A 121,404-nucleotide genomic window follows, 5' to 3' on the forward strand; every position below is an offset into this window, starting at 1 on the left:
TAGATTACAGGATATCATTTATGTTGCAGTGATCCTCCACTGAAGTACACGAAGGTCAAGAAATGTAAATACCTGTTTTCCACACTCCAGCTCCTGTCTTTCAGTGCCATCTAGTGCCCACGCATGGAAGATATACTGTAACTAATCGAATTTCTCCTAATCAGATCGATTTGCCGTAATTAATACATTTTGGAAATTGGTAGATGGCACAGGTAGAAGGTATATTAACACAATATTTCTCTATATAAATCTAGCGACATATAAATTAATGTTTTTATTTTATGGCACTAAATTCTGACACAGATCTCTTTTACATTAATTAAATTAAAATCAATAGCACTCACAAATCAAACATATATATATATCAGTTATTTACTTTTGGCTGTGCTGTCCTCTGTAACTAATTAGATTGCTTTGGAAAATAGTGGTCTCAGAAAAAAAAAAAAAAGTACTGAAATAATTTATTACCTTGCTTCATTTTCAGCTCTACTGAAAAGGAGTAGCAACCCAGATCTGAGCCAAATTGCAATTTAATTTACAAAGTAAATCTGCAAGGCTTGGAATAACAGGTCTTTCTATCCATCTACAGAACGGAACAAGGTGCTTTTTGAAACAAGGCAGAGACAAAAAATGAAGGGTTATCCAGAGATCATCTGACTTCAGGTTGTTATCTTTTATCCCTTCATGCCTTTCTTTGCAGTGATGGTTAGTTATTATTTCCATCAGCAGTTAAATAGTTCTTAACCTTTATTACCGCCAGCCTGGGCCCTAGGGTATATCACCGTGTCCCGCAGCCATAGGGAGGAGGAGGAGAGAAGATCCAGCAGGCAGGAATCGTGCAGCAAGATTGATTTATTTAATTATTTTACAAACTCTTTTATAGACTTTTTTCTTCATAGTCTAATTGGACAAAGGACCAGCCACCCATTGGGGTGATTGGCTAAAATCCTAAAACATCCATTGTCAAAATATTTTTCTACTATACCATAAACAAGACTTTTCAAAGTTGCAGGTGGCTTGGTTGTTTGCATTCCCTGCTACCTCTTCTGTGAGAGAGAAAAGTCTCTCACGGACTTCGAAAATAGCAAGAAAATCCTTGCTAGCAGCATTTTTGTATCCACAAACCTTGACACACCCTTGGCTGTCTTTTACTGCAACACATAAACTTGAGAGATGCACATGAGGGAGTTACATCATCTATCCGTATTACTGCAAAGAAAGCATTCAATGGCCAGTGCAGTAATTCCCCCTTGAAGATCTCAGATTCTAAATTAAGATGCAAATAGTGGGTAGAAAATACAACAAAAGGAATACAAAGACAGAATTTTATACAATAGTCTTGTGTATATTCAGATCCTTGTGTGTAATTTACCTTCCCTACCTGGTCATGAAAGAACTGGAAAGTCACTATTCTCAGAAGTAATCCAGCTAAAGAGGAAACAAAACAAGGTGCTCAGCTGCTTTCATTCTACTAAAAATCTAAATTAATTAGAGCAATTTCAGATCACAATTCTGACAGCTGTGTTTATCACACTTTCTTCAAAGGATAGAAATTAGCATTGACTGACATTAGCATCAAAGCTTATTTATTCACCCGCCCACATCGTAGCAGCCCTTCTGAGTTTGCCTGTTTATTTAGCACTTTAATAACACCACAGTAAATAAGATTTCATTTCAGAGCGTGCATGTTTTTTGTCAAAGCACTTAGCGCAGGCTTGTTGGAATGCCACAGTAGAGTCCCTTGTTGCAGGTTTCATGGAAGAGCACTGGGTGTTCTCCAGAAAAAGCACTTCAAATGGTTAACAAGGACATAACCTGGGATCCAGAATTTCTTTTTCTTTCTTTTTTGTCAACAACTAGAAAATATCCGTCTTTCAGCAGTAGCCAGAGACAACCTGTCAATCCTTAAGCTGCAGAAGACTGCCCAAGTCTGCCAAAAGCTGGATAAGGTGGGAATGGAGTCTCCTGTGGATATGACCCAGACAGAAATGGCTGACCACAGGCCTGTTCTGTTATGCTTTGCTTCCTTATGAAATCAGGAGAAAGACAACAAGCACAGCTCTGTGAGCAAAGGGGCAGTGTGGGCATTTTCTGCCTTGCAGTGAAACATCAAAACTAACGAGGGAAATAGCTGTTCCTTCCCAAGGTTTATCGTGCTACAATCAGGACAGTAATCTCCCCTAGACAGTACTGTCAGCCTTAGCTGAAACAAAAAAATGAGAGCCCTCAGTGAAAGGTGTCATTCAGAACATGAACAAGAAACAGCATAGCTGTAAAAGTTGTCTCTCCAGTGGGCATATGATTCTAAAGAGAAGTCAAATTAAAAAAAAAAAAAACAAAACAACAACAGAGAAAACAGAGAGAATGACTTATGTGAATAAATTCCACTTCTTTGACCACAGAATTACTTTCTCAAATCCTGACACTTAATATGCAACCAAGTAATCATAAGACAACGGTTCTGTGTAATGGAAATAATTTAAGTTTCAATATTTCATCCAGCAGTGCAGACAGGCCTGTGGAGCGTGCTATCTTAGCTGGAGCACTTATTGAGTGTGACCACTGGTTTATACAGCAGGAGCTGAACAGTGACAAATTCACTCTCCAATTCTGAAATTAGGAAAAACCAGAAACGCCAAGGAAATGAGACACTCAGCAGCTGGTGAGAGAGAGAGATGAAAAATTCACAACTTTCAATCACTCACAGCACATGTTATGCAGAAATAGACTGAGCTCCCAGTTTTGCTTTGAAGGTTGTGTCACTTCCAGTCTTTCCTGTGAGACTCAGGCATGGCTTATAGTGGCGATTTGCATGTGGATGAATGAAATGTCTGCTTTCAGTGATTGTGTGTCTGTCTTGGTTTTCTCTAGCTGAGAGAGAAAACAGCTTTTGGGGGGGTATATTACCCTTGTAAATATTCCCATGGTCTAAACCATTGCACTCAAACTGACTTCTTTTTAATAAAAAGAAAAAAAAAAAAAGGAGGAAAAAGAAAGAGTTAGGGGAGGCAACAGTGTTAACACTGATTTGCATTGTCAACTGACAGCCCAGCGACTGGAAGGTTTTGTTTATTCTGTTTAGCTTGCCAGAAACCACACAGTCCCATGTAAACCCAAATTTTGGACATGCTTTTTCTCAACTACCGTGAAAATATAAGGGAAAAGCCTAATTTAGACAGCCCTTCAAAAGCATTGTCCAGAAAAGTTGTCTTGCATAGTACTTTACACAGTCCACTCTTCAGTGGTCCCCCTCACTTTCTTCAGGCATACTAGCAACCAAAAATGTGCAACCAAGGGTAGCTTAGGACAATATTCAGTACCTCATAGGAGATTACTGCACCAGCATATCAACTAGGATAAGTGTCTCTTCTTTTATTAGATTAGTTGATCTAGAAAGCAAATCTACCTTCCTTATGAATACTGACCAACACTTTAATTTGCAACAAAAATTAGGAATTTGGAGAGCAAGATTTAAGAAGATCACTATTATTAATGTTAAACTGCTTGCTTTGCTGAATATAGGTAAATTTTACATGTTTCCGTTAGCCAAAGGTATTTTTTTTTTCCATTTGGTTACTTTGATGAATTAGGAAAAAAAAAATCTGCATCTGCCCAGACCAAAAGAGGATTCTGCAGGCTGATTTAGGGACATCAGGACACTGAATTCCTTTGTAATGCCCCAAGAAGGAAGTCTGCCATGCTCAGAATCATCAGCTAATGACAGGTCCAAGAGCCTCAGTTAATGGGAATCAGATGACAAGCTCCAGCTGTCTCTTCAGCTTAAATAAAGCAGTAGATGCCACCGAGGCCATGTTCTTCCTCACAAAACTCCCTTTTCTCTTCCATGATCGTGGGTTTTTTCTCTACTGCATATTAAAATCTTGCTGGCTAGGCAAAGGGAGGAGATGTGTTGTGCCACAAGTGGGTAACAATTCACTCCTAGCCTATTAAATTACTTTAATCAGAGGTATATTGGAACAGCAACAATCAGTGTTTAGTTGTTGAGACACTTTTTGGGTCACATTTTGAAACTTCATTACTATTTGCAAAAGCACGTTGTGAGAAATCCACTGTATCCTTAACTGATCTTCAACACCTGTACCCCAAAGTGTCTTTTGTCACGCAAAAAAGTCCATGTCATTTCTCTCAGAGCTCTCTCCACCATCTCCATGTTCCTGAAGATAAAACAGTAGAACATTCATGAGATAAGAGGCAACTAATGTAGGTGTCTTCTGTTAGGATCACTTTAAAAATGATTATTGTCCCAGTGCTTCTACTTACCTTGCACTGAGACTCCATCACATAAGCCATCACATGATTAATGGCTGTTTTTGATGTGGTGAATAGCGACAAGACATTTGCAGTGTCAGAAGCCACAAAAACCAGTTAAAATTAATCTTAAACAGCAACAGTGTGGAGCACTAGCAGCAAATCTGCTGTTACATTTTAGATATGAACCAGTTTTGCTTTAGCAGCAAAGAGCTGCAAGAAGTCAGTGTTAGAGCAGGGAGGGTGAGCTTCATTCACCTCTGGCTCCTGCTTCAACAGAGTCCCAACTGCAAAGCCTCCTGTGCTACCCTTTTTCCTCTCAAGTTACTCCCTCAACTAAGTAAGCCTGCTGTTAAATAGGTTTATGTATCAAAGGTTCAAATTTAAGTCTGTTAAAGGGAAATAAGAAAAGAATTTGATGGACAAGAATCAAGCTCAAGTGAAAGATCTCAGTATATGCTGCCAGAGCTGAGGTCCTGTTTTAAAGTTCAGTTGTATCACACCTACATCTTGGAAAACTACACCACCAGTTTTAGATATCGCTTTTGCAAAGTAGACATTCACCTTAAAGCATACACTGGCACAAGCTGACACTTCAGGCTTTCAGGGAAGTTGTGTTGCACTTAAATTTCAAGAGCCTATGTGTGAGTCTTCTCTGAAGTTAAACTGTCTAACTAGGACTTCAAATACAGATTCAGACAGTTTCAAGTTTCACCAACTTTTGGGAAACCTTCATTGATAGGCAATGAAAACTGAATTTAAAATTACTAAGTCTATAATCTGTTATCTTCACATTAAAAAAAAAAATCCATCTTTTCTGTAGAATTTTATTGCTAGAAAAGCTCCACCACACATTTCATTCATCCCTAGTTACAAAATTTCACCCAGTTGAATATCTAATGAGGTGTTTCCTCAAGAGGCCCTGGGATTTACCTTGGATCAGCTGAATGTCCTGAACAACCACCATTGTTGCAGCCATCAATAACCAGTCTTGCAGCATAACAAAGCAGGGCAGGTTATTTTCTTACTGGCAGGAATTAGTAAAGGATAATTGGAGTTACCTTACATTATCCAGCTGGATTGCCTAACAGCAAACACCACTAAGAGAAGGCAATCACCGCTTAATAGAACCAAGAGTGTTGCAACAGAACAACGAACTTTGGGGACTTTCAGAGAACTGGTGTCAGAAAAATGCTGTAGAATTCAGGTTTTGGGAAGAGTTTTGTATCACCTACATTCCCAAAGGGCCTTTATGGTTAGACAAAGTTAATCCTGTACAGTGTCATGCAGTTAGTGACCCCCCACCTCATTTTTGGATCAGGCTGAATTTGGGATGTTACCTATTGCAAAGATGCACATAAAGGCTCAACTATTTTCTGTTTTGTGTTGAAAGGGTCAGCTGACATAAGATCATAAAAGCTGCTGGGCTGGTTGTTTTTCCCCCCAGAGAGAACGGCTTTCCCCTGTGTCCAGGGACCCTTAAGTGCTCTGCTCTGCCCAGCCAGAGTGGTTGTCCTCATTAGCTTTCTCTACACACCACATCCAGTTACTTGCCATAGCTGTTGCTTAGGAATGGCACCCCTGCCTCTTACTGGGCACCATCCTGCTGGGAAGCCTTGTGGCTTTGTGCCTCTCTCCCCCAACACACACTTGGGTAGGTGCCTGTGACAGCGGAGGGTCCAGGAGCCCCAGGAAGGCCTTATTTGCAATGCAGGGTTAGAACACACCAAGTTTAACCTCACATTTCAGTGTTGTTCATGGAAAGTGGAAACAAGTGGGATAGACAAACATTTATTTATGGCAAGCTTGTAACTTGCAGGCTGATAGATTTTCATGGTTATACTGAGATTACTTTCCTACAGCTACATTGATTTCCATGGAATCATTTCTTGTATTCTGGTAATCAGGCCAGGAAGAATCAAATGTTCCATTTAAACCTTTTTTTTTCATTCAGTGGTAAATTTTTCATGCTCTTCTAGATCTGAGTTCTGGACTAACTGTAACTGAGAAAAATAAAATTATGAGGGAAGAGAAAAGAAAAAGATCTGCTTTATTTATACCAGCTCATTTGGATTAAAATCAGTCATGGTTGAGGCTGGTTTTTGCAACATGCAGGGGGAGCTTTTTCAGGCCAGGTCCCTCAGCAGTTCCATTCATGCCCAGCACTGGGTTCAGAACAGCTTTTCATTGGCATTCGAGAATCTGTAAAAATTTCCATGTTTTATTAGTATTTATTTATTAACAATTTGCAAAATCAGTTGTTCCTGCACCCTGACTATGCATTATTTACCTTATCCAAAAGAAAAGATGGACGTACAAAATCCTAGGGAAGGTTTCCTCCTATAGCATCATTTAAAACTGCAGCCCCAGTGCAGATTTCAATCTGATGCACCATTTTTCCTTGAAACCTGCCTGCACATACATCCCAACTTCATGTGGCAGTGAAGAGCAATCTGAAGTTTATTGCTGTAGCTATGGAATATCAATACCTCCACGGCCACAAGTGCAATGTCTATTTGTTTCTTAAAGTACCTAAACCCCCATCTCTTACTTAATCCTTATGTCAGTTGTGGTTATCCCCGATGATATTAAAAACAGGCAAAGTGCTTTCGTTGGGTAGAAAGAGCCAAGTGTGTGTAAATTGTAAATGATATCTCCCTACAAGTGCACGAGCATAGGGACACACAATTATTTCTGGCTCTGACTTCCTGCTGTAGGTGGATGCCCTTGGTTACCTCCACAGGCTGTGCTGCCCATGTGCAGTTGGTCAGGACATTCTCTGAGCTGGTGGAGGGGATGAGGTGACAGCCCTTGATGGCTCATTTTGGACATGTCAATCACTTGGTAACTCTGTCATATTTACCTGAAATTCTGTCCAGAAAGTGTTTTCTTACCAAGGAGATTTCTTCTTTCAGCAGGAGACAGAAGACATTGTGGAAGCTGCAGAGAGACTTTGTATCTGCCTCGCCAGTAAAAAGGATTTTCCATTGATAGTTACAGCATGGGGGTTTTTAAAGCTGTGTTGCCAAAAGCAAATCGTTTGAATTTTAATGTGGCTTTGAGTTCAACATCTTCCCCTTTCTCTGTTCATTAATTTCCTCTTATATTCCTAAGGATCTACCACGTATTACAGTACTTTTCACAGGAATTCATGTAATCTGATTTTAAGATTTATGTGGATTCTTTTTCTGGTCAATTCATACTTAAATACTTAAAAGTTTCTGCAGTTTGAAATACAGGAGCAAGGAAGTCCTTAGTCAGGCTGACTAAACCTAGTGATACATGGCTCAAATTTAACAAACCTGTCAAGAATTACTTGATCTTCCTTGGTCCACCCTTGATTAGAATCATCCTATTCTGATTTTCCTGCAAGTGCTTTCTGCCACAGGGGTCTAACTGTGAAGTTTGCACAAAATTCATACCATATCTAACATACCATGCACTGATTGTTGTCTACCTCTGTGATAACCAAGGTTTTCTACTGTTTTCATCCACTAAGGCTGCATCGGGGCATGCAAAAGCTCCTTTGTGGGTATTGTAAAATGTACCCTTTGGAAAAAGCTGATGGGCTTATACTAAGCAGTGTAGTCTGAACTGTATTGATAGAATTTATATCATTTGAACAAAAAAAAATAGCTAATTTTAAAAATCATCAAGGGTTTTAAATCCTGGTAATAATCCCTTGAGACAACAACAGTCAGTATTAAAAGGAGAAAAAATATCAAAGTGCCAGCTTTGTTGCTTGAGTAGTGATTGCATTCCAGTTAATCCATCCTTCAAGTAAGTTAATCAATCATATTAAAATTAAAAAATAAAAGGGAAGAAAAAACTTTAATTTGCTAAGGAATTAAGTGGTTGCAACTCAAGCTGCCCCAAACCAGAGATACAGCCTCCAAGGATACTGTGAACTATGGAAACAAGAAGAAAGCTTTAATTTTGAGCATAAAAACAAGTTAATCTGTGAAGTTGCACCAAACACAGTTCTGTACCATTCAGCTTGCAGTATGATCTGCTACTTTGCAAAGAAGAAAGCCTGCAGCCTCTTCTAATTGATCTCCTCACACTGGCCAGATTCAGCTAATATATTATTTGCTTTAAGTAATTCTACCATGAGTAGCAGGTTTTGCTAGAATAGTTAGTGTATGCAACAGCCATACAGAGATCTGAATTTGGAAAGAACAAAGTCTTGGAGATACATCACCTGTATCCTGTTTGCCAGTCTGTCAAACCAAACAAGACAAAAATGGCAAAGTTGCATGTTTTATCCCACAAATTCATAACTCCATGACTGAGCTCTCCAGAGGAAAGGTTCACATCAGCCTCAGTTGTGTCATACTTAATGTGGCTATTGGAAGACTCACTTGGTGGTCTTTGTAAATACCACAATTCCTGTATTTGTGACTTTCTCCATTTTTAATACTGATGTTTTGCTGGGTGGAGATTTCTTGTCATACTTGTGATTTTTTCTAAACATCCATGGCTGAAGCTCCTGTTTCCTGCTGCAATCCTGATATGCAGATGCTCCTTGTATCCCATCATTCAGATGTTGTGTGCACAGGGTGCTGCTGTTATGGTTTTACAGAGGACTGTCATGATTTATCCCCAGTTGGCAGCTCAGCACCACACAGCCACTCACTCACTTCCTAGCCCTGGCGGAGAGAATTGGAAGGGCAAAACACTGGTGGGTTGAGATAGAGGCAGTTTAACTAAATTTAAAAAAGAAAAAGGAAGAGGGAGAGGGAAAAAAACTCCAAACCCAAGAAAAACAACAAACTGATGCCCAGCCAGTTTCTGAGCAAGCGGAGCCCCTGCCAACCTCCATCCCTGTGGTTTGACTGCTGAGCATGGCATCATATGCTGTGGGAAATCCTTCTGGTCACTGGGGCTTAGCTGTCCCCGCTGTGTCCCCTCACAGCCTCCTGTGCACCCCCAGCCCGCTGAGGCACACTGGCAGGGCAGTGTGCAGAGGAGAGAAGCCCTTGGTTCACATTTCCAGCTGCCCAGGGCCTCATTGTCCACCTCACGGCCTTTTCCCCACAGCCACGAGCAGGCAGCTGATGGGCACAGCTTTGGCCAGCAGAGGCTCTGTCTTGGGGCTGGCTGGAATGGGCTCCGGCCAACATGGGGGCAGCTGCTGGTGCTGCTCACAGAAGCCGCCCCTGCAGCCTTTCCCCTGCAATCCTTGCCACAGAAACCCAGCCCATGATGCGAGAGAAACCCCACACAGATGTACACAGCATCACAGCACTCTCTTCCCAAAGGGCAGATGCGCTGGAGAGGCTGCCAGGCCCTGGGACAGAGCAGCTGCTGGGACACAGAGCAAGGGATTGTCTGTGTTTGTCAGTGCTCCTGCTCCATGGCCTTGGCAGTGTCCTCCATGGAGGCACAGCTGCTCTCCTGGTCACAGAGCACACCTGGGCTCCTGGATGCCACCCTGCTGGTCCTTACAGAGATGTCCTACATAAAATGATGTAGAAGGTGTAACTTGTGACACCTCTTCCCACTTTAAAGCTGTGGTGCCACTCCTGGGTGCACTGTGCTGGGCAGCTGTGTGGAAAAACTGCAGGAAAAACACGAACTCTTGGTGGCCATCACTCCAGCAGAGTCCAGTGGGAATTTTTTATACATTTGAGAGGGCTCTGCTTGTGCTGTTATGCAGTTTTTGACAATGTTTGGGGAGAAGGTATTGACTAAGCTGTGCTGGCAGAAATTGGGGAAGCACGGCCAGCACAGAAGAGAGTCCAGATATCACAGAGAACAAGGTACCTGTTTCAGACATTCAGATTTGACAGCAACTCAACAAAGCAAAGGCAGCCTTACATCCAGAGGCCATCAATATGGACATTGCAAACTGAAGGTGAGTCCTTCTTTGGAAAAGCCAGACAGAAAGATTGGAGGCACAAAGCAAAATTATTAAAGACCACCACATGGCTCTGAGAGACACATGGGACTCCTGGAGGCACCAGCAGATGCATGTCTAGTTCAGATAGGGAAGACTGAACTAACTGTGCTAGTGAGGCTTCATCTAGAATATTAGAGAAGTTATTCCCAAATAACCCCCCTCACATTGTATACAGAATATCCCACAATATCACAGACCTTGGCAAGTACTGGATTTTGTATAGCCATAAGAAATCCTACCTAATTACTTTCTTTTTTCTGAACAGGAGTTTGGGAAGTCCATCTCCTCTCTTCCTGCCCCAGGACTTGACATGCTTCATTGTAGCTACTACTTCCACATGCACCCACTTCACATAAGTATCTTCCTTATTTAAGTCCTCCTTTAAGCAAGGATTAAGCATTCCCTATAATTAATAAAGTTGCATTAAATTGCAGAAAGTAACATTCAAGACAGAGCCTTTTCCTTGCTACTATAGCTAAAATTTTAAATAATGAAACAAAACGTGATACTCTAAGATTGTTTATTTTAAATGGTATTCTGAAATTTGTGGTTATATACAAATTTTCCAACTATGAAGCTTAAGACTGCATGGTGACTGTCTTCACAAAGTAAGGCTGCTTGGTCAGTGATCTCAGAGCTGATTCCATTGAAGTGTGATTACTTGGAGTACAGGATGACTTCAGGAAGGTTGTTATCCATGAAGGCACCAATACCAAAGGAGGGAGGCCTTCCTACATAAAAAGCTAATCGAGGGTGCCCTTGGTTGCCATGGGACCTTTGTTGAATTTGAGAACATCACCAGTGGGGAAAGGTCTGAGTGAAACCAATGGTCCCTGTGGAAAGGCCTTTACACTGCACTCACGATCTGGAGACAGGTACACACTGCAGGGGCTTTTCTACGCCAGTCTTACTCACTGTGCTTTATTCCTCACTCAGCTGGGCCAGTGACAGGAAAAAAACACAGAAAAAGGGGGGAAAAAGCAGCTTACGCTACTATAGTGATTTAACAGTGATCTTTAGAGACAGAATATTTTCAGGAATAATTAATAGGCATGCACAGGATTTATGTTAATGCTGAAACTTCAGTTTAGATACCAGACACAGGGGTGGGATGAAATGTTTCACCCTGCAGCCAACAGACAGAAAGTCTTCACTTCTTGGAATTCCCATGGAAAACAGATGAGCTACTGCCTCCTCTTGTGCTCCCCAATACTAATGGCAGAGATATGCTTAATGAGTTTGTTTTATACACAATTAAAAATACATTTTAGCACTGTTTCCCATTAAAACCTCACCCATAGCACAGTACTGAAATCAGTGCAACAAAATGAAGGAGTATTTACAACCATACTGTATTGTACCAAATTTGCAAGACAAGAAAATTCTAAAGTGCAAAGTTGTCTCTATTCTACACAGACACAGGGATCCATTTTCCTGCTCATTGTATGAACCACTACCATCTTTACAGACACACCACGTATCCATGCTGAACATCCAAGTGACCAAACTCCATCCCTGGGCTGACAGGCAAAACTCCTCTATCAAATCCAGGAGGCAGACATCAGCATCCAAGGGCCAGGTTTAGTCCCTCAGCTGTCACATGCTGGATGGAGAGTAACTACTGAAAACCCAGGAACACGGAACATGGAGGAAGTGTATTTAAATACATGGAGAAAGTGTATTTGAATAGAAATCCTACAAAGAGCTTAATGGTTTGGTTTATAGTAGACTAAAGACAATCACTGCTTTTCTTAAAGCACAAAACAGAGGGCCCAGCACTCTGTATTTCATTCAGCTGCAGTTCTGTCCTGCTTCAGATGGGGCACAGAATTTTAAAGACTATTTACACCAATAAGATTTGCAGGCTTAGCCATGAGAACCTCTAAAACCAGAGAGAGGCCACAAAATCAGGCTCTTGCAGCATTAGAATATTAAAAAGTCACCATTCAAAATACCTCACTCTTAAAAATTACTAAAGGGAACTATAATAGAAGGAACATGGCTGCTGGGTTTCCAGATTGACTGAAACTCCCAGTTCATTCACCCACATTCTTAAGCATATTGATCAGTTAATCTATATCCTATTTACAGTAATTCCTACTACCCAACAAAACCAGAAGGGAAAGCTGCTCATTGCCTCACAGCTCTCTCTACTTTGCAAACTAAACAGTCTCCAGTTTCTTCTTTTTTGGCAAAACCATCCAATGTTTGCCACAGGATTTTAGCTACAAGTAAACAAAGTTTGTCTTGAAAAGCAACACATGTTAAGTGAATTAGTTTGTTCCATTAGTCTATTTTTAAACTACTACATCATATTTACTGAAACAGCTATGGCATAAGAGGTTACACGGCTAGGCTTAAGCAATGTCATCATCTGACACAATTCACTTGGTTATGCCCCAAACTATTTACAGTGAACTTGATTCAGACAAACCACTTGGTTTGAGAAAGCGTCCAAAGAATTCCAAGTCCGTAAAATAATCTCTCCTACCAAGTTGTTTGGGAACGATTTAGTCATGATTTGTTAATTTGATTTTAAGATATTCCTATACTGGAACCCACCCATGGGTAAAAGCTGCATTGGAAATGAGTCCCAGGATCTACACGTGCACTAGCAAGCAAGGCTAAGTCTGTGCCACGGTTTGTAGCAGATGGAAGGGAAAATGAGGGGAAGGAAAACAGGATCTACAGAAAGAAAACTAATTCAGTTGAGAAGTGTACATATTGACAAAGAATTCTGAAAAACAATGAGTAACTAAAAAATTGTGATTATGAAACGGAGTTAACTGTATCTCAATCCTTAAAGGGAGCAGGCTGAGCAAATGTTGATGACTACAGCTGGAATACATTTTTAGAATTAAAATCTATATAAGAAAACTAACTCCACACTCCACTCTGGCAAAACCTAGGCTGGTCTTTTAACAATGCAAGAAGTCTATTGAGTCAACTGATCAAGTTATGAACAGATTTGAGTAACTCTTCACGAAACATAGCCCAGGTCCCTGTGCAGCACCAGAAGAAATGGAGCCATTTTAGATATGTATTCTTCTTGATACTCATTATCCTCTAGGCCCCTGCGGAACAGAAACTTCTTCCAAAGAAATTCAGCTCACTTTACACTTATTTTTATGTGCAGGACTGACAGAAGGAAAAATCCAGCACGGGAAGCAAGGAGGTCTGCATTTGATCAACCCACAACAGCCAGCATTAAAAACCTCTTTGCCTTTTGTAGCAACAAATTCTGTAGCTTGCTCTAGTATCTCAGGAAGAGTCTTGAGCTTCCTATTAATATCCTCAACAGCTTTTGTGCCACAGGCCTTCAAGGAGATACACACCTGCTCTCTAAGCTAAGTGACTCCAAGCACCATGAAAGATTTTAGAAGCACTGAATTACAGCACAGTGGAAGGTGAACAAAGAGTACAAAGTGTACAGTTTACATCATGGTAAGTGCTGATGCCATCACATTTGCTGAAAAGGGTGAACCTTGTCAGGCTGCCCAGCTTCTTTCTCAGGCAAAGAGAAGTGCAGCAGCTGGGGATTGCAAGGCTCTCACTTCAACATATGCATCATATTCCTTTGCATTTGCAGCAAATCAGAAAGATGTTTTTGTTGTCATGGGTGTTTTGCAGTGCTCAGCACTGAAGAATGCTGTCACATTTTCCACAGCAGGCAGAAATGGAAGCAGCAAGTTCTACAAAATCCTTTCTTTCTCAGCCTTGACTGGGCTTGGCTTTTGGCAAGTTTTCTTCAGAAAGAGCTGATTTCAGTGAAATACTGCACAAGCTGAGAAGCAGCACTGTTTACACAGGGCATAAAGGAAATCTAGAGCTTGGCTTCCCAGTTATGCCATCAGCTCTTCAGCTCATCTTTCCTCCCTGTTCTCCTGACAGCTTCTTATAGACACCACCCAGATGGAAACACAGCTTACAAATCCATTACCTTAGCATGACAGCTTCAGGAACCCCAGCGCCAGGAGATCTGAACTGTCTGCAGCCTTCAAACTTAACAAAGCTTTGAAGATTCAAAAACTCTGAACAAATGTCACAGTGATGCATTGCTTTTAAGCACTTTCATATTACTTGCTGCATCACTTTCAGATACACTTTGATACTCAAGAATTTTGATTAAAGAACAGACAAGCTAAGGTACCTTACTACAAATTCTGATATAAAAACCCTAATCTGTAGAGAAAAGAACGGAGACTAATAGTTTCAGAACATAAATTGTGCTCCAGTTATGCAGAACTTGAGGTTTCCCAGGTTCTGTGAAAGTCCTGTGAAATACCATAGGAGTGTTACAAACCAAACCCAGATTTTCTTCCCTCACTACAGTTAGGTGAACTGGAACACAACAGGGTGCTAAGTCTGAATGACAAAACTTGAATAAATATAACTGTTCATGCAAACTTCTGTTTGCAGAACTGGACATGATACCGCATATAAGGTAATGGAAAAATCCTCAAGCATTGCAATCATGATACTTCCTTTGCTATTTGTGTGTAAAACTAAACCCACAAAAAGAAACTCCCTAGAGGCACAATAGGAACATTTAAGCCCATTCATTCTATGATATCCCACTAAAACCAAAAATAATTCAGATATAAATAACCTCCTAGAAATCCACCACATTCTTAAGCAAGATAGACACATATTAACAAAGGTAAATTAAATTAGTCTTCTAAATGAAAAAAGGGGAATCAAAAAAGGGAGATCAGAACTAAAGCCCCAGAGTCCTATGAATAGGAGTTTCAAAGTGAATTCAAAGCACTTATGGCATTTAAGAAATCTGGCATCCACTGTCTCTTTGAGGCTTTATATCTGGTTCCTTCAGAGGTTTTACTTCTTCATCTGGTTTTGGTTTAGCCTGCAAACAAGAAGAAAAAAAACCCCAACTTAATACCACAAGTACAAACCACTGTATCTGCACAGTATTTATGCACAGCTAACTTGACATGTTATAATCTAACAGTCCCCTCTCTTTTCAAGGCTGAAGACTTTGAGTAAGCCTCAAGCAAGGGGGAAAAGCTAACTATTCTCTGTTTCAGCATCCTTAAATGAATCCTTTTCTAAAAAAGAATCTTTCTCTAGCATTCACTCTTGTAATGTTACAGGACTTAGTAAAAAATGACCTGAATTTCTAGATGCTGGCAGTGTGGCAGAGGTTAATTGACTTGCCCCTGGCACAGCAGAAGGATGAGCTTAAGTGGTAGCCTTGTGTCTGCTTCCTACACTGAGCTGGGGAGTGTTATATGTATATGTATGATACACAGAATAAAGCTAACTGTATGATACACAGAATAAAGCTAGTGGAAAGAACAGCACATGGGATTATCTTACAGTGTCATCCTTTGGCCTCTTGGTGAGATCAAATGCTGCAACTGTTTCAGGAGTCCAGTGTGTGTTCAAGGCAGGAAACTCAAAAGGAACAGGCTCTACTAAGCCATAGTTTGCTTTCAGTTCCAGCTGGGGAGCCTCTGCTGGCACCTTCTGGAAATAGCTGGAACAGAATACAGAAAGGTACTTAAAATACAATGCACCATCTCTGCAAGTCTTGTCTGCAATTTTAAACTAAGCAATCTGGGTTTTCACAGTGGCAATCACTGCTGCTCTCTTCCATTTCATTAAGGCACTGCCTAACATGCATTTTGCCAGCAAGATTCACAAGAACAAAAGCAACTCCTTCTTAGTATTATTGTTTGTTCCCTAATAGTGTGGTGGGTTTTCTCCTACTTAATAACCATTATTCCCAGTGCTTCAATGAGAAGAGCATCTTTTGTTGAAAAAAAACCCCTTCAAAATACAAATGAGGATTTAAAATACTTCCCAAAGATGAAAAGGACAGTTCTTCTCCTAAACAGTCTTAATGTGCCACAGTGGATAATGGCAACAACACAGCAGCCCCCCCAAAGACGGGCTACAGGGCAACCCACCCTGCTGAACTGGCACAGGACACAGAGTGGGACAGCACAGACCCACTGCAAATCTGCTGAGAGAAAATTAAGAGAATCTCAAATTTATCTGTAAGTTACATGCCATGCCCTAAAGTAATGTAACAATTGGAGAGTAAAATTTACCATCCCATTCTGAAATAAAGGCAAAGGAGGTAATAACACTTCATACAGAGTGCTGTACCAACCATGAATTACTTACATAAATCCATTCTCTCTCTGGCATTTTTCTAGTGTGTTCTTAATCAAACTTCCTAATTTCCTAAAGAAAAGATGTCCAGAAGGTTTGGCAGTAGTCCCAGGCCCTTTGGTTTCTCCATATTCTTTGCACAATGCTTCGGCCTTGGCAAAAACTTTGCAAAAAAGAAAGGAAGTAAAAATTATTTACATGACCCTCTTAAATCATGGTTCTGCTCTACAGTGCTTCAGTCTCAGAAGACACCAGAATCCATTCAGGCCTCTTTCTTCTTAGAAACAAAACCAAACTAGTTCAAAGGCAGCACTTCAGCCAAGATTTACTGCATCCAACAAGTGACTAGGAACAGGAAAAGAAAAAGATAGCTTTTTGGGTGGGCAGATGCAGGAAAGCATTCTTATGTGTGGTGCCAAATGCAACAATAAGCCCAAGAACTGTGCCACGTGGTAGGGAAAAACAGGGTATGAAGGTGTCCACACACAGCTGATGTCCCAAACCAAACAACAATAAACAACATGGAGTGGGAGAAGGACTCTTCTCTGAACAGCAGAACAATATTTGTTTTACTCCAACTAATCCAACTTAGTTTGTTCTTAATAAATTTTTTATTTCTTTTTACAATTAATACTGATGTTCCCAATTTGAAGATTTGAGCACTTCTATACATTGCAGTAAAGTTATGCAATGCAGGCTGTTGTGGTAGCAATAGCTTTGAAGAGAGAAGACTGGGAAGAAGACCTTGAACTGCTGCAAACTTGCCTGACTCTACCTTTCAAATGAATAGAAAGGAAATAAGTTACTGAAACCTGTTTAAAAATAAACAAGCATGTCTAGATTTACTATTTAACCTCCAAAGCAGAAATGGCTGCACTACTCTAGAAACCAAAAAACAGGATGACCAGACCATTGGTTTTTACAGTGTATATTGCAGGCAGTTCAAAGCCACTTTTTAAGCCAGGCTGAGAAGTGAAGACGAAATTTTCTGCAGCACTGTTATGAAAGACAGTCTTTGGTAAGACAAAAAAAAAATACACTGTCTCTGTTTAAAGGTGTGCTGAATTTCCATCAGGTGGCAGATAAAAGCTTTATGGGAGAGCAAATGAACACGATCCAGCAAAACAGAACAGGCATGGCATCATCAGACCCTGTAATCCAGTCTCAACCACACTTACATTTTTCTGATTCCTGCAGAGATCTGATTGCTTCCCCACACTTATCACTCGCCAGCAAAGTCTGGCCATGGTAACAGTATGCCTGATGGGAGAGGACAAAATCATTACCAACGTCACTGGGCACTTCCTGCACCAATTCCCTTCTGCTCCCTACACCAGCTGCAGCTCTTTGAAGCTGCCATTCCCTGCAGGTAGGTGACAGCCAGGGAATGCAAGTCAAAGCAGCATTCACTGAACCATTAATGCAGTTCAGCATGGACACTATGAACCAGACCCATAAACACTTGGTATGAACCGAGCTGTCTCAGGTCTAACTGAGCTGCACAACGGTGTTTGACCAAAACCACTGGCACACAGACCAGTTCAAGCTCTCACTGTAGCAGTGTGCAGCTTTAAGCACCAGCATAGAAACAGAATGAACCCCAGGTAAGTTTGCAAAGCTAAGACTGATAACTAAAACCACGTGAACACTCAAAAACTCCACCTGCGACAAACATCACTGAATCTGGAAAAAATGAGGTATTCTGCTGTCTGAGATATTTTGTCATAGTTCCAATAACTTTTCCACCCCAAAAAGTCCCATTCTTTCATATCTATGCTTGAAGGTGGTATTGCATTCCAGTGAGAACTGTTATCTATTATCGGGAGTTGAGTTTAAATAGTAAATACAATAGGCAAAGGAACAATCCTACCAACTACTGCCTACCTTGCCTCCCTTCCTTTAGTGCCTGTTGCCACAGTACGACTCTATCTAAATCTACCATTGCCCAGATCACACAAATTAAAAAAAGGAGAAGTACCACAACTCTGACCCTCCCTCACCTCTCACACTTGCTAATAAGGCAAGCAGCTTTTAGCTAGACATTCACCCTAAGAGAAAGACAATGCTGTTACCTGCTTAGTTTGGGCCTTTTGTACAGTATAAAAAAGACAAATTATAGGCTGTAGCAGGCTACAAGAAATACACAGCAAATGAAGCAGCTGAGGATCCCAAGGGCCCCACTGCACTTGCTAAGAGATCCATCAGGCAAATAGGGACAGCTCTTGGAATGGTACCTACTGGTACTTGATGCAGTTTCATTCAGAGCCTTCCAAAAGATGCTCAGCTCTGAACTGTGCCTAGGATCAGACTGTGATGTAGATAACAGAGATGACCATTATGCTCAGCCTGAATGGCTTCAATTAAAGATCCGTGATCACAATAAATCCACACTGCTGCAATTTCATTTGGCTCCACGAAAACACTTCAAGTGCCACTGCCACTGCACAATCCCTCTTCACATGATGGAAAGAAAGCCAAGGCAGTACTTAGCCCCCATTCCCTATCCAGCCCTTGGCAGACAGACAACAAGCTGTGACTGCTGCTACCCAAAGTACTTACGTAGGCCATATAGAAACAGCTCTTCAAGTTTAAGTACTTCCTCCATTTACCTGCATAGGTTGGATCCAAACTGGATAATGTTTGATCTATGAATAGATATGTAAAGTTATTCTTAACACATCTCCAGAAAGAACCCCAAACACATTAAAAGACCAGAATTCTTAAACTTAGCAAAAGATCCTAACTACAAAGTATCCAGAAACAAGGGACAAAAATTACTCCTGCAAAAGCATAGAGAAACTATGAGAAAAACCCCAGAAATATGCAGCTATCATGCAGTTGTCCCTAGAATCCCTGAAACTACTGTCCACTAAGTTTGGATGGCTAATTCTCCTAAGTATTTTTAGGCAGCATTTCAAAGCTTGTTCCTAGTTCAAGTTCCAGGAGTGACCTACAATGAGACACATGTTACAATGTTCTCCTGACCCCCATACTTCTGCACTCCTCCCTCTTGGCTCAGTAAGCCCAGAGATCATCTTACTCATCTGGAAGGTGGTACATAATTAACCCACTGCACTCTCCATGCTCTGCATCATGATCTGCTGCCCAAAGGCAGCTGGAACATGCTCTATTTACATCAGGCCATTTGTCTGCTGCTAGTCTGTCTTCTGTCATTAACATTTCCTACCATCAGCTACAGAAAAAGATTCCCACAAAACCAAAAGGCCTTATCAAAATACATGCTGATAACTGAAGCCTTAAATGTGCTAAATAGAAGCTAAATACACACTCCATATCCACCAAGAACAGTGTTAATATTCAATTTATGGATGGGTAAAGCATGTCTGCTGGCAAGAATGCATAAACCAAGTCACTAAGGATATAAAACAAGACACTCACCAGCTTTTTGGTAGAAGTTGGCTGTTTCATAAGCAAGAGCAGCTATTAGGCCTGGATTGTGTTTCAGCTCAATAGCCCGAGCAATTGTCACTGAAAAAAAGTTCCACACCACAGTTTAAATTTAATTGAAATGTCCCATCACATCAAATCAGCAGAGGCGTTTAGGGTTTTAAAACCTCGGCATGAACAGAAAATAGATGTTGTGCAGTCAAGCAAACAGCAGAATAAAGACAGATTGTTTCTTGGATATAATGATTCCAGTTTAATAGAAAAACTGAAGGAATGTTAGCCTTAAGATTAGCTAATAAACAGAAGCTGCACACATTTTAAAGTAAAGGAACTGGGAATTTATGTTAGGCAAGCATGGTAGTGAAAGGGTTGCAAGAAAGGAAAAAACAAGAAAAAGGGAGGAGTGCCACACACAATTCTGCCAAAGTGAAAGATATTCCATATTATATATGTAATACCAGACTGATTTTTGGCATTTTCCTTCTAAAATTGTAACTTAAGTTTCTTTAAAAGCAACCTGCCCCACTAAGCCACAGTACTTCAGGAGAATAAAAAATCCTGCTGGCAAGCAGAATTCATGAGACATCAGTGACCCACAAAGAGTCATTTCCCACACCCAACCAATGTATATTTGAGGGTACCTTCTTGAGCTTCAGCTTGACACTGTATGATGTAGGAGTCTATAAGTCGAGCTTCTAAATCTCTTCCCTTTTCTACAGGTGTAATCAATCTTGGAATGTGACTTTCCTAAATACAAAGCAAGTCTCAGAGTTACTTTAGGCTTAATACTAGTGCAAAACAAGTGCCTCGTTCCTAACTGGCACACTCAGTGAAGGTCCCAAGGCAGCTGCCCACACTGTAGCACAATATGGGCAGAAAGACAAATTACTGTTCCACTGCCATTGGGAATGAGTTGCAGGGATTGAGAGGCACCAAAACATATTAATATCCTTCTTTTTCCTGTATCATTCAGGAGGTCTCAGGTGTGTGAGTATAGCAAAGGCTTTTCTAAGACAAAAAGTCAAGTATTTGGAGACACCTCGAAGAACAGACAGCAAAGAAAGTCCTTCTACCTTCAGGTGTTTAAAAATCCCAGCTGCTATTTTCAGGCTGCGGTGAACATCTTTTGCTTCATCTTCTGTTATACTGAGAAAACAGAATGAATCAGTAAAATTATAGTTAGAAAGGGCCTCTAGGTGTCATTCAGTCCCACCTCCTGCTTTGGGGCACCACAATTTGCAACAGTAGATCAGGTCAGTTATGGCTTTGTCTAGATGAATCATAAATCCTTCAAGAATCAAGAGTCCACTGATTCCCTAAGTGACCTATCCCACTGCTGTGGATTTACCCTCAGAGTAAAGGAGGGTACAATGTTCTTACAGTGTTCTTACAGTGTCCAATCACTAAAGAATCAAATAGAACTTGCGTGAAAAAAAACCAAACGCGTAAGATCCTATGATGACTCTCAAGTAAAAGGCAACCTCAGTGTCAAAAGCCAAGGATTTAGAAGACTGTAGGGCTAAAAGACAGCAGACCTGTGATTTTGAGAACCTCAGTTTTGCACCTGGAGCGGGGCGATGAAGGGTTTATTCACAACTGACACTTTCTCTGTATCACCATCACGTGGTACTAATCCACTTGGTTTACAGAGGCAAGAAGGGATTGAAGTGCTTGTGTATAAAGGCCAACTGCCTCCTGGAATTCCTCTGTCTCCGCTGGACATGCCTCACAGCAGGCAAACCCCAGAACCTGCTAAATCTTTGGTGGAGTATTGCTGGAGTAGAATTATTAAGAAAAGAAAACCACTTACTCTTCTTTTCCAGCGAGTCTTGATGCATATTTTGTGTACCATAGAGCTACATTAAATCCCATGGAAACCAGTTCAAACACTGCATCCTGCTGGGCACTGAAGAAAGACAAAAACCCCCCAAAATCTTAATGCATTCAGTTTTGTTCTGACAATCTCTCTCTGCTGATAGTTCATGTAGCAGAAGTCAACATTTCTTTCTATAAAACATTTTTCATTTAAGATGTCAACAATCTGCACTTCAGAACTTCCTAGCTGCTGAACTGCCTAAGAGAGACTTCAATTTTCTTATTTGTTCCCTTTAAGAGCTCATAATTAGAATCTCCCACATTCAGATGCCCACCCTTCCCTTTTGGGAACTTTTATTTTAAAACTGTAACTTGAGATTTGTTTAGCTTTGGGTGTGGCTGACATTTTTCCATCTCTTTTTTTTTTTTTTTTTTCAATTGCACATTTTGTGGAAAGCCTTGCCCTGGAATGTCCACTTTAAAGTTGTACTGCTAAGTTAATAAATCAGAGTCTGTTACAACTCTCTCAGATGAATGTTATTTCAAGTATTTATGTAACTGCAGACAAACAGCATGTGCAAATAGCAGCATATTTCAGAAGCTAAAAACAGAGTCTTTGAAAAGACTGAACTTGCAATCACAAGCTCAGTACAGCTTAGGAACTAGCAAACCTTTTAAAAAGAAAGATGTGGGAGAGGGAAGAGTAATGCTGGCACAAGTACAAGTGTGTGTGACCGTGAGAAAATTAGAAGAAAGTCCTAATCAACAGATTTTTTTCCAAGGGGAGTAAAAGCTTTGAGGAGGTCAAGCACTCCTAGCTAAAGCTTGACAAATTGGTAGGTGTGGTTATACAACACAATCACCTCCAATAGCAAGAGACAAGTGAGTAATTCAGAAGGTTACAGATCTGTATTCCTACTGGAACAGAAGATTTGTTTGTTTGAACCAAGAGTACATGTACTCAGAGCTTCAGAGGACAAGAACAAAATCAAATCTTCAGCAACACTGGAACCCCAAAACACACAGAAGTTGCTGGTCAGGCCATAGTGCCAAAGGAAGAAGTTTTAAACTGCAGTGAGCTTTGTTACCATGCTCAACTCACCAATACCCTCAAGGCTCTTCCTTGTAGTGCTGTAGCCAACTGCAGGTTCAGTTTGTAGATCAACTAAGACCCTTCTACAATTATTGTGCATTCTCACAGCTTTACATAAAGGCCACGTACACTTCAGAACACCTAACACAGTAGGGCAGTTACCAAAAACACAGCAACACCTTTTTAGAAACTACTTTGTGTTCAAGACTTTGCTACATTTCTGTTTCCCCTCAAATGGGTGGCACAGGTGCACGTGTGTAACAGAGCAGCAGACAGCAGCTGCATACCCCGCACCCAGAGAAGCACACGCACCTCGGGACTTGTCCTTGTAACGTGTCTGTCCACTTGAAATTCTGGATATATCTCAACTTGCACTCTTGGGAAGAGTCATCCAGTGAAAGGATGAAACCTATGGAATAAACAAATGTACCAAAAGGCAATCTCAAGTAGGAAACAAACGAGTAATGAAGGAGAGGGATCAGTAAGAATACAGATATAGATAAAGGAATGTTTCTTGCTGAACCCCTCAAAACCCCATGTTACTTCCTGAGGTGTTTATTCCTCAGTATCTTGAGAACAAAATGTGGAAAAAACCAACTGGCTACTCCAGGAAACAACTTGCCCAGCACATTACCAACTCAACCCTAAGAATCCTGACTGCTCAAGGAAAACCTGGCAGATGTCTGCTAGTCCCATATGGTGACAAGTTGGGAGTGGGACTGGCCCAGGTACAGGATGGCTGAGGTTGTTCAAGGTGAGTGGCTATCTCTGCCACCACAGTGGCAACCTGGAAATTCCAGGGAACTTGCCTGGTCAACAGTGAGAGGGAAAAGGGCTTCTAAGCATGGACTAACCTAGTCATCATCTATCTCCAGGGCCACAGGAAATTGGCTCTTTTTGTCCAGAAGCCCAGAAAACAGCAGTCAGTGGGATGAAGCTAATGCTATGGAATGTTCAAATTCTAGCATATGCAGGCCCAGGAATTTTTTAGGGAGGCTTGAGAGGGGCCTTAGTCTGATCAGGTCTTACAGATTTTAAGAGGCCAAGAGCTTGCCATAGCAGCGGCTGCGGCTACAGCTTTCGGTGTGTCACATTTTTATAAGCACAGAAAATACTTGTTCCTTTCACATGCAGATGATTTTAGTGGCCAAGCATGATATTTTCCTAGAGAAACTCTCCAAATCTCGGCTGTAGCAACAGGTATTTTTATCTTGCCTTTATCTAGATGTGGCATTAGCCTACACTCTCCCAGGGCCTCACTAAACCAATGTTTACTTCCCACAGACTGAAAGATCCCACTTTCCACAAATCAGATGATGCCTGAAAACCCAGTCCTAAGAAACCTGGCTGAGCACCCAACTGCTACGACAGAGTTATCAAAATATTGGCAGAAGGAAAGTTTCAACAGGAATGTGTCATCACAGGTGAACCATCTACTGAAAATGTAGACACCATGCTAATGAGCACCTAAGACAAGCAGCAGTAGAAGGTAAACTTGCCAGAAGTCTATGGTCTAGTATTACCCAAACCAGCAGTTTATACTGAATTGTAAATGATATCAACTAATTAATTGACTCAATTTATACTTGAGGAGAAACTCACCACCAAACACATAAGACAAATACACATTTTCTCCTCCACCAGAATGAAGTTAAAAGCAGGAGGGCAGGACTGCCAGCACTTAGTACTGGCAGGGTCACAAAGGACACTGAAAACTTGGAGAAGGGGCCTGGTGAGCAGCCACCACTGGTATCAAGCACAGAACCCATGAAGACACTCTCCTTCCTGAGAACTGCAAAGCCTCTTTACAGGAGATCAGCACAATGCACATTCTGAGAAGTGCCATTAAAATTCAGCTGATGCTTCTCTTGGTGAATTAGTAGTATTGCTAATAAATCTTCCTACCTTGCAGGAGTGAGAAGTACAAGTCAGCTGCATTCTTCATCATTTCTGGATTACAGCTCGAGTCTGTGAACAGCTCCAGTAGCCGTGCTCGAGATAACCTCAAGTCACTGAATGAAAGAAGAGAAAAAAACCCCAAAAAAACCCCTAAGAAATTCTACTCAAAAATGTACTAATACAGAAGATTCTTCCCTTCTCCTCTGGATACATATAATTGACTCTTTAGTATGATCCATTCTGGACACACAGCAGTGGATAATCAGTACTCAATCTATTGTTCTAACACTAAAATTACTATGCCTTTACCTACCAAGAGGCTGGGTGCACAGAGAGGAAAGGGAAGTAACAACAGGAACATTCTTTGACATTAGAATGGGATAATGGGATAAAGAGGTAAGAACAGATCTGCAAAATAAGCTGAGATCCCTTTTCATTACATTCCTATCCACAACAGAACAGTCAGGCCTTATCCACTTATGGAAATGAAGCAATCTTTTGCAGAGGAATGCAAAGTCATCAGAAAGACAATGAAGTGGTTTTCGTCTTTTGCCTCTGCATTGTTGTAATTGGCCTTGCTGAGCACTCACAGAGTCAAAAACTGGAGAATTTGTTGTCTGTAAGCAAATGTTCAGTGTTAGCAATGTCTTACTGCCTCCCTGCCTACACAACTGCAGCCACCTTGAGCTCAAAAACCAAAGAGCAACCATGACTTTTAAGGATGTCCCTCAAACTGTAAGAGGCAGAGTGAAGTCAGTCCCAAGTACACTTACTTGCAAACCTTTGTTGCAGCTGGAGTGGTGGCTACCCCATAATAATTAAATGAAACAGGAGCTGTAGCCTTCAGAGGGTTGCGATGGAACCAGTGGGTCATTTTCTTCCTGTAATGTTGTTTATGCCAAATCTAAGGAGGGGAAAGGAAAGATCAGCTGCAGGAACAGGTACAATTGAGGTGCTGCACATCATGCTCCTCTGCTCACAAAAAGATATTCCAAATGTAACCAACTAGGCAAGAAATTAATTTGAAATTAACTTCTTTTTTTCCCCATTTGAAATGCCAAGCTTCCATGTGCTTTGTGCTCATCATCCATGTGCTCAGTGTGAGACTTGCACTCTCTTGAGATACAAATGCTTTCTGAGGCAACTATTTCAAGTTAGGGCAAAAGCTACCACCTACTTTGTGGTAGCTCTATGTGAGCACACATTCATAGGAAAAAAACCACATTTGTTACCTCCTGCACAAGGCTGAATATACCCGTAAATTACATGAGAAATATCTCAGAATCACAGAATCAATTAGGTTGGAAAAGATCCCTGAGATCACTGAGCCCAGCCTTTGACAGAACATCCCCATGTCAACTAGACCATGGCACTGAGCACCATGTCCAGGCTTTCCTTAAACACCTCCAGGGATGGTAGCTCCACCGCCTCCCTAGGCAACCTGTTCCAACATTTAACAACCCCTTCTGTGAAGAGATTCTTCCTAATGTCCAACCTGAACCTCCCCTGGCACAGCTTGAGGCTCTTTCCTCTCCTCCTGTCACTTGTTACCTGGGAGGAGAGGCCTATCCCCAACTTGCCACAACCTTTCAGGGAGTTGTAGAGAGTGGTAAGGTCATCCCTGAGCCTCCTTCCTCTTTTCCTCTAAATCTTAATTCATTGAGACCATTACACTGTGTCTGGCCAATCTGTGAACAGCTCGTATTTGGGGGCCTTTGGCACAAATGAACCTGCAACCACAAACCCCGACTGAAAACAGGGATCTATTTACATAAGTGTATCTGACCTGGAAAGCTGGGAGAGCAGAGATAAACCCGACCATCTCTTTTCTTTTACTTCAATTTCAGCAAACAAATATAGCACAAGCATTGCAGTGAGCTTTACAACAGCAGTGTATGGTGATGGAACATAATGGGCACATCCTCAACATGGGAAGGCCCTACTGGATAAAGGGAGAAACTCCTTCACCATGAAGACAAAAAAACTGAGGAACAAGTTGTGTGCTCTCCATCCTCAAAGGTTTTCCAAACCTCGCCGGACAAAGCCCTGAGCCCCCTGGTGTGACCTCGGAGCTGTCCCTGCTCTGAGCAGGACGCTGGACTGGAGACCCCCCAGGACCTCCATCACCTCGTGGTCCTTTTGGAATCCCTTAAGTTCATCCTCATAAAACACTCTGGACCTTTGCTGAAACAAAAAACCAAAAACAAACCAAGAAGATCTGCCCGCAACCCGCCGGCACTGTCCAGATCCTCCTGCCCGAGCAGGGGGCTTGTTCATCGCGCCGGCACCTCTCGGGGCCGGTCCATCGGGCAGCGCCTGTCGCGCCGTGCGCACCCACCTGCGCGGCGCTGCCGTCCCCGCTGTGCCGCGGGACCCCGGCCCGGCCCGGGGCACTCCCTGAAGGCTCCCGAGGCCGCGGGACCCCGGCCCGGCCCGGGGCGCTCCCTGAAGGCTCCCGAGGCCGCGGGACCCCGGCCCGGCCCGGGGCGCTCCCTGAAGGCTCCCGAGGCCGCGGGACCCCGGCCCGGCCCGGGGCGCTCCCTGAAGGCTCCCGAGGCCGCGGGACCCCGGCCCGGCCCGGGGCGCTCCCTGAAGGCTCCGAGGCCGCGGGACCCCGGCCCGGCCCGGGGCGCTCCCTGAAGGCTCCCGAGGCCGCGGGACCCCGGCCCGGCCCGGGGGCGCTCCCTGAAGGCTCCCGAGGCCGCGGGACCCCGGCCCGGCCCCGCCGCTCCCGCCCGTGCGTCACGCACCCGCCGCCGCAGGCAGCGCCAGCCGAGAGCCGATGGCACCGCCCCATCGCGGCCGATCGCATCGACCCCGCCGCTCGCCCTCCTCCCCACCGGGGTGCCTGGGCCGCCGCCGCCGCCAACAACAACAACAACAGCTCCGCGGCTGTGGGGCCTCCCCCCGGGACAGCGGCTGGAGGCGCGGCCGCGGCCCGCAGCCCTCCCGCGGGAGGGACCCCCGAACGCCACCAACACCGGGGGGAGCGGGAGCGCCAGCAGGACAGCAGCGGCACCAGCCCTCGCGGAGGGGCGAGAACCAGCTGCGGTGCTGTAGGTGGGCGCCGCGGCTTACCTGGGGGCGGGCCTGCGGCGGCGCACAGCCGGCAGCGAGGGGAGGAGCGGAGGGAGGGGCGGAGCGGAGGGAGGGGCGGAGCGGCCCCGCCCGCGCCCCGCCCGCGCGCACGTGACCGGCGCCATGACGGGTACCGGGGCGGAAGTGGCGCCTTCGCCTCGGTAGCGATGGCGCGGGCGGGCGCGGCCGGCGCCGCCTCCCCGGCTGGGCGGTGCGGGCGGGAGGCGCCGCCGCTCTCGGGTGTCCCGGGGCTGGGCCGGGCTGTGCCGGGCGGGGCGGTGCCGGCGGCGGCGGCGGCGGCGCGGGGCTGGCGGGAGCGGCTGGCCGGCGCGGTGGGTGCCCCGGCGCGGGGTGAGCATGGTGCCCTAGCGCTGGGGCTATGTCGGAGGCGGCCCGCAGCCTCCTGCAGCGCTGGGGCGCCAGCTTCAGGAAGGGCACCGACTTCGACTCCTGGGGGCAGCTGGTGGAGGCGATCGACGAGTACCAGATGTGAGTGCGGGCCCGGCACGGCCCCGGAGTCCCGGGCGAGGCGCCGGGGTGAGGGAGCGGCCCGGGGTGGGGCAGGGCAGGGCAGGGGGGCCCCACCGGGCCCAGGCCGCGGCCCCCTCACCCCTGGGGCCCCGCCGGCGGGTCCGGCCCTTTCCCGAGGCGCGGGGCCGGGGGCCAGGGCGCCCCCTGGGGCGGGTGCCCGACCGAGGGGCGAGGCGGGAGCCGGCCCGTCCTGCCCTCCTTGGGAGGGCGGCAGCGGCCGGCGTGGAGCTTGGAGCAACCTGGTCTGGTGGAAGGTGTCCCTGCCCATCGCAGTGGATGGAACAAGGTGCTCTTTAATGTCCCTTCATACCCAAACCAGCTTGTGATTTTGTGAGCGTGGGCTGCCGGGATTGCTTGGTGGAGCCCCGCAGGCGCCACTGAACCGGGCTACCCCCATCCCATTACCCTGTTGCCCTGGCACCACGCTTGTGGGAACGGGGGGACCTGGCAAACGGGCTGCCTAAGCATCGGCCTCAACCAGAAAAGCCCCCAAGCAACCTATCAGAATGAAAAGGGGTCCATCACACACTTGTGTGTTTTGTCCCTGATGGTACCAGGGCGGGAGAGTGGGGAATCTGGCAGCCCCAGTCAGGTTGGCTGGCACAGGGTGGGACTGCACCATCCATGAATCCTTTGGCAGTAGAGGAGTATCGGCTGTAGGGCACTGATGATGGACTCCTTAGAAACAGACCTGGTACCTTTAGTCAGATGTTCTCCCCTACTACTCCATTTGCCCTGATGATGAAAGCCATTTCTTTGTGATTGGAGTCTTTCAGGCTAGGCTTCTTGTGGTAAATTTTCTGGAAGTCGTCAGGAGGGTTTGCACTTGTTCCCCAACAGAAAGTCAGCTGAAGAGATGCTCCCTGAGGGATCTTTTAGCGCTGTTCAGGGCTGGTCAAGTTGGGCTGTAATCACACTGGCTGCCAGTTCGGTTGTCATTCAGAGTAACTGGTCTGCTGGCCACGTACCGTGTGGTCAGGAGAGGCTGTAATCTCTCATAAGTTCATTCACTCACCAGGCAGGATGATGCAAGTTCAGTGATTTGCAGTTTGCTGATGGCCTTTAGAGTAGGGCAAGCTGTTACTCTACAAACCTTGGCACAGAGATGAAAAGAAGTTCTCTTCCAGATCTGTATCTCGGCAGAAAAAAAGAATCATCAAGAAGTGAAAGAAGATATTTTTACTAACGGCCCTTATGCGGATGTCTACAAGGAGTCCAGTAGAATCCTAATGCTTTAAATTGTCTTACCGGTCTCAGCAGTGAGTTTCATGTAACGATGTTTCTTTGGAATGAACAGTCTTTGGGCTCTCCTTCTGAGCTCTCTTCATTGAGAAGTGAGGTCACTAAATGTTTGCAGACAGGCCAGTTTGAGAATTGAAATGCAATTTCTGTTGCCTTCCTCCCTCCTCTGCTTGTGTCAGACAAGAGCTGAGGTGATCTCCACACCCTGGCTCTGTTCTGACCTGGGAGCAGTGTGGTGTCTTTGTAAGAAAGCTCCTCTCAGGTGGAAGCAACATTCTAAGCTGCTCTTATCAGTGAGTTGCTACTGAATAGTTGTCAGTAGATGAACTCTGTAGTCTGAGGACTGCGTAGAAAGGAGAGAGAAGATCAAGGGATTACAGGAAGATATTTCCTAGGGAGGAGCAAAACCTTTTCTGTGTGTATATCTTGTTGTTTGTATCTTTAGCAGGTAAATTAATAACAAGCGGTAGGGTAGAAGCTGCAAACAAGCAGCACAGGGCAAGATACCAAGCTGTAGTTCTGGAGAGACATTGCAGGATAGGTTTATTCTGTTGCCTTCTCAGAGGCACCCTGAGATGGGATGCACAGGTGTGGTGCTGCTCTTGACCAGGTGCTGTGAACACCAGCACTGTCTGTGCTGATCCACACAAGCATCTTGGAGAGAAGCTGCTTACACTGAACTTGCTGATGCTGAGAAAGCTTCTTCCCAAATCCAAGCTAAGTCCTGATGGCTGGTGTTGTAAAACACAATTATGTACCTCTTGTGTCCATCTGCTCAGGTCTTCATGTTACTCCTGGAAGTACAAGAAGCTTGGTACAAAGACTGGCACTCGATCATTCAGGTGCTTATTCATGCAGGAACCCTTCGAGCTGTCAGCAGTGGCTTCCCTGTTAAATGTCCCCATCTGTGGAACTTGGTCTCATCCAACTTTGAATGAGCTTCAAGGGGAATGCCAGATGCATTTATTTGGATTAGGGTGGATTTTTTTTGTGTTAGTGACAAATGGAAAGAGGGTTGTGTTAGTGATGCTTGCAGACATGTTAAAGCTGTGATGCTGCCTGTTGTGGGTGGCATATTGCTGCTATGGTGATATGTTTTCTTAAATCATTACTTTTAAATGCCCTTTCTCTGTGTCCTGTGCATCATAGGGCAGTAGGCAAGGAGTGTACTTTTGGGTTCGAGCATGTTGTGCTTTTTGTCTTTTCTCAGACCCAGTCCTTCTCCATTTTTGAAGGGGGACCACGCCACTGGGTTGTGCAATTACCTCATCCAGTTTGTGTTTTCCCTGGTGAGAGTGAAAAGCTACAGTGGCCTCAATCAGTATGGACATTTTTTGAGAGAGCTTATTTTGAGGAAAAGCAAGGAAATTGAGTTCTGATTTTTGTTTCTGCCACAGGCTTTGCCAACAATCTGTTCTGCTGTATGTACCTTGATGTATATATTTTAAACTCCTCCTAAAGCTGAGCCAATGTCCACAGCAGTGGTAGAGAAAAGCAGAGTCCCTTTCACAGTGGAAACTTGTGAGCTTCCAGGAGGAAGCCTATTGTGATGTCCCTGGGTTTCCCCTCAACAACCCCTGTCCTCCCTCTGCCTCTGCTTGTAAAAAAAATTATTTACAGGGATTGGCAACAATTGCCCAGAGGTTTTGCTTGTTTAATGTTCTCCTTCCTCCTGGGACGGAAACTGTAACTCTTCCCATAGCTTCCCTCCAGCTTCCTTTCGCTTTCTCGAGCTGTTTGCTTACTGTTACTTTCCAAACCCCTTGGTACTCCTGCCTTGGTGATGACAAGGGGTGGGGTTTGTGCTCTGCCTGTGATGCTGACAGGCACAAATGTGAGCGGATCCACCCGACAGCCTGGGCCAAGCTGCCCTGTGCCTGGCTTCCAGTGTGCTGGGAGAGCGGGTGCCATGGCATAGGGTGCCCTCACCAGAGCCCCCAGCATCTCACTTGCCTCAGCCTCTCCCTGGGAAATGCGTGTGGGATCGCACCACAGTGGATCTTCACAGGGGTATGGTTTGTTATTATAAAAGAAGGGGTTTGTGAGAGGAAAAAACTCAGTGCTTGTAAGAAGGGCTGTTGGCTATAAGGACCCTCTTACTGTTCTCTGTTCATGATGCATTAGTCTTTCCTGCCTAATGTAGTTGCACACCTTGTCCACCTTCTGGGGTTTTTTCCTAAGTAGGAACTACCATGGCCATAGAAAAGTTTGTTTCAAAAGAAAAAAACAAACCAAAAACACAACAGCAAAACCAACCCAAACCTCTTTGGAGCAGTAGTCTGTGAACCTTTTGGCTGACACATTTTCTGGAGCTGGGGTGTGTGTTTGTGTTGTGTTCCCACTCTACAATTTTCTTTTCCCCCATCCAGATTAGCAAGGCACCTACAGAAAGAGGCGCAGTCTCAGCACAACAACTCGGAATTCACAGAAGATCAAAAGGTGAGTACTGCTGTTTGCTCAGGCAAGGAACTTGACTCATAGATGTTGATGTGTGTTATGTTTTTTTATCTCGCAGGCCAGAGCCTTATGAGACCTTTTTTCCTCCCTCAATGTACGCAAACAGAAACAGAGCCCAGCGTGGCTGAAACAGTTGCTGTCATTAGATGTGAGGGATGCTCTGCTGTGCTATTGAATGTCAGGCATGCTGGCCAGAGTCCTTCATAACTTGGGTGTTTCTTTTTTTTTTTTTTTTCTTTTTGGAGTAATGGTTGATAACTTGCTTATTCAATGTTAGCACAATTTATGTCGCGAGGTCTGAATACAAAACATCTTGAACTGCAGACGTTGAGGGTGTATGAGGGGGTTGAAAGCTTAACATGTAACACCTGACAGGGAAGGGTCCTGACAGAATACTCCCTAGCAGCCTCTTAGAATGTTGTTTATAATCTTTCAAAATATTGAAATTACTTTATTCCTCCCTCTCTCCCCTCTGTTGAAAAGGCTGTTTCTTGTCTCAGCAACATACTACTGCAGTTCTGTGATGGGATTTAAATGGGCTCATGCACTCAAGCATTTACTGCAAAATAAAATCTTTTGAGATTTGAGGCCCCACTAAATTTCCTTGTCTTCTATAAAGGCATGTATTTCTTAGGAATAACAAACTAGAGACTTGTATTTCCAGATAGCCATGTCATAAGATCATTTGTTTGAGCAATGCTGTTACCTGAAAATTGATATTTGCTAGCTCAGAATCTCACCAGTGGTAATAGGATGCTAGAGTAATGGGATCTGTGCTCAGGAATGGTAGTCCTGAAAACACGTCCTGGCTATAGAAATTCAAGATGAACTTGCTGTGCGTAAAGAAACTCATACAAAGAAATGCACCTTTACATAGACTCTGAGAGAGGATTGTAGCTGTTTCCTTGTTGTGTACCAAGAAGAAAAGCAAAGACCTGGTTTTCCATGTTCTGCTTACCTTCTGCAAAGAAGATGATAGAGCTCCTGATTGCCTTAAACAGAGCCATAATTCTGGAGAAGGATTTGGTCCACTTTTCCTGAACTGTAAGCCTTGAGAGCCTTGCTAATGTTGGACAGCTGTTTATTCCTTGAATGCTTCTGCTCTCCCTCCCTTGCTGGTAGCTTTCTCCATCATTCTCAGCTGGAGTCATCTTTACTGCGTGTTTCCCCTCTGTGGAGACTTTTGAAAACGTAGTTACTTCATGAAGGCGAAGCTGTTAATCTCACTTCTGGAGACATCATCTCCTGTGAGTATGGGAACCAGAACCACACAGGGCTTTGCCTCCAGATGTTCCCTGAGTCTTATGAAAAGGACCTTGGACCAGATTGTGGAAGTGAATGAGGTCAGCCGTGAGGGAAGGCCTGGGGGGCTCAGGAAGTGGAGATAACTGACCTCAGATGTTTGATGCACAAGTGCTGTCATGTCTTAAGGCAACAGTCTTCTGAAAAGAAAAAAAGTAAGGAGTGGTGGTTTTACATCCTAGCAGAGTGATACCCATTTCTAAAGCTGATATAATTTACAAAATAGGATGGCATTTTTATCACTTGCTGGTTTTTGCAAATCATTAAGTGGCTGATGCACTGAATCTTTGAGTCTGGTTGTCAAATAGCAGTGCCTGTTTCATTAGCTACATGCACAAACCAATTCCCCAACATTTTGTTGAAAGAACACTTTATCTCCTCTACCATGAGGAATGCTAGTCACAAAAAGATTTGTGACTAGAGTCTTGCTGTTGCTTAGAAAAAAACAGTTAAAACTCTGTATAGCAAAATCTCTGATGTAAAGCTCCTTGCTGTGCTGGTCTTCCCTATTTCTGCAGGAGCTCAGCCAGTATATCATCTAGTGATTATGACTAATTACTATCATCACTAATATCATTCACATGGCATGTGGTTGGAGGGCTTAGTGTATGCTGGGTTTGCAAGCAGTTTGATTAAATAGAAATGTATCTTCTTTCCTGCTGCCCTTCCAAAAATCAGCTACAAGTCAGTAACTTTTGCTCAACTGTTCTCCTGCCAGTGCATTCACCAGCATGCTCTTTCCTCCTGGTTGCCAAAAATCTCTTTCCCTAATATCTTGACTTTCTGAGACTCTGTATGTTGCATAAGAGCCACCTATTTTTTTTTCTTTTTTTTGTTTTTACTGTAGAAGAGTCTGTAACCTTCAGGGTTTGCTTATCTGTTGTCACTGCCCAAGGCTACAAGCAGAATTTCATAGATTGAAAGGCCATGAAGCTAATTATGATTTCCAGTTGCTTGATCTAACATCATTCCAGTTTTTTTGTAGATTTCCAGTCAGCTGTTTTCCAAAGGACCATACATACTGCTGAGTATTGTTGTGAGGCTGTCATTGTTTCTTACTTTACTTACTTTGTGGGGAAGGTGGATTTCAACAGTGACTCCTCTGTGCTAAAGGGAAGCTACTTGCTTTACAGCTGCAGGGAAAAAGGACAAGAGTAGGTTCAAATCCTCATCCCTATCACTCTGTATGAACTTTTACCACATCTGGGTTTATTTCATGTATCACATGTGGTGTTACAGTGCAGATATGGCCACACCAAAATTGATGGTGTGTTACTTGCTAGTGTAATCGTACAATCTGTTAATCTAAGAACACTTGACAGATACCACCAGTTTCTGTCCTAGTCGTACTGTGAGCCAGTTATCATTTATCTTCTAATACATGTATTGTTTATGGTAAGAGTTCAGGCTTTGAAATAGTCATATCTTCCCTTTTTGCTCCTAAAGAGTCAGTTTTGAAGCACTGTATGCTACTTGCCTTGATAGATCAGACTCCAGATTTTGTTGTTCATTCCTGTATTTTCAAATTCTGATGGGTTGTCATAACTATTGCTGGATGTAATTCTGGAGTTTTAGTCCTTAGGGAAGGCTCTGTCTTGACTTGGGTAATTGACAGTGCTGGAATCTTCATTAGTGATTGTGAATTTTATTGAAGAATTTCTCTGCAGATCCTGTAAACAGCAAATCATTGTGTTTAGTCTCCCTTCAGCAGCTGTAAAGAGGCTGTGCAAGTTTCATCACCTAGAAGCAGCATGTGTGGAATACCTACAGCTACTGGTGAATTTACCTCAGCCTTAACATTTTGAATGCTGCTGTTCATTGTTTTACCTCCATTCTCTTAAAATCCCATCTTCATTCATGATCAGCCACTGTGTTTTGTGATAGGAATTGTTCCAGTTAGGTTTGGCCATGGCTGTCAGCTTGCCTCCAGCTACAGTTACTCTCACCCAGTTCTCTGTGCAATAAATGTGACCTTTAAAGCCCTCTTCCAACCACAGTTGTTGCTTCTCGTGTAACTGTTTTTGTACTAGGCTGAATTCTCGTCAGTGTTAGAAAATCCTGCTTTTGAAGCAATGATAACTTGCTGAAATACGAGCACTGTTGAACAGTCTTAGCATGATTCATTAAACTACTGGTCTTCTAACAGCCTAAACTCTGGTTAAAGCCAAGCTCTGCTCTGGCTCTGTGTTTGTGCAAACATCTTTGCCTGCATTACAGTTAACGCAGTCATTACTCACACAACGGCTCTGAAGAGACCTTGACTGCGAGATCAACTGACTTTTCCCCGTTCTAATCATGAGTTTACATAAAACTGAATCTTAACTATTTTAAACTAGCAAAGTTAATTATGGCTTCAGTCTTTCTAATGAGATACAGAATGTTTTCCCTGCTGCAAAAAGGAGCCTTTGCATGGGATAGTTGCAGCTGAAAATGATAGCAGTGTTTAGCTGCATTTTTAACTTTTGGGTTGGGTGTGGTCCCTTAAAAAAATAGTTATGAATAATGCCTGCTGGGAGCTTGCCATATTTCAATAGATTCCATATAAAACCCATTCTTTACTATTTTAAGACTCCCAAACTCTCTTCAATTAATCTGTTTCTAGAGCCATTATTGCCCTTCAGCCCCCAGCAGCCAGAGGACACACATTTTGTATTGCTGTTTGTTCTGTTAGGAGGTTCCTAGTTCGGGCACTTTTCAGAACACACAGTCATGAATCTGCAGGATAGGGAATAGTGGAGTTGTTGAACTTACTGGTGAATTGACAAATGAGATAAGGGCTGAGCAGTGCTTCTGAGATCTTATTTATGCTGTGGGCTTAATGAGAGGCCAGGAGGGCCAGAGCCAGGTGAAAATCTGTTTACGTGTTCTGGTTCTATGGTGGGGCATGGAGACTGTGTGCTGGTACCCTGCAAACCCATAGCCCTCTTTCTGTTGTGCAAATGGAGGAGTTTTGATCTCACACTGAATGGGCATGCTCTTTTCTTAGCAGTCAACACCCAAACCACTGGAACAGCTGGACTTTTGCAAATGCTGGAGCTGTAGTCAAACCTGAGAGATTCCCCTCCCTTCTCTAGGAAAGCTCTGGATTCTTTTCTTTTACCCATTCTTTCACACCTTCCCCTTTAAGAATCTACCTTTCCAAATATATTTTTCCAGATGTTCTCAAATATAAAAAGGAATTCCTTTTGTTGTACTGCAGCTGATTAGATGGATGTAGTGTGTTCTCATTCTAGGCACTGAGAATCTGCTTCTGCAGTACTACCTGGTGCCCTCTCACCCAGCCTGGCAGTACATGTCAATAAATCCACAACACCCATGTGTGCAGTGTGGGTCTGAAAGTCTCAGAGTGAACTCAGGACTCTACATGCTCTTTTCTATTTCAAAATACCTGTCTTTTTTCAAGCTATGCTGGAGATCCAGTCATGGGTCTCTGTTATGTAGCAGAATTTATTTTGGGGAGGAGGGAGTTTGTTGACTGAACAATGTGTCCTGTGTTAATAGGCATCACTCGCTGCTTTCTGGGAAGGTGCTCAGAAGAACTAAAGTTTCTGAAAGGCCTCCATACAATGGACAGTAATAAAAATTGAGGATGTAAAGTCTGGCCTAGTGCCATGTTGAAACAGAATGTTAAGGGGAGAGGAGATGCCAGATGGGGAGAAATGGCTTCAAAAGCTTTGATGAGCCTGTGGTAGCAGGTGAAAATCTGCTCAGATACCTGAGGCTTTTGCGTGCTCCAGCTGTTGGCTCTGCCCTTGAGGTATTGATGTGTGATCTACTTATGATTCAGCTCCTGAACTCTTTCAACTTTCAGAGTGGCCTAACCTGAACTGAAACTGCAGTCACTTAGCTTTTAGACCAGCCTGTTGAAACTGCTGGTGGTCTAGGAGCTGATTGAGAAGGATTTGTGACACCCCTTTGCAGGAGAGCCAGAGCAGGTGATGGGGGGAGGTACCTGGGAAAGCATGCCTAGTTTTTATCTGCTGTTCCCAACCTCTTGGGGTCCAAAAAATGTAACCCTCCTTTTGGATTTGACATACACTGCATAGCTTGCCAGGTGCCCATACTCTTGAAGTTCTTTGATGCTAGGGTTGTGCTCTAGGAAATCTTTTCCTCCCCTTGCATCCTGCTTGTGGAGGAGCTGTTTTTATACTGCCTGATTTAAAAGGAGAGAATGAGTTACAGGTGCATATTTCAACTTTAATCTTCCTTCTGGGGGGAAACTTAATTTGAAAATAAACTGCTTTTCTTTGTAGCTTCATTGTTGCTGGTTTTCTTGCCTTATAAATGTTCCACAGAGTATTTTGAGTTTATATCTGGCCCTTATTTCTGCAGATTGTCTGAGTTTTTCTTCACAAAAAGGTTTTAGTCAATGAGCAAACTTGTGATGGTCAGGCAAAATACGCTGGGCAGTTGTGTCCTCTTGATGTCGCTTACAGAAGTCCTAACTCCTCATTTCACCTGGTAGTAACAGAAACAAATGTGACTTTTTGGAGCATCTTATTTTGTGAGATATAAAAGCTTAAAACTGTCTTCAAAGCAAGAGTGCTTGCAATGGGCTATTCTGAAGGCCTTCCCTCTCTTCTACATTTTTAAATTAAAATGAAAAATTACGTCACAGTTCTGCTCACGGATATTTTAGATTGCTGACAAGTTTGAATTCAGGAATATATTCCATGATTCACTCAGAGTTTAAATCTCTTAAAATCACAAAAATAGAAAGTTAGAAAAATAATCCACCTTTAGACTTCCTCTCCCACCAAAACCCACAGAAGTGGGCTGTGTTTTTTCAGGGCTGAGATACTGGGCTGCTGTAATGTCTGATGTGGGTGGACTTGGTCTGCTGATGTTGGGAGCCTGGTAGAGGAACTGTAGGCCTGGCTCCTAAAAGGGCAAATCAGCACAAACCACTCAGGTTCTCACAAGGTAATACACTGCTTGGCTTGGATTTATTTTTTTTCATTCCCCTATCACCTGAGAGCAGTTGAGTTTATAAACAGTTTATGATGTGATAGGCATTATTACAGTTTCTGCTGAGTGAATGACCCCCATCTGTGTTGTTGGGCTGTGGGAGGGGAGTTAAGTGGCAGATGTCTTTCATCTATTGTGCTTTCAGCAAATCCTGCTTGTGTATAAAAAAAGCTTCTGATGAATGGTCTGGTATTGAACAATAGACCTGAAATCTTCGCAAGAAAAAGCAACTGTTTATGTTTACGTTCTTTAAAAGTGTCAATCTGGACAATACAGTTTCAGTACTAATTTTTTTTTTCCCTTTCAGAAAACCATAGCTAAAATTGCAACATGCTTGGAACTGAGGAGTGCAGCTTTACAGGTATAGCTCTTTTTCCTATCTGACTTCATACTTTAGCAGCAGGTAACTGTAGAGCTTTTTAAAACTCATTTACTGTCTTCAGAAATACCCAAACTTCTGAAAACAGAGTGAACACTTGGTGTTTCCAGGTTGTTGTTGTAACGGCCCAGGTGGCTGCCTTAAAAAAAACTGCAAGTGCTTACATGAGCATCTGTTAGGGCTTGTACAGGAATTTAACTGCACATTTTGTGTCTTTGGTTCTTTGCCTCATTTTCGTCCTTCAGAACTGTTTTGTTTCTCTTCCTAACTTGTGTGCAAGGGTAAAAAGATCCCCAGAATGACCTTGCACTTACTCAGCTGCTTCACAAATCATAATACACCACAAAGAAGAATGTGTATGTAGAATACAAATTACTTTTTAGCAGTCATGAAAACTGGCAGTGCTCTAGGAAAATGTGGGAAAACAATAATTGGTAAACTACTCTTTGGACTTTTTTCTGGACTGCAAGTAGATGTCATAGGAGTGAATATCTTTTTTTCTCAGCATAAGCTTATCCCCAAAACAACAAGTGAGCGAGAGAAGTTTCCAAAAGACCATGGATAGGGAAGGGATGAATCAAAGCTTGGGTTACTGGATTACCTCTTTGCCAAGAAAGAGTGATGACAGGCAAATTTTGCATCAAGTTACTCTTAGCAGCACTCCCAAATACTTTGTGTTGCTGGACAAGGTGCTGCCTTCATTTGCCCGAGAGGCTGGGATACAGCATGCTGGACTGATGAGGTGGGGGCTGACCAGTCTTGAGGCTGTGCAGAATTTGAGGAATTATTTGGTTACCTCTACCTGTCATTCTATTTTGATCTAACCTGGGGTGTTTGAAGAGTGTGGTGCTTGCTTGGAGTCACTGTGACTTTGACAAGGACCTGCGTGTTCCACTATGGAACAGCTTTGTGGGTCAGGTCACATCTGGGAGCAGCAGCAGAAGCTGCAGCCGTGTCATAACCTGCCAAGCTGGAGAGATGATGTTGTGCAAGAACAGCCTTCCTTGCTATTGATTCCCCAGCAGTAACTCAAGGATTTTATAACCTTTTGAGAGGGTACAAGAACCTCTTGCCCACTTCACTTTGGGGTGGGGTTTACTTGCTGCAGTTTGGTTATGGTTTCTTAGCAGAGGTTAAAGCAGTTAGTGAGTGTGGTCACCTTTTCCCACTCTCCTAACACTAAGTGTATAGCTGCTTTAGTATCCTTACACAGTCTTGCAGAAGGTCCCTATTCACTCTTGGACAAAATCAAGAAAAAAACCTCATTGGACCTTAAATGCTGAAAGCAATAGGCAATCTTAAGGAATGCCAAGGGTGCAATGACATAATAGGTAAGACCTGATCATCCACCTAGAAGAGGATGCCCAGTGTCAGTCCTCCTATTTGCACTTCTTTTTATGCCAGCTCTGCCACTTGTCTCAGAATAAACTAATCTTACCAAACTGTTGGTGAGCTACCTCAGAATAAAAAATGAAGAACTTCTCTGTTGCATTAGTAACTCAGATAGGCTTACTGAGAACTGTACAGGTATGTGCTACAGACAGAGGAGGAAACCATCATGAGAGCTGGAGAAAAGAAAGATGGGAATTCCTCTTCTGTTTTCAGTGAGTTCTTGGCTGAGTTTTGTCAAGATCATCCTGTGTACTGTAACTTCTGCCAATGTCACAATGTTGGACACGTGTCTTGAAATGTGAATGTTCCTGTGTGCAGTAAGAATGTACCACTAGTTGGTTTAAAAATATTTATCTTGCATTAGAGCTTGGAATATTGGATAAATCTGTTAATATTTGAGAAGTAACGTAGTCTCTGCCTCACCTGGGAACCTGCCTTTTGTTGGGTAGATTTTTTTGAGGGGGATGTAGCTTTGAGGTAACTTGGTGTGCTGGAACAAAGGAAGCACCTCACATTTTTATTCTGAGAGGGTAGCTCTGTGTGAGAGGAAGGTGTATCCCAAGATCTAACTCTTTCTTTGTACTGTCCTAGTCCACCCAGTCGCAGGATGAGTTTAAGCTTGAGGATCTGAAGAAGTTGGAACCAAGTAAGTGGTATCTTTGTATTTTGAGTGCCATTTATCATGACAATGGAAAACATGACAGCAGCAGGAATACTGACTGACCACACTGCAGTTCAACAGTCATGCTGGGTTTAGGTGCTTCTTCCAAATGTCTGTTACCATGCAGACAAAACTTGATGTGTATTAAGGAATGTAACATGAGTAATTTAAAAGTACAGTAACCCAAATGTTTCAAATAATATATAAGCAATATGGGTGCTGCTAATTTTTGCACAAAATACTATTTTAAGGTATCAGTAGTACATGATACAATTTACCTGCACATTTCTTGTTTGAACTGTGTTTCAACGCTTTGTGGTCTTCCTTCTTGCAGCATGAAATTTATTTTTTCTTTTGAAAATATTTAACTTGTGCTCATGGTAGCCAATCACCTGTCACCTCCCACTGTAATGCAACCAGACCAACGAAGTTGAGAGTCAAAGTGAGGATGTGAGTCAGTCTTTGAAGAGTTTTGTGTGATGTTGTTTTTTCCCAACTGATCCTGGGTCAGTTCTTGGTATGTCAATCCAGAAATAACTTTTTCATATAGGAAGTATCTATTTATCTGCTTCATTTTCCTTCCTGTAACACTGGCTGCTTTGTTCTCAAAGCATCCTTATGATTAGAGCTTCCACATCTAAGCCATATTATTGTGAATATTAATGTTTCTTCAATTCTCAGGGAACAGGAAATGTGGAAGAGCTTCTTTCGTGCTGACAGAAGTTGGTTTTATTTTGCTTATGACACAGTTATAACATTAAGGGGCACGCTGGGGATAAATATGATGGGCAGGCAAGTGTTTTTCCCCTTCATGAGTAGGCTGAACTTCCCTGCAGAGGATCCTGTGGGGAAGCTTGTTAAAAAGTGGAGCATTGAGCTGAGCTTCCTGATATCTCTACCAAAATATAGAATCCAAATGCTTTTATACTATTCCCTGAAAGTGCAAAGTGAGGTGTGTTACAAACTGCTGGGTCTGTGAAGACCATAACTCAGGAAAGGGTTTAACTGGGTGTTGGAATATTCGGTCTTCCTCACTCTACATATTGTATGTCTGGCCTCTGAATCCTCTGACTTGGGATTTTTCTGTATAGATACTGCTGCTCTCTGTTTACAAAGTATTTAAAATGTAATCATTGAATGACTGTGGATTTTAGACTCCATTGTGCAAATGCCCTGTGAGTGACTGAATGTTGGAAGAGAGATGGGAATCCTGTCCAAAATTTAAATTAAGGTGCAACAGTCCTGTTGCTTATCTTGCCCTCCATCAGAGAATTGATTTTTAGCTGTCAAAAAAACTGCTCAGCAGTGTGAAGTGCATTCAGCCCACACCTCCTACAACAAGCAACTATATTAAAACTGAGGAAGAGTGTGTGGCCATCAGTTTTCAAATACACTGAGTTATTTTCCTTGGAGGAGAACGGGTGCTTCTACGACTACAATTGAACATTGATGTTCCTAATGCTGCTGTCTTACTTGGATGGTTCTGGCCTCTTTCTCTCTGAATTGTGCCTTTGTTTTGTGGTTTTTAAGTGTATCTTGAATAGAGTAAATCTTAATCAGGCCAATACCAGCCATTTCATAAAATGCTCCGTGAAGTTGTCAATTTTCTTTTGCATCCCACCAGAAAAAGCTAAAAAAATCTGGGTTGGCAATGCAAATAAGTGATTCCTTTGTTAGGTCAAGCCATTCCATTAGGGTGGAACAAAAACAGCTATTCACACAAAACAGCTATTCACACAATTTGGCTTGTTTTAATTACTTTTGTGCCTGAAGCTGTCAGAATGGTTTTGGTGTTGTTATAACAACCAGGGCCCTTAGATTTACTTTTTTTTCCCTTAATCTTGTGTTGTCGAGTTCTAACTTTTCCTACTTAAGCTTGCATTTCATGCAGCTTGGAAAGTGAAGCAGTTGGCTACTTCTGTTTGTTTATAGGATTTGTCACTGAATAGTTTGTGCTGGAATAATGCTACAGGAGGTTCCATACATACAAATAGTTCTTTTGAGGCTGCACTGTGTGAAGTCATTGTTAACACACTGGATCTCACAAATCCATTTCTTTGTGGAAGCTTATACCAGTATTAGAATTCACAGTACAAATGGAGGGGCTGGGGCATCCCTTGTGCCTAGGTGATAATTATAAGACAAGTGGATACTGAGTTGTACTGGGGAGCCTGGTATCCGAATTATTTTGTCTATTCAAAAAAAAACCCAGTACAGGTATGACAAAAAATCACTGTCACAGAAAATCTAAATGGACAGTGGTCTTTACCAAGTTAATGTGTCCTGGTCTTATGGCCCATGTTGATATTTCTTTTGAAGTCTTTCAAGAAAGAGCCAACTGCTGATAAAATTGGGCTATGAGGATGGTGAAGGGCCTCGAGGGGAAGCCTTATGAGGAGAGGCTGAGGCCAGTTGGTCTGCTCAGCCTGGAGAGGAGGAGGCTGAGGGGAGACCTCATTGCAGTTACAACTTCCTCATGAGGGGCAGAGGAGGGGCAGGCACTGATCTCTGCTCTGTGTGACCAGTGACCGGACCCGAGGGAATGGCCTGGAGTTGTGTTGGGGAGGTTTAGGTTGGATATCAGGGAAAAGTTCTTCACCCAGAGGGTGGTTGGGCACTGGAACGGGCTCCCAGGGCAGTGGTCACAGCACCAGCCTGACAGAGTCCAAGATGCTTTGGGACAACGCTCTCAGGCACATGGTGTGATCCTTGGGGTGTCCTGTGCAGAGCTGGGAGTTGGACTGTGATGATCCTTGAGGGTCCCTTCCAAAAACTCTGGAGATTCTGTGATTTTATGCAAATCAAAGGGACATTTGTCCAATGTCACAAAAGAAAGGGCAACTTCTGCACAAGAGCTGCAGAACAGTATTTTTAAAAGATCTCTGTTGGGAATGCAGCAGAGATGGAGGCCATGATGCTGGGATCTACTGATTAGTTGCACTCGTGGAGAATTTTCCGTGAATCACGTTCTCGAGCAGCAACATTACAGAGGGGAACGGCTCTTTCTCCCAGAGGTGATTGTGTTTTTCAAAACAAAACAGAGATCCAAAAAAGCCCAAACCAACCTTTTAAAGCTTGGATGTCTTACACAGCATTACAAGGGAGATTCCTGTTCCTATTAACCTAATTTTTTTTCCTGTGATCTGGTATTTTTATTTGAATCAACTGAAGCTCACACTTGTGGTAGATGCAGAGAGGATTTTCCTTTTCCTCAAAATTTTATTGCTTAGCTTTTTCTTAGTGGCTTTGAATAAGTATTTCACCAGGCTGAGTGTGGTGGACCTGCTGCTTATCCTGTTGATCTTTAAAGGAGCACTTAAATTGCTGTGTTACAACTTTGCAAAGTTATTTGCCACTGGTGATGAGACAAGAATTGAAAGCATTTTAAAAACTTGAGCCACGGCTTTGTGCACCAAAAGGTGACAGGTTCTGCTTCTGAGCTGAACATTCAGCACCACATTTGCTCCCGGCAGGACAGGGGTGCTCAACCTCGGGCAGCAGCAGGATTTTAGGTGCTGTAGAGCTGTTTCCTCTTGCATGTGCTCATGTCAGCGGAGCACTTCGGGCCCTCTAGTGATGCCTGAGGTGAATTACTAGGAGGGTTTTTTCAGGGGCTGCTCCTAAGAGGAGCTGGTCACTAGAAAAGTGGAGTCTAGCACTTAGCAACCTTTGGAAAGTGGGAGGAGAGCTACTGTGACTCCTGTCTCTTCTGTATAATGTGCCTATGATCTGTAAGAGATCTCACTTCACTGAGGTTTTTCTCCTGGGGTAGTTTCACTTTCTGTTTCTGCTGTGATGTAGCTCTGTGAGAGCAGGGGAATTCTGAGAGTGAGAAAAATCCCCTTCTTTTCCTGAACCTCAGCAGTACTGGAAGGTGACTGCTGTTGATCAGCTGCTTTTCTGGTGGGAAGTGGTTGTGATTCTTCAGATTCATGTTGAGATCTGCATTACTGGTGCCTCAGAGCGAAGTTTTTGGAGAGAGAGACATGGCATTGGTTTTGTCTCTCATCGCAGCTCTGACTGAAAGCACTTTAAACCTTTCTCTGTATTTGTGTATTGTGTCTGGCTGGGATCAGGCAGTGCTTAACCTCTCATGTCATAGCACAGAAATCAGAAAAAAAATCAGTATGAGTAAAGACTGGAAAGACTTTTTGGTTTCTTTATAGTTTCCCAGAGGGATACTTTATTCTTAAAGCATTCAGATGGTGTCTGGTAAGCTAATGCAGGAGCCCAGGCTGGGTGATGGGAATGTGAAGGCAGACAGGGAAGCTCTCCTGCACTGGCTGAGTTGTAGTGTGCTGAGGCAGAGGGGCCTGGCAATGGCTCCTTAAGCATAACTGCTATTTAAGTACCTCTTGGTATTTGTGTAATCTGAACATTGTTTGAAAAGAGTTTTGTTCTCATTCAGTACTCCTAAGGGGAGGATTCCTGTGCTCTGAGAGCTCTTACTGCAAAGTGAAGCTCTGTTAGAGGACTCAGGAGTTTTTTCCTCTCTGTTCCTCCTACCAGTCTGGGATACTCATTGTCTGGTAGGAGAGTGCCTCTCCTTGCAGGTGTTCTCTTGTAAATTTTTAGGCCCTTTAGCTATCATGAAATGCTTATTTCTTTCACATGTTTTTGGCAGTTTCTCTTTCACTGGTAGATGTGTTTGGTAATGGCAGATAAAGTTGGGATTACTAAAATGTGAGTAAGTTTCCAATATAAATAGCAAAGCCGTTCTCCATGGAATGCTGAAGGTATAGGCAATGTCTCTGGAGCTTGGTGCCCAGGTATTGCACATTATTTCTCCTGAATTTCACCAATCTGCCCAGACATCCGAGGGCAGATAAAAAGAAAAACAAACAAAGCCATCACCACCAAAGAAAACCCCCAAAACACATGACTGAAGAAGCAGAAAATGTCACCAAAGCTTCGTGTTATCAGCACAGTTGGTCTCCCATGGCGGCTGCCTGAGTGTGCACCCACGTCAGCTCTGGAGATTTCAGTCTGTGTGGAGCTGATGGCAGTAACACCACCACCTGCTCTCAACAGCCACCAAAGATTGCTGCCCTCACCTCGGGGCTGCAGCTTTTTCTCATGAAGATTCTGGTTGTTGCCATGTTCATCTTCCCCGTGTGAGTGTGGTAGTGGTCTTGTGCTGCAGTTGCAGTTCAACCTGTCTGAATGTTACTGTGGTAGTTTTGATCACAGCTGTGCTGGTTTTTAAAATATGAGAGAAGAGGGGTGTTTTTTGTATGATCTGATTATTTTAAAAATTATTATTATTTGTGTGTGAAGATGCTGTGAGAATGGACATAGCTGTGCAAAGCAGTAGAATTAATGCTGATTTATGAGTATGGATTTTTATTTTTTCCCTTCTCTGCAGTCTTAAAGAATATCCTCACTTACAATAAGGAGTTCCCCTTTGATGTTCAGCCTGTCCCACTCAGGTAAGAGAGAACTTCTTGGACATCACTTCATGTACAGATATGTACTTGAAAGGGAGTACCTGGTGTGCACCTGAAACACATTTCTAGAGCCATCTGCTTGCCAGACTACTTTGTGTAAACTGGTTAAAAGAACTTCTGAATTCTGTTTGTCTCAGTATCACTAAAAACCAAGACCATGCTTTTGGTAAAATCAGTACTTGGTACATCCCTACATCTCTCTGAAATTTCCAGTATTGTCTCCTGTTTTTAGGCTCTGTGCTTTCTGTTGGTCTGAGCTCCTGCAGTCTCTGTCAGAGAATGTAGGTAGAGATAGAAATTAAGAAGTATGAAAGGACATTAAAGAGTGTTGTCCCTGCTCTATACTCAGATGCTGGCTTGTGAATTGACAGCCAGGTGGTGAGTGAGTGTTGATTCATTTCTTCTTTCTTGTGTTTTACAGGAAGATTTTAGCACCTGGAGAAGAGGAACACTTGGAGTTTGAGGAAGATGATGAGGAAGGAGGAGCTGGAGCAGGGTCTCCAGACTCTTTTCCTGCTAGAGTTCCAGGTAGGGGCGCTAGCCTTGCCATGCCAGCCTCTGTAGCTTCTCTGAGAAGCCTCTTTTTCCACCTGTAATTTGAAAAGCTTGGGTGGGGAGCTATAGGCTCATGCAAACAAACCCTAATGCTGTATTGGACAACCAAAAGGGTGGCCAGTGATTTTTTTTCTCAGCAAACAGTATCTTACTGTGAAACAGTTGTATGGAGAACTTGTGAGGGTGGTACTATCTACCTTAAATAATTAGCCTTTATTCCTGACTCAAACTCAGTATTTTCTTCCCATGCACTTTCTTAACTATGTGAAGTGTTTCAAATGTGTTCAAATGTAAATTGTGGCAATGTTTCTCCTGCAAGAAGCAGCACATCCTCCTAGAGGTGTGATAAGTTGTTGCTGGTTATTTTTGTGTGGTGTTTTTCAGTGAGACAGTGGCTTAGAGTGAAGCCAAGCTCTGAGAGGACAAAGGGGGGTTTTGATTTTCATAGCTTTAGTCCTTGTCCATGTGAAAGCACTTGTAGAACTGGATATACCTACAGAGAGGGTCTTCCTGTAGTTTCAGGTTTTGACAATTTAGATGTTGCAACAGAGGTTCTCTAGGTCCCTGGTGTAATTTCTTTGCAGAAGAAACAAGTTTCTAGTTCCAGAGCTGGCTAGCAAACTTTGTATTTCAGGAATGAGATAACAAGTAAGGAAACCAGTACTGAAATTATGGTCAGAAGAGCTGGGGTGTTGCATTACTGATGCCTGGAGAAAACAGATGATATTCAGATATGATCCCAAGCTCAGTGCTGAATGTGGTCCCTGCAGGCTGTACTGATGTGGACATGCACATTCTACACCTGTTTATGCCAAGCTCCCAAACAGGCCATAATATATGGTGCTACTGATTACTGACATTTGCTGTCTTGATCCTTGTTATTCACCATGATAAATCCATTTATGGAGGTGCCTTCTGTCTATCCCAAGCACAGCACAGAGACCTTGAGTCGGTGGTGGTGGATCAACAAGGCTGTGACCTTTGCCACAGTGCCAACAGTTAGCTCTGCAACCCATCAGAGCTGTGTGCATGTAGTGGACGTAGAAGCTGTGTATGGGCTTAAGAAAGAGTGTAAGTAGGTGATAAGCAGGCTGAGTTTACAGTTAAATCATTTTCAAAGAAGGAGAGTAGCCAAGTTGGAAAGAGGAGAGGTTTGGGGCTTATACTTTCTTACAGAAATACTCCTCAGTAAGATCATGCTTTTAAGAGGAGGTGAGAGCAACTTGTGACTGCTGTTTTTACATTGCCATCTACTTAACAGACTGCATATGTGACTTTTCTGAGCTACTTTTTCCACATTAAGGTAAATGTCCTCATAACTACAATAATCTAAATCTCTAAGGTGGTTTTGTACTATGTGTTTCCCCACTGGATGTAAATACTGTGGTGTTTCTTACCTGATTGGAGGTTGGTCTGTTGCTCTTCCCTGGGTGATGAGGCTCAAACAAAAGCAGTTTTCAGCCCTGGGGTGAGTCTTATGAGTAAAGTGAATTTTGCCTATCAAATTGACAGAGTTATGTTGCACTCCTTGCTTTGATGTGCCTTTAATCCATAGTGTGTGACTGTACTGTCTAACTGACCATGGTCTTGTCTTCTCCATGCATGGCTTCATCGTTATCACATTGCCCCATTCATCTAACCCAGGAGCCAACAAAGGTATGAGAACCTTTTAGTATGTACAGTAATTTCTGTGATCATGTTCATGTAGCTGTGGTCTTCTTCATGCAGCTCTTAGTGCCAACCCTCACAACACAATTTTTGGTAACAGTCACAGTACTGGGCATCTATCTATTGGTCTTCATTTGTCTTCAGTACGAGGAAAAGGGAAGGCCATGTTTGTTGATTCAAACAGCTCTCTAGAAGTCCTGCTGTACTAATGAAGAGGTTCTGAGTTGGGGTGTAGCCAAGAGTAGGTGTGTAGCTGGATTTTATTTACTGGAATACATATTTTATGGGAAATCTTACAAAGAGTATTTGTGTAGTTGGACTTCTGCGCTGTGTGGAGCTGAACTGAGCAATGGCTTGCCGCCTCTAACAGCAAAGGTTTCCTGCCTTTCTCCTGGTTATATATGACTTTACTCCAGTCCTGTGCTCTTCTGTGATCCATCTCACCTTGTGAGCCCAGCAGGAGACTTGTCACTTTTTCCCCTTTCTCTGAACGGGATTTGGGAGGGGAGGGCCTGAATGTCTGTGTCTCAGCTGCTGTGGGCTGCTGGCCCACTGTCTGTCTCTGGAACCCACTTGGAGGAGGACACTTCCTTCCTTGCAGGTGCTCCCGGCCCCCTCTGGCAGAGATGCCCTGTGGTTGTGTGTGGTGTGGCTGCAGCTCTCTCCTGAAAGGCCTCAGTGTGAGCCTGCTCAGGGCCCAGGCCGTGTGGCAGACAGCGGGTGGTGCCCAGCCCAGGAAGGCTGTACCACAGAGCGGGCACTGTCACCTCCTGGGGCTGCTGTGTGAAGTGGCTGCAGAGGCTCCAGCACAGGCCTGCCTGGGGCTGTGGCTCACATGAGACAGGCTACAGTCAGCTACTCTAGTCCACTGCTGGCTTGGCTGTTCCTCCTGCTGGGGCAGGAAGGAAACAGTGTTCCTTGGATACTCTGTCCTACTGTTCTCTTGTCTCCTGGAAGTGAGCTTGACTCTTCTGTCCATTGCAACTCTGCAATTTTACACATTCTGGAAAGCATTCTTCAAGAATAATTTCTCTTAAGCCACTGTTTTTATAATAAATTCCAGGCTGAGGCATCTTTCAGGTGATATTTCTATCAAGTATCACATCACTTAGTCCGTTGGAGTGATGGACAGGAAAGCTGAAGGCTACATTTGGTCCTGGCTCTTGAGGCCCATGCTGCTTTTAGGAGACAACTGAGAGATGGTGGAGCAAAGTTTTGTGCCAAAGAGAATGCAGGCTTGCTTCTGCCTTCACTTAGATTGAAATAAGAACTCTATCTTTGAGCAACTCTTCAGGAAAGACAGCAAGATTAACTAGAGCATGTGCTGCTTTGCAGAAATGAGGGATCTCTACTAAGTTTGCTCTCTAACATTTCTCCCACTGCAGTCAGAAGCCTGTCCCATGCTCAGAACACTGGGCTGTGTCTGCTGTGCTGTGTTGGGAGGTGTCTGCAGACACAGTGCTTTGGAGGCCCTGAGTCTCCTCAGGACAGGAAATATAGAAACATGCAGCATCAGAGATGGGAATGTGATCCTGAGAGGGTGCATGTGATCCTGAGTCTTGCATGTGATCCTGAGAGGGTGATTGGATGTGGGAACACTCAGGAAATCTTGCTGAAGCTGTGCCTGTAGTTCTCAGAGCAGAATGTAAGGTCCCCTCTTGCAAAGCCAGTCTCTCATAGGACAAAATCTTTGTGGTTCCCCAGCTCCTCAAGCAGAAGAGAGGAAAAAATTGTGTCAAGAAAAAACCCATATTGGATTTGTCAAAGGAAATTATTATGTTGTTTAGTGCTCAAGCCTTAGGATAACTTATTTTTTTCATTAGAAAAGCAAAACTTTGATTCAAACTTGCTCATGAGCCTGAACATTTTCTGTCCTGGTGCTTGTTCATCCAATAGGGGAGAGGGGCTTGAAGTGTGCTGGTTTTTGCTAAATTCAGCATGAAATAACCTACTCCATGTTTGATGACAGAATATCGTGACTTTTAGGGAGTTTGAACAGTCTGGATTTCTTGCCAGCTGCACTGTCTTCCTCAGCACTGTGAGGATTCATTTATACTGACCACCAGGTTTTGATGCTAAATGTTCTTGATGCAGAGCTGGGAACTCCTTCCTTCAGGCAGAAGGGAACTGAGGGGATGCAAACTCTTATTTTTTTTTTCCCCCCCTTAAGCAGAAGCCAGTAGAGCTTACTTAAGAATCAATTTTCTGGTTTCCTTTTGTACTGTGGGATTTGCAACGATGCCATTTTCCTCCTTAATCTCCCAGTCTAAATGTTCAACGTGAAGCCAAGTCATGTTCAGTGGGGTGGGACTCCTAATCAAGTGTCTGAACCTCCTGCAACTGCAGATTGAATCCAGCCTCCCAAATTTAACTCTCAAAAATGATACCAAGTGAGTTCCTTGAGTGGGTTATTCCACATGACAGCAAGAAATAACACTTTAAACAATGCTCCCCTCTATTCTTATGGCACTAGTTTTTTATCAGTTGATTCGACTTGAGGCAGTCTTGGGTTTTTTGGGGGGGGCTTTGAAATTTGTCAAATGATGTTTGGTGTCTGTGCACACAGACATTCCCATGGTGCTGTGTTCTATTGGGATATGAATCTTTGGAGTTTGTACCCCCTAAGAACAGCATCTTCCATGAGAGAAGATGGGACAAGCAAAGCCTCTGCTGTGAGATGACACCAAGGGTTAATAATATGCTTTACTCTTTCCAGGTACTTTATTGCCCAGATTGCCATCTGAACCCGGGATGACATTACTCACCATCAACATAGAGAAAATTGGTCTGAAAGATGCTGGGCAGTGCATTGATCCTTACATCACAGTCAGTGTAAAGGGTAATGATTTCTGTTCTGCCTCCTCAGTGCTGCTTTGGAGAGAGTGCATTTTCTGAAAGCTCTATTGATTTTTCAGCCTGCCAGGAAAAACGTTTGTTGGTAGTTCTATTGTGGATTTAGGGCTTCTGCTTTAATCACGGGTGGAAAAACTCTGTATTTGAGAGCTACTGGGAGGTGAATTCTGCAGGATACGCTCCTCTCTGTGCACTCAGGGGTGCCTGTCCCTGCTGAGAGCTGAGTGACTTTGCCCTACTTCTCTGCCATGACTTCTGCAGCTGACTCCTGAGTACAGATCTTCTTGGACTGTGTGTACTCCCCACACATACTGGTCTCCAGGCTTTCTGGAGATGGGGAACCATGGCCCACTGACTCCATTCTTGCCCTCTCATTCAACTAATTTTGTAGTACTACAAATATAATCTTACCAGGGCTTGAGGTCTAGAGGAATGGGTATGAAGCTGGGAAGCAAAGCTTGCAAATGAAATAAAATAAAAGTGTTAGCCTGGCTAGTGAAATGCTTTGGCCAAAGCCTGGTGGGCTGAGAGCCTCCATAAATCTGGAAGAACCTCTCTCTCTGTCAGTCCAGGATAGGCAATGTTAGGATTTCTCTGTTTCAGATGGTAACATAGTTGGTGTCTTTTAAGGCTGAGATTTTTTTGGTATTCACACTCTTTCTAGTGGAAGTATCTGTCCCCCATTTTGCATTTCTTAGCAGGAAGCCCCTGTAGTCAAAACTGCTTACCCTTGCCTTGTTCTGCTTTACTTCAGCTTCTCTTTACAATCTTTGTAGGAGTTAGATTTTTTTTTTTGTTTATCATGTAAAAATCTGTAGCTGAGCCAATATCCTCTTGTTATTATCAGTTGTGATAATGACCTTGTATGCGTCCTCTTGAGATGTGCTATTGGATATTAAATGTAGGGATGAAACACTTGTCAGATGTGTGATCAGTGCTTCCTCCACCAGACGTCCTCTGGCACAGGGGAAGGATCAGTTATCAAACGTCCCTTGAATACTTATCAGGGCTTTTAAAACAAACATTCCTTGTTCCTTGCCACTGAAGTGTTTGTCTCATTGCACACTGCTAAAACTGCTGCTGTAGCTCTCATTTCCCTTCTGGAGCTAAGGGAGACTCTGTGTTGCTGGGCTTGCTTTCCCAACAAGTCTCTCTGTTAACATGAGGCTCCCTGTTTCCAAACTCATTGGAAATGGTGTGGCTGCCAAGTAATGAGGTAGAAACTAGGATCAAGAAGTGAGTGTGTGGGCAGGGTATGCCTGAGTCTGCTAATGGTGTCTTTTGATACTGCTATTTCTCAAAGTTTTTGGTCAGGAAAAGTATCTCTGAAGACTCATTTTGTCACTGTTAGGAGTCTAAGGACACTTAGTAGCTGATTTCCTTGGTTCTAAACCAAGCTGCTTTTCTGCAGGTTTGGAGAGAGGTTTGTTCCCGATGCAGCATTGGCAATCCCAGCCCATGCCCTGGATGACGGGAATCACTGGTGCTCCAGGGCCTCAGCCTGTGCTCCAAGCACAACGTGTGCATTCCATATCTGTAATCTTGGCCACATCATTAGCAACTTCCTCTGCCAGAGGGAAAGGGATCGGGAATGAGAGGAAAGACAGTAAGAGGACAAATGTACCCCTGGAAACAGCAGAGGCTTAGTGAGAAACAATATTGGCTGTGCCACACCAGCACAACCAGGGGCTGGTGCTGAGAGCTGGAGTCCATCCCATGGCCCTGCAATGCCTCTGTGGAAAACCCAAGAGGAATAATGCTTGTTGTGTCTAGGGACAAAGCAGGGCATACACAGGATGTGTGAGCTGTGCCCTGCAGACCCTGTGTGGAAGGCAGCCTTTGGTGTGTATCCCACTTGGGCTGGAGCTTTGCTGCAGTCCTGTGTGCACAGGAAAGGGAATCTTTTGGTGACAGCAGAAAGAAATGCCCTCTTTAAAAGAGGGGTAATTCCTTTTTTTATCTGAAATATTGCCAGAACTTTAGCTGCTTTCATGTTGTAATCAAAAAGAAAAGGGATATGATTTCCCCTTTTTTAGGTTTTGTGGAAATAGCCAGGTGTGCGTGAACTTCTTCTGGCAGGATTAGGAGAGACTTGTAAATCTCTTAAAGCTGAACCTTAAAGTCTGAGAAGCTTCTGCCATTCTCATGCTGTTTCTTTCCTGCAGATTTGAATGGGATAGATCTGACTCCTGTGCAAGATACTCCTGTGGCTTTGAGGAAGGAGGACACATATGTCCATTTTAATGTGGACATCGAGATTCAGAAACACATTGAAAGACTAACAAAAGGTATGTGGTACCAGAGACCTGAAACAGGGCCCAGGAGCTTTGGGAGCACAGACACTGGGCTGCTCCTGAGCTGGTGCTGCAGGGCTCAAGATCCAGACAAGGATAAAAATAGACCTTTGCATCCTGTCCCTTTCAAATTGGTCACTGGGATGGCTTGCAGGCAAGGGAGAAATGAAAAGAGATAAAAACAGAGCAGTGTGCTCTGCTACACAGGTATTGAGCTGCTTTATCACCTGCTTAGTCATTGGTACCTGGGTGTGAGCAATGGAGTGAAGAGTTTAAGCTGTTGAGAGTGTGATGGGCATTGTAAGAACACGATGTAGCTTTTGAGTAAATAACAGAAGTGTTGGAGATAATTCCCTTCAATTTAAGTAGAGCAACTTAATGGCAGATAAGTTTTCAGATAACTCTTACCCATAATTGCTAACTTTTCTATTCAACAATTTTTCCCTCCAGGTGCAGCTATTTTCTTTGAATTCAAACACTACAAGCCTAAGAAAAGGTTTACTAGCACCAAGTGCTTTGCTTTCATGGAGATGGATGAAATTAAACCTGGGGCAATTGTTATAGAACTGTAAGTGACTCACAGTTATGGATGACAATGACAGAGGAAATGAACCAGCCTTCAGTTACAATGTGTGGCTTGTTGCATTAAGGAAGGTTTCTTGGACTCATTAGATTGACTTCCTTAAAGAATACTTTAATAAAAAGGGGAAGATAAAATGCTTTTAGGCAAGTAAGATGGTTAGACTCTTCTCAGAAACTAGACCTGTTTCCAAATAAAATGCTGGTGTTAGTAATTTAATTTTGTATGAATTTAATGAAGTCTGTAGGGGAGATTTTAATTTGGAGTTTAGCCTGAGTGTCAGATCTGATATATTTTAAAAAATAATCAACTCATTCTTTTGGTACAGAACTTCTGTAAAGGAAATCTGATTTGAGGCATGAGGTACCGATTTGCAATTAAGTTTATGAACATTTCAAAGTAGTGTTGAGTGGTCATGGTGTGCATCCTCCCCTTGCTGAGTGGCTGAAGGTCTGAGGGAGGGGTTTGGTTTTTTATTCAAGAAAAGGGTGAATCTTGCAATTCTTGGAAGAGTGCTTAGTCTGTGCTAGCTTGGAGTACTTCTGAAGTACTGAGTAGCCGATACTGGGTCTCTCCTACAATCCAGAGTATTATGTTGGGAATCTCCTTACGAAAATATTAAGTTCATTTACTTCATATTGAAATTTTTCTCCTGTAAAAATCATCATCCAGAGAAAATACCATTTCTTCATTATTGTTGCTTCCAGCAAGCCTTGTCAGATGTATTTAAAAGATGAGGGTAATAAGATCTGTACAGGATGAGCTTTCTAGATTGCTTTCATCCTCCTGCACAGCCATTAGCGCTTGGATTAATGCACTTTCTTGTGGTTACAGGTACAAAAAACCCACTGACTTTAAAAGGAAGAAATTGCAACTGTTGACCAAGAAACCACTTTACCTTCACCTCCATCAAACATTGCACAAGGAATGACCCCAGTTGTGAGACCTCTGTGAACTGAACCACAAGTCCTGGTAGCTGTGTAGTAGCCTTAGGCTCCGAGGGGCGGGAAGACGACTCTGTTCATGCCAGTAGGTCACACGGGACCATCACCCACTGCACAGCACTACTTCAGGGGCAGGGACAAGCCCACCATGCAAGTGCAAGATTTTTTTCAGTAACTTCTAGCTACAGGTTTTTCCAAGAGCCCTGATATAGGTTGACTGCTTTTCCTAAGTTTGCTGTTCATCACTTTTTATCTTTAAGCGTTATTCTCCTTTTGCCTCAAGCTCCCCCTGAGGATGGAGAATGCCCCTTTGCCAAACCTGCAGCAATAAAGATGTGGCAGGCCTACTAACTGTTTACACTGCTGTGCTATTGTAGTTCCTCTCATCTGCATTTCAGAGTCCTCTGGAGTGGGCAGGGTGAAAGAAGACTGGGAGAAGGACGAGGTGGGCTGGGAAGGAGCTTGAGGTACTGCAAGTGCTTTGAAGTGAGGGAGAGGAGAATGCGGGTCAGGTGGGTGGCCACAAGTCCCTGTGGTCGGGTCAGGAGGAGGACAACTGCAGATGAGAACACTGAACTATGATTTTACAGCCCTGCCTGAGTTTTGAATACATGTTACAATCCTTGCAATCACTGTTACTCCCTACTAGAGCTGTTACTTTCTGTATCTTGTCACAGAATGGTTTGCAAAGGTGGGTGGGGGATAGAGAGGCCTTCTCCAGGGCTTTGTCCTGGTGGCAGTGGGCATTTTGCCATTTCAGTGACAGCAGGACAGGCCCTCAGTGTTGAAGTGTCATTTTTCCAGAGCTTTGTATAAAGTAGGTCTGGCTAGCAGGCTGACCCACCTTTTACATGAAACTGCTGTTCTTATGGAAACTGATTGTATGCAGTTTTCTGCATATTTTGTGCAAGTCTGGAAACTTACTCAAAAAAATTACCTTTTTATGTAAGTAGATAGGATTATCATTTATTTTCTATATTTTTGATTTGGTGTGTAATAAGCTGCAGGACATTGGCTTATTGTGACACACTTGCATTCACCTTTTGACCTGAAAAAGGGACAGAAGTAGAACCCAGTCAAATCTTTCATATATTTGCGTGGATATTTAATATGATACTTTATGGTTTGATAAACTTCTTGCATATCTAACTAGTGCCTGAATACTCTGCTATGCTAACTGAAGACCCAGCTCCCAAACTAGTGTCAATTATTTTTAACAGCCTGGATGCAGGTGTATCATCCGTTCCTCTTTTCTGTCACCTCACCCCAAGATGTTACATCATGTGTTAAGGGAAGGGATGTTACTTTTCTTCATGCTGTTTGTCTTTCTCCACTCAGCTGTTCAGCATTTTTAGCTTTACCATGTTGATTAGGATAAAAAGCTGGTTTTGAATGTCCTAATCTTCTTGCCTTTCTTTGCTCTGGTATAACTAGGGATGACATTATTTAGGTGTTACAACAGAAGTCAGCAACACTTGCTCTAATTCCACTGCTGGTTGGAGGGGAAAAAGGGCAGGTGAAATATCCTGGTTATGGGTCTTTACAATACCCCACTGGTTCTAAAGCTGATGGGTGACTATCAAGATATCCCTGTGAGTTATGGAAACACCTCTGAATGCAGCATTCTGGACACCAGACTAAAGGAGGATACCTACACTGATAAAAACCAAATACAAATCATCCTCTGAACTCTGCAGAAGGACAGAGCAAAGCGTTAGTATGGGGTTGTAAATAAATCTGAGCTTGGCCCATTTACCTGGCAGTCGCCCCTGGCTGGCTCAGAACTTGTTCTGACCAAGGAACTGCAGGCACTGAGTGGCCCCGCAGAGTGGAAGGGCTGGTTCTGGAGTTCAGTCCAGCCCTGCCATCCAGGGTAAGCACTGCAGTTGAGTGTGTGGGTCTAAGGTGACTCCTGCTGCATCCAGAGGGAGATTCCATCCAACTTTTAAGTTCTTACTGTTAGCTGGGATGGGCAAGAGAGAGGAGACAGTGAGCACCACAAAGGCTTGTATGGGGAAGGAAAGATCCTGAACTTAGAGAACTTGACTTTCAATCATGGATGTTCATCAATGTGTCATCAGCCACCCTGCAAACTGAAATATTGTCCCTTGAAAGTACAAACCCATCGTTTCTGCTGCTTACCTGGACCCTTCCCCAGCTTGTAGATGTCTGTATTAATGCCAGTTATATGAAATGTCAACTTTGAAGTATTTTTGTTAAATACACAAGTAGAGCTTTGTATTTAACTGATTGTGAATTCATGTCTGTTGAGTGTGAAATACCATTTTTAAAGTTGCTTCTATCCCTTGCCTTTTTTCTGTGAACTGTCCCACTGCCAGCACTGCTGCTGCACACACCAAAGGCTTTGGGATTGTTTTATGCTTCAGTGATGTTCCAGCTTGTCTTTCATCTGAAATCTAAAGCTTTACACTTGTACTGTAAGAATGTAACACCTAGATGGCAATTTTAATGGCTGCTTGTACTCTGGCAGTAAAGCTGTAATGGCCTCCCAGTAGGGTTTTTTATTATTCTGCATTGTTTTCCTTTTTTCCTCCCTCAGGCTGCCTTTTGTACAGTGCACTTGTGAGAAACCTTACTCACCGAGACAGTCAAAGGCCTGGTGTTCCAAATACTTGCACTAACACTTGAACTGCAAGTGTGGGGTGTGTTTTGAAAATTATTCAGTGTTGGTAGCTGCAGTAGAGGTTTACATGGTTTCACAGCCCCACTCTGCTTTACAGAAAGATGCTACTTTCTTTTCTGATGGAAGAAAAAAGGCTCTCCAAGTCCAGCCTTCCTGTTAAAGAAGTTCAATTGCTCTTAACCCTGAGAAAGATGAAAACTCAGCTCTCAAACTTTGCTTGATGCTGCAAAGTGCTCTCAAAAGCAGAAAGCAATTTGGGAAGTTCTGAGTTTCTCTAGTGGAGAGGCACTGCAGAAACACAGGTCAATTCCACAACTTCATCAAGGTTTCCAGCTCTGGAAGCTGTATCCTCCTTGGTCCTCATTACATGAAGCAAGTCCATATTGTGTCAGAGTAGATCAGCATGAGGGTAACATGGTCATTACCCTGCAGCAGAATTAATTTGGCCTCGATTCAATTCTTGTACTCAGAACTGTAGTATTCTTTGTCACATTACTGAACCAATGTTCCTTCTGAACAAAAAATGGCACTGAAACAAAGCCTTCGGGGTTTAGCAAAAGGAATTTTGCTTTTTATTATAACTTTCCTTTGAATACAGTGTCATTTGTGCTTCTGATCTCTGACCAGACATCTTTTTTAAAAAACCCCAGAACCTCAAGAGTCCTCATGTAAACCCCTGGCCTACAGTAACTGCAGCTCAATGATGTGATGAAGAAGGCAGGTTGGATAGCATTTTACTTAAAAAATTATTTCCACAGGAAATGATTTGATTTACATTTTTAACGAAATTAGTTCATTTGCCAACTGGTTACAAAGGCTACATTGAATTAAAAGTCTCCACACAGGTACTTCCTTCCTATTGCACTTTTAGAGTAGGTTCAAGTCCATCACAGAAAGGTTCTTGCAGCCGAAGTGGATGGATGAGTTTGTGATCATAAATGCACATAAGATGGCTGTAGCAACTGGATAAAAATCAATCCTGCAAAAGCTGAGATATACTGAAATGGGACCAACGTCTTCAAACCAAGAGCCATTTCCTAGAGTTGTGCCCATGGGAAGCACATGGGAGCCAGGTCCATGGAGGCGGCCGGGCGCTGCAGGCAGGGATCCTGCGCTGGGGCTGTGCGTAGTCCTTGGGGCCGGCTGCCCTCAGTCCCTGGGTGCCGGTGGAGGCAAGTCTCTGTTGGGAGAAGGAGCATAGTCTCTGGAAGCCTGCGGGGGGAGCCGAGGGCCTGGAGGATAATCCCTGGGGCCAGAAGGGCCGAGGGGGCGGAAGGGAGGGTGCCCACGTGTGTAGCCTCTGGGATCGGGAGGAGGCGGGAGTGGGCCAGGAGGCAAATCTCTCATTCCTAAACGAGGAGTAGGTAAGAAATCTCTTCCAGCCAGAGGTGGCAAGGGAGGACAACCTAGAAGGAAAGGAAATCATGGAGTTAAATGAAATCTTGCTTTAACTTAAACAGAGGAGCTCCTGATTAGTTCCTCAGTTTGTCATTTTCTGGAGCAGCTCTGGATTGGATCACTGTCACATGCAGGAGTTCAAAGCCCATGAATTATATTCTAGGGACTTTCAGCTGCTGGTTTGCATTTTAGAATAAACAAGGAAAAATACCTCGGCATGAAGGAGGCTTGAAAAAACCCACCCAATCCACGCCTACTGAGCCAGCTCTGAAGCCCATGAAGCTTGAAGAAGCCACGTGCTAAGGAAAAGCAGATCTGGGTTCTGCAGTCAGACTCCAAGAAGTGCAGTGTCAGCACAGGGCCCTGCAGCCATACCTTGGGGCCCAGGGAGAGGCCGAGGCCCAAAGTGCCCCCGCAGAGGAGGTGGCGGCGGTCCATAGCGAACGGGTGGCGGCAGCGGAGGCCCCAGCACTGGGGAGCTCATCAGAGGTGTCCCAGGGAAAGGAGAGGGGCCTTTGGCACCAGCGTTACCCTGGGCAAGATGAGGTTACACTTCAGTGAGTTACTGCAGCAGACAAGCACTGACACTGCTGAACAACCTGACTGCTCACCCAGAGCCAAACACGTACAAGGGGCGGGGGAACGAAAGAAAAATAACCCCCAACATACTCCAAACCACATTAACCAGGCAGAAAACAGGGACAGCTACTGCACCATCATCATCCCTTCTCCCAGAACACTGCTGGCACTACTCAGGAGTGAGTGGGTAGTGAGACAAGTTTGTTTAGATGAAGCTGTACTAAAGAAAAGTTCGATCCCTGTTGAGGTGTCCTTTAGTAAAGGACCTGGAACTTTGAATTACACATGGAATTGTACTTAAATACCACAAGGAAGTCAACTACTTAGGATTATTGTTGTAGTCACTCCAAAGTGTTTGCCCACAGTCCTTAACAAGAAGCATCTCCTTTGCAATCCCACAACAGCCAGAGCACAACTGCTCATCATTAGAGAAGCCCTTTGAGACAGAGGGACAAGCCCTTGGTTAGTTCCACAGAGCACTTGTTATTCAGCAGTTCAGAACACCAAGCCTGTTACTCCTCTCCATCAAAGCAGCATCACCATGTCCAGCCTTGAAATACTCACTGCAGCTGGTTCCATGGAAGAAGGTGAATCTGTAGTTACACTGGGGGCTTCAGACTCTTTGGGAGAGGGTTGCTTTTGGGGTTTTTTTGGACAGCAAATAGGGATAGTGACAGGATATAGACAAGACAGAACATGATATAGTTAAAGAAGCAGCAGGAAGTACAGTGAATCATGTATTAGAAAGGCTTCCTGAAGCTTGGGATGCTCTCAACTCACCACTCCATCCATTGCTGTGGAAGGGGAGGAGGTTCTCGGCTCACTGCTGATCAGGGATGCCACAGCAGGCCCGATATCTAAAAAGAGAGCCACAAATAAGTGTCCTACCATGTGTCGGGTAAGGAAGGTGGGTTTAAAATTGCCTTTTTGAAGGGAGAGAGTAATGAGTAAGTTGCAGACTACACAGCTTACCAGGAACAGACATCCTTCCGGGTAGCTCTGGTGGCCGTCGTGGGGCAGGGGGGCCATCCACCATTGTACCTTAAGAGAAACAAGAACCCCAGAGACCCTAAATAACATGGGCCTGAGCTATTTCTATTTAAAAACCCCCACCACCAACCACTCATTTGTGCATTAATAAAGCAGTTAGCAAGATCAACACTATTCCTAGAACCAAGATCTGAGCTTAGTGTTCCTGGGCTTGTAGCACAAGAGTTGTCCAAAAAAGGGGAGCTTCACTACTTACCAAATTCACCCCTTGCACCTTCCCTTCGAGGAGCAGAGAGGGGCCGGGCAGGGACATCAATCATCTGTGTGGGGGATGGATTTCCTCCACTCACAGGTGATGGGCCAGAAGAGCCATCTCTGCTTAAGGGCCCTGTGCCAAAGAATTAAAACCACTTGATTTGCTTTTCTACAATTTATCACAGCCCTATATTTTTATGATGTACTGACTCCAAGACCAAAGATTTGGGAGAACCAGCAGCATTTACCTCGTCGTGGTGGGATTTGGCGGTCAGGTCTGCCTGGAGTTGGCTTTACAATGACTGGTCTTTGAAGCATGATGATTTTTTGGTTTACTTCTATTAATCTGATTTTGAAAAATAAAGGTCTCTTACTATTATTCAAGTAATACATGTGAGTTGTATCTATTACAATGTAACAAGGCAAACTACATTGTAAAATGTTACAGCTTTCACTAAGAAATGATATTTTAACCATCAAAACAGTTTAACAGTAGTTAAAATTAGTAACTTAAAAATGCACTGCATATTCTGAGCTTCTTCTCCCCCCCAAGCAACTCCCAGCACGTTCAAAGAGCAATGGAGAGGGTCTTTTCTGTACTTACTTCTGTCTCAGGTTGGCTGCTTCTCTTTTCTCTTCAGCCAGAGCTCTCTCGGCCGAGCGGGCAATGAGCTGGGAGGGAAAATTTTGTCAACTGCATTAATGGCACCGATGTGAAATCAAATACAAACTGTTGGCATCAGAAAATGAAGAACATTCTTACCCAGTTGTCATGTGCCTTTTTCTCATGAACAGCAATCTGAGAAGAAAAGAAAAGAAGCTAGTAAGTTTTTATCCAGCTACCAGTATTTCCAATAACTCACCACAGAGCACTGGAATGATGCAGTAGAAGATGACACAATAACCAGCAAGCAACAAGTTTACCTGGTTTTTGTAAGATCTCTCTGTTTTTTGCAATTCTTCTTCCATATCTTGGATCCTTTGCCTGTACAAAAGGAAAAAGAGTGGAAGGAGAGACAGTTGAATGAATTTTCATCAGTAGGTGAAATAGAAGGAAAATTGTAATCTTCAGAAATTCAAGTTACTTGTAAACTTTCACTTCCTCGATGGCCAGCACGGCTTTTTCATCTGCAGCACACAATTTCTGCTCCTTCTCCTGACGCTCATACTCTTCCTGGGTTAGTTTTCTGCATAGAGAAAAACAAAATGCACCATATAATCTAGCATTCTACATCTATTACAACTCAAAATCTAGGTATTCCCCTGCCAATGACAATATCAAAATCTATAATAATGTGTGAGATCATAGAGAGAAAAAGATTTTTTAGAAGGAGAGACAGAAATCCTGTCTCTTGAAACCAACAGACAAAAGCTTTGTGTATAAAACCTTAAAATTACGGACATGGAGTTGACTAGAAAGTTCCATCAGCTTCTGAAGATCTGTCAGAATCTATCAACTGCAGACAGTTCATCCCTTCAGATCCTGTAGTTTTCCTAGCAATTCCACAGATGGAAATCAAGATTTATGGAGGTAAAAACAAGAAAGTCTGCTGGACTGACACTAACCACAGGAAACGAAGAAATGAGTGTGTGGTGAGAAGGGGCAAATTGAGGGCCCAAGTGACAAACACGTTCAATAGTTATTAACCATGTGGGAAGCTTTTTCCAAGTATTCTGCATACCAATTTGCTACACAATCGATTTCCACAGTCTTTTTATAACCTCATGGTTCATTTTATTTTTTTTATTTTTGACATTTTTCTGGACTATTTAAGAGGTCCATAGTGTGTTCCTAACTTACCAGAGCTATCCCACAAAACTGGAACCATTAAACCAGTAGCAAGTTAACTGTTGCTAATAGCCAGTTCAACATAATCCACTTCCTTGGCTAAGAGTCAAAACAATTTTCCAGAAAAAAAAAAAATCAGTAAGTTCTTCATGCTAATCAATAAGTACTAACAGGCAGTGTAATCTGTATGTCTTGGAAGGAACAGAAGTTCTTCACAGAGGTCAAGAGAAGTTTTCCCTGAAGGGTGGGCTACCCTCCCCACCTCTCCATTCTAAGTTTATTACACATGCATCCATGGAAGTTACAAGGTCAGGCAGTTTCACTACAGCCCTAGTTCCAACCTTGTGCTTGTTCCAACCCTGTGCCTCCCCCAACCAACACACTCAAACCTTAGGAATTTCAATTGCTTCTCCATCACAATTTCAGCTTTCCTACAGAATTTAGCTGAGAATGTCCCTGAATCCCATTCTCCAGTTTTCTCCACAAAACTGATATGGTATTACAGACATTTCAATAAGTAAATAAATAAATGAGGAATGAACACAGGCACACAACAGATCCTCACCACTGACAATTTATTCCTGTCAGCTGCCATCACCAACTCAGCCTTCATTTAGCCCTTTGAGAATGCAAGAAGCTCACAAGGCTGAAATACTAAAGTTTCTACATTATGAGAATTAGGCTCACTGAACTGAAGTCAGAGTAACAGAAACAAATCTTAATGGCCCCTATGTTCTCCTTGACACTTCTGGATGATGTAACAGAGCAACCACAGAATCTGCAGACCAAGCAACTCACCTGCCCTCTCCAGAAATTTAAAAGTAGAAAGCAATACTGTGTGTGCACACTGACAGTCTTTTTAGAATCTCTGGAATACTGGCAAAAGTAAAGAGAGGGTACCAGCCTCAGCTGTACTGAAACAGTAGCCATCACTTATTCCAACCACAACTCCCAAGTTCTTTGACCTTTCTGAGAGAAGAGCATTTGGACAGTGCCCACAATACAACAGACAGATTAAGGAAAGGCTTACTTCTGGAGTGCCATCTCCTTCTGCTGGTACAGTTCACCAAGTATCTCTACTTTCTGCTGAAGAGTTTTGCATTCATTTTCCAGTTGAGTTTTGGCTGACTGCAGCGAAGAGGAGTCGTGTTCCAACGTTTTTATCTTCTCTGTTGGAGAAGAAGTTGCAGTAAGAACCATTATGGTCACTTATATGCTGCTCTGTTTCTTTTTAAGCCACCAATAGCACTTCATCCTAAGCAGTTATTTTGCTAAACCTACCTTCCAGCTCGTGTCTTGCTGTTACCTCATCATTCAGTTTGGACTGCAGAAGATTTCTGTCTTCTTCAACTATGGATAACATTGTTTTGACCTGAAAAAAGGAGCAGAGAGTTTATAATCATAGGCATAGCAGTAACGTGACTGCATTTATTAGATACTTGTGCAACATACCCTGGAGACATCCATCATCTGCTTAATCTGAGTCTTCATTTTCTCACTCTCAATATCTAAAAGAGAAAAATATCTTTGTTTTCCCTGTTTTTTAACTGTGAACAAGACCATGGACAACTGTTAAAAGTAACGCTCCCTACACTTTAATTAGGATAGATCTCCTTCCTTACACAGTCAAAAAAAAAAAAAAACCAAAAGAAAAATCAAGAAGTGGGAATTTCCAGCCCACATACACTATAAGTAGAAAAAAGGAAAACAAAAAAAAAGAAGAAAGAAGGATTTCAAAACCAGATGCAGCAAATACATGTGCAACATCACAAATGACAAACTGCCCGAATAGTTTTGAAAACATCTACTTTGGTCTTTCATATTTAAAAATGTGGTTACCTAAATTAGTTATTTATCTGGAGGCAAGCAGAAAGCTCATTAAAAATTCATATCAAAAATAAACGTAGCAGAACAACAAAGCTGAGACTCTCAGCTTTTGGAATGCTCTTAATTACTAACCTTTATACACAGTCTTTACAACCATGTCATTACACTCATGGTTTACCTTAAAGGTAATCTAAAAGCAATTATTGACCTTGTTGCCAGTTCCTCCCTTCAGTTAGGTATGTTTTGTGTTTGAGGATTCCAGCAGGCAGCCTCTCAACCCACAGGCAGCTCTATATGCATGGATTCCCCTTGTTCCCTCTGTAACATGCCACAAGCACACCACCACATGATCCTCAGGTGGGATCACTGTACCTGGCAACTCTCCATTGGCCAGATCATCTCCTGGGCTCCACTCACACCCTTTGTCATCCTTCTGGACCTCTGAATCCATGTCCAGCTGCTTCAGCTGCATAATGCAGTTGGTTAAAACCTAGTAAAGAAATCAAAGATTCAATTGCTCTGCATTTTGTGAAGTATACCAGAGTGTTTTATGATACCTAACACTGAAAGCAAGCTGGTTGTAGAGAACCTACTTCAATTTCATTTTCTTTGTAGGCAAGTGTCTCTTCTATGTCCTTCTGAGATTTCTGATACAGTTGAATCTGCTCACGGAGCTCAGAATGCCTCTCACTCCAACCTTCAGCTTCTTTTAGCAGCTGTATGAAGCACCAAAGCGAGATGATTACTTGCTTTATTTTTAGTGCATGGTGTAGGTAATTAAAGTCTATTTTACCACCAGCTTTGGTGATAACTGATCACCATGGGTCACAGATAAAGGGTGAACTTCAGTTACAGGCTCATTGCTGCTCCACTGGCAGAACTGGATGCTGGGAATCTTTCTGCAGTTTATTATTAGGTGACTTTACAAATTTGACATTTTCTCAGCTAACATCCCAACATCAAACTGCTCACACACCTCAAAATATGAGGAATTAATTGCAGTCCAGAGGTAATCAAAACACATTCCTTAAAAGCCACATACTTCATATATGAAGAATTAAAAGAGATATTTATAATTATTTGGAAAAGAACTATCCCAAAATTTCAGGGCTAAAAGTCCTCCCCATTATCTTGGCTTCAGAATTGCTTTCTGGCAATTCTTCACCATTACCTCCTTAAGCCCTGACCCCAAGTGGCAATCTCTCCATCATGCCTTGACTACCCCATCAGCACAGACTTTCTGTGACTTTGCTGACAAAAACTGCATCAGGGGAACTGGCAAAGCCTTCGTACCAGAGATGTGGCTCAGCTGCACAAACAGCCTATGCAAGCAGGCACAAAGCATTTAAACTTTATCGTGGTAATAGAAAACGTGGAATTCTGCCATGTTAAGAAAAGAGAGACATGCTGAGGCTACACTCAAAAAACCTAGGAATAAAGGCCAGATATTTTGTTGGAAAGACAAGGTTGCCTGGCCTCAGCATAACTTACCTGCTCCTTGCTCTTTTTCAGTCTAGCATTCTCTTCCTGCACATGATGAAGCTCAGATTTCACCTTTTCTTCACTCAGTTTAGCTTCATTAAGGGCTATCTGCACCTACACACAAAATAAAAAGGAAGAAGACGACAAAGTCAAACTACAGTGGAGCAAGAGCTACACAAAAACTGGTTAAATGGAAAAGAAAAAGGTACATATGCACAAACAACATGCAACCTGCCAAGCCAGCATCTTCTATTCCATAGATACAAATTTTCCTGGTATAAAAATTTTTGACTGTTGAGGGGGTATAAATAATGCTTTACCTCTGAAAGCTCTGCAGAATGCATAGTGATAGCTTCCTGAAGTTTTTCCAAGGATTTCTGGGTTTCAGAGAGCTATATAAGAAAAAGATGAGCAGTGACTTAGTGTTATCCTGACACATACCTCAGCCTGAGTAATTATTTAACCTGTGTCATCTGGAAGCGTAGAAGCAAAGTCAAAACACCAACAAACTTCCATTTAAAGCATCCATTAGCTGGCAGCAACATAGCACTGCCTTATCAATAAGGTAAGGAATAGAAACATTCAGCACATTCAAATCAACTTTTACCCCCGACTCCGCCTGCCTGTGGCCAGGAAGTTCCCTGTACACCTGTGCAGCCCACAACAAGAGGAACGTGTGCTGCTATCATGAGCAGCAACCTTTGACCAAAACAAGGCCAAAGAGCTTGTTGATACAGAAAAATCAGGGTTTAAAAAGAAGAAGAAAGAGAAAACAAATACCTCTGGACAAGAAAGAGGGGCAGCTTAGAGATCTTCACACTTACTGTAGAACTAAATGCTGCTCTGAGTACAAGAAAATGTCTCTCACCAACCTGAAACTTCCAGCTTATATTGTCAAGAAACTTCCTGTCTCCAGCTAGGAAGTACTGGCCTAGCCCATGACTTGAATACATCTGTTTGTATGTGAAAGCACATAGCCACACAAGTCCATCAAGATCTTACAAAAAAACCCCAAACCCTACAAAATCCCACAAAAAACCCAAACAAAATAAATCAACAGACTAATCCTTTGATCTTGGGATAAACCTAAAATTTCATTTAATCTCGCTTTTTGAGGTGACTCACCTTGTTTGTTCTACCTCTATCTAACCCATCAGGTCACGACCAGCTTTTAGGGCACATCAAGCTAAGGACAATGCAAGACACAAGTGTAATTGTTCTAACCTTGTTCTGTTTCTTCTCATTCTTTTTTCTCTCTGTTTCAAGCATGGTGTGCAGATTTTTCACTTTGTTATCTAGCTGCTGATTTGCTTCTTCCAGTTCTTTGACAGTGTCCTTAAAAAAAAAAAAAAAAAGGTGCAAAAGACCAACCTAAAACAAACTATTTTTATTTGTATTTCTGCTTTCAGTACAGAGAGTTAACTTTCTCTTACCTTAAGCCCTACAGTTTCATCTGAGAGAATGTCTTTTTGTTCTTGGGCCACTTTCACGGATTCCTTTGCCTCCTTTATCTAAGCACAGAAACAACCACACAGAACTGAGGAAATTGTCAACATAATATTCAGTATGAACAGAAAATAAAAATATATTAGATGTTGCATTGATTGTGTCATTAAAGCAATAACAGAAAATGAGGAAGCAAAGAACAACTTAGAACAATACCTTTTGATCATATTCTGACAACTTTTCTAAGATTTCAGTTTTTTCTTGCAGAAGGTTTTTAATCTTTTCAGCAAGTTGTTTTTCTGTCACTAGGAAGAAAAAGAAAGCTTACAGTAACTGTACTTCATATGCTGGGGGAAAAAAATCAGTTATCAATACTACCACTTCAAGGAATATTTTCAGCTAATAACTAAAGCATAAATCAAGATACTGGTAATTCCTTGTCTGTCAGCCCTTTCTGCATTTCTAGCTTTCACTTAAAGTTAGGATTGAAAACAAGACAGTAAAGCTGACACAAAGCACAAAGTTCCTGCATCCACTTCACAGAAGCTGCTCCCAGAACCCAGACCAGAGTGAGGTGCTGGCTACACACAGCTGAGATGTGTTCAGGGGAAGAGCCAACAGTGAGGATCTCAGAGCAGTCTCAGAACATTGCTCAGACACTCAGGGAGATGCCACACTTTCCCTAACAACCTTCCCTTTCTGCTCTATTGAAGCTGAATGTTTCGTGGGCAAAAGTAAGAGGATGAAAGCTCTGAAAGATCTGCTGGGAACAGAACAGAGACTGTCAGCTGGGAGACAGCACTGGTAGGTCTTAAGGAACTGCTCTGCTTAGACCTCAAAAGGCCTGTGACCAAGCAGCAGCCTTTAGGCATGCATTTGCTTCTCACCCTCAACAAGCCACCCACCAACCCTTAGGATTCAATGAAAATCTTTTAACATACTTCAATTATTTTATTGTGAATTATTTGAAAACCACCCAACTGCTGTTCTTTTTCAAGTCCTAAGCCACCTTGGTCTGGATCTGACTGCCCCAAGTGCCATTTACCTCACAGCAAATCCTGCAGCACAAGAAGGAGCACTGGTTGTTCCACCTGCATCCCACAGAGTGCAATGGCAACTGCTACTCCTCCTTTCCCTCCCACACAAAGCCTCCTGGGACAGTGCATCCCTGGCCTTTCCCACTTGGGGCAGAGGAGAGACAGCAAGTGGCTGCCAAGGTACAAGATAGCTCTCAGCAATTTAAGGGAAGCAGCAATCCCTGCACTAGCTTGGCCTCCTAATTTTACTACTGTCATTAAGAGAGGATAATAGATTTTTATCCTAGGGACTCCAAATGTAGTCTATGTTTTTAAAGCATTTTTGTCACTGTTAATATTCCCCTATTTTGGATAAAGATTTTAATAACGACATGGCCTGTATCATGCTTGAAGAATATCTATTTATTCTTATCTTTAGTAGTTTCTATACAGCATCAAAGAGAAAAGTATTTGGGTGGTAGAATTAAATCCATGTTCCTCAGTTTTTTAGGGTGGGCTGCTAAGTAATTTCTGCACCACCAATACCAATATTTTTCCTGCACTATAGAAATCACCTTAGAGATCTAAGATGGACTTTTTTCAGCTCATTAATTCTGCATTAACTGTACAGAAGAAAACTGCAGTATAACCACAATGAAACTAGAGAAGAATGAATGGTAAGTAAAATGGTTTGGGAGGGAGGAAGAGGCAAAGAGTGCCTAGGAAGACAATTCTTCCATATTTTCATTTTTTATTCAATTGTGAGTTCCAGCAATCACCCTACTTTGAATTTTTTTTTTTCCATTCAGTACACTTTAATTTTATGAACCTGAAGCTGGAGAAAAACTCTTGTAAAAAGTGATGTGTTGGCCACAGGAATACCTGCATATCTAGATCTACATTTAGAGTGTCTCTTTGCACAGCAGTCAGTTTCAGGCTCCCCTCAATCCAAAAAACAAGAGGAATCAGCTCCTGCTTTCTAAGAGAAAGAGCAAGCAAAATCAGACACCCTGCTGGTCAGAAAACAAAAACAAACTCTGCCCCATGAACCAGTGGTTCATATTTATGTTGAACGATGTGGAGCTTTTCCTTGCCCTTTATTTCACAGGTGCGAGCCGCATTGTTTCTCCTGATCTAAACATTATCAGAGGCAAAATTTAAACCCTCAGATTCAACTAAGTATCATTTACTGGCCAAGCTTACACTGTAACCTTGGACTGAGCTTCTCCTTGAAAGGGAGTGAAGATGAATACTTGGTCCTCTGAAACAGTATAAATCTTCAAAACTTTTACACCTAAGCATCAACTACACTGAAAAGTAGAGAGCAACTTACCTTGGTATATTCTACTCTTTACCTACAGAAGAGAACAAACAGACAAAAAGACAAACAAAAAGATTAGCCATAAAAAGTGGTAAGTGAAAAATGTTATTAATATTCCCTATGGGGACCACTTACACGCAGGTTAAAGCAGCATATGGAAAACACATCTATCACTGCCACTGAGTGTTGAGTAACACTACAAACGAGCTTAAGCTGTTTTCTAATAAAAGCTCCCAGGCTAAAGCCCTGTCCGAGAGCCTCAGTAAATGTCTGTTTACTCACTCCCTAAGGGGATACCAGTAACTGCCCACAGCCAATTTGCACAGAAAATGAGGCCATTTTGTATCAAACCACAGCCACAAACTTGCAAACACAAAAAACCCTTGCATCCCAGTTCTGTGCCCTTTAAAGCAGTATGTTCACATGACAGGTGCTCATTTCGAAATTAACACTGAGTAACACAGTAAAAGAAGAATTTCAGAAGCTTTTTTACGCTGCTCTATTAACACCATTTGGCATTTGAAACTGACCCAGCATATTCAATACCAAAACTAGGAAAGGAGAAACAGTATCAATATTGTTATAGATAACAAAGTTTCAATTTATTTTTGTCAGGCAAATATAAAGTATTCCACAAACTTCCAGAACATATCGTGACTAAACTGGATAGCTGTAAAAGCAATCTGCCTATCTGATTCTCATGTCTCAGATCCCAAGGAGAAGCACTGCCATAGTTGAGAGCTGGTGATAAGACTTTTTGTTGCACAGAAAATTATCCATGTAGGAATGAAGACAAATGGAAGAGGCTCTCCAATGAGAATTAATATCATGGTTTTAGGTTTCTAAGTGCAGTACCTGCAAGCAGTTAGACAACATGAAGTGGGGAGGATTAACTGCTTGTTTTGGATACAGCCAGCAACAGGCTCAAACACATGAAAGGTTTCTCATATCAAAGATATGCTGACCCTTTCCCCAGCCTTCTTTATTTACATGATACTCCTCTATTTTGCTTTCAAAAAATCCCTCTTACTAAGCAATCTTCAATTAACAGCTTACAGAAAATGCTTCTTAGCACTGCAAGTTACTTTAGCTACTCAGCCCAGCATTTAGTTCCCACTAACGCTCTAAACAGAAAAACACAAAAGACTACATATTGCTTTGACACCACTAACGCTGAAACAGTTTAACCATACAAAGGACCAGACAATTAGTGAAACATCAGCAGGCTTGCAAGCATCAAGTATACTCACTGAAAGGCAGGTTCTCCAGAAAAATAAAGCAAGTGAAACAATTCCCACTAAGGCAGTTATAATAACAGGCTCCCATGGAAGTCCATGGAAATCAGGCCCAGGACGCATTTCCTCAGGCAGCGTGGCGACCAACTGCAAACCGACAGCAGTGACAGCTATGAGTATGTTTCCATTAAACAGAGAGGTAAAACAAGCATTCTGACAGGTGCCTTTATTCCTCTCATAAAGCCAGCGAACCATCTAGAGGTTTCTTGCAGTTTTTCTGCAAACTGAAAACCAAAAATGAAGAAAACCACAGAGCAGCCGGTGCTCTCATTTCGATGCAAAACTCCCGAGTACCAGGAGGACACCTGACAGTGGCAGTCTGCTGGCAAAGAACAGCCACAGCAAAATGAGCTGATGCACACAATTTGCATTACATAGCACTGGTAGTTATTTGACCTGTCTCCAAATAAAGCTACAAGGATGAAAAACTATAGGGAAGAAAACCCAAACAGTTTTACATCTGATGCCTGTACCAATCCAGTGAAAATGGCTCAGATCTTCTCCCAGCTGTTGCCCCGGTCAGAGGGTCATATGCCATGAGTCTCCTCCTCTACATGGAGGCCAGAGAGCACCTGGGGAAGGTGCGAATGCCTGGTACATGATAGTGACATGACATGGCTCTCAGGGAACAAACTGTGCGAGCCACACGGGTGCCGCAGCCTTCTCCCTTCCTTTCCTCCTGTTTACCCTCTCTCCCTACCTTCTCCACAGCCGGCAGAGGGGACGGGAAGGAGGGCGCACACCTGCCCCTGCAGAGCCCGGCCGAGGGGCGAGCTCTCCCCGCCATCCACGGAGGCCGGGCAGCGATCCCTGACGCCAGCGGCCGCCTCCGCTCCCGCGGGATTGCCCCACATTACGGCGCGGGGGCGCGGAACGCCAGCCCCCCTCACGGCAGGGTGCACCGGGGTGACCCCCTCAGGGACCCGCCTGGCTCGGGGGAGGTGTGTCAGCACCCGAGTCGGGCCGCCGGAGCCCCTCCGCCGCCCCTCACGGCCCGCCCGCCCGTTTCCCTGCCCTCACCTGCAGCAGCCTCCGCCGCGGCGAGGGCTCCTCCGCCGGCCAGCCGCTGCCTCCCGCGGGATCCATGGCGGCCCGGCAGCGCCAGGCACACGTCAGCCCTCCCTCCTGCCCTCCTTCCCGGTCTCCCTCCACCAGGGCCCGCCCTCAGGGCCCGCCCGCCGCGCCCCGCCCATCCCGGCCGCCCCGCCCCCGCCGCGTCACACGGCGCGCGCCGCCGCCACTCACCCGCCGCAGCAGCTCCCGCGCCTCGGCCACGGCCCCCGCCAGGCGGCGCCCGCGCCGGCACCTGCGGGCGAGAGGGGGAGGGGCGGCGTCACCTCACGGAGCGCCCGCGAGCCCGGAGCCGCCTCGGCCGCCGCGCCCGGGCCGGCAGCGGCTGGGGACGGCCCCCGGGGCTCCGGGGCACTGGGGAAAGAGGCAAAAAGCCCTCGGGAAGCGCGCCGATATTCCACAGGCGGCGTTAGGAGGGGTGCCGCGGGAAGGGACACGGCTGTGCGGTGACACTGTGCCGAGCCTGCCTCAGACAGAGCACACCCAGCCCCTCCAGCCGCGAGTCAGAGCGGCACACACTGCAATTCCTAACCAAGAATCCCTCCGATTAGTTCCCAGCACTGTTCACAGAACCACTGAATATTTTAAGTTGAAAGGGACCCACAAGGATTGTCAAGTCCAGCTCCCGGCCCTGCACAGGACATCCCCAAGAATGACACCATGTCAAACACTCCTGAACTCTGTTAGTACTTCGTAAGCACAGCAAAAGCTTTAAACCATCTCCAGCTCTACCCTGGCCTGAATCCTGGCCTCTCCTCTTGCTGCTTCTGCTGCCACGCTTCCAGGCCAGCAGATTCCAATAGCCACCTGCCCAGCCTGTTGTCACACCATGGAACAGCAGCTGTGACCAGCCATTCTGCAATCACCCACCCTGTTACTCACATTTCTACCAGCCCTCCTAAGAATTCCTGGCAAGAAGCGTTTAACCACCTTCAAGGAAGAAAGATGATCTGAAACACAGAACATCTGACTGCTTAACCAGTAAGTTATCCACTTGCCATTTAAAATACATGAGTTATCTTGATCAACCTACAGTTTCCCTCAGTTCTTAGGAGATGCTCAAAAGCGCTTGGCCCTGGGGATGGTACAGCACCTCAGCAGCATACAAAAGCTAAGGAAAGTGTGCCTGAATTTTTCATAAATGCTTAGTGGAGACAGAGTTATTAAGCATAATCAGAAGTGAAGGCAGAACAGCAAAGCTGAGCATAGCACTGAGAAAAGACTCAAAGATTGTTTAATGCAAAAAAACAGCTGGGAAAGATGACAGTAATAGGATCCCTCCTTGGCATAATGATGAGTTGGCACTCTAGCTTGAGAGGGATAAGGCCTCAGCCAGAGGAAGCCGAACATTTCTCCTACTCCAACACACATAGAAATTATTGAACTGCCTGACGGGAAAGCTACACACCACCTTTCCTGGAAAGTAATATGGCCCAGAGACAAGGGCTAAAAAGAGCACGAAGAGAGAGAGCACACAATTCCATGGGCAGTACTGTCTATAGCAGGTGACCTTTAGGCTGTCAGTCCCTGCAAGGAGGCAGAAACCTGGGCTGATTGTATGCTTCCAGGGATTTCTGCTCTTTCTCCACTACTATCCTGAGACACAGTCCACAAGCCCAAGCACAGAGCTCTGACACTCACCGGAGCACTTTTCTTTTTCCTACATTGCATAACCATAGTAGAAAAACTGCTGTGCTAAGTCAGCAATACAGTACTGCCACTAGAGGGACTGTCACTGGTCAGGGAAACCCATGAGGATTACAGCACCATAAAATGAAAGTATCCGTGAAAACTCCTGCTATTTGCCTAAAAATACATTAAACCATGCACCTATTCAAGAGCAAAAGAACAAAATAAGCCAATTCCAAATGGTTACCTTCAGCAATGTGTTCGCTGGCACTCTCTCCTGAATCAACTGACCCAAAGGAAGTATCTTCCAGGAGCGATCCTCTTTCATTATCATACCCTTCTTCAGCGCCTCCATTATCTGAGAAGTTGGCCTCTTCATGCTCAGGTGGAACATCAACAGCCCCCTCCTCCTCCTCAACAGGCTGGTCTGGCCTCTTATCTTCAATGAGCTGCTGAAATTCCTGATTGCCCTCATCAATGGCATTTGGGTTTCTGGTGGAAACACGGTCATATTCAGCCTCTTTTGCACCATCTGTGATGGACAAGGAGATATGAATTAAGCACTGAGCTAATATGTATTTCTTACTCACAGCTACCTTCAGTGAAATGCTGCATTTAACAAAGCTTTCTTGACACTTTTTAAATATTTCAGCTTGTGTACTGCTTCCAATACACTTTCAATCAACTTTCAGTAACATCTAATTAAATGTCTGTATGAAATTCATGCAATCAACCACTGATATATTGAGGTGAAATATTAGCATAATTTGTGACCTTATCAGAAATCACATACTTAACATGTACTACTGTAAAAGGATCCTGGCTAAAAGTGTATCTTAACATCTTGCAGACCAATTAGAAAAACCAGCAAGTTTGCAAAAGACTCTACCTCTGATTTTTGCCCAGTCAAAAGATCTGTTTGTTCAGTATTTCTGCTTACATGCTCTTTTATGAATGTGGGCAAAAATATGATTATAAAGACACCTGAGATTTTAGGTGCCTGGATTTAGTACCTCTACTTTGCATTAATCACCAGATCTCTCATAATCAGGTGATAATTAGTTCAGAAAAAGACTGCTCTTATCCCTCCACAAAATTCAGCACATTAGTATATGTGAATCCCTGTTTCTTAAGGAGGTACAGAGTACAGACGTGTCCTGAGTGGCTCTTTCCAGCCATATCCATGCATGGATCTCACTTATCCTGCACAGAACTTGCTCCATAAGAACAGACATGCTGAGCTCAATATTTTCTCTTAGAATTTGTCCCTGAGCCACTCATCACAACGCTGAAAACATGCATTAAAAATAAGCAAGCCCCAGGTTATTTCACAAGGTGTCTTTCAATTCTACTCCCTCACCCTCTTCTTAAAGCTTCTCTGGGTCAGTGTTGCCTGGGACAGGGTTTTACTTCCATTTCAGCTATTTATTGACTGGTTTAACATCCTACCTTGAATGTGCAGCTGGTCATCTTCCTGTTCTGGAGGAGATGCAAGTGGGACACTCTCACCAGCAGATGAATATTTACTCCTCAATGAATATATTAATTCTTGAATATCATCCATCAGTGCGCTCTCCTCGTCATACAAATCCATCTCTTTCACCACCTCCTCCTTATTTTCTGCCACCCTGGAATCCAGAATTTTTCCTACAACATCCATGATGCTCGATTCTGAAAACTCCAGTATCTCATCCAGAGCATTTTCTATATCTTCATTATTCTGACTTGCCTTCCGAGCAAGCTCCATCTCCACCTTCATGTCGTGGAACATGGCTTCAATCCTAACCACGTGTTGGAGCCCAAGGTACTTCTGTAGGCGCATCACACGCTTTTCATCAAGGAAATCTCTCATTATTGTGAGCTGCTTCACAGACTCACTGAAGTCTGTCAGAGTGTCATTGGTGGCTTCTGAGCTGTCAGCAGGGCTGGGGACATGTGCAGATTGCTGGCGGTCGTTTCTTATTTGCTCTAAATTTTGCTCCTCTTTTGAGTCTTTCTGTGAAATGCCCTCTGGGAGATGATCTTTCCTTTGGTCAAAGTCATTGCTGTCTTCTGTGTCAGGAGATTGGGAATTAAGTTCTTCCACAGCTGATGGTTCCTCAGGTTCAGAGGACTCCTCATCAGCTTCCATGACGTGTTGCATCTCATCCAATTTAGCATCTTTTCTCACCGGTACGTCAGCTTGTCTGTTCCCAGTCTCGCTTGCATTTTGCATGCTGATTGTTTTATCCTCCTTAGGAAATGAGTTTGTTTCCTCTCCTGTTTTGTAAGTAGGATTTGGGGTTCCTGAAACAGCTTCACTTAATTCTTCTAATTCAGGATTTGTATTTTCACCATTTAATATATTACCCTGGACATTTGCAGCCCTTGCTTGCAACAGCTTTGCACTTGCTGCATTCTCATCTTCCAGTAGCTCGTCATCTGCTTGTTTCAGGTCAGGGTCATCTTCAGCATCTGGGTCTTCAGACTGCAGTTCTGGTCTTTGTGTTGTTTCTTTAGCCAAATCTTGGCCAAGATTTCTGTCTGATCCTGCATCCTCAGGAGGAGCAGTTCCTTGCCAAATAAGATTCTCTGTATTAGTGTTCTGTGTGGTGCTTTTTGATTTTTTTTCAGGGGAACTTTTCTCAGTGCTTTCTTCAAACACCGGCATCTTGCCAGGATTTCTTGAAGGTTCTTCATTCACATCAGCCTCTGAATACTCAGTCTCATTTTCCCACAGCCTAGGTTGCTCAACAGCTCCACTATAGCTTGGGTCTCCTTCCCCTGCAGGGGTTTCTTTCATGTTTCTCTTTTTTATTTCCAGTTCTTTGTTAGAAGAGGCAGGATTTTTATTTTCATGATCAGTTTTCCCTGTTTGTTTTAAATCTTCTTCATGTCTGAGAAGTTCTTTCTCCACAGTGGGCATTCCACGCTCCACTTTCTGTCTCAAGAGGTCAGTATCTCCTAGGTCATGTTGAGATGCATTTTCTACCTCTTCCACTGGTTTGGCTGGAACATCAACTGGAGGCTTGTTCTCAGCTTTTCCCTTCTCCATTATTTCCTCCCATGATCTTTTGTGCTGTAAATCATTTTCCAAGAACTCCTCTGAGGTATCATCCTCAAACTGTTTATCACTCTTCTCTATTGGAACAAGTGTAGCTCTTTCGGGACTTTTGTTGATATCATCATCAGATGGTTCTGAAGCATCTTCCTTGTTTTTAAGAAATGATTTGGACTCCAGAGCATTGCCTGGACTAGGCAAAGCATGAGGATCAGGCACAGCTGTACCCTTCAGTGCTGCAGAATGTGACTCTGTTCCTTCAGTGAGCTGCTCTTCCAACTGCTCAGTTTTGTTTGCTTTTTCTTTTGAACCCAAATCACCTGTACCCACAGGTTCCTTTCCAAGGGATTCTTTGGAGAGATCCTCAGGCTGAGTTGTTGCTGGTGCTTCTCTTTTACTAATTAGCACCACCTCATCCTGTTTCTCTTTTGTTTGTTTAGATTCAGACCTGTGCACACTTACAGTGTCACCCGACTTCTTGCTCTTACTGAAGGCATCCTTAAGAATTAATGCATCTGAATCGGGTTCCTCCTCATTGTCTCTTTGGTTATTTAGCTTTGTAGCACCCTTTGCATCTTCATCATGTTCATGATTTTGTGACTCAACATCATAGTTTCCATCATCTTCTAAATCCACAGGGGATGTAATTTCGTCCTCTGCCGTAAAAGACAGCAAAGGGATTTCTGCAGACTGATCTGCAAAGTCTGGCTCCTCCTCTTCATCGTGAGGATTAATGCTCAAATCTTCATTTAAATCATCTTCCGGTGACGTAACAAGGCGAGTCACTTCATCATCTGATACAACAGCATCAGCAGTTGAGCCAAACTTTGTTTTTAAGTTCACAGAGAGCTCTCTGTTTAAAAGTGTATAGGCATTGACTTCTCCATTCTCTTGGTCAAGTTGGCTGGTTTCACCCTGAGGAATACTAGTGTTTTTGGTATTTTCACTTTCTAGCCCTTTTAATTTCCCATGTAGCATTCCTTTCAAGTGCTCATGTGCAATTTGATCTCCCTGAGAGTTGTCTTTGTGACTACTGACACTGGAGTCTCCCCCAGTATTTTCAGTTCCTTCTGTAAGAGAATTGTCTACTTTGTCTGTCAAGACAAAGTTTTCCTTTTCTTCTTCAGCACTTTGCTCAAGATTGTCCGTCTCCAAAGCACCAAGGGACTTTCCTCTATCAGTCTGTTCAGCCTCCTTATCCTTCTCAACTCCTTCAGCTGGTTTTGTCCCTGGATCACTCAATTCAGTTTCCCCTTCATTTGCTATCGTCTCTTGCAATGACTTCAGAAGTTCATCCACATTATAATTATCAAAGTCATCCCTTCCTCCATCAAAGCAAACAAAGTCTGTTTCCTGAAATGAAAAACAATATGCAGTCAAAAAATATTATTTTCTCTATAACAGTGATGAGACCAAAAACATTTGCCTACATAAAGAGAGATGCAGCAGCAAAGTAAATTATGTTAATCATGCAGAATTAACCCCTTGAGTCCTTAATCAAAACTCTTTGAAATCAGTGGAGGTTTTGCCCAAGGACTCATAAAAACCCTAATAAAAAGGTTTGCATGAACAAACAGCAATGGAGCTGGCAGTATTACACTGCACTCATCACCATATGTCCTGAATGAAGAACAAGTCTATTGCTGAATGCCACTGAAGAGAAGAAAACAAATGTTGCTAAACTTGTTTGTCACAATCTCTATTAAACTGGTGTCCCCTTAAAGGACCAAGTCCTCCAAGCAGGAGCTCCCTGTCATGCAATTTCTGAAAAATAAGTAGAAGCAGTGCAAGATACTGAACACAATTTCACAGAACCATAGAACGGCCTTGGGTTGAAAGGGGTTTAAAGATCATCTCATTCCAATCCACTGCCATGAGCAGGGACATCTTCCACTAGACCAGGTTGCTCAAAGCCCCATCCAACCTGCCCTGGAACAATTCCAGGGATGGGGCATCCACAACTTCTCTGGGCAACCTGTGCCAGTGCTTCCAAAGAATTTCTTCATAATATGTAATCTAAACCTGCTCTCTTTCAGTTTGAAGCCATTCCCCCTTGACCTGTCACTACATGCTCTTACAATAAAAGTCTCTCTTCCATCTTTCTTGTAGGCTCCCTTCAGGTACTGGAAAGCTGCAATCAGGTCTCTCTGGAGCCTTCTCTTTTCCAGGCTAAACAATCCCAGATCTCTCAGCCTTTCCTTGTAGGAAAGGTGCATCATGCTTTGAATCACCTTGGTGGCCTCCTCTGGACTCATTCCAAGAGGTTGATGTCCTTCCCGTGCTGGGGACCCCAGAGCCGGATGCAGCACTGCAAGTGGGGTACCAGAGCAGAGTAGAGGAGCCTGCTGGCCGCACTGCTTTGGATGCAGCCCAGGATTCACTCGGCTTTCTGGGCTGCAAGCATGCCTAAAGCTGCAGCCTCAAAGAGGCTTCACTGACACAACTCTGGAGTTGCTTCTATTAGTTCATGAAAGCCAGTCATGTGTGAAAGGGCTGCAGGACTAATTCTAGAATCAAAGGGCTGAGTGTTTTGTTTGTTTCTGACAGTACTTTAAACTTGGAAAGTTTGGGAAAATAAGCCATTTTGATTACACACCAGAAGACCTATGCACAAGCCAGCTAGCAGGACTTTTACAGAGCTCAGTCCAAACAGATTTCGTTAAAAAAAAAACGTAATTCAAGAAAATAAAGGTCAATACCCACATTTTGGGCTCATGCTTTCACACCCATCCACATACAGAGCTGCACAAACATTCCACCCCGCCCACACACATGTGCACCTCTGCATGTACGTAGCTGCTTACTAACAAAAAGTTACTATAAGTCACTAGTATTCCCATTTTCTTCCTTGGGAATTTTACTGAATGCCGAGGTAAGAAACAGTAAGAACCCCAACTGAAAAAAAAAAACCCCAAGTAAGACTTACATCTGTTGGTAATTCTAGCTCCTCATTGGAATAATTATGATTTATTTCAAGTAAATCCTTTGGAAAATATCCAAAATCACTTCCAACCTGCCAAAAAAGAAACACACACAAACAAAAAGCAGTAAAGAAGGCTTAGAAATCACATGACTCTCAAAAATTGCAGACAGCAGTAGCAAGTATGTTGGACTGACTCTCAAGTATTCTAATTAAGTTTAACACCATGAATAAAAGAAGACCAGCAATGCCTTATTTGTGCAAGACTTTTCACTGAGGTTTTATACTTACATTTCACAACAGCCTCGTGAAGTTGGTTTTTAAGTTTTCCTGTTCATGTTTTAAAGCCTGACTTAAAACAAATTATTAGGAGAGTTGGGAACGAAGCCCGGGCCTTCTGGCTCATGTGCTGTAACTGCTATTGTGCAGGCACCAGAGGCACCACACATGCCTCAAGGATTTTTTCAAGTAGCAAGCAGAAGAGGATCTTTGACTAATAAGATTTATATCCATGCACAATATTATAGCCCAAAATACACTCACTTTGTAACTTACGGGGAAAAAAAAATTCTTTAAGCAAGTTGTAGGGAAATGCAAAATTGTACCCAATGTACTAATCATTTTAAAACCTGTGTGGAAAATATAGCTCTCTGCAAATGCACTGTTGCTCTTCAGTGCCTGACACAAGCAAAAATCAGTCACAGAATGGTGATTTTCAATGTGCTAAGGCAAGGCAAACAGTGGAAGACAAGAATCTCTCTTATCACTCACCAGATAAGATCTACACAGAGTAATGCTCTCACTTGAGAGTTCTGACAACAACTGTCAGGATGCCAATATTAGTAGCATGCAATCACTACACTGATTAGATAATTCAGGTAATTAGAGCCTGGTGGACACACCTAGAAAGGTACAGAGTTCCTAGACAACCAAAATATCTGGGGGAAGAAAATAAAGTTGGTCATTTCCTCAATCATTTGTTACAGGAGAAAGATGACCAATTTTCTCGAAGAGTTTGTGTGGGGAGAGCATTCAGCAAGAGATCAAATTAAAAAAGAAACTGGGTATGGGATATTAGGGATACTCAGGTATATTGTTACACTGATAGCACTGAAACAGGTTAACCTTGCCTGAAGCTTTCTGCATTTACAATATCCATACATATATATATATATACACACACACACATATACACAATGGTATTAAAAAAAACCATGAAGAGGAAATTAGTATCTTGTAAATAATATGTACTAATAATTTTTGGAGGTGTTTGTTTTGCTATGCAAGTGAAGTAAGCACTGATACATTAGAGGACTTCCTTTTTAAACTACTTGTCATTCAGATCTTACCTTCCCTAGTCGATATCTCTGAAGTTAGTTACATATATATTAAAAAACCCAAACTGTTCCCTCCCCACCTTTTGTAAACATATATGCTCTCTTACTGAAAACAGATCATGTATGCAGGTTTATTATTGGGAATTACCAATGGGAATGGGAAATTCATTTAGACAAGTCAAATCAAAAGTCTGTCTTTGCGTGGTACACTAGAGTTTAATTGTAAATTGGCTTGTTTCTCTCTCTAAACATCTACTCCAGTTTTTAATGATCTTTCTGAAAACAAAAGCTGGAGCTTCAAAGTAGTCTCCTTACAGACTAATCTCTGTGACTACCATTATAATCAGGCATCACAATTTCAAACTCCTTTATTGCAATCCAAGCTGCTGACCATACAAGTCCTCTGCAGTGACCCAATTTGCCACTTCTGTGGTTTATAAGCCATATGGGATCTGCCTGCCCAAAATTCAACTGCTTCTCTCCTTACAAGTCCTCTCTTGTAAGGGGAAAAAATGCCTCATTGTGCAAATAAAGGAAACATTCATTCTCTACAGACATGAGAGAGGAAAGGCACTATATCAATGCCAAAAGGGAGAAAAAAGTGCATCCTTCATGTTCACTCTCATCCCAGCTAAAAAGTTGTGCATGGACAAAACACGTGGCTGTGTGTACAGCATCTGGCCCCCCTGGTGCCCACATGTGACAGGCAGCTGCAGCAGATTCACTGACCAAGATGCCAGACCCTCATACCATCTACCAGAAAACAGACAGCTGGGAAAGAAGATGTTCAAATCTTTTAAATCTTAAACCTACATCCCTAAAGCCCACACATCACAGGTACCTAAAACTGCAGAACATTGGGCAAAGAAGAGCTGGTTTGTCTGCACCTGCTGAACATTGGCAGTGTTAAGAAAACACAGTATTGCCCTGACCCTCTGGGTCCTCCAGAAATACTCTGTCTTCCTGTCTTACCTTAATTTTACCCACCCTGTCTTCTTTTTTACTAACCTATGTACAAGGTTAGAAAACAAACAAACAAAAACAGACCAAAAAACAACCACACAAAAGAGCCACAATCTGCAGTCAAGGCCATTTCTTGTAATGTGAGGCCAGAAATGGTTTTCTCAACATTGAATCAAAGGTATGAAGTTAATCCATTTGCCATAAGATAAAACAACAATCTTAAAGTGTCTTTGACAAAATGTTTTGTTAAAAAGCAGCATGTTTTCCTTGGAATGATCTAAAGTACTTCTGGAGTTCTGGACCCTGCTAAAGCGAGGACAGAGTGCAGGAAAAATGCACAGAAGTCTATATAACAACTTGATGGTGTAAGCAACACAATGCTGAAGAGGAGACTGGTTTTACAGCAGGATGCTGTGCATGGGACAATGAGAGCACCTGATGTGCTCTATCTTTAGGGCTTTGGGGGGAAAAAAAAGTCAAGCATTTTCCTGCAAGTGATGTATTCATGAAATTTGTAACATAAAATAACTATTAAATAATGGTCATAGAGTATTTTCCAAGCATTTGGCTTTGCTTTATTATTGAGGTTTAGAGAACTCTGCTAAAAACTACAGGCCATATAACATATAGAATATATATCACAGCTGGGTTCCAGAATTTTTTTCACATGCAAAATAGCCAGTGAACATAGTGTGTGCTCTGCAAGCAATTTAGTATTCAAGACTGACATCACAAAATAAAAGAGCTATTTTGTCAAAATACAACATGTTTGCTGGCACAGGGAAAAAAAAATAAAAAAATCAACAATGGCTTGAAAAGGGTGGAGCGAATTAGAAAAGCAAAGGCAAATAAAGCCCAGTCCCAACTGCTGTAGATTTTTCAGCCTTGGTGAAAGGCTCCTTTCCTTATCTGATCATCTCCCTTCAGGTCAGAAATACTATTGTATTTCTTATGGCTCCTTCAAATTGATTTTGGAATTAGAATCTGTATTTACAGCTTGTTTGAAATAAGCCCCCAGGTTGTGTTAGTTGAAGCTTCTCATACACACATTCCCCTGACTTCTGCCCACACCTGACAATCAGAATCCCAGTTAGCCCTTGATTTCATAGTTTCTATTCTGCCCTAATAAACCCTTTCCCCAAAAAACTTTGGGGAATGGAAAAAGGCAGGAGGGTGAATGGATGGGATCATATCATGCACACAAAGCCAACATGAAGTCACGCAATGAGATCCCACAAGGGCCGTAGCAGAAGGTAACATGCCTTCCATTGGAATTCCTTTGATGGCAGACCTCACTGGGTAGCCTGGTTTTAATTAGCAAGCAGCAGCTTCCCCCTAGCTCCAAGACTTCATGCAGCAGGCACAGCTGGCCTGCATAAATCGAGCTGCCCAGCCAAACCTGGCATGGGAAATCAGGCTGCCCAGCCAAATGTGACATGGGGAGTCACGCTGCAGGAGAGAGACCCCAGTGCTATCTGTGAGTCAGGGACAGGGGCAGCCGTGCCAGAGCCCTACTCAAAATGCAAGGGCAGGCACCTCTGACCCTGCTGCAGCGCTTCCACGCTGCTAGTTGCAGGGTTATGATTAATGCAGCAGCAGTCAATCAGATTGGGGATAAAAGAAATAAAGGCTATAGCCACCAACCAAAAGGAAACAGTCTGGCAGCACTGCCCTAAAAGGAGCACTGAAAATCGTGTAACACAGTTGAAAAACAACAACAAATAAAATGGAGCTTTGCAATTCTTTCCAACCTGCCAGCTGCAGCTTTTACTTGCTAAACTCAAAGCAAACATCCTTTTAACTTGGAGACACACCTAACTGTTGCATGAGCTGCCTATCAGTGAATAATTAAACTGAATATTAACTCAGCAATTACCTTAACCTGCTGTCTGATCTTGCAGCCTACATTATACCTTGTTAGAAGATGCAAAATTGGCCCCATGCTGCTACTCTGCATCTCGAGAACTGGCAGCCCTGGAAACCTGTACCAGCTAATTACCCAGATTATTTATGGTACAGTACATGTCAGAAGGGAATTACCAGCATGATAAAATTATTAACTCTTGTTTCACCACGTGCTGCAGTTTTTCCACTCACTTCTGTATTGTTCTAATTGGATTCAGCTCCTACTGAGGGCTTGGCTGCCCATGCCCAGCCTGAAGCGGTTACAGAAAGTGATACATCCTGACTTTCACTAAACCACTGGTCCCACAGTCAGCACCCAGGTGTGGTTTCAAGCACCCTAGACCACTGTCACAATTGTCTATCCTTTGTAGACAACCAGAAAAGAGGTAGAAGTAAAAAATTTGGACACTAAAAAGGATGTAGGGGAAACATGAGGAGGAAGCAACAGGGACTAGGTCTAAGCAACCTCCTGATTGCCAACAGTTTCAAGGGAAGCGCACAAAAACTGCTCTTCCTCCGTGGTATCTCAGTTCTGCCTCTGCCAGGCAAATAAGGTGCTTGTGAAAGTTGAGAGAAGCTTTCTACAAAGTAACTGCAAGTATGGGGATGTTCCTTTCCCATTAGCAGAAGCCTCTCAGACTGTCCAAGGACGCTGACTCAGACAAGGCCACTACAGTGCAGCTGAGAGAGACAGACCTTTTAGAAATCAAATTTACCTTAATCCTTTCTAGTTTTACTACTTTTTTTTCCTCCAACTCTGCATGCAGCTTAGATAAAAAGGGGAAGAAGGCAGATGAATATTAGTAGGAGAAATGCAATTAAAACATGCACATGGAGTGATCTTTAGCAGGATTACAGAGTGCAGGATGAGACCACGTCACAGGAAAACACAAGCACAGGCTTAAGCCTCCCTAAGTGGGAAGGGAGGCTCAGCTTCCAGGCAGGCCTGTGGCCACCACCACTGACAGTGCTGCAGTAAGAGGTTTCCAACACTAAGGCAGTTTTCTAACAGTTTTCAGAACACATAAGTGTTGCCCATTTTTCACAGCACTTAGGTTTGATCAAACCTCATCCCATTTCCCACCAGCCTCATGACAAAGCAGCATTCACTGTGTTATTTAGCCATGTTCAAAACTCCAAGCATTCTCTTACAAGGCAAAAGGAATGAAAATAGATTACCAAGAAGAGTAAACAGAAGAAATGCTTTACAGTACTTACGCTTCCAGCCCAAAGCTCAGTTGATTTTCCTATTAGTTTATAATACACATATACCGCTTCTCCCTTCTTAAAATTTACAAAGCGACAATCCGGACCTTTAAAATCCCGCATGGCCTTCCCTCGGCACATTAACACTGTCAAAAGAAAACAAAGAGAAGAGCATTACTTAAAAAATAATTTACATGAAAAGTGTCTTTGCTAACTGGCAGTAAACAAGACCTCCTCAAATGCACCTCTTTGCTATTTTCCAGATTGGGTCAAGAGATAAGAACTAAATTGAAAGTATAACTAAGATTTTTTTTAGCTATAATTAATGCAAACAAATAAGCCAAGTTATAGCTAAGGAAAAAAAAAAAGCAAGTTATAGCTAAAAAAGAAAAGCAAGCATTCTAGTCAAGACGAGGGTTTGACAAAGCGCTGGAGAACCACACTTCAGGGGTGCGCTATGAAGCTAATTATTAATGTTAAATCAGAAACATGACATCTGTGTCCCAGCGAATCGGCCCTGAAATGATCCCAGAGAACACCCAGAGAGCGGGTTTATAAGGAGAGGGCTTTGCGGGAGGGGAGGAGGGGGACCAAACACGGAGCTGCGGGGATCTGAAAACTTGGCCGAGGAGAGAGGAACGGCGCGCGTGGGCGTCGCACTCCCGTTTTCCCGATTCTCCCCAATTTCCGTGCCAGAGCCAGCGGAAGGAGGGGGCTTTGGGAAGAGCCTCCGAGAGGCATCTTCTCCCACAACCCCCTTGCCGGGGCTGTGCCCGCCGCCCCCACTCACTGCTGCACTCGAGGTCGGCGCAGCGCTTGCGCTCGGCGAAGCGGCGGCCCAGGTCGGGCGCGGCGGCGGCGGCGCAGCGCGGGCCCGGCGGCGGCGGCAGCAGCAGCAGCAGGGCGAGCAGCAGCCGGGGGTCCGGCGGCGCGGCTGCGGCCATGTCGGCGGGCGCCGGGGAGGGAGGGAGCCGGGCGGGGAAGGAGGGAGCAGACACGTCAGCAGCGCCCGCGGGAGGGCGATGTGGCGGGGGAGGGACAAGCCCGGCCCCGGCACCGCCGCGGTAGGAGGGCAGCGCACGGACCCTCCCTCCCTCCCTCCCTGCCGGCGGCATCCCTATCTCTATCCCGATCCCGAGGAGGCAGCACCCCCGGCCGCTGCGCCGGGCAGGAGTCTGGCTAACCTTTCCCGCTTCGCAGGCCGGAAAAGAAGGGAGGTCCTGGTCCTTATTTGTGCGGGTTTCTCTAGCGGAAGATCGCTGGAGCAAGAAGAACCTAGAGAAAGGGTGTGGGTGCCGCCCTGTAAGGACACGACAGATCCGAACATGCACTTGGCTGCTCTCCCTCCTTCCCCGCCGAGCAGTTCTTATCTCCGCTGGAGAGGAGCAGCCGCCACTTCCCCGGTGACCTCCGAGAGTTTGAGGTTACACCTGCGGTGCGGCGGGCGGAGGAGTTCACTCATCCGTGATCCCGCTGGGGAAAGTGCTGGGTTTCACAGCGAGCAGCCCAAAGCGCAGGATTCCCCGACAGGCCTATCCTTGCCCGTCTGTAGCCGCAGCTTCCATTTGCTGGTGTATTTTAACTGTTGAGTATTTGCAAACCGAAAGATGTGCTACTTGCAGGTGTGCCTGCACTTACCATTCCCTTTTCTTCACGTTCATCACCTTTATATTACCTTAGAGATCTAAAATGGCAAAATGACAGCAGAAGTCACAATGCAGATGAACAAAACTTCTCTTTTCTCTTCTTCAGACCCATGTTATTTGTTCAGCACAGTACTCTGAGTGGACAAAGAGAATGAAAGATGCAGCCAAGAAAGGACAGGTGACATAAGAGAATCCTCTCGCTGGTGAATCAAATGAATAAATTTTTTGTATTTTTTTTTCACTTTCCAGAGCAAATTCTGAAGCTGCTCCCAAAATGAATAAGCACTCACAGAACTGATAGTCAAGGTGAATAATTCTGCTTTTTAATAGTTTTTTTGTGCTTGTCAAAGCACCTGAGGGTTTTTTCAAGAGTTTTTTAAGAGCCCTTTAAAATACTACATCTCAAGAGTTAGCAATCACTACTGCTAATTGCATGTGTTCCTCTTGCATCATCCTGCCTATTGATTTTTGCTCCAGACTCATTTCCAGAGTCTCATTGTACAAGGCCTGAGATCCAGGCTTAGTTACTGCTGTGTAATCTCTGAAAAATGCATGGTTCATTTTCAGCTCCCATCTAGAGCAATTTAATGTTTTAATCACACTATGAAAAAGTATCAAGGTAGAAACAGGTGTTGGTACCTCTTTGCCCAGCATACCATGGACACCCTGGCATTTCTTAGAGTCCTGTATATCCCCAGGATCCACATGCTACAGGAATGCAATGATTCATTCACCCAGTGCTCATGGTCTCCAGGCTTAGTCCAGTATAGTGGCCGTAGCTCTGCTGCAATTTTGTTGACATTTTTGTGTTTCACATCTTAGAAAATGAGGTGATACCTATTTGCCATCACTGATATTGGCTGATAAAAAGCTCTAAGAAAGCCTAACGCAGAAAATCTAGAAGTGAAGTTTGTCACAATTTACAATATGGAAGTAAATACATTCAAGTCACATTTTATGATAATTGCACGAGTGAAAGATAAGCATTCTTCCCTCGACATTAATATTTCCTGTTGTGTAATGCCCAGATTATTAGGTCCAATTTCTTGTGAAGAAAGAGCTGTTTGGTTATTTTCCATCAGTACAAATTATCAAGCTTATCTTTTATAAAGACCAAGATAAAAGGTAATGGTGTCTGTGGTTGTAAAGACAAGGGCAAGAAAGAGAGATGTGAAGCGAAACGGGATCACACATTTCTTACATAAGTTACTGCCGTTATTGTGCAATAACGAGCAGCTTGCACTTGATCCATATACACAAGTGTACCACTGCAACTGTCCAGCATTTTCTACAATTTCAATTATTTCAGAGTAAAATATACCCAGTTATTAACATACCCAGCTTTCCTCAGTGTGTGACAGAAAAGAAAAATATTTCACTTAGTTCAATTTAGATATTTCAGGCAAATTTTCCTTCCAGTCTTCAACCCCAGTCTTGGAAACATGTAATTAGCTATGAGTGTAGTCCCACTGTACATGAGGTATCAAACATTCATCTACTCTTACAAAGGGTTAGGGTTTAGGGTTAGGCTAAGATAGTTCTCCTATCTCTTCTGCACTAAAATATCTACTAAAGTAGCTGACACCCATTAACAAGATTAGTTGGCTAAGTTTAGCTAAGGATCAGGAAACACCCACTTATATATGACACAGGAAAATAAAAACTACAAGCCAAAAGTAAACGTCCTTCTAAACGTGAGAACTTTTACAAATAAAGTGGGGTAATTGGGATTCTGAAATTAGAGTACTGAGCTAACAGAAGATCAGGAGTGTTGTAGGAAGTGACATCAAAACTTGGGGAACACCAGTAATCAATGAGACAGTCATATAGAGCACAATAAAGGACAGTCAAAGAAGATAGCACTGTTAAAGATGTGGTACTCTGCAACAGTTTACTGCCATCAGTCAATTAAGTTAATTATCCATTAATAACAAAAATACTTATGAGCTCAATGCGAGTCATATGTTGGAAGAACACAGGATTAAAAATAAAGAAAAAGCAAAGGGAGACTTCTGTTATTCCCACACCGATTTATTAAATGTCATATTAAGGTATGATACTCAGTTTAACTGTTTAGATGCTGCAAACAACTGTTCTGCCTTGCACTATTCCCCCGACACTGGTGACTGACCACAGCTGAACCAGGAGACAGCATCACACGAACCTTTAATCTGAGCCAGTTTATTATTTACTCACCCTCCCATGCCAGAGCAGTTCTGAAAAAAACCTCTGTCAAATCTTACTCGGAAAACTGGACTTTACACACACCAAAACAGTCCAGGGCAAATTTAGTTGCCGAAAGTAGTTTAAAGAAACAAGTTCCAGCACAAATTTGTACAAACCAGATGCTGTGGCTGAGGCAGACAGATTCCCAGAATCCAGGTACTCTGCAGGAGCACAGGCAACATTATTGCTCTACAACGCACAGGATTTTGATGCGGAATCCTTTCCTTCTGTAGAACATTATGAGTTACAAAGGAACAGAAAAGTAGCAATACAGCTAATGGAAGGGTGATAAGAGGAACTCGCTAATTCTTAGAGTAACCAGTGCATTAGTCACGGTTCTAGTCATGCCCTGATTGCGCTACATCTAGAAATAAACACCTCTCTGCCACACCGCCGCACACACCCCACCTACCCCCCGTGCTCCTCCCCATCCCTCCTGCTTCACCCTAGGCCGGCATCCCTCCTTTCCCCACTCCCACACGCAGAGGGAAACAGGGAAACGCTGCGGGGGCACCGAACCCGGGCGCCCTCCATGGCGGCCGCGCTGCCCGGCGCCCTCCGCGCGCACGCGCAGGAGCCGTTCCCGCCCCGCGCTGCCTGCCGGGACCGCGCGCCGCTGGTGCCTGCGGGGGAGCGCCGGCCTGAGGGGGCGGCTCGGCCTGGCTGCCATGGACAGCTTCCTGGAGGAGGAAGATGAGGAGGTGGTGGTGGTGGTAGGGAAGAGAAAAAGGAGGAGGAGGAGGAGCCCCGCCGCTCAGGCGGCCTTGCAGCCGCCCCTGCACCTGCCCTTCCAGCCGCCGCAGCCGGGTAAGGGCGGAGCGTTTGTGAGTTCTCTTTGTCGACTCCTTCGTGCTGCCGTGGGAATGGTGGCACAAAGTTTCTGCTTCTGTTCAAATTGTCTGCCAGCGCTGGGAAAGAGATTCGAAACAACCGTAGTTATTTTGTGAGCCGGCGGTGTGCCCTTGCGGGCAGGAGGGCTGATGGTATGATTGGGAAGAGCATTGCCAGCAGGTCGAAGGAGGTGATCCTGCCCCTCTACTCAGCCCTGGTGAGGCACATCTGGAGTGCTGTGTCCAGTTCTGGGCTCCTCAGGGCAACAGAGACATGGAGCTGATACAGAGAGTCCAGCGGAGGGCTCCAAGGATGATTCGGGATCTGGAGCATCCCTTATGAGGAGAGACTGAGGGAGCTGGGCCTGTTTGGTTTGGAGAAGACTGAGAGGGGATTTCATTAATGCATATAAATATCTCAAAGGCAGGTGCAAGGGGATGGTGCCAGACTTTTCAGTGGTGCCCAGCAAAAGGACATGGTGCATTGGCCATAAACTAAGGCACAAGAAGTTTCACCTCAGCATGAGGAAGAACTTCTTTACACTGAGGGTGGCAGAGCACTGGAACAGGCTGCCTGAGGAGATTGTGGAGTCTCCATCTCTGGAGACTCTCAGATCCCACCTGGACACGTTCCTGTGTCACCTGCTCCAGTTGACCCTGTCTTGGCAAGGGGTTAGACTGGATGATCTCCTTCCAACCCAAACGATTCTGTGATTACCTAACTTGGCCATTGTTTGAATTACTCCTTTGCCTACAGCACCCAGGTAGGAGGTGTCTTAGTGAGCTCCTGATGTGCCTTGCTGAAAGCTTTTTATGGATGAGCATTGTTGTAGGGTCATACAGCTGTGACCTTTAAACACACTTCATGGGAATGAAGTTTCAGTTTCGTGCTGGTTTCAGTATAAATTGAGCCACTGTTGATGTAAAAAGGCTAAGTGGCCTCTCTGCAGCCTTGTACTCAAAAGAGAATAATTCTCTATGTTTATCTGCGCGGGAATTGCTTAGCCTTTGGTACTGTAATGGCCTGTTTGCTTGTTTGTATGCAAGTCTGCAGCACAGTGGGGTCACAAACTTAGGTGATGATTAATAAGTGAAGAGAGTGGTCCCCAAAATATGACAAAATGTACTGTGAAGTTATCAAAGCACCATGGCTCCCTGATTCTAGTAGGGTAGTAGTGTGACATAATTGGCTATTTACTGTTTCAAGTGAATGGGAATTTCAAGCACAGCTGTATGCTGCTTGTGGAAAATGCCATTTCATATCAATTTTCCAGCTTTTCCCATAGTCTTGCTTCCATGTGGACTAACAGGTATGCTTATCTTCAAAACCATAGAGCTTAAGATGATTGTCTGTAGTGTCCAAGAAAGGTCATACAAGAAGGACACTGAAATGGAAGGCATATTGCCATCTGAATAAGGGTTGTGACAGTTGTGGGCTCAGTTGATTTAATTTTTTTGTTTGTTTATTTGTTTAGCATCTTCCCATGAACACAAATTAAACTTCAGGAAGAGCAAAGAAGCATGTTTAAGTTACATTCAGGATGCCATGCTACAAAAGCAGTGGAAAAGGGCTGCAGAGTTCCTGACCTGCTATGTTGAGTCACTAGAGAAGGACTATTCCAGAGAACACATTGGTCCCTCAGAGGTAAGCCCATGTTCCTTATCTGGGTTCTTTTGCAGTTGAAAAAATACTTGCAAGCAGCATCTATATACTTCAGGACCAACATCTGTCTTAATTAGCTAATCACAGGTTTGATTTTTTAAATAGATCCTTGACCCAACAGGTGAAAACTTGGCTTGGTATAAGTTCACTCCATCAGCAGTGTATCTATGAAAAGTCAAAGTAGTCTTCTCAAATATCTATGAAAAGTCAAAGTAGTCTTCTCAAATGGAAAAGCAGTAAATGTGTTTGGTTCTGGCATGCTATCAGTCAGAATCTGTTTGAAAGTTAGTGGCTTATTTAGGTTGTTACTAGTTCTTCCAGTAGCTGAAAACTCTTTGCAGGTGTCGAGATGGAAGGAGGTGGAAGGAAAAGGATCAGAGCTTTTAAATAAATGGAGTAGTTGAATACGGCTAGCTTGCAGACCTTGAAAACAAGTGCATGCAGATGGGGAGCTACATCAAATTGGAAATAATCTTTGCTATTAAGTTCAAAGAATTGTGCATACCTTGTGTCTTAGTGGGGTTATATCAAAGGAGAACATAATTTTTTGGTGAAGGGAGGAGGAACGCTCTGGCATGCAGTTTTCATAAGCTTTTCTGGAGTGCTACACTTACAATGAGCAATTCTGAACCACTCGCTGAATGACTCTAAAAGTCCTACTGGATCAGTAGGTAGGTTTCTATAGCAGTAGGTAATACTTTGTAGTATTTTTTATTTGCAGTTCAAATGTACATTTTTCATGTGTTACAGTAACTATAAGTTTGGTAAGACTATATATGGTGACTGTTGCCATTTTTGTAATAGATGATTTGGAGAATAGGAACTGAAATTTTGTGGCATCATTCCCAAAGCAGCATGAAAGAGTTCAACTGTTTCATGGAACAGATGAAAACTCTAGGAGTAAAAAGGTACTTGAAGGTGAGTGTACTTAAAGCAGTCTTGATGATTTTTCTCATTCACCTGAGCACTTACTTGTATGTTTATTTCCAAATCTCTTTTGAAATGTATTGCTGACATTAGTGTCAAAAAACCCAACCCAACATTTGAATTGCCAATTGCATGATATTTTAAGATTATATTATACCTAACCTTATCTCATTTGGTCTGTATATTTGATCACAGATGCATGTTCTCAGTCCTTAGACGTGCTTAAACCCTTTAATTAAGCTTTTAATTTGAAAGAGTCAAATTCATTTTCATGCATGTCCCAATGACATGTAAATACAGGTAATACCTGTCAAGTTTTATTTCCAGTCTTTAATTTGACCACTGTGCTTCTGACTAAACATTTGTGCTTAAATTTTGCCTCGTTGCCATCTCACTTTTTGAGTAGCTAATCTGATTATAAAACAGAATGCTGTGTCACCCAGCTCTAGGGGGTTTTCATGGTTTTCTTCCTGTGGTGGCTCACTCAAACCTATATGGTTTTGGTTTCCTTGGCTGTTTCTAATTTGGGTTGGTGCTTCTGTCTTCCATTCTGTTGTTAAAAGTCTTCAGAAGAAGTTCCATTCAAGGGTTTTCTGGAGGTAACTGAAGGTTTAGGCTTTAATCCAATACCTAATCAACAGTGGTAGGGTAATAGGACATCCCTTCTTCAGGTGTTCTGCATTTGGGTAGCCAAATGAAAACTCAGTAAATGCAGCCCAGCTGGGTTTCCTCAGGTTATTTCTAAATCTTTTGAAGTAGGTACAGCACTTGTTAAAGACAAGCAGGTTTTTGAGACAACTCAAGTAATTAAAATACTTCACTAACTGCGTTGGCAATATTTTTTACGCCTGTCAGTAAATTTCCTCTTTCTCTGCACATGTGTGCAGAACTTTGCTGTGTTGCTGAGAATCTCTCCATTTGAGTGTGAAATGCTGTGGTTTGGACTGTTTGGGTTGCAGGTCTGCTTGGAGCATGTCTTTCATCTCCTCTGTAATGGGCAAATAGATGAAGCCTACCAGAACCTGTCCCTGGCAGAAAGCTGGAGGTTTGGAGAGCAAACAGCCATTCAGGATAAGGAGATGAAGCTGATTGAGGCTTACAGGGGACTCTTGGACTACTATAGCTGGTCTAAGCAGAAGAACATCCTATTAGAGCACAGTAAGTGGTTTTTGGATTGAGCAGTAGCTTAACTTGCTTATGCAGACACCATGGTTTGCAATGACACCTTTTTCTTTACTAGACTTCAATGTTTGATGGTATGGCTGGTACAGAATTCTGTATCAGCAGTCATGCTGGTGCCAAAATAGCAATTTCAGCCCTGAAATGCTGTTCCGAAACTCTTTCTCCTCTTGTCCAGCCAGCATCACCTAAAATAATGATCAAAGGAATGTCCTCCCTTAAAGCAGTGGTTTAATAGGTGTGCAAGTGCTTGACTGCTGCTGGAATTTCGAGTGATAGCAAAGCCCTCAACACTTGTGTTTGAATTTCAGTTTCTTTAAAGATGTGTAAGTTGCCATATGTGTGTCACATCTGATTTTGCACATTCCTGCTGGCTGTGTGTTATCAGTTACACTGGATCTCTGCTTGTTTCCAAGTAGAACCAAGTGTTGAATTTGGATTATGGACCTTGTGCTGATAGCATCTTGCCTTGGAGTGTACTACTCATTGTGCTCCAGAAGTTGAAATTGTTTGATTATAAATTCGAATGAGGAGAGTTTCTTGTTTCAATAATGAGGACTTTTCTTAAAGGTCTCTGACTGGAGTCCTTGCTTAGCAAAATGTGATCATCCCTTAGGTGCAGCACTTCAAGATCCCTTTGCTTGGCAGAGTTAATAGCTTTGTGACCTTCTTTTGTGTTTTGGTAGGTGAGGATGGCTTTTCAGACTTGTCTGTGGAGCAGGAAATGCATAGTTACTTTCGGAAGGCAGCAGTGAACTTGAAGGAGATTATTAAAATACCTGGAGTCTGGGATATCTTTGTGAAAAGCTATGTGGATGTAAGGGCATGTTTTACAGATGGCTTCCTTTTGTGTTTCCCTGTCTAATTTTCATATAAGATGCCCATATGCAACTTATTTTCTGTGTGTGTGAGTGAAAACAAAGTATTTCAAAAGCAACACATTTGTATATGCATGTCACTGGCTTAGATATAGAGCATAATATACTCCTGGTAGAGCTGCAGACTGAACAGAGCACAAAAAGAACTTTTATCTGTGCATTGTCAAGAAAAAGAAACAGACAAAGAGCTTGCATGTTTTGTTTTCGTGGTGCTGCAGAAATTGGAGCATAGCTGCTTTAGTTTAAATTCCTGAAACCAATTTCTCTGGTTTTCGGCAGAGCAGTGTTTTTTCTGGATACATGAAATGTTAGAGACACCAAACGTGCAGCCCCTCTGTGTTTTGGTTTGGGTTTTTAAAATATTTGCCTAGGATTTGTAATTAAGAATTAATAGTTTTAAAGAGTTTTTGAAGATTAACTTTTACATTTTGTAAACACTGCTAAGTTCTGACTTCTCTAAGCACATCTTGGGGAATTTTCCTTGGTGCTGGCATCTGCCAATTTCTGTCTTTAGAGATATGGCATGTGCCTTCAGCATCTCTATCCAGGGAGCAAGTGCTGGTAATTCTTTGACAATTAAGTAGTGTTAAGGCATTTTCTCCCAGAGTAGCTTCTGTGTGTGAATTCTTGTCTCTGTGCTGAGAGTAGCCAGTAAAATGAAGATAGGTGGGTATTAGCATTTTCTAATATGCTGCACCCTTAGATACAGACTGTGCTGTTGGGTGGCTCTGCTGTGGCAGTCCAAGATTAGTTGTTAGAGTTGGGTTTGCCTGTATCTGACAAAGTAATGAGATTTAACTTCCAGTTGTTGGAGTTCTATGGAGACCACAATGAAGCCCGCCAAGTGTTAAATGAATATGCCTACAACTCCAAGTTTCCTGCTAACCCCAATGCTCACGTCTACCTCTATCAGTTCCTCAAGAGGCAGGGTGAATCAAAGAAATCCCTCATATCTGCACTGAAGGTATGTATCCCTTAGGAGGTACAGTCTGTGTCACTCGTTTTGCGTGGTGGTCTGACAGCCTGGTTGAACCCTGTAACATTATTATTCCCCATTGTATTCTTTGTGGGAAGTAGATGGTTAGAGGGAAGTTAGTGGGAGGGAGCAGAATCCTTTACTGCCGTAGAATTCCAGTTCTTGTTTTGCCTTTGACTGGTACATTGCATCACTTTTTAAAGTCAGTAAGCAAGCCCAGAGAACATGTTTGCACGGTTCCAGAAGTCTGTATCAGCAGTCTTGTGCATAGCATGCATGGATTTCTCTTCAATATTGTACAAATTATTAAATGCCTTCTCTTGCACATATTGATCCTGTCTAGCAATTAGTTTCTTTGCTTGTTTTCAATGAGCTGTGCATTAAAGCTAAAAGTTAATGTCTGCTGGTTGTTGCCAGACAAAACCTTGCTGGCTTAAGCTTTTAAATTCCTGCTTTCCTTGCCCTCTTTGATCTTGGTACTGCTTGCAAACCATATTTTGCCACTTGATGGCACTAATGTGCTTTTGTTAGTGCAGGTGTTGTTTAAAAACAGCTTTGTAAAGATTAGACTTTGAAACTGTAGTAGATAGGTATGAAATTCTCCTCAGTGCATTTTAGCAGTGGCTTTAGATGTGAGTGTCTTACAAGACAGAGATAAATCAAAGAAGTGGTGTGATAAATCCAGAAACTGATCCAATGCACAGAGCAGTAGACAGGGGAGCTAGAACTGGCCTAGGGAGGAAATAATGCTGCCTTCAAAAAAGGGGACACTGGATATGGATTTGGGCTGCTCCTTCAGAATGTTGTGTTTGCCACATGCAGTGTTTGTCAGCAGCCATCAAGGTATTTCATCCATGGTGTCACAAAGTAGTGTCAGATGTGCAAAATGGACCTAGAGATGCATTCTTTATATCAAGGCACCAAAGTACCAGATTGCTTAGTTTTCTGAACTAAAAGCACCCAGAGCTCTGAGGCCTGTGCTTTTCTTGGTCAGGTAGAAGTCTTCAAAAGCTTTCAGATTAAAATAAATAACCTAGCTGGATTTTGTCTTTTATTTTTCAGATCTTGCATGATATTGTTCCTTCACATGAGCTAATGATAGATTTTAATACCATGCTTCAAAAATCAAGTAAGTCTTTACCTTTGCTCTTTTTCTTTAGGCTAATTTCAGAAAATTATTCTAGATTATGCTGCAGCGTTTTTTTTTGCTTTTGAAAGTAGTTTTGTTAGTTAAGAAATAATACCAAAAACCAACCCAAATCCCAACTTTCCAATCACCATAACTTCTTAGTTGGATGTATGAGCAGTCATTTGCAAACTTGTATAAACAAATGCCTTTCTCATTTTAAAGGCTGAGCAAAACAAACTGTTGTAAGGCACAGTCAGGATCTCAAAAATAATTTTTTTTTTAGGCACCTTACTCTGAATTCTAAGGTCTTCATTCCATATTTGGGATCTGTTTTATTTATTCTTTTGTTTCTAGAGGACTTGGGATAGATCTATTCTTTAGTTCATTGGTATTAATCAAACAAGAAAATTTTCCTTCTCTTCAAGGAAGCATTATCTTCAAACTGGTAGGAAAGTCTTCCAATTTGAAGACTGTTTTTTTCCATGCTGATCAGTTGTATTCCAAACTAACTGTCTTCTTGTGGCTTGGTATGTCCCAGCAGGTCAACAGACTGGTGAAATGTCCATTAATAGAGATTGTTCTCTTTTCTAATATGATGAGGGTTAATGGCTTTAAACTGAAAGGGGAAGGTTTAGAAGAGATTTTGGGAAGAAATTCTTGACTGTCACAGTGGTGAGGGACTGGAACAGTTTGCCCTCTCAGAGAAGCTGTGGATGCTCCATCCCTGGAAATGTTCAAGGCCGGGTTGGGTGGGGCTCTGAGCAACCTGGTCTAGTGGGAGGTGTCCCTGCCCATGGCAGGGGGTTGGAACTAGATGATCTTTATGGTCTTCTCTAACCCAAACCATTCTATGATTCTTCTTTGGGAGGTGGAAAAATAGACCTTTTGTCTTAAACCTCCCTTTTTCTGTTCATGTGTGACATATTTGCAAACTTTTCATAACTAATGAGAACAATCTTGAGGTTTTAAAGAAACTTAAAACATAAGTTATGTTTATTAGTGTAAGTAGCAGCATTTGGGGAACCAGAATGGAGAACTGTATTTCAATTGTGGCTTACTAATGAGTTCATCCTGTTCTGTGTAATTCATTAATCAGCCTCATCTTTTTTCCAGAGAAAAGAAAAAAACGTCGACTGGGCCTGGAAGTTATTTTTGCAGCCTTGGATTATGCTGGCTGGAAAGAAAACACAAAAGCATGGAGCTGTTTGGCAAGACAGGTGAAACAGATTGTAATGTAAGTAGGTCTGATGCAATGTGCTGAAAGAAATGTGTCAAGTCTCCACCTTTGGGCAACTGACAAAATGATCCTCTGTGCTCTAACTTGGCCTTCATTTTTGTCTTTCATACACAGCTTCAGAGTATCTTGAAATATACTGGGCATCCTGGTCATTGTAGGGGAATGTCACTTCCCTGTTGCAGATAGTTTTATAGAATCCTAGAGTAGTTTGGGTTGGAAGGGACCTTAAAGACCATCTTGTTCCAGCCCCCCTGCCATGGGCAGGGACACCTCCCACTAGAATGGTGGTGTGGGCTGAGCATGGCTGGATGCCAGGCACCCACCAAAGCGGCTCTATCCCTCCCCTCTGCAACTGGATAAGGAGAGAAAATATAACAAAGTGTTCATGGATTGAGAGAAGGACAGGGAGAGACCACTCACCAAATACTGTATTGGGCAAAACAGACCCAGGGCTTCACTATCAAAGTGAAGAACTTCTTTCCAATACCTAAACTAAATCTGTCCTTTGTCAATTTAAAGCCATTTCTGACCCAGGGCCTCACCATCAGAGTGAAGAACTCCTTCTTAAAATCTACTCTAAATCTGTCCTTGGTCAGTTTAAAGCCATTCTTCCTTGTCCTGTTCTACCTGCACTTGCCGAAACTCCCTCTCCATGTTTCTTGTAGGTTCCCTTGAGGGGCTGGAAGGAGTTTGTGTTGCTGAAATGCTTGGTTTAAGGACGTTATTGCATAACAGTAATAACTGTTTGGGATAAGTTACTCTTTGAGTATGCCTGGAGTAACACAAACCTTTCCTAAGGACAAACCAACCCCTTCATACTACTCGTTTGTTGACAAACCTGGAGAAACTTCCATATTAGTATTGACAAACTGGCACACAAGTGAAAGGCTTGCTTCATTTCACACCATAATCTGTGTTACTGCCAAAGCTAAATAAGACTGCTAGAGTTCACTTCCAGCCTCACAGGTGTTTCCAGGGATTAAACAAAAAAGAATTAGTTTTATATAGAAATGCTTGTATTAGTGTTTTGGTTTCAGTATAAATTCAGCGTCCCTATGTTGGCAATTTAGGAGGCTTGTAGCAAGCTGATTATAACATTCGCTGTCTCCTAATAATTTTTTCCGTCACAATTTAACCTTTTCTGTAACTTGTTTAACCTTTTTCCAGCTCTGAGAAGCATCTTGACTGGATCAAGCAAGAGTGGAACTCCAGGAAGGACTGGTGGCCAGCCTTCCATTTTAGCCGTTACTTGGCAAAAAGGAATTGGCAGGAAAATAAAAGCCTTTCATATGAAAAAGCTCTGGTGGCTGGAATCCTACTGGGAAAGGGTAATACAAAATGATTTTTTTACTTTTCACTACGTAGAATAGAAATAATGTCTAGTTCTGGCCCTAATGACATGGGATTCTTGTCTTTGGAGCTGAACGTGAAAGGTGTTTAAATTGGTTTGATATTTAACAGTGAGGCAACTTGTCTTATCCTGGTTTAGAATTCAGTTTTATCTGGCCTTGTTAAGCAGCCACAGTACTGTTTGTCTTGTTTGACCTTCAAACCATAACTTCAAAAATGCACAACACTTTCCTGTGGGAATATTGTGAGGACTGCAGGGAGTTTGCTTGCTGGATGCCAGCCTAGGCAGTGTCTCAGCAAATACTGGGGGTCAGCTGGTCAGTAAGGACCATGGGGATGTTGTAATGTAGGAAGGAGGTGGGAGGGTCTTGAATGAAAACCATCAGCAGTTTGGTAAGAAGGTGAAGATCACTACCTCTTTAGTAGCATTATTTGGAATGCTTCCAAAACCAAGGGGAGGATCTGGCCAAGAATCAGTTGCTAAATTGAGAATGGGAATATGGTGTGGAGACAATGGCTTGTACACTGGTTTGGACTTTTGGTTGACAGGCAGCTTGTTCATTGTCAGCTTTTCTAGAACTTTATCTTCTGCACTTCATAGAACAATTTCTCGTATTGGAAGCCGTTTGGATTTTTTTTTTTTTTTGCTTTCAGTAGTATCAGATATCTCCCAGCTTTTACTTCCAGATGGCTAATAAAATCATTCTAGTTCCAATTTTCTTGAATGAAATTTCAGTACTTACTGGTGTCAGTGTGAGTCTCTGTTTTCCTTATCCAGCATAACAAATTAATGTATGATATCAATGTTGCTTTACACTCTTGAAATTTTACTTTCTGATCTAATTTGCAGAGGAAAAATGAAAGAGAAAAAAGTATTTTGCAAGATAACGTGCATTTAGATACATGTAGAATGTTTGCTGGGCTAAATGAGGATAGATTATTTAATGCTGTAGTTGTGTCTCTAAATGTGCATGTCTTGGATTTTAATACCTTTAATTACCAAAAAGTTTCTTAGATGTTTGCATTTATTTAAACAATATAGCATTTTATATTTGGTTGTATCATGATGTAACTTAGTGTTGGGTTTTTTTCTTTCCTTAGATTGCAAATACTTTAAACATATATCACACCAAGGCTGCAAAACTCAACTGAAAAAGTTTCGGATGCTGAAGAAGTTTGTGAACAGGCACAATCCTGTCTACCTGAGAATATCTGGTCCTCCAGATTCCTCTGTTTAGCCTTGATGAGAAGGTGTCTTTAAGGTTCTTAGTGTACTTTTTCCTCTCTGTAAAACTGACTGCTGTGTTGGTGCTACTCCAAAACTTCTAGGCAGACCTTATTGACTCAGTACTAGACTTTTTTTTAATATATTTATGTAAAAATGCTTTGGTTTGTATTTATTTTATAATAAAATGCATATAAATCAACGGATAATGTTGAAGAATTTCTGTAATGTTGCTCTCGTATTTGTGTGAAATGCAAACAGTGTTAATTTCAAATACATCTTGAAAGAGCAGAAGCACAGAAATACTGAGAAATTCTCTTCCTGCTGGAAGAGACTTTTTTTGCAGTCATGTCCATGAGTTGAAATATGCAGTGTTGCTGTGTTTGGAAAGCAAACGTTGATGTGTTATCACAAACTAGAATTCCAGTTTGCATGAAAACAACAACTAATTGTTTTCCAAATACTGCTTCTGTTTTAATGCCAGATCTGTAGAATTCTGGAGGGTGAAGTGCTTTGAAGCTCCCTCTGGGATTGAAATAGATGTCTTTAGCAGCAGAGTAGCTTATGGATAAGTACAGTTGTGCTTTTAAAAACTCAGTGTTTATCTGGGATTTTGGTCTGGGTTCGCATGGGTCTTGTGAGAAGTGTCTTAAGACAATGTGTCTTAAACATTAAGTGAAATACTTGCTATAACTATGTTTTGTTACAGGCAATTACTCATCATTCCCAATCATAGTACTCCTTTACTTCTGACTCCCTAAGAATGCTGCTGCCTCATTTTGTAATAGTCAAGGGGTTGTGTTGGAGATCTTCAACTGGGTTTTGACTATTTTAATTTAGATTATGAAGTTTCAAAATGTTCTTCCCCAGCATCCTGTAGGGTGACGCCCACCCCTGGAAAGCATCCCCTCCTTAGGTGAGAGAGATGATCCAGACTTGCTCCCAGTGATTCATCTCACTGGGTTTCATGCCTGGACATTGGGGCTAAAGCTGTCGTGGGACATCCCTGAGAGGCAACCAGACACAGTGCCCTTCATTTGGCTTCTTGCCTGCCGTTGTGCCCCTCTGCTCCCCTGGACTTGCAAAGATGAACCTTTGATGAGCTAGTGCCTCTCCTGTGATGACCCTGGCAGCATCCCAGCAGAGTATTGCTTGGGCTTCCCCCTTCCATTGTCTGTGTTCCTTTGTGGGTGTGCAGAGGAGCTTTTATCATTAACCCAACACAAGCAGTATGAAAGCTGAATGCTGGAACCACTGGTGCTTGGTGAGAGCTCCCATGTAATTTCCCTTTGTCCTCTCAGCTTCCTGTGGGAGATGTGTGTGCCTTGCAGTGATGCCTTAGGTTTTAACTTCCATATTTTTCAAACCCTGTACTGCCTAGTGTGTAACTCTGAAGTTTCCTGTAGCCTGTTAACTCCTGCTCTCTCGTGCTAGGTAGACATAGCAAAGCCTCTCCAGGCCTGCTCTCCAAGGACACTCAGACCGTCCTAGGCCCAAAAGTATAAACCAAAAGCCTCTAAAGTGGGGGCAAGCTTGGGGAAATGACATCATTAACTGAAGCTTTAATTGGAGAATTAACCCTGATATGCAAATGAACCAAACCTATACAAGTGTGAAGAACTCGTGACCCATCATCCATCTTGGGTCCATTTTGAGAGTAGCCTCTGGCTCCCCAGGGTGTACCTTTGAAGGCCTTTCAAATAAATACCTACCTTTACTCCCTTATTCTTGTCTAGTCTCTGTTTTTAGGTGGTCTCTGAAGGCATCATCAGCAGCGGAGACTCTGTTGAGGAAGAAGTGTAAAACAGCATCAGAGGTTGGGATGGAGGTAAGGAAAGTGAGAGGATAAAAGAGGCGCTTGATGTCTGAAAAATCTGTTAATCGGTTGTGGTGCTTCCAGCTTTCTCCTGTGACCTCTGGAAGCAGGGTTGCTGTGGGGGATGGTGTCCTCTCCTGGTGCTAGAACGACCATGCTGCAGTCAGCAAGTAGAACAGCACAGTCACAGCTTTTGTGTAACTGTCCCAAGCATTGCTCTTCCATGTCCTGCAAGAAACTTGCTGTTTGCTGACACCACAGTACTTGCACCTGAGACAAACCTGCAGATCACAAGTCCTGAGTGAAATTCCTGTGCAAATTATTCACTGCCCACAGGGTTTTCAAGCCTGTGTGTTGTACTTTGAATGTGTAACTCAGTGGATTGGAATGGTTGTCTTTGGAAGAACCAAAGTTAGGAAGTGTCGCCCTCCAGAACAGGCTGAGTCCAATGTGTACAAACCCCCGCATCCACAGCTGATAGGATAGCTTGCTCAAGCATTATTCACCAGAGGGGAAAGAGTGCAAAGGTCTCATGCATTTTAAATCAGTTTAATGTCAACTGGGATCAAACCCACAAAAATCAATTGCCTTAAGTACAGTTACCATAGAATATCATAATCAAATTGTGCTGATGCCTTAAATTTTTTTTTTCCTTCACTGTTTCAAAATTCTCATTTTAACCCTGAATTTGTACCTGGATTTGTGGGTAACAGCAATATCTGTAAAACTTTCAATCCTGAAGTTACTTGTTCCTGTGGTTCATTGCTGCCTTAACTTGGTTGTATTTTATGACCCCCGTTCAGTCTTTATGAACCCAGACCCAAGTTTGATGCATTTTAAAAGCTGAGAAAAATGGTAGTTAGGAATAGAAAATTGTTCACTTGTGCCTTGTAAAAGGGGAGAGATTATCAAGTTCTGTGTATAGGTATATCATATCTCATGTTTTTGTTATTCATATTTCTGGGTGAAGGATTTTTCAGCCAATTTAACCTAAAATGTAGGGATTAGATTTGTGAGCACTTCTAAGGGCAGGAGAAATGTCCGAAGGGGAGGGTTCAGCCATGTGACGTGTGAAATACCAAAGAGGCAGCCTGGAGGGTGTCTCTGATGCCAAGTAGTAAACTTCAGAGAGAAAGGAAGAGGGAATGTAAGCAAACCTCAGGGAACGCTGAGCTCCAGGGCTGGCAATTAATAAAACACAGAAGCTGAATGAACCACGCAGTGAAGAAGTCTGGGATTTCTATACATCTGCCTAAAGAAACCTACGCTGAAGGAAGTGAATGCTTGGCCACAGGCTGGAAAGAGCAGAAGCAGCTCTGGAGTTTCTTTTCCTTGCCCACATGTGTGTGGTTGCCTCTCCTTGTTGTGCCTCACAGGCACTCTGCTGGGACATCCTGAGTGTCTGGATTATGGGCCGCCTTTCCAGCCCCCTTTGCCCTTGGAGTTCTGCTCTGCCTATGAAAACTTTGTCTGCTATGACCAGGAGAGAGACAACAGCATTGCAGCAAAATACTGGGACATCATGGATTACATGGATCCCCAGGGGCATAAACTGTGTGGAACATACATCAAAGATATCCTGTGTCAGGTAGGGAAGAAAAATACTATCTGTGTCCTACACTTTGGGCTGGTTTGGGGGTCAATTGTGGTTCTGACAGCCTCTTTTAACCAGCTGTGGTGCTGTGAAGGGAGGTGTGGGAGCAGGGGAAGGGTGGGCTGGCAGGGAAATGGCACCTAATCCTCAGCAGGCATTTTGCAAGGTGCTTTGTGTAAGGTGCATCACTGGAATCTGGCAATATATTTATGAAAACATTGCCCAGTGAGGATGGTGATTTTCCCATAATGAAGGAGAGAATTACAGATCAGTATTTACCCTCCGCTTGCAGCTGCAAGGTGCTGGATTGCAAGTTCTACAAAATCAATGATAGGGGAATTACAGGCAAAAATGTTTGGATCTCTGGACTGCATGGAGGATATTTTTTGGTTGTGTTCCTGCTGAGGATGCTCCAAATGGTGTGCTTGTCAAAGTAGAACAGAATTTCACAGGCAGTGGTTTCACACAGCTGCTGCAAGGTCCCGAGGCTGCAGTCAGTGTTTTCATCAGTGCTGTCTCCCCACTGCCCACCCGGCTCGTGGAAAGTGTGCAGGGAGGAAGGACCAAAGGCACTTTTCTGCCTGAGCTCCTCTGCATCCCTGAAATCAGAGAGCAGGACCCACCTGCCTTTTTAGCAACTGTTAGTCATGCCAAGCTGCACTCACTGCATGCCAAAACACAAAGCAGCCAAAAGACACAGTTAATCCTTCTAAAAACATACAAAACTCTTGTAGTTAATATTTCCTGAGCTCTAAAATGTTATCTGTGTACCAAAATGTTTCCACTCTTTTTGGATGCTGGCAAGATTTTTGGCATCTCCTTGGGGTGGGGGATACACCTTTTCAGCACTGGGGCTGAAAAAAATAGCAGAGTTCTTTGTCATTTTACAGTCGGTAAACCAGCAAAAGATGTGTTACAGATTCTAGCAGAAACACTGGTGTTGATGTTGTGAAGGTTCTTCTACATGATTCAGGGAGAAAAGAAACATTATAAAGATTACTCTTGCTTCTTTGATTCCTCATTCTGCAGGGCACAATGTAATTTTGCACTATTTCTAAGTATATTTTGTAGAAAAAAACCCAAACCGCCCTTATTTTCTTACAGACTTTCAAAGTTTTAAGCTATTACTCTTTTCCTGATTTTTTAGAATAAGATTGCTGTTGAATTTTTGAGGAGGAGCTTGTGACTGTGATATGTGTTGCTCTTCCTGGTCAAGTTGGTAACAACTTGAAATGAGATTGGGTTGTCTGCCAGATATTATTTCCCTGTTGAATTAGTGAAAAGAGCAAAGATTTACCAAATGGTTTTGCTTTAGTGAAGTCACATGGAAGGGATGGAATTCCCTTCTGCCACTTCCACAGTATCCTCACAGTTTGGAGCATTTCTGTAGAATGTAGCCTCTTCTTTAACTTCTGCAACCTTGTGCTGATTAAAACACAAGTGGGATTTGAATGGCAACATTTTATGGAAGTTCTGGCCCAGAATGTTTGCAAGATGAGGAGTTTAAATTTTAGACACAAATTCAAACACAGTGCTTGATTTTCAGAATTTACCCTACATTTTACACAGATAAACACTTAAAGGTATTTGAAGGAACATAATTTTAGATCTGTATCACTTGAAAATGTTGCCTGCAGTATTTTTTTCGTGATGGTCACAGGAATTGCATGAGATTGTATTTACTTATTTGAATCACTTTTAAATCTTGCCTGCAGTCTGCTTCAGTAATACTGTGCATGTATCAGATTAATTTAGCCTGTATATTAATCAGTGTACATCTTTAGCACCTACAGTTTCTTCTGGCAGTTTCACCTGCTTTTTTTAACCTGGCTCCTATTACCTTCATCTACTCCTTCATTTTTCTTCTGGGGAAAGTAAGCCCTATCCATCTTCTCAATGTCACTTGTGATATTTACAGAGCTCTGTCAGGTTTTTTCCCTGCTTTGATCACCTCCTCCAAGACTGCTCAGTTCCACCTTACACCTTACTAAGCCTCCACACTTGTACTTCTGTTGGGAAGAATTTTGGTGCAGCTGACTGTGCTTTGATAAAGGAAACTGCTGCTGACCTCTAAGTCCATTTTGGCCACATTCTGAGTGACTTTCTACTGCTCCATTTCATAGGGGGCTCTTTATGTTCTCTGTGTTGCTAATTTTTCATTTTATTAACCAGTTTGCTCCCCTGAAGGTGTCTCAGCTTCTCCTGGATGAGTGTCCACAGCCACATCTTTAGTTTCCTTTACTTTCTGGGAATGCTCTCCATATGCTGCACATCTCTGTGATGCAGAAAACCCTTGGACCCCTCTAAGAAGCCTGCCAGGACTTTGTTTTGACTACTGCTCTGAGCTTCACCTCAGCTGCTACTCTGCCATCCGCCTGCTGACCGGTGCACCACAAGCACATCCAGGAGTGCTGCGAGACGAACAGGAGCCGCTTCTGCCACCTCCTGCAGCTCCAGGATGAGGATTACTGCTTCCCCCAGGTGCTGCAGAACTCGGCCCTGAGCCGCAGCTTGGGCTCGGTGCTGGAGGAGCGTGGGGGCTGTGTCCAGCTGCGCCTGGCCGAGGTTGCCAATGGCCTGAGGAACCCGGTGCTGATGGCCCATGCCACTGACCAGACCCACAGTGCCTTTGTACCCAGGCAGCTGGGCCTTGTCTGGGTCTACTACCTGATGGCAGCCAGCTGGAGGAGCCATTCCTGGATATTCAGAGGATAGTGCAGGCTACCCCATGGCTGGGGGATGAGAAGGGCTTCCTGGGGATGGCTTTCCACCCCAAGCATAAGGACAACAGGAAGTTTTAGATCTATTACTCATGTAGATAAGAACTGAGTGGAAAAGATCAGGATCAGTGAATTGAAGGCTTTCGCATCTGATGCCAACAAAGCTGACCCACGTTCTGAAAGGTAAAGTTCATGTGGAATGCTACTCTATGCCATGATGAGAAATCATTTTCCTCTGTCCCCATCCAACCCCCAATATCAACACAGGCTGGGGATTGAGAGCAGCCCTGCCAAGAGGGACTTGGGGATGCTGGTGGGTGAGAGGCTGGACATGATCCAGCAGTGTGAGCTTTCAGCTGAGAAAGCCAAACCTGGGCTGTCCTGCGCTGTATCCGAAGCAGTGTGGCCAGCAGGTCAAGGGAAAGGATTCTGCCCCTCTACTCCAACTTCAGGAGATCCCACCTGCAGTGCTGCATCCATCTCTGAGGTCCCCAGCACAGGAAGGACATGGACCTGTTGGAGTGAGCCCAGGGGAGGCCACCAAGATGATTAGGGGCATGGAGCACCTCTCCTATGAGGAAAGGCTGAGAAAATTGGGAGTGTTCAGCCTAGGAAAGAGAAGGCTTTGGGGTGACCTAATTGCAGCCTTCCAGGAAGCCTTCCCTTCCTGAAGGGACCCTACAAGAATGATGGACAGGGACCATTTGCAAGGGGTCTTGTAGTCCTTTGTAGTGACAGGACAAGGGGGAATGGTTTAGATTAGAGATTATGAAGAGGGTGATGAAGCCCTGGAACAGGTTGCCCAGAGAAGCTGTGGATGCCCCATGCCTGGATGTGTTCAAGGCCAGGATGAATGGAGCTCTGAGCAACCTGGTCTAGTCAAAGGTGTCCCTGCCAATGGCAGGGGGTTGGAACTGGATGATCTTTAAGGTCCCCTTCCAGCCCAAACCAGTCTATGATCCTATGATTCTTTCCATTTGCAGAACCTGCACATTCCCAGTCATCCTGGTTCAGGTGTGTGACTGGCCTGCTATGAAACTATCAGCGTCAGGTTGGCTCAAGGTCACACAGCAAACCAAAGTGGATTGAAAAGACTCAGGAACTAAGCTTCCAAATTGTCTTCTCTCCCTATCTTGTACTCTTGTCTTCTACAGAGCAGTAACAGCCCTAAGTCCATTACGGAATTAACATCTGCCCTAAGAGGTTTGTGCTGTTGGAGAGGACATTTCACTACAGTACTATACACTCATTTTATCTGTCATGTGTGTACCTGCCCTGTCCCCTGCTAAGAAAAAAACTAATCCCTTCCCTTCCCTTCCCTTCCCTTCCCTTCCCTTCCCTTCCCTTCCCTTCCCTTCCCTTCCCTTCCCTTCCCTTCCCTTCCCTTCCCTTCCCTTCCCTTCCCTTCCCTTCCCTTCCCTTCCCTTCCCTTCCCTTCCCTTCCCTTCCCTTCCCTTCCCTTCCCTTCCCTTCCCTTCCCTTCCCTTCCCTTCCCTTCCCTTCCCTTCCCTTCCCTTCATCTCCTGGAGTTTGAGGAACCAGCTGCAAATCACAGCTGCTCTTTGGTGTGGATGGCTATTTGTATGTATTCACAGGGGATGGAGAGGGAAAGCTGGAGACCCTTTTGGAAAATTTGGGAATGCTCAGAACAAGTAAGCAGGAAGACAGGTGAAAGCTTTGAGCTTGTTCACCGAGGTTTGGAAAGGAGACAATGTGGAAGAATAGAGTAAGAGTGCTTCCTGAAACTACTCGTGCATCTGCAAGTCTGTCCAAAGCAATATCTCAAAAATGAAAATTTGACGTGTTGAAAGCCAAGTAAGTTGTTTAGAAAAGAGAGAGTTTTCTGGCTTAAGCAGGTTGCAAGACACACCAGTACTTGTTTGTTTCTTTCAGATTACTTTTCATTTGAAAATGGGGAAGGAGAAGAAGAAAATTTTTGTGTTTTCAGCTGGCTCTCATGCTGGGGTTTCTTTTTCCGCCTTCTCTTTAGGTGTACTTTGTTGGGGAAAGCGTTGAGGACTGATGTGGATGGAAGAAGCCCTGATGGAAAGCGTTACTGCAGCCCTCCTCATAATCCATTCGTGTCTGATCCCAAAGCCCGCCCAGAGGTTTATGCCTACGGGGTCAGGAATATGTGCTGCTGTGCAGTGGACAGAGGGGACCCTGTCCCAAAAGAGGGGACAGGGAGGATATTCTGTGGGGATGTTGGGCAGAACAGGTTTGAGGAAATTGACCTCATTGTTAAAGGAGGGAACTATGGCTGGAGAGCAAAGGAGAGGTCTGAATGCTATGACACAAAGCTTTGCCACAATTCCTCCTTGGATAAGGAAAAACTTTCTTGTAGGAGATTACTTTATCATATGTGTATATTTAGTGGTCTGTAGCACTGTTTTTTCCGTGAAGCTAAATAATCCAGTGGTGTGTATTCAATGGAGATTGTTTGCTTCTTAAGAGCAGAAATCCCTTCTCCCCAGCCCTGCTGTGTATGGTGTGAAATGATGCTCTGCTTATCCAGGGAATTCCCTGCCACATACTGCACTGGACAAGGTGTTTAAATTCAAAGCCTGTGTCTTTTGTGGACAGTTTTCCCAGTGAAGCCAGGAAGGCAATGGATTTGATTTAAGCAGAAAGTGATACTGTGTTTTCTTCAGAAGCTCTGAGCCGTGACTGTGGCTAAGGGTGGTGGACCAGGCTGATGCTGAGCCCCTGAAACAAACCCTGTGGCAGAGGCTGCTTGGTGCTGCAGCAGAATGCCCAGAAGCTGTGCTATGGGTCTGACCGTGGGTGTGGTGAGCAAAACTCACTTGCTGCCTTTAAAAACCAGAAATTGGTGGCCTTTGTAAAGCTCTTGGCAAAGCACGGTAGAAGAGCTGAGTATTATTATAAAGTTCCTTAAGCTGCTGGGTGAAGACACCTGGTCTCAAGGTCATGCAGACGTTCCTGGAACGTTTGGATGAGCAGACAAGTGCAGAGTTTGTGTTATTGACATTAATGCAGGGAAAAAAGTGAGGACAAGAATAAAATCCTGTGGAATCTGATAAGTCAACACAAGAAAGGGCTGAATTCAATTTTAACATTGCCAGAGGCAGAGTGTTTATTTTACAAGTCTCATAACACAAAATTGAGAGCACACTCACTCATGTTCTGTGCTGTGTCAGTGAACCCACTAAGATGTTGAGCTCACTGGCAATTTTGATCTTATTCCCTTCTCTAAAAACACTGGAATTGGTAAAGATGATGCCTGCTAAAATGACTGGTACAGTCACAAGTAAGATAACACTTGCTGCAGGCTGATGCCTTCCTGCATCGCTTCTTGATGCAGAGAATCTTGGTTTTGTGTGTTATGGAAGCTCATCACGACTAAACCTTGATAAACAACTACACAGAGATGTCCTTAAAGCCCCTGGGTCTGTTCTGTCCTAGAGTAAACTGCTGAATTACTATGGAAATTTCACTAAGCACTTTGTTAAACCGTATTGGTACTTCTAGTAATTTTTGTACCTGTCAGTGTCATTGAGCAGCTGCTTTTTTATGCTCTCTGAAAGTAAATTTTCTCACTTTTTATTTCTGTGTGTTTAACAGATGACATTCTGCCAATATTTGCATATGGCTGCAGTGTGGGCAAGTCAGTTACTGGAGGCTTTGTCTACAAGGGGATGTGAATCACTCAACTTGAATGGCCTTTATATTTTTGGTGATTTCATGAACGGGTGAGATTGATTGTTTCCTCTGCAGCCCCCATTCTGTACCCACATTTGCCTTGTCTGGGCAAATAGGTGCATTGGAGCATCCCAAAACCTTTTGGGCTGGAGTAAATAAGAATCTTGGAAATGACTAAGTTCTGTGTTTGACTATTACAACCACATTTTTGTTGGATTCTAAATTTCCTCCATTTCAGAATCCTTAGGATAAGTTAGCTTTTGTTCAGGTCTGTTTCTCCAAAAGCCAGCCAAGAGTCACAGTCTTCACTGACTACTTTTTTTGTTTCAGTAATGCCTGATTTTGACAGGAACTAACTTTGATGATGGAGATATAAAACACAGGGGTTTATTTTTCATCTAGTCGACTTATGGCTTTACAGGAAGATGAGAAGACAAATAAGTGGAAGAAGCAGGATATCTGCATTGGCAGCACAACAGCTTATGCTTTCCCTGGAATGATCAGCTCCTACAGCAAATTCATCATCTCATTTACTGAGGATGAAGCAGGTAGGTATCGTGCTGGCTGCACCTTCATTGGAAACTGTACTGTCAGTTCTCTCCTGTAGGGAAAATGTGGAAAATTCTGTGGCTCCTGAGGCATGCCTGGAGAGCAGGCAGTGCAGAGAGGTTTGTGACTGGCTCAACATGGCAGGTAGGGTTGGTCTGTGGCTCAGGAAGGCCTCCTGCCCTGCAAGGCTGTTGCAGACCAGCTTCATGGAGAGCTCAGGAGACAAAACTTCACGTGAAACATTCCTTTTGTTGTTGTTTTTTTGTGCTATTTCATTAATCAAAGGACCACATCAATGCAGTTCACTTTTTCATTGCACGACCTCATCCTCACTTGAGCTCTTAGAGCTTCTCTGAATTTCTCCTGCTTCCTTTGCACAAATTCCTCAGTCTTATTCACAACAACAGCACCTCACCCTGTGGATTATAGACCAGGGCTTTATTTGGGGATCAGGAAAGACACTCATTTCAAAATTTAATGTAAAGGCCTCAGCACATGGAACACTACTTAGGTCTCAAGGACCATATCTCTCACCAAGGTGGAAGTACCATTGTGCACTTTGTTCACTTTTCTACAGCCTCCTGACAGAGCTATGTAATACAAAAAGCAGCTGCAAGTTTTTGGAGAACACAGGTGTGCTTTAGTGCTTCACCATTCGACAGAAAAGATATTTGCTTGCCACGAAAAGATCCTAGGTCATCTGCCTAACATTTTCTGTCAGAGCTGCATGGAGATGCAAGTTTCGTTGTGAAATGTGTACAGTTCTTAACTATTCGAACAACATGGGGAATGAGTGGATGTTAAATATCTCTTACCCTGGTGGTCTTTTTAGAAACCATCATGGTGTTAAAGACAACAACGGCTTTGCCTCTTGCAAGATACTCTAATTTCTCTTTTCCCTGGATATTGTTCTAGTGGGTGCTGAAGGAAAGGCACAAGGAGCAGTTGTCTTCCACAGCTACCACACAGAAATAAGAAGCTTCTGTCTCCCACAGATTAGACAATGTAGCTCTTGCTGAATTTTTGTCCTTTTTGGTATGACTATGAGATGGAAAATATAGTTCTTATGTGGTCTTCCCCTCTATTTGTAGCTTCTGGCTGTTTCTTTGGTACAAACAAGTTTTAAAAAATATGTATTTATACAGAGGAAAGTAACCTTTGGAGAGGCACAGAGGTGAGGTAACGAGTGTGCTGCTCAGGCTCTCTGCCTGAATGAGAACTGCTGGTTCTGTGTGGAACCCTGCTGCAGCCAGGAGGTCATCTGGTGTCTCTGGGAGGCCACCTGCACAGGCTAGGGTGAGAACAAAGCCATTTCTTGGACATAAGGTGTCGCGATAGAGGGGAAGACCCAGACGCTCAATATGAGTGATCAACAGGAATCTGATTTATTGATTGTACCAAAGCTCCTTATATACTAACAATAATAGGCTTAATGCATATTCGTAACAGCGCATTCTAAGTGGTTTACGTCGTCTAAGCTGATCCTAACCCCTCCTTTAGTCCCCCTTCTGTGGTCAGCAGTTCTCCTTTTTCTCTGGCCTTCTAACCACAGATGTCTATTGTTTATACTGCCAAAACCTAACCTTGCTGGCTCTGCAAATAAACCCGTAGCTCAGCAGTAAGACTCAATGGTGGTTCAGTTATTGAACAAGATACATGTAATATTCTGTAACTTCAGTTGTTACACAGGATGTGTGGTGCATTGTCTTATGAGACCTTGCTCAGCTAGCTGCAAGGGTCTCTGTGCCCGTTCTCACGTAGCCAGCTTCTCAAATCAGTAAGCTGCAAAGAATCTGTATATCCCGAATCTTAATGTCCCTTTTCACGTAACCAATCCTTCACAATAAGGCACGGCTGAGGGAGTAACTGAAGGGGTTTTCTTTTCTGACCACATGAATTCCTGAAAAGCCAGGAAACAGGGAAATGGAGAACTGGGATCCAGCTTAGGCACTTGAATCTAAGACCAGTTTTCTTTTTTCACTTAGGTGAGCTGTATTTTATGTCTATTCTTATCCCAGTGCCTATGCACCACATGGATCACTCTATAAGCTCATTGATCCTGCAAGGTTTGTAATTAAAGACAGATTTCCATGCCAAATTCTTCTGTAATTATCATACACTCTCCAGCAATTACAGTAAAAGAATGCCAAGTATTACTGATACACAATATCACTGACATCTGCATCCAGTCCTTGGGTTTTGTTCACCCACTGTACATCAGGTGCAACTTTAATCAGTTTGAGTGAATTTATTCCTCACTCATCGTATCTGTGCACACAGAAACAGGAAATAGAGTTCAAATTCCTTGAAGATTTGGGAGAGTTAAGGATTAAAAGTCTCCTTGGTTGAATATCTGAATTATACCAAAGCAATGTTTTCAAAATGACAGTCCATATCCTTCAGGGTCATTGCATCAAATATCTATGATGCACTTTATTATAAATAAAAAAATGAATGGCACTCCACAGTTTAGTTTTCTTCACAAAGATGAGAGAAACATGGTAGTTCAGGCAGTGCTCAAATAATAACTGGAGCCTAAACATGAGTTTTTCCAAGCAAAATGTTTTTCCCCATTAAGCAGTTATCCCTGCTAAAGTCTGTTTTTACGACAATAAGCACACTTATGTAATTTTTTTGCCTCCCAAGCTTTCCGATTTTGCTAAAAAACATTACATGAGTTTCAAATCACTCTGTAAAGTAGACACAGTACAAATGTGTCTGTGCTGTTGCAGAGACTAGCAAAATGAAGGAAACAAGTTATGTTTTCTTGAGAAGTTAAATCCAAAGCTAGATAGTTAACTCAAGCTGTGTACCAAGGTGATGGGAATAGAACTGGAATCTTTTACTGCTTGAGGAGATTTCTGCCTTTAACATCATTTGCCAGGAAGTGCATTAACTGTGGCTGACCAAAATGTAATATTTTCAACTAAATATTTATTTATTATTTATTTATTTATATATTTGTGAGCTTGCATAAATATCAAGAGCTTGAGCAGAGTCTGTCTATCAAAAAAAAAAAAAAAACCAAACAAAAAACCACTCTGTTGTCTCTGTGCCACTCCCCTTCATGTGCCATGAAGACCCTGTGCTTTTGAAGCTTTGTGTCCATCACTTCTAGAGCAGGACCAGACACTTATTCCCTTGGCTCTTAGGAACATATTCCCGCATTTCCCGGTTCCCCTTGTTTGCCTTAGCCCGGATGGGGCTGTGTCAGCTCTGCCCTGGTGTGTTTGCATTTTGCAGGTGTGCCCAGGGTGTGCAGAGCTCCGCTGGAGCCTGAGCAGGCTCTAGAGAATAGTCCTGCCACCACCAGCTCCTGGGGTGATTCTGGTCTCCTCACGAGTCTTTCTCCTTTGCATTTTACTGCTGTTTAAAGATTTTTTCCTTTTCTGTCTCTCTGGCATAGCTGGCTTCTCTGCTGGGTGCAGTCCCAGGCAGTGAATCCAGCATTCCCTGCCTCCTGCCCGCACGGCGGGAAGTGCGCTGGCACGGAGAGCAAGCCACACAAAGTCCTGCTTCCAAAGCATTGCCAGGGCCACTGTCATGTGTCTGATGGCGACTCAACTTCCCGAGGAACCTGCCAGGAAAGCTGATGGCAGCAGTGCCGCTTGTCCCGACTTCAGCTTGCCTCTCTAGTAGTACTCTTGGAGACAGCAGGGTGGCACCAAATTCCTTCTGTCCGGAGCAGAGAAAACGAGCTAGAAAGCAATTTAGAGAGGAGAGAGATTGGGGGGGAACCCCCACAACAACCCGCCAAAAAAAATCCCCACAAGCAATGCCAACAACCCTGCTTTAGTAAATTTTTTTTTTTTTTAATTGAAATGGTACGGGGGAAGCACTTGGCTCTTGCTGCTGTCTGAAGGAGAATGCCAGTCACAAGAAAATGTGATTGCTTAGGTCATGCTTTGCTTTGCTCGGTGCTGTCAAGCATGCCAAATTGGAAGAACCTGTTCTGATTTGTCCTACAGCAGTTCCCTTGGTGGGTAACAGCAAACACAGGTGTGTTGTGCTTCTTTGTACCTCTCTTCCTGTTTCTTAACATGCAACATCTTTGCCTCAGGGAAAATGTGTTTGGGTGTTTTTGTTTCGGTGCTTTTGTACTGTGGGAAGTTGTCAGGGAACAGCAGAAGAGGAACACAGACACATTTCTTTGCAGTTGTTGCTCCCCCCCTCTTTGCCTGTTCCTTTCCTTTCTCACTCCTCTTGCTGCAGCACTCTGTTGTATCCAAAGGAAATCCCAATGAAGGTCACATTCACCAGCTGCTGTTGGGACAGGGATTTTATGTCTTGCCAGGCCTGTGTCAGGCTTTTGAATTCCACCTGTGCTGCACTTCCAGGTGCCTAAAGTACTTTCATGCCTTTTCCACCAGTGGCAAATGACAACAGGGGGTTGGTGCGTGCCTATGGAATAAATAAACTTCCCTAACAATCTGTCAGATGTTTGCATCTGGCTTTCTGTTTTCCACGGAGAGCTCCACCAGGGAAGTGCAAATACAAGCCTGTTCCAGTGAAAACAAAGAGCAAGTGGATATCATTTGTTCCATGTGCAAGTAAGTTGTCAGGCTTTGATTCTAATGAGAAGCAAAACATAAACTTACAGGCATGTGATTGAAATCTTTAGCAGTCTTAAAAACTAAAGCAGTGAACAGGAGCAATCCTGAAGTCTGGTTATCACATTCGATGTGTGCTTCTGCCATCTACTCAGTGCCATGACTTTTCTTTATCCCAACCTCTGAGTTTTTCCGTAAGTTTTGCTAAGTAATAGTGTAAATGGGCACCACAAGAGAACTGATGACTTTGATTCAGGCATTGGATGAGGTCTGGGAAATTCTGAGCTTCTGTCCCTGGCTCTGAGACAAGTTCCTTGAATCAAATAATCCCTTCTCTGCACATCTGGGTCGAGTCAATTTTCTTTTTTCCTAAGTGCATCCTGTCTTAAAGTCCCATGCAGCCAGGGCAGGAGTTACATCTTGAGTAGAGACAGTTGATATTATCTTGCCTGGGATTTCCAGATATTAGTGTATTATGAACAATTCATATTGTTATGTCTGCCAAAGAAGTGTGCAAGGTTTCATCATATTCTGTCTGGAAGTAATTTTCCTTAAACGTACATTCTTAATTTCTAAAATTAATCATTTTATTTCCAAGAAAACCAAGGGTCTTTTGATGGAAGAAGAGAGGTTTATAGTGTGCATTTTTTCTTTCATAATTTCAGCTATTTTTCTTGACTGTAGCTCTAACAAGGGTTTCTATCAGTCATATCTCTGAATTAGCCTTTTGCCCCAAAGCAGGAATGCTGAACCATGTTACTTTCCTCAGAGACTGTCCTTGAGCTGCTAAATGAACCTTCAACAACCAAGCCTCCAAAAAAAAATCTTCTACTCTCACTGCAGCCACCCCAAGAGTATCTTCTAAGAAAATTAAAAGGACCCCATCCACCAAAATAAAAGCAGCAGCAGTGAAAGCAGCTCCATCTGGTAAAGGGAGACAGACAGTCAAAGTTGAAGCCAAACCTCACAAGGGAAAGAAAGTTGCACACAACTCCAGAACTGCACCAGCACCACCTTTGCCAAGAAAGAAGAGCTCCCACTTAGCCAGAACTAAGGAGGTTCTTCCAAAGAAAGCAGCATCAGTTAAGGGAAAACTGGAGAACAGGAGAAAGAAGGAGCTTTTGAAGCTCAGTGATGTCCCAGAAAAAAAAAAAATCATGTATAAGACAGTGAAACTATTGAGTAGTGATGAAATAAAAGAGAATTTGGCTGACTTGTTATGGAGTGCTCCCAGGTGTGCCCTCATTAATGGCAGTGTTAGCAGTCTCTACCTAGGTTCTGTTAAACATATTAAACCTTAACAGCACCAGCTTCCAAATCCTGCTGTGCTGTCCTTTTCTGACATCAGTGGTTAGGAGAGCCTGTGCTGGATATTCACTGGTAGGATTTGGCTGTGTATGACTGTCTAAAAAATCCAAGTGCTTCTAAATTCTAGGACTTTAATCTTCTATTGAAGAATATGGAATAGACATGTCAATTACCTCACTTTTCTTTTTCTTTTTTTTTTTTTGTCCTTCAGCTGAAATGCGGTGAAAAGTGTATTTCAAGAGTAGCTGCCTTTCAAACAATGAAATTACTTTTTTTTAAAGGAGGGCCACTAAGATGCTCAGAGGGCTGAAGCACATCTCCTATGAGAGAATTGGGGTTGTTCAGCCTGGAAAAGAGAAGGCTCCATACAGCAGCCTTCTAGTCCCGGAACAAGACACACAAGAAAACTGGAGATGGACTTTTTACAAGGGCAGGTAGTCACAGGACAAGGGGGAACAGCTTCAAACTGAGAGAGGGGAGGTTTAGATTAAATATTAGGAAGAAATTATTCACTGTCAGGGTGGTAAGGCACTGGCACAGGTTGCCCAGAGAAGTTGTGGATGCCCCATCCTTGGAAGTGTTCAAGGCCAGGTTGGATGGGCTCTGAGCAACTTGGTCTACTGGAAGGTGTCCCTGCCACAGCACAGGGCTGGAATGTGATAATCCTTAAAGTCTCTTCCAGCCCAAGTTATTCTATGATTATTTTTTCAAGGTACAGATCACCTGCAGCCTGCATAGGGTCCAGTACGGGCTGGAAATGTCCAGCAAATCTGAAACACCAACACAATTCAAAGCACCAGAAGCAAAGCAAACCCCCCTAAAACCCCGCGTTAGAGCTGAGCCCTGGGCTGGAACCATCCTGTGGCTCCAGATCCCACGCGGTGGAAGCGGCACCGCACCAAGGCGCGACGTTCAGATCCAGGGAAATGATTTATTTGGGAAGCGGAGCCGGGGCCGCACTCGCGCTCCTGCTCCCGGAGGCGGCCGAGCCCATGACGTCGGTTCGCAGTTTCAGCGCTGCGTTGGTCTCCCACCGCCGCCCTCTGGAGGCGCCGTGCCGGGATGCAAAACGCAGCGACCCCCGCCGCCCGCTCTCCCGGGAGCCCCCGGCTTGGTCGGGGGAGAAACAGCAATGAGAAAAGCAGGAAAAGTTCGCGAGGCCCCAGCGAGGATCGAACTCGCGACCCCTGGTTTACAAGACCAGTGCTCTAACCACTGAGCTATGGAGCCACCTATCACTTCGGCCCCTGCCGACGGCTCCTGTCCCCGTGCGGGGCCGCCTCCCCGGCGCGTTCCGGCGGTGCCGCGGGGTCCCTGCCCTCCGCCTGGGCCTCAGCGCCCGGAGGGGGCCCGGAGCAGCCCCCTTGGAGCCGTGCTGCACCTGCGGCACCCCCGGGGCTCAGCTGGGCCTCTGGAAGCCCTCCACGGGAAAAGCTGCCCGTGGCGGGGGCGGGAATCCAGCTCCCGGCCCACCCCTGCGGCGTTGCCCGAGGGAGTCGAGGGGTCCTTGCCGTCTTCACCTGCCGCGGACTGAGGGTGGAAGTGCCTTGGGGAGCGGAGCTCCGGTGGCACAGGGGAGGATTGCTCCCAGGAGTGATTCCCGGTTCTCGCGGGCATCCCCCACGCTGTGAGGGAGGGAGCAGTCGCTGCCTGAGTCAAGGTTTTGGGAGGTAAGGCTGCACAGCACCTGGTTTTGTGCACAGTGGGAAGAGAGTCACTTTAAGTAGATGATAGTCAGCTCAGTGTTGTAATTCTCCTCAGCTTTTGTGAAATCACGGTTGCACAAAAGCTGGTTTAACTCTCACAGATAAACCACACGTCTCGTTTGCCTGGGGTATGAACCCGACAGCAAGGTGGGCAGTGTGGAGCCTTCATCTCTTGGTTTTTACTGAGCCAGGAAGTTTGAAGCCATTTGAGGATTTTCTCCTTTCCTTTGCATGAAAGAACCAGTCTGTCACATGCTCCATGAAGACTTAGGTGAAGGTGAGAAGGTGAGCTGTGCAGAGGAAGTGGAGAGACACCGCCGTGGAGTAATAAATCTGAGCGGTTCTGCTGAACACCAGTCATGTTCTAGAAAAGCACATATGATTTGCTGGGTGCAAACCTCAATCTGTGTGTGACCAAAAGTAAAGCTCCTTGAAATGAGAAGAGACAGAAAAAGCTGCATTAAGGAGCTAAAGACGTTTCATCCATCCCACACTCCACAAATCATGAACTAGGTCAACTTCCTCTTTTTTTATTATTTTTCTTTAGTTTTATTTCACCTTCTCTTTAAATGGATATGATCTCTGGACAAACTAGATCAGTTCTGGTGAACTGTCTTGTTTATGTAAGACACTAAAATTACTTTGAAATATCTGCTTTTGACCTCTAATGTGGCAGCTGATAAATTCATGAAGTTTCACATTTCTTTGGATGCTTTTTTTCTATTTCCTTTGAAGATAGTGACTCTTTAGAGCGACTACAGCTCTTCCAAAGAGGTCTAAAACGTCTGTGGTGAGTGTTCTGCTAATGCCTCAGGGAACTGAAGTATAAGCATAGCTTGTTTTATGACCTTCAAGTAGGCAGGAGCAGAACTGTCTTCCACCTTTCGTGCTGTAAGACAAGCCTACCTTCATCAGTCTAACACAGCTGAGCAGCAGAACTGAGAGCAGAAGAGTGTTGAAATAAGTTTTCTGTGATAACATGGCTACCTGCCACTATTGGGCTTTTAAACTTAGGTGCAAATCTGTAACTGTTGTGATTGCCCTGCTTCCAGATGCCTTTTGCTGCCCGCTGAGAGCTCCCTGCAAGGTGGGCTACACTTCAAGGTCTGTGTCGCAGAGTGTTTCTTGGTCAGACAGCCTGGGTGGGATTCAGGAAGTGTGATGGTGGTACCATGCTATTAGTAAGCCCCTTGACTTGTCTTTGTAATGAAAAATGAGGAAATGAGACACTTCTGGGATGTAATTCCTCTTACCTGAAGGTAAACCTCTACAAAAAGTTATCCTAGTCGTGGTCTAGAGGTGCCTGTTCCTCAGCTGGCTGTGAAGGGAGTCGACGCAGCCTTCACAGCAACTTCCCCAGCCTCTCTTATAGATGATAATTGGGAGTGGAGATACCAGAGCAGGTTATTTCTTCTGATTTATCTCGTTCTAGCTCATGTTTTGTATCCAATGTTTCAAAGACAAGTGAATCTTAATATTCCGGTGGAATATGAAGAGCAATGATTTTTCAAAGAATTGACAGGGTCAAAACTGCAGAACAACATCTAAAGAAGATTCTATGGTTCTTTCTGCAGCTAGACCCACACAGATGTGAAAATTAAGCATTTAGGCAATAAAATGCCTGTCTACTCTGCTGTTCAATGGCTGTTGAAAGCCACTAGGTGGAACCTAAGGACCGCATCAAAAGATTAATAAAATACTTTTAACAGACTTCAAATGCTGAAAATAGTGAATTTTTTACCATGCAGGTTTTAAAGAAAGATCTGTAGAACAACTGACCTTTAAAGGTGTGCCAGACATCTAAAGATGCACGTTTATGAATGCTCTCTAAAGTTTCTTCTCTAGGCCAAGACTGAGCATCAAGCTAGAAAATAGGGTGGCTCGGGTAGGAATAGGTGTAGTCTTGCTCAGTCTGGACCAAGGCTGTTATTAAACCCGATTTATTTATTCCTGATTAGCTCCCTGACTGTCCCTAACAGCCCCACTGTACAAGTCAGTGGTCAACCCTGTGTAAAGCTGGTGTCAGCCCACAGATGTCACCTCTGCTGCTGTGAGTTTTTGTCCATCTCGTTAAGCGTAGTCAACTAATCCCAAACACATTCCATGATCTTGCTGCCATATCTTATATTCAGGAGAAACCAAAGGAATGACTCTTCAGACAGCTGGTCCATGGAAATTTGTGGAAATCCCTGGAAATTCTCTTGCACTACTGTATTCTCTTTTCCAAACTCCTTTGCCTGGCTTGCCACACAGTTCCCGGCTGGATTCAGTTTCACTGGTGTTTCACAGGGTTTGGTTCTTTGTTGCACAAAGCTTTTGGGCTGCAATAGTATGAAATAAATAGCAGCCCATGTTTCCTCTTGTGAGAAAAGAGACAACTCTTAGTTTAAAAAATTAAAATTTATTGAAAACGGAAAAATTGAAAAATTACAGAAATTAGAAAAATATAAAAATTTGGGATCCTATGGCTCGATAGATGGTATGCCCCAGGAGCAGAGGGATTTGAGATCTTCTGGCTGAGACAGCACTGGACCTCAGGTAGAGAAAAAGGACTTGCAGTGCTGGGCTGGCTTTTGGCTGGTACAAAAGTAAAAACTTATTAAAGGCTCCTTAATAGGAATAAGGCTTTTAATGCCCACCACTGATGTCCATCACAGCTACCCAGCAGGAGACTGTCTGTCTGATTTTTTTTTGAAGCCTGTCTCGTTGTTTTATAGTGCCTTTGCTCCACCCCAGTCCGCCCACAGCCCGCCCACAGCCCGCCCCTTCGGTTTAAAGTGATTGGTGCTTTCCCTTTGATAGATCATCTCCATCCACCAATGGCTCATCGTTGTCAGAGGGGTGGTATCAGTTGAGATAAGGGTGCTAAAATGCCTTCATTAAAATTCAGGTTGCCGTGGAGCTTGCCTACAGGGTCATGGCTATGGGGCTAAAAATAGCTGCTGGCTGTTAGAACTGGGGTTTTTGGAGTTAGCCTTGGAAACAAAGTGCAAGTAAAAACACCTAAAAAAGTATTAAAATACATCCAACACATCTTAGAACACTTGTAAAAGTATACAGTAAACACAGGAAAGATAACTCTTATGGTGTACAGGTGGTTTGAAGTTTGAAAAGGGAGCATAAGTTGGGGATTTTTAACTGGGGAATTTTTAACTGGGAAGGGTGCAACTCTCTTAATAAACTACTTTGAACAATTGAAAACACTGATAATGGAACTTGATTTTTGTACCTGGGCTGATGGGTTAAT

The 121,404-nt window shown here is 43.5% G+C and overlaps 5 protein-coding genes and 1 non-coding gene across 9 annotated transcripts; 3 read left to right on the forward strand and 3 right to left on the reverse strand.

Moving 5' to 3' along the window:
• Positions 1–10,674: 10,674 nt before the first annotated feature.
• BROX (BRO1 domain and CAAX motif containing) lies at positions 10,675–27,655 on the reverse strand. Of its 3 annotated transcripts, none has more exons than XM_039568894.1 (13): positions 27,603–27,655; positions 25,298–25,428; positions 24,531–24,637; positions 22,938–23,034; positions 21,528–21,623; positions 20,791–20,863; positions 20,359–20,464; positions 19,709–19,798; positions 18,869–18,954; positions 17,488–17,569; positions 16,322–16,472; positions 15,509–15,668; positions 10,675–15,035 (listed from the first exon to the last, which is right to left on the reverse strand). In XM_039568894.1, exons 2-13 carry the CDS (start codon positions 25,396–25,398, stop codon positions 14,949–14,951), a joined length of 1,236 nt encoding a protein of 411 aa, XP_039424828.1. In that variant the 5' UTR covers positions 25,399–25,428; positions 27,603–27,655; the 3' UTR covers positions 10,675–14,948. The 3 variants fall into 3 exon arrangements, with proteins under 3 accessions (XP_039424828.1, XP_039424830.1, XP_039424829.1); XM_039568896.1 differs by lacking the exon at positions 27,603–27,655 and adding an exon at positions 27,275–27,572; XM_039568895.1 differs by lacking the exon at positions 27,603–27,655 and adding an exon at positions 26,863–27,091.
• Positions 27,656–27,899: 244 nt separating this feature from the next.
• On the forward strand, positions 27,900–57,121 carry AIDA (axin interactor, dorsalization associated). 2 transcript variants are annotated; one of them, XM_039570089.1, is made up of 11 exons: positions 27,900–28,091; positions 31,745–31,814; positions 38,410–38,463; positions 40,465–40,519; positions 45,900–45,963; positions 46,403–46,509; positions 48,181–48,192; positions 50,921–51,043; positions 53,223–53,345; positions 53,802–53,919; positions 54,766–57,121. In XM_039570089.1, exons 1-11 carry the CDS (start codon positions 27,982–27,984, stop codon positions 54,860–54,862), a joined length of 933 nt encoding a protein of 310 aa, XP_039426023.1. In that variant the 5' UTR covers positions 27,900–27,981; the 3' UTR covers positions 54,863–57,121. The 2 variants fall into 2 exon arrangements, with proteins under 2 accessions (XP_039426023.1, XP_039426024.1); XM_039570090.1 differs by lacking the exon at positions 48,181–48,192.
• A 940-nt stretch (positions 57,122–58,061) lies between these two features.
• MIA3 (MIA SH3 domain ER export factor 3) lies at positions 58,062–85,932 on the reverse strand. The gene is made up of 29 exons (XM_039567913.1): positions 85,779–85,932; positions 85,001–85,134; positions 79,584–79,670; positions 75,067–78,010; positions 73,865–74,149; positions 72,163–72,223; positions 71,938–72,076; positions 70,873–71,004; positions 69,635–69,656; positions 67,502–67,590; positions 67,273–67,350; positions 67,064–67,174; positions 66,160–66,231; positions 65,849–65,953; positions 64,951–65,073; positions 64,730–64,847; positions 63,983–64,038; positions 63,812–63,902; positions 63,561–63,699; positions 61,827–61,928; positions 61,666–61,726; positions 61,505–61,540; positions 61,346–61,413; positions 60,990–61,087; positions 60,743–60,874; positions 60,469–60,537; positions 60,277–60,353; positions 59,293–59,449; positions 58,062–58,925 (listed from the first exon to the last, which is right to left on the reverse strand). Exons 1-29 carry the CDS (start codon positions 85,930–85,932, stop codon positions 58,669–58,671), a joined length of 5,997 nt encoding a protein of 1,998 aa, XP_039423847.1. The 3' UTR covers positions 58,062–58,668.
• A 3,526-nt stretch (positions 85,933–89,458) lies between these two features.
• On the forward strand, positions 89,459–100,473 carry TAF1A (TATA-box binding protein associated factor, RNA polymerase I subunit A). The gene is made up of 10 exons (XM_010393566.2): positions 89,459–89,667; positions 91,166–91,335; positions 92,158–92,271; positions 93,240–93,438; positions 94,146–94,276; positions 95,143–95,301; positions 96,376–96,442; positions 97,556–97,676; positions 98,847–99,007; positions 100,131–100,473. Exons 1-10 carry the CDS (start codon positions 89,529–89,531, stop codon positions 100,265–100,267), a joined length of 1,398 nt encoding a protein of 465 aa, XP_010391868.1. The 5' UTR covers positions 89,459–89,528; the 3' UTR covers positions 100,268–100,473.
• Positions 100,474–102,076: 1,603 nt separating this feature from the next.
• On the forward strand, positions 102,077–117,670 carry HHIPL2 (HHIP like 2). Its single transcript, XM_039567914.1, is given in 20 exon segments — positions 102,077–102,082; positions 103,273–103,318; positions 103,321–103,657; positions 105,913–106,051; positions 106,053–106,326; positions 106,329–106,476; positions 106,478–106,568; positions 107,902–107,935; positions 107,938–107,987; positions 107,990–108,036; positions 108,375–108,724; positions 109,967–110,034; positions 110,036–110,094; positions 110,447–110,592; positions 112,579–112,596; positions 112,599–112,659; positions 115,064–115,143; positions 115,913–115,965; positions 115,968–116,399; positions 117,164–117,670. Coding segments are annotated over 20 exon segments (2,946 nt in total).
• On the reverse strand, positions 117,609–117,681 carry TRNAT-UGU. The gene has a single exon. It is a non-coding gene; the product is annotated as a tRNA-Thr (tRNA).
• Between the last annotated feature and the right edge of the window lie 3,723 nt (positions 117,682–121,404).

Source organism: Corvus cornix, chromosome 3 (genome assembly GCF_000738735.6).
Source record: "Corvus cornix cornix isolate S_Up_H32 chromosome 3, ASM73873v5, whole genome shotgun sequence".
In the NCBI taxonomy this organism is placed as follows: Eukaryota; Metazoa; Chordata; class Aves; order Passeriformes; family Corvidae; genus Corvus; species Corvus cornix.

What these genes read in the sequence shown, in the direction of transcription:
- MIA3 (XM_039567913.1), bottom strand. Translation starts at nt 85,932, where the DNA reads ATGGCCGCAGCCGCGCCGCCGGACCCCCGGCTGCTGCTCGCCCTGCTG. An exon ending in ATGAGAAGAAACAGAACAAG is followed by an intron (nt 66,232 to 67,063) that starts GTTAGAACAATT and finishes TTTCTTATATAG; the next exon opens with CTCTCTGAAACCCAGAAATC. An exon ending in GGCCAATGGAGAGTTGCCAG is followed by an intron (nt 64,039 to 64,729) that starts GTACAGTGATCC and finishes TTTCTCTTTTAG; the next exon opens with ATATTGAGAGTGAGAAAATG.
- AIDA (XM_039570089.1), top strand. Translation starts at nt 27,982, where the DNA reads ATGTCGGAGGCGGCCCGCAGCCTCCTGCAGCGCTGGGGCGCCAGCTTC. An exon ending in TCTGAAGAAGTTGGAACCAA is followed by an intron (nt 40,520 to 45,899) that starts GTAAGTGGTATC and finishes CCTTCTCTGCAG; the next exon opens with TCTTAAAGAATATCCTCACT. An exon ending in CATTGAAAGACTAACAAAAG is followed by an intron (nt 53,346 to 53,801) that starts GTATGTGGTACC and finishes TTTTCCCTCCAG; the next exon opens with GTGCAGCTATTTTCTTTGAA.
- TAF1A (XM_010393566.2), top strand. Translation starts at nt 89,529, where the DNA reads ATGGACAGCTTCCTGGAGGAGGAAGATGAGGAGGTGGTGGTGGTGGTA. An exon ending in GAGTAAAAAGGTACTTGAAG is followed by an intron (nt 92,272 to 93,239) that starts GTGAGTGTACTT and finishes TTTGGGTTGCAG; the next exon opens with GTCTGCTTGGAGCATGTCTT. An exon ending in TACCATGCTTCAAAAATCAA is followed by an intron (nt 96,443 to 97,555) that starts GTAAGTCTTTAC and finishes TCTTTTTTCCAG; the next exon opens with AGAAAAGAAAAAAACGTCGA.
- BROX (XM_039568894.1), bottom strand. Translation starts at nt 25,398, where the DNA reads ATGACCCACTGGTTCCATCGCAACCCTCTGAAGGCTACAGCTCCTGTT. An exon ending in GTACTTCTCACTCCTGCAAG is followed by an intron (nt 23,035 to 24,530) that starts GTAGGAAGATTT and finishes TTTATTCCATAG; the next exon opens with GTTTCATCCTTTCACTGGAT. An exon ending in TCTGCAGGAATCAGAAAAAT is followed by an intron (nt 16,473 to 17,487) that starts GTAAGTGTGGTT and finishes TTTTTTGCAAAG; the next exon opens with TTTTTGCCAAGGCCGAAGCA.